The 144179-nt window shown below is 43.5% G+C and overlaps 2 long non-coding RNA genes and 1 pseudogene across 2 annotated transcripts; 1 reads left to right on the top strand and 2 right to left on the bottom strand.

Annotated features, from left to right (window-relative positions):
- Positions 1-43372: 43372 nt before the first annotated feature.
- LOC141938464 (kinesin-like protein KIF20B) lies at positions 43373-78969 on the bottom strand (annotated as a pseudogene).
- Positions 78970-82980: 4011 nt separating this feature from the next.
- On the top strand, positions 82981-96014 carry LOC141938465 (uncharacterized). Its single transcript, XR_012627301.1, has 5 exons — positions 82981-83096; positions 86793-86969; positions 90814-90908; positions 91163-91281; positions 95281-96014. It is a non-coding gene; the product is annotated as an uncharacterized LOC141938465 (long non-coding RNA).
- A 30204-nt stretch (positions 96015-126218) lies between these two features.
- On the bottom strand, positions 126219-135307 carry LOC141938463 (uncharacterized). Its single transcript, XR_012627300.1, has 2 exons — positions 134524-135307; positions 126219-129478 (listed from the first exon to the last, which is right to left on the bottom strand). It is a non-coding gene; the product is annotated as an uncharacterized LOC141938463 (long non-coding RNA).
- Positions 135308-144179: the final 8872 nt, after the last annotated feature.

Genomic DNA, 144179 nt, shown 5'->3' with positions numbered 1-144179 from the left:
GGGCCATGTCACAGTGTGCCGCAGGTCAGTGATGGCCATGTCACAGTGAGCAACAGGCCACTGGTTGCCATGTCACTGTGGGGGCTATGTCATAGTGGGCAGTAGGTCAGTGGTGGCCTTGTCACTATGGGGGCCATGTCACAGTGGGCAGCAGGTCAGTGGTGGCCATGTCACTATGGGGGCCATGTCACAGTGGGCAGCAGGTCAGTAGTGGCCACGTCACTGTGGGGCCATGTCACAGTGTGCAGCAGGTCAGTGATGGCCATGTCACAGTGAGCAACAGGCCACTGGTTGCCATGTCACTGTGGGGGCTATGTCACAGTGGGCAGCAGGTCAGTGCTGGCCATGTCACTATGGGGTCCATGTCACAGTGTGCAGCAGGTCAGTGGTGGCCATGTCACTATGGGTGCCATGTCACAGTGGGCAGCAGGTCAGTGGTGGCCATGTCACTATGGGGGCTATGTCACAGTGGGCAGCTGGTCAGTGGTGGCCATGTCACTGTCAGGTCATGTCACAGTGTGCAGCAGGTCAGTGGTGGCCATGTCACAGTGAGCAATAGGCCACTGGTTGCCATGTCACTGTGGGGGCTATGTCACAGTGGGCAGCAGGTCATTTGTGGCCAAGTCTGTATGGGGGCCATGTCACAGTGGGCAGCAAGTCAGTGGTGCCCATGTCACTATGGGGGACATGTCACAGTGGGTAGCAGGTCAGTGGTGGCCAGGTCACTGTGGGGCTATGTCACAGTGGTCAGCGGATCAGTGGTGGCCATGTCACTGTGGGGACCATGTCACAGTGGGCAGCAGGTCAGTGATGGCCATGTCACTATGAGTCCATGTCACGGTGGGCAGCAGGTCAGTGGTGGCCATGTCACTATGGGAGCTATGTCACATTCGGCAGCATGTCAGTGGTGGCCATGTCACTGCGAGGTCATGTCACAGTTTGCAGCAGGTCAGTGTTGGCCATGTCACAGTGAGCAACAGGCCACTGGTTGCTATATCTCTGTGGGGTCTATGTCACAGTGGGCAGCAGGTCAGTGGTGGCCATGTCACTATGGGGACCATGTCACAGTGGGCAGCAGGTCAGTGGTGGCCATGTCACTATGGGGGCTATGTCACATTGGGCAGCAGGTCAGTGGTGGTCATGTCACAGTGAGAAACAGGCCACTGGTTGCCATGTCACTGTGGGGGCTATGTCACAGTGGGAAGCAGGTCAGTGGTGGCCATGTCACAGTGAGAAACAGGCCACTGGTTGCCATGTCACTGTGGGGGCTATGTCACAGTGGGCAGCAGGTCATTTGTGGCCAAGTCTGTATGGGGGCCATGTCACAGTGGGTAGCAGGTCAGTGGTGGCCAGGTCACTGAGGGGCTATATCACAGTGGTCAGCGGATCAGTGGTGGCCATGTCACTATGGGGGCCATGTCACAGTGGGCAGCAGGTCAGTAGTTGCCACGTCACTGTGGGGCCATGTCACATTGTGCAGCATGTCAGTGATGGCCATATCACTATGAGGGCTATGTCACATTGGGCAGCAGGTCAGTTGTGGCCATGTCACTGTGGGGGCCATGTCACAGTGGTCAGTGGGTCAGTGGTGGCCATGTCACTGTGGGGGCCATGTCACAGTGGCCAGCAGGTCAGTGGTGATCATGTTACTGTTTGGGACATGTCACAGTGGGGAGCAGGTCAGTTGTGGCCATTTCACTGTGGTGGCCAGTCACAGTTGGCATCGGGTCAGTGGTGGCCACGTCACTGTGGGGCCATGACATAGTGGGCAGCGGGCAGTGGTGATCATGTTACTGTTTCGGATATGTCACAGTGGGCAACAGGTCAGTGGTGGCCATGTCACTGTGGGTGCTACATCACAGTGTGCAGCAGGTCATTGGTGGCCATGGCACAGTGAGCAACAGGCCACTGGTTGCCATGTCACTGTGGGGGCTATGTCACAGTGGGCAGCAGGTCAGTGCTGGCCATGTCACTATGGGGGCCATGTCACAGTGGGCAGCAGCTCAGTGGTGGCCATGTCACTATGGGGGCTATGTCACAGTGGGCAGCAGGTCAGTGCTGGCCATGTCTCTGTGGGGGCCATGTCACAGTGTTCAGCAGGTCAGTAGTGCCCATGTCACTGTGGGGACCATGTCACAGTGGGCAGCAGGTCAGTAGTGGCCATGTCACTGTGGGGGCCATGTCACAGTAGGCAGCAGGTCAGTGGTGGACATGTCACTGTGGGGGCCATGTCACAGTGGTCAGCGGGTCAGTGGTGGCCATGTCACTGTGAGGTCATGTCACAGTGTGCAGCAGGTCAGTGGTGGCTATGTCACAGTGAGCAACAGGCCACTGGTTGCCATGTCACTATGGGGGCCATGTCACAGTGGTCAGCGGGACAGTGGTGGCCATATCAGTGTGAGGCCATGCCACATTGGGCAGCAGATCAGTTGTGGCCATGTCACAATGAGCAACAGTCAACTGGTGGTCATGTCACTGTGGTTGCCAGTCACAGTGGACAGTAGGTCAGTGGTGGCCACGTCACTGTGGGGCCATTGGATAGTGGGCAGCATGTCAGTAGTGATCATGTTACTGTATGGGACATGTCACAGTGGGGAGCAGGTCAGTGGTGGCCATGTCACAGTGAGCAACAGGCCACTGGTTGCCATGTCACTGTGGGGGGTATGTCACAGTGGGCAGCAGGTCAGTTGTGGCCATGTCACTATGGGGGCCATGTCACAGTGGGCAGCAGGTCAGTGGTGGCCATGTCACTATGGGCACCATATCACAGTGGGCAGCATGTCAGTGGTGGCCATGTCACTACGGGGGCCATGTCACAGTGTGCAGCAGGTCAGTGGTGGCAACGTGACTATGGGGGCTATGTCAGAGTGGGCAGCAGGTCAGTGCTGGCCATGTCACTATGGGGGCCATTTCACAGTTGGCAGCATGTCAGTTGTGGCCATGTCACTATGGGGGCCATGTCACTATGGGGGCCATGTCACAGTGGTCAGCAGGTCAGTGGTGGCCATGTCACTGTGGGGGCCATGTCACAGTGGTCAGTGGGTCAGTGGTGGCCATGTCACTGTGGGGGCCATGTCACAGTGGGCAGCAGGTGAGTGGTGATCATGTTACTGTTTGGGACATGTCACAGTGGGGAGCAGGTCAGTTGTGGCCATGTCACTGTGGTGGCCAGTCACAGTTAGCATCGGGTCAGTGGTGGCCACGTCACTGTGGGGCCATGACATAGTGGGCAGCGGGCAGTGGTGATCATGTTACTGTTTCGGATATGTCACACTGGGCAACAGGTCAGTGGTGGTCATTTCACTGTGGGTGCTACATCAGAGTGTGCAGCAGGTCAGTGGTGGCCATGTCACAGTGAGCAACAGGCCACTGGTTGCCATGTCACTGTGGGGGCTATGTCACAGTGGGCAGCAGGTCAGTGCTGGCCATGTCACTGTGGGGGCCATGTCACAGTGGGCAGCGGGTCAGTGGTGGCCATGTCACTATGGGGGCCACGGTACAGTGGGCAGCAGTTAAGTGGTGGCCATGTCACTATGGGGGCCAAGTCACAGTGGGTAGCAGGTCAGTGGTGCCCATGTCACTGTGGGGGCCATGTCACAGTGGTCAGCGGGTCAGTGGTGGCCATGTCACAATGAGCAACAGTCCACTGGTGGCCATGTCACTGTGGTGGCCAGTCACAGTGGGCAGACGGTCAGTGGTGGCCACTTCAATATGGGGCCATGTGACAGTGGGCAGCATGTCAGTAGTGATGATGTTACTGTATGGGACATGTCTCAGTGTGGAGCAGGTCAGTGGTGGCCATGTCACAGTGAGCAACAGGCCACTGGTTGCCATGTCACTGTGGGGGGTATGTCACAGTGGGCAGCAGGTCAGTTATGGCCATGTCACTATGGGGGCCATGTCACAGTGGGCAGTAGGTCAGTGGTGGCCATATCACTATGGGGTCATGTCACAGTGGGCAGCAGGTCAGTGGTGGCCATGTCACTATGGGGTCTATGTCACAGTGGGCAGCAGGTCAGTGGTGGCCATGTCACTGTGGGGGGCATGTCACAATGAGCAACAGTCCACTGGTGTCCATGTCACTGTGGTGGCCAGTCACAGTGGGCAGCAGGTCAGTTGTGGCCACGTCACTATGGGGCCATGTGACAGTGGGCAGCATGTCAGTAGTGATCATGTTACTGTATGGGACATGTCACAGTGGGGAGCAGTTCAGTGGTGGCCATGTCACTGTGAGGTCATGTCACAGTGTGCAGCAGGTCAGTGGTGGCCATGTCACTATGGGGGCCATGTCACAGTGGGCAGCAGGTCAGTGGTGGCCATGTCACTGTGGGGGCCATGTCACAGTGGTCAGCGGGTCAGTGGTGGCCATGTCACTGTGGGGGCCATGTCACAGTGGTCAGCGGGTCAGTGGTGGCCACGTCACTGTGAGGTCATGTCACAGTGTGCAGCAGGTCAGTGGTGGCCATGTCACAGTGAGCAACAGGCCACTGGTTGCCATGTCACTGTGGGGGCCATGTCACAGTGGTCAGCGGGTCAGTGGTGGCCATATCAGTGTGAGGCCATGCCACATTGGGCAGCAGATCAGTTGTGGCCATGTCACAATTTGCAACAGTCCACTGGTGGCCATGTCACTGTGGTGGCCAGTCACAGTGGGCAGCAGGTCAGTGGTAGCCACGTCACTGTGGGGCCATGTGACAGTGGGCAGCATGTCAGTACTGATCATGTTACAGTATGGGACATGTCACAGTGGGGAGCAGGTCAGTGGTGGCCATGTCACAGTGAGAAACAGGCCAATGGTTGCCATGTCACTGTGGGGGCTATGTCACAGTGGGCAGCAGGTCAGTTCGGCCAAGTCTCTATGGGTGCATGTCACACTGGGCAGCAGGTCAGTGGTGCCCATGTCACTATGTGGGCTATGTCACACTGGGCAGCAGATTATTGTTGGCCATGTCACTGTGGGGGCCATGTCACAGTGGGCAGCAGGTCAGTGGTGACCATGTCACTATGGGGGCCATGTCACAGTGGGCAGCAAGTCAGTAGTGGCCATGTCACTATGGGGGCCATGTCACAATGGGCAGCAGGTCAGTGGTGGCCATGTCACTGTGGGAGCCATGTCACAGTGGTCAGCGGGTCAGTTGTAGCCATGTCACTGTGGAACCATGTCACAGTGGTCAGCGGGTAAGTGGTGGCCATGTCACTGTGAGGTCATGTCACAGTGTGCAGCAGGCCAGTGGTGGCCATGTCACAGTGAGCAACAGGACACTGGTTGCCATGTCACTGTGGGGGCCATGTCACAGTGGTCAGCGGGTCAGTGGTGGCCATATCAGTGTGAGGCAATGCCACATTGGGCAGCAGATCAGTTGTGGCCATGTCACAATGAGCAACAGTCCACTAATGGCCATGTCACTGTGGTGGCCAATCACAGTGGGCAGCAGGTCAATGCTGGCCATGTCACTATGGGGGCCATTTCACAGTGGGCAGCAGGTCAGTGGTAGCCATGTCAATGTGGGGGCCATGTCACAGTGGTCAGCGGGTCAGTGGTGGCCATGTCACAGTGAAAAACAGGCCACTGTTTGACATGTCACTTTGGGGGCTATGTCACAGTGGGCAGCAAGTCAGTGGTGGCCACGTCTCTATGGGGGCCATGTCACAGTGGTCAGCGGGTCAGTGGTGGCCATGTCACAGTGAAAAACAGGCCACTGTTTGACATGTCACTATGGGGGCTATGTCACACTGGGTAGCAGGTCAGGGGTGGCCATATCACTGTGGGGGCTATGTCACAGTGGTCAACGGATCAGTAGTGGCCACGTCACTGTGGGGCCATGTCACAGTGTGCAGCAGGTCAGTGATGGCCATGTCACAGTGAGCAACAGGCCACTGGTTGCCATGTCACTGTGGGGGCTATGTCACAGTGGGCAGCAGGTCAGTGCTGGCCATGTCACTATGGGGGCCATGTCACAGTGGGCAGCAGGTCAGTAGTGACCACGTCACTGTGGGGACATGTCACAGTGTGCAGCAGCTCAGTGATGGCCATGTCACAGTGAGTAACAGGCCACTGGTTGCCATGTCACTGTGGGGGCTATGTAACAGTGGGCAGCATGTCAGTTGTGGCCATGTCACTATGGGTCCATGTCACAGTGGGCAGCAGGTCAGTGGTGGCCATGTCACTATGGGGGCTATGTCACATTGGGCAGCAGGTCAGTGGTGGCCATGTCACTGTGAGGTCATGTCACATTGTGCAGCAGGTCAGTGGTAGCCATATAACAGTGAGCAACATGCCACTGGTTGCCCTGTCACTGTGAGGGCTATGTCACAGTGGGCTGCAGGTCAGTGGTGGCCATGTCACTATGGGGGCCATGTCACAGTTGGCAGCAGGTCAGTGGTGGCCATGTCACTATAGGGGCCATGTCACAGTGTGCAGCAGGTCAGTGATGACCATGTCACAGTGAGCAACAGGCCACTGGTTGCCATGTCACTGTGGGGGCTATGTCACAGTGGGCAACAGGCCACTGGTTGCCATGTCACCGTGGGGCTATGTCACAGTGGGCAGCAGGTCAGTGGTGGCCATGTCACTATGGGGGCCATGTCACAGTGGGCAGCAGGTCAGTGGTGGCCATGTCACTATGGGGGCCATGTCACAGTGGGCAGCAGGTCAGTAGTGGCCACGTCACTGTGGGGCCATGTCACAGTGTGCAGCAGCTCAGTGATGGCCATGTCACAGTGAGCAACAGGCCACTGGTTGCCATGTCACTGTGGCGGCTATGTCACAGTGGGCAGCAGGTCAGTGGCGGCCATGTCACTATGGGGGCTATGTCACATTTGGCAGCAGGTCAGTGGTGGCCATGTCACTGTGAGGTCATGTCACAGTGTGCAGCAGGTCAGTGGTGGCCATGTCACAGTGAGAAACAGGGCACTTGTTGCCATGTCACTGTGGGGGCTATGTCACAGAGGACAGCAGGTCAGTTCGGCCAAGTCTCTATGGGTGCATGTCACACTGGGCAGCAGGTCAGTGGTGCCCAAGTCACTATGTGGGCTATGTCACAGTGGGTAGCAGGTAAGTGGTGGCCATGTCACTGTGGGACTATGTCACAGTGGTCAGCGGATTAGTGTTGGCCATGTCACTGTGGGGGCCATGTCACAGTGGGCAGCAGGTCAGTAGTGACCATGTCACTATGGGAGCAATGTCACAGTGGGCATAAGGTCAGTGGTGCCCATGTCACTATGGGGGCCATGTCACAGTGGTCAGCGGGTCAGTGGTAGCCATGTCACTGTGGGGGCCATGTCACAGAGGGCAGCATGTCAGTGGTGATCAAGTTACTATTTGGGACATGTCACAGTGGGGAACAGGTCAGTGGTGGCCATGTCACTTTGGGTGCTACATCACAGTGGTCAGCGGGTCAGTGGTGGCCATGTCACTGTGATGTCATGACACAGTGGGCAGCAGATCAGTTGTGGCCATGTCACAATGAGCAACAGGCCACTGGTGGCCATGTCACTGTGTGGGCTATGTCACAGTGGATAGCAGGTCACTGGTGGCCATTTCACTGTGGGGGCCATGTCACCGTGGGCAGCAGGTCAGTGGTGGCCATGTCACTATGGGGCCATGTCACATTGGGCAGCATGTCAGTGGTGATCATGTTACTGTTTGGGACATGTCACAGTGGGCAGCAGGTCAGTGGTGGCCATGTCACTGTGGGGGCTATGTCACAGTTGATAGCAGGTCACCGGTGGCCATTTCACTGTGGGGGCCATGTCACATTGGGCAGCAGGTCAGTGGTGGCCATGTCACTATGGGGCCATGTCACATTGGGCAGCATGTCAGTGGTGATCATGTTACTGTTTGGGACATGTCACAGTGGGGAGCAGGTCAGTGGTGGCCATGTCACTGTGGGGGCCATGTCAAAGGTGTCATCGGGTCAGTGGTGGCCATGTCACTGTGAGGTCATTTAACAGTGGGCAGCAGATCAGTTGTGGCCATGTCACAATGAGCAACAGTCCACTGGTGGCCATGTCACTGTGGTGGCCAATCACAGTGGGCAGCAGGTCAGTGGTGGCCACGTCATTGTGGGGCCATGTGACAGTGGGCAGCATGTAAGTAGTGATGATGTTACTGTATGGGACATGTCACAGTGGGGAGCAGGTCAGAGGTGGCCATGTCACTGTGAGGTCATGTCCCAGTGGTCAGCAGGTCAGTGGTGGCCATGTCACTATGGGGGCCATGTCACAGTGGGCAGCAGTTCAGTGGTGGCCATGTCACTATTGGGGCTATGTCACAGTGGGCAGCAGGTCAGTGGTGGCCATGTCACTGTGGGGCCATGTCACAGTGGTCAGCGGATCAGTGGTCATCATGTCACTGAGGGGGCCATGTCACAGTGTGCAGCAGGTCAGTGGTGATAATGTTACTGTTTGGGACATGTCACAGTGGGGAGCAGGTCAGTGGTGGCCATGTCACTGTGGTGGCCAGTCACAGTGGGCAGCGGGTCAGTGGTGGCCACGTCACTGTGGGGCCATGTGACAGCTGGTAGCATGTCAGTAGTGATCATGTTACTGTATGGGACATGTCACAGTGGGGAGCAGGTCAGTGGTGGCCATGTCACTGTGATGTCATGTAACAGTGTGCAGCAGGTCAGTGCTTGCCATGTCACAGTGAGCAACAGGCCACTGGTTGCCATGTCACTGTGGGGGCTATGTCACAGTGGGCAGCAGGTCAGTTGTAGCCATGTCTCTATGGGGGCAATGTCACAGTGGGCAGCAGGTCAGTGGTGGCGATGTCACTATGGGGGCCATGTCCCAGTGGGCAGCAGGTCAGTGGTGGCCATGTCACTGTGGGGGCCATGTCACAGTGGTCAGCGGGTCAGTGGTGGCCATGTCACTGTGAGGTCATGTCACAGTGGGCAGCAGATCAGTTGTGGCCATGTCACAATGAGCAACAATCCACTGGTGGCCATGTCACTGTGGTGGCCAATCACAGTGGGCAGCAGGTCAGTGGTGGCCACATCACTGTGGGGCCATGTCACAGTGTGCAGCAGGTCAGTGATGGACATGTCACAGTGAGCAACAGGCCACCTGTTGCCATGTCACTGTGGGGGGTATGTCACAGTGGGCAGCAGGTGAGTGCTGGCCATGTCACTATGGGGGCAATGTCACAGTGTGCAGCAGGTCATTGGTGGCCATGTCACTATGGGGGCTATGTCACAGTGGGCAGCATGTCAGTGGTGGCCATGTCAATGTGGGGGCCATTTCACAGTGGTCAGCGGGTCAGTGGTAGCCATGTCACAGAGGGCAGCATGTCAGTGGTGATCATGTTACTATTTGGGACATGTCACAGTGGGGAGCAGGTCAGTGGTGGCCATGTCACTGTGGGGGCTATGTCACAGTTGATAGCAGGTCACTGGTGGCCATTTCACTGTGGGGGCCATGTCACATTAGGCAGCAGGTCAGTGGTGGCCATGTCTCTATGGGGTCCATGTCACAGTGGGAAGCATGTCAGTAGTGGCCACGTCACTGTGGGGCCATGTGACAGTGGGCAGCATGTCAGTAGTGATGATGTTACTGTATGGGACATGTCACAGTGAGCAACAGGCCACTGGTTGCCATGTCACTGTGGGGGCATGTCACAGTGGGCAGCAGGTCACTTGTGGCCATGTCACTATGGGGGCCATGTCACAGTGGTCAGCAGGTCAGTGGTGGCCATGTCACTATGGGGGCCATGTCAGAGTGGGCAGCAGGTCAGTGGTGGCCATGTCACTATTGGGGCTATGTCACAGTGGGTAGCAGGTCAGTGGTGGCCATGTCACTGTGGGGCCATGTCACAGTGGTCAGCGGATCGGTGTCGCCATGTCACTGAGGGGGCCATGTCACAGTGTGCAGCAGGTCAGTGGTGGCCATGTCACAGTGAGCTACAGGCCACTGGTTGCCATGTCACTGTGGGGAGTATGTCACAGTGGGCAGCAGGTCAGTGGTGGCCATGTCACTATGGGGGCCATGTCACAGTGGGCAGCAGGTCAGTGGTGGCCATGTCACTATGGGGGCTATGTCACATTGGGAAGCATGTCAGTGGTGGCCATGTCACTATGGGGGCCATGTCACAGTGGGCAGCAGGTCAGTCGTGGCCATGTCACTGTGGGGGCAATATCAGAGTGGTCAGCGGGTCAGTGGTGGCTATGTCACTGTGGGAGCCATGTCACAGGTGTCATCGTGTCAGTGGTGCTCATGTCACTGTGAGGTCATGTCACAGTGGGCAGCAGATCAGTTGTGGCCATGTCACAATGAGCAACAGTCCACTGGTGGCCATGTCACTGTGGTGGCCAATCACAGTGGGCAGACGGTCAGTGGTGGCCAGGTCACTGTGGGGCCATGTGACAGTGGGCAGCATGTCAGTAGTGATGATGTTACTGTATGGGACATGTCACAGTGGGGAGCAGGTCAGTGGTGGCCATGTCACTGTGAGGTCATGTCACATTGTGCAGCAGGTCAGTGGTGGTCATGTCACAGTGAGCAACAGGCCACTGGTTGCCATGTCACTCTGGGGGCTATGTCACAGTGGGCAGCAGGTCAGTTGTGGCCATGTCACTATGGGGGACATGTCACAGTGGGCAGCAGGTCAGTGGTGGCCATGTCACTATGGGTCCATGTCACAGTGGGCAGCAGGTCAGTGGTGGCCATGTCACTGTGGGGGCCATGTCACAGTGGCCAGCGGGTCAGTGGTGGCCATGTCACTGTGAGGTCATGTCACAGTGTGCAGAAGGTCAGTGGTGGCCATGTCACAGTGAGCAACAGGCCACTGGTTGCCATGTTACTGTGGGGGCTATGTCACAGTGGGCAGCAGGTCAGTGCTGGCCATGTCACTATGGGGGCCATGTCACAGTGGGCAGCAGGTCAGTGGTGGCCATGTCACTATGGGGGCTACGTCACAGTGGGCAGCAGGTCAGTGGTGGGCATGTCACTGTGGGGGCCAAGTTAGAGTAGTCAGCGCGTCAGTGGTGGCCATTTCACTGTGGGGGCCATGTCACAGGTGTCATCGGGTGTTTGGTGGCCATGTCACTGTGAGGTCATGTCACAGTGGGCAGCAGATCAGTTGTGGCCATGTCACAATGAGCAACAGTCCACTGGTGGCCATGTCACTGTGGTGGCCAATCACAGTGGGCAGCAGGTCAGTGGTGGCCACGTCTCTGTGGGGCCATGTGACAGTGGGCAGCATGTCAGTAGTGATCATGTTACTGTTTGGGACATGTCACAGTGGGGAGCAGGTCAATGGTGGCCATGTCACTGTGAGGTCATGTCACAGTGTGCAGAAGGTCAGTGGTGGCCATGTCACAGTGAGCAACAGGCCACTGGTTGCCATGTCACTGTGGGGGCTATGTCACAGAGGGCAGCAGGTCAGTTGTGGCCATGTCACTATGGGGGCCATGTCACAGTGGGCAGCATGTCAGTGGTGATCATGTTACTGTTTGGGACATGTCACAGTGCGGAGCAGGTCAGTGGTGGCCATGTCACTGTGGTGGCCAGTCACAGTGGGCAGCGAGTCAGTGGTGGCCACGTCACTGTGGGGCCATGTGACAGTGGACAACATGTCAGTAGTGATCATGTTACTGTATGGGACATGTCACAGTGGGGAGCAGGTCACTGGTGGCCATGTCACTGTGATGTCATGTAACAGTGTGCAGCAGGTCAGTGGTTGCCATGTCACAGTGAGCAACAGGCCACTGGTTGCCATGTCACTGTGGGGGCTATGTCACAGTGGGCAGCAGGTCAGTTGTGGCCATGTCACTATGGGGGCCATGTCACAGTGGGCAGCAGGTCAGTGGTGGCCACATCACTATGGGGGCCATGTCCCAGTGGGCAGCAGGTCAGTGGTGGCCAGGTCACTGTGGGGGCCATGTCACAGTGGTCAGCGGGTCAGTGGTGGCCATGTCACTGTGAGGTCATGTCACAGTGGGCAGCAGATCAGTTGTGTCCATGTCACAATGAGCAACAGTCCACTGGTGGCCATGTCACTGTGGTGGCCAATCACAGTGGGCAGCGGGTCAGTGGTAGCCATGTCACTGTGGGGACCATGTCACAGTGGGCAGCAGGTCAGTTGTGGCCATGTCACTATGGGGACCATGTCACAGTGGGCAGCGGGTCAGTGGTGGCCATGTCACTATGGGGGCTATGTCACATTGGGCAGCAGGTCAGTGGTGGCCATATCACTGTGAGGTCATGTCACAGTGTGCAGCAGGTCAGTGGTGGCCATGTCACAGTGAGCAACAGGCCACTGGTTTCCATGTCACTGTGGGGGCTATGTCACCGTGGGCAGCAGGTCAGTGCTGGCCATGTCACTATGGGGTCCATGTCACAGTGTGCAGCAGGTCAGTGGTGGCCATGTCAGTATGGGGGACATGTCACAGTGGGCAGCAGGTCAGTAGTGGCCACGTCATTGTGGGGCCATGTCACAGTGTGCAGCAGGTCAGTGATGGCCATGTCACAGTGAGCAACAGTCCACTGGTTGCCATGTCACTGTGGGGGCTATGTCACAGTGGGCAGCAGGTCAGTGGTGTCCATGTCACTGTGAGGTCATGTCACAGTGTGCAGCAGGTCAGTGGTGGCCATGTCACAGTGAGAAACAGGCCGGGATCCTGAGGTACCGGTGAGGATTAAGCAATATCCCATACCTCTGGAGGGAAGGCAAGGATTAAAACCAGAAATTCAGAGATTAATAAAGCAGGGATTATTGGAACCCTGCATGTCCCCTTTTAATACTCCCATTTTACCTGTCAAGAAGGCAGATGGGGGGTATAGATTAGTCCATGACCTAAGGGAAATTAACAAAAGGACTGTAACTAGATTCCCTGTAGTAGCTAACCCACACACTCTCTTAAGTCAATTAGGCCCGAATGACCGGTGGTACAGTGTAATAGACTTGAAGGACGCTTTCTGGGCCTGTCCCTTAAAAGAGGAGTGTAGAAACTATTTTGCTTTTGAGTGGGAGGACCAAGACACCCACAGGAAAACTCAACTCCGGTGGACAGTCCTACCCCAAGGTTTCACTGAATCCCCAAACCTGTTTGGGCAAGCCTTAGAACAAATTTTGCAGGATTACCAGATAGGAGATACCCTTACCCTAGTCCAGTATGTAGATGATCTTTTAATAGCAGGGGAGGATGAGGAAAGGGTTCGGGAAGAAAGTATCAAATTGTTAAACTTCCTGAGCTTAAAGGAATTGAAGGTGTCAAAATCCAAATTGCAATTTGTTGAAAAGGAAGTTAAATACTTAGGGCATCGATTAAGTCAAGGAACTAAGAAATTAGATCCAGAAAGAGTTAAAGGGATACTTTCCCTACCAAGTCCAAAAACTAAAAAACAAGTCCGACAACTATTAGGGCTATTTGGATATTGTAAGCAGTGGATCGAAGGGTATAGTGGAAAGGTGAAGTTTTTATACACCAAAATAACTAAAAATGGATTATTAAAATGGACTCAGGAAGATGATCAACGGTTAAAAGAATTAAAAACTGAATTGGTAAATGCTCCTGTTCTGAGCTTGCCCGACCTAAAAAGACCATTTTTCTTATTTGTCAACACAGAGGAAGGAACTGCATTTGGAGTATTAGCCCAAGAATGGGCAGGAAAAAAGAAACCAGTAGCATATATCTCAAAATTACTGGACCCCGTAAGTCGGGGATGGCCTACATGCCTACAAGTTGTGGTGGCAGCTGCTTTGTTAGTTGAGGAAGCGCATAAAATAACTTTTGGTAGTGAATTAAGGGTACTATCACCCCATAATATTAGAGGTGTGTTACAGCAAAAAGCAGAAAAATGGATAACCGATGCTAGACTGGTAAAATATAAGACAATCCTCATTACATCCCCCTACCTGACCCTTGAAACAACATCGTTACAAAATCCAGCCCAATTTTTGTATGGAGAACCTAGTCAAGATCTTTTTCATGATTGCCTCCGTAACATCGAGGAGCAGACTAAGATAAGACCAGATTTGGAAGAAGAGGAATTGGGGAAAGGAGAAAAATTATTTGTAGATGGATCCTCTCGAGTGGTAGAAGGAAAAAGAAAATCAGGGTATGCCATAATTGATGGAAAAACTTTTAAGGTGATAGAATCAGGACCCTTGAATCCCAGCTGGTCAGCACAGGCATGTGAATTATATGCAGTATTAAAGGCTTTACAATTACTAAATGGAAAAGTGGGAACTATATACACTGATTCTAGATATGCCTTCGGAGTAGTACATACCTTTGGGAAAATATGGGAAGAAAGAGGCTTAATCAATTCTCGGGGGAAAGGCCTAGTACATCAGGAATTAATATCACAAATTTTGCAAGCTATACGAGGGCCCAGTGAAATTGCGGTAGTACACTTAAAGGGACACCAGAGGGGGCTAAATCCTTTAGTACGGGGGAATAACCTTGCTGATCAAGAGGCAAAGAGAGCAGCGCTATTAGCACTGCACTTGGATGATCCGATAGAGGACAGAAAGCGGTGTGTTAATTGTGGAGATAATTACCTCCCCTGTTATGGTTGCTGGAAAGAATACGGAGTAGATGGCATAGAATGTGTATGTGAAAGACCAGGGTTTAAGTGGTGCTTTTTTCATGGAAAATCCTATGAACTTTTAAGTTTTACTGTTCAAGAACAAGCAAAATTAAATCAAATGGGGATTCAACAGAAAGCTAATGGAAAATGGGAACTCCCGGACGGCCGAGAAGTTCTCCCAAAACCCATAGCTACCAAAATAATGCAACAATTCCATAAAAACACTCATTGGGGAACTCAGGCATTAGTGGATCAATTTGCAACTAAATACATGTACATTGGAATATATGATATAACCAAACGAGTGATAGGAGAATGTCTCGTTTGTCAAAAAGTAAATAAACATCAAATAAGAAAACGAATATATGGGGGGCGAGAATTGGCTCATAGACCTTTTGCAAGAATACAAATAGACTTTACTGAATTACCAAAGGTGGGGAGGTATAAATACTTATTAGTAATTATAGATCATTTAACTCAATTCGTAGAACCCTTTCCCACAGCCCGAGCCACAGCTCACACAGTAACAAGGATACTACTTGAAGAAATTATACCTCGGTATGGAGCAATAGAAACAATAGATTCAGATAGGGGTCCACACTTTGTATCCAGAGTAGCCAAAGAGACTTTGGCTGCACTGGGTACACAGTGGCAGTACCACACTCCGTGGCACCCGCAGAGCTCAGGGAAAGTTGAACGTATGAACGGAGAAATAAAAAAACAACTTACCAAACTAATGTTAGAAACTAAAATGTCATGGGTAAAGTGTCTCCCTTTAGCATTGTTAAATATCAGAACTCAGCCCCGAACTGATGTAGGCATTTCTCCCTTTGAAATGCTATATGGGATGCCTTATGATTTAGAAATGCCACCGGATCACCCCCAACTTGAAGAATTAAAGATAAAATCCTACCTGATACAGCTAATGGCAAGGAGAAAACAACTGCAGGCTCGGGGGATGGTAGTACAAAGGCCTCCATTGGATGTGGCCATGCATCAAATCCAACCAGGAGATAAAGTACTAATCAAATCATGGAAAGAATCTTCTTTGAGCCCCCGTTGGGAAGGACCCTATGTTGCTCTTATCACTACAGAAACTGCTGTTCGGACTGCTGAGAAGGGGTGGACACACGCAAGCCGAGTAAAGGGACCTATACAGGATTCGGCCTGGAAAGTGACCAGCCCTCCTGGGGATCTACGAGTCACCCTTCGGAAAACCTGAAAGAGCTCTCTACACATTGTGAGAAAAGAACCTACGAAGGACTCGATGAGTGAGACCCTAATATTTTGTCCAATTGAAACTTGTATTTGTTTTTCTTTTATATGCATAAAGTGTAATGTATGTAAAGAAGGCTGGGGGATTCATAATGCACATGGAATAAATCTCCGGTCTAGTTGTAATTAGTGTTATTAACGAGAACGGAGATTAACTAATCAGGCCCTAAAAATTGGAGTAAAAACAGGAAAATAATTGAAGATTTTAAAATTTGACAGAAAATATTTACTAAAAGGATAAATCTTGAAAGAGAGTGCACTCACCCTAATTGGCCTACTGAATAACACCCTCAGAACCTAAGGGTGATCTGTAGAAAGCACATCTCCTGGGTCCCCTATCGTGAACCCGAGGTCAAAGATAAAAACTGGGAAACCTATGTGTCCCGGGAATAGAGGCAAACGTACCCCTGAAGAATACGGCTGCTGCCAAGAAGATGGAACACCCTGCTGCTCTAAGCAACAGAGTAGGCAGAGGAGGCAGAGACGTACCAAAGTGGGGAAAACTTTACTGCCCTACTCTGAAGAAAAAAAGGCCTCTGAGGGAAAAGGGTCAGACGAGAGTGCCAGACACCCTGATACAAAAGAGACTAAGAAAAAATATGCTAATCAATAGAATCCCGCCAGTCTTCTATTGGAGCTATTGGATAGTCTGGCTAGGTGTATTAGCCACAATGAATACACTACCAGGATGGGCTAGAACGACTAACCAATCCCACCAACCTTTTGAACATACCCTAACTAATCAAATTATATGGCCTTGGACAGATGCTTATTATGGACATACAGGAAGTATGGGTGCAGATTTGTATGGGACAGAGTTAGCAACTGCCATACTAAGCAATAACCTAACACTCCAAACATATAAATGGGAGAATTCATCCCATACCTGGACAGCTAAAAAAGGAGATGAGATACAGATAGGCTGCAGAGTATTCAATGTAAATGTGATAATAAGTCGGCACCCTTTAATTCAAACCGTCCGTCAGCCCCCTTTTACTCAAATCGTTATCAGAGACAAAACGGAATCTAAAATAGCTCAAACCCATTGTGAGTCAGAGGTCTGTTGGTATGCATTTACTGCAACCCAACCGGTGTCCATAGTTTGTTTGGGAGGAACCAGGTCAAGAGATCAAGATATATCTTTCCGATTTCCATTGAATATACAGGAGAAAATTACAACAACCACAACCCACGCTTCCAAAGAGACTACTCGGACTACTCATACTGTTCCAACACAACCAACAGTCGTGCTTAGCCCAAGAATTTTTAAAATTGGACCATATGCAATTAGGAATACAGGTCAACAACAAATGCTGTTTAACCCGGCATGGTCTCTCAAACAAGTTAAATTGCTGATGCAAAATAATGTTTCAAATATTCAGCCAGCCTGTTCACCTTTCCTAAAGACTTCTTACGAAGGATGGACAACCTGGCTGCAAAAACAAATTCCTCGCGCAAAAAGAACGCAGAGAGACTTAACCGGTGCTTTGGGAACAGGATTGGGAGTTTTAAATAGTATTGATTCGGAGGTGATAATGAACAAATTGGCTACCTCAATTAGTGATTTAACTAATATACAAAGGCCTTTGCAATCTTCCTTATTGGCTTTGGGGGCTAACCAGTGGTTGTTGTCAAATGTATTACCAAAAGGGGAAAAGGTAAATATAAAGGATCATGAATTGATTACAGATGCACTCAGTGTGCTCCAAAATAACATCTCTTTAGCTCTCAGCTGCATCCAGGCTCAAATATGGATGCAGTCGATAGCTGCCTCAATTATAAGAGAAGGTGAAGAAGGTATTCTTCCCACTGAAATTCGGAGAATAATTTGGAACAGTGCTACTAATTTTGAAAAGGAACTCCAATCCTGGTGGAACCTGGTAAACTTTACCTATGATCCCATCACAAACACAGCTACTACCTTTATACTCACTATTTACAATGCCACCATATACCAAATTTATCCTATCATTGCATTAGGGCTGAATCACAACGGAACCATACTCTATCCTTTTGAGCATAGAGTATGGACCCAAAAGGTAAACGAAAAATGGCAAACTGTCAATCTAGAGTCTTGCATTGTACGGGAACAACAAGGATTCATTTGTGAAGGCAATACAATTGAGGCACAAGATATTTGTCTAGATACTGAACAAAATATTTGTCACTTTGAGGTCCATCCCAATGAAAATCCTAAAACAGTACTTATATATATTGGCAAAGGTTGTGTATGTTTGAGGACGGTTTGTGAATTCTTAACCGTAGACAAGATCATAGTAGAAACAAAAAAATTATTCAAATCTCTGTGTTTGCAATTTCACAAAGATAATTGGATGTGACTTTTCCTATTTAGCCCCGGTCATGTCTTACGAATTCCTGCAATCCAATTATACATTAATACATAATTTACAACCTACACCCATTGGAATGAATCTCACTTTGGTTAGGCAGTTACTTCAACATAAAGACTTAATTAGAATTTTAGAGAAAATTAGAGAAAACGGACAGAAAACCTTAATAACTGTTCATCACAATGTGGAAGAAATACACCGAGTCTTGGAAAGAGCAAAAAAGAATGCAGAACATAACTGGTGGGACACCCTTTTTGGATGGTCACCTACTGCTACAGGCATCTTGAACAAGTTGTGTCACCCCATTGTGGTTCTCTTGATATTAATCTTAATCAGTTCGACTTTGTCAATAATATTATATGTCATAACTTGGAGAATGATGCAACGGGTAACATATCTGATATCTGTCACCCGTCCAATACTCATTAAAGCCAAAAACAACCAATTAGATGATGACTTTAGATTGAAAAAAACTCTCCTATTAAGTCAACAAGAATTGCAACGATTTGATGAACAAAATGATAAAAAGAAAAAGGGGGGATTGTGATAGACAGTAAACTGTTTGTTCATCAAATTCCATAGAAGATACTGGGAGCTCGTGACATGTTATTCCATAAACTATGTAGGCCTAAGCTTAATCTTAACTATTACACTGTGTAACGACTAACTGACTGTAAGTGCTTATCTAAGTTGAAATGCTGAAGCAAGGACTCCTACTAGGCAAAAGACTGAAAAGAGGGAGAAAGGGGAGAAGGACAAAGGGGAGAACAAGAAGAAAAAAAAAGAGGGGTAGTGCTTATATTCTGTAAGATATAAACAAAAGCTTTGTGAGCCACTCTCAGGAAAGCAGGAAATACGAGGAGCTGGTGACGTGAGGAAGACCCGGATGGAGCGACCCCCTAGCTGCAAAGTGCGCAGACGCAGGGTACACCTCTCAGAGAGACCCGATAACGGAAGGCGGAGGATATAAAAAAGACGGACCCTCGGGAAGTGAGTGCGCGCCGTTGGTGGAGCAGGGACTCCCCGGCCGCCCAGCGCTGTTTTGCTTATTGCCGCTTGCTAAATAAACAATTTAAATTTAATTAGTCCTAACTTGCATCATTTTGGCACGATAGTCTATAACAAATGTGACGTCATGTCACAGTGTGCAGCAGGTCAGTGGTGGCCATGTCACAGTGAGCAACAGGTCACTGGTAGCCATGTCACTGTGGGGCCAATGTCACAGTGGGCAGCAGGTCAGTGGTGGCCATGTCACTGTGGGGGCCATGTCACAGTGGGCAGCGGGTCAGTGGTGGCCATGTCACTTGGGGCCATGTCACAGTGAGCAGCAGGTCAGTTGTGGCCATGTCACTGTGGGGCCTATGTCACAGTGGATAGCAGGTCAGTGCTGGCCATGTCACTGTTGGGCCATGTCAAAGTGCGCAGCAGGTTAGTGGTGGCCATGTCACTGTGGGGGCCATGTCACAGTGGGCAGCGTGTCACTGGTGGCCATGTCACTTCTGGTCATGTCACAGTGTGCACCAGGTCAGTGGTGGCCACGTCACAGTGAGCAACAGGCCACTGGTTGCCATGTCACTGTGGGGGCTACGTCACAGTGGGCAGCAGGTCAGTGGTGGCCATGTCACTGTGGGGACATGACACAGTGGGCAGCGGGTCAGTGGTGATCATGTTACTGTTTGGGACATGTCACAGTGGTCAGCAGGTCAGTGGTGGCCATGTCACTGTGGGTGATATATCACTGTGGGCAGCAGGTCAGTGGTGGTCATGTCACTGTGGTGGCCAGTAACAGTGGGCAGCAGGTCAGTAGTGGCCACGTCACTGTGGGGGCTATGTCACAGTGGGCAGCATGTCAGTGGTGATCATGTTACTCTATGGGACATGTCACAGTGGGGAGCAGGTCAGTGGTGGCCATGTCACTGTGAGGTCATGTCACAGTGTGCAGCAGGTCAGTTGTGGCCATGTCACTGTGGGGGCTATGTCACAGTGGGCAGCAGGTCAGTGGTGGTATGTCACTGTGGGGCCCATGTCACAGTGGGCAGAAGGTCAGTGGTGGCCATGTCACTCTGGTGGCCATGTAACAGTGGGCAGCAGGTCAGTGGTGGCCATGTCATTATGGGGGCCAAGTCACAGTGGGCAGCAGGTCAGTTGTGGTCATGTCACTATGGGGGCCATGTCACAGTGGGCAGCAGGTCAGTGGTGGCCATGTCACTATGGGGGCCATGTCACAGTGGGCAGCAGGTCAGTGGTGGCCATGTCACTATGGGGGCCATGTCACAGTGGGCAGCAGGTCAGTGGTGGCCATGTCACTGTGGGGGACATGTCACAGTGGTCAGCGTGTCAGTGGTGGCCATGTCACTGTGAGGTCATGTCACAGTGAGCAGCAGGTCAGTGGTGGCCATGTCACTGTGGGGGCCATGTCACATTGGGCAGCAGGTCAGTGGTGGCCATGTCACTATGGGGGCCATGTCACAGTGGGCAGCAGGTCAGTTGTGGCCATGTCACTATGGGGGGCATGTCACAGTGGGCAGCAGGTCAGTTGTGGCCATGTCACTGTGAGGTCATGTCAAGGTGGGCAGCAGATCAGTTGTGGCCATGTCACATTGGGCAGCAGGCCACAGGTGGTCATGTCACTGTGGGGCTATGTCACATTGGGCAGTGGGTCAGTGGTGGCCATGTCACGGTGGGGCCATGTCACAGTGGGCAGCACGTCAGTGGTGGGCATGTCACTGTGGGGGCCATGTCACAGTGGGAAGCAGATCAGTGGTGGCCATGTCACTTTGCGGCCATGTCACAGTGAGCAGCAGGTCAGTTGTGGCCATGTCACTGTGGGGGCTATGTCACAGTGGGCAGCAGGTCAGTGGTGGTATGTCACTGTGGGGCCCATGTCACAGTGGGCAGAAGGTCAGTGGTGGCCATGTCACTCTGGTGGCCATGTAACAGTGGGCAGCAGGTCAGTGGTGATCATGTCACTATGGGGGCCAAGTCATAGTGGGCAGCAGGTCAGTGGTGGCCATTTCACTCTGGTGGCCATGTAACAGTGGGCAGCAGGTCAGTGGTGATCATGTCACTATGGGGGCCAAGTCACAGTGGGCAGCAGGTCAGTGGTGGCCATGTCACTATGGGGGCCAAGTCACAGTGGGCAGCAGGTCAGTGGTGGCCATGTCACTATGGGGGCCATGTCACAGTGGGCAGCAGGTCAGTGGTGGCCATGTCACTGTGGGGGACATGTCACAGTGGTCAGCGTGTCAGTGGTGGCCATGTCACTGTGAGGTCATGTCACAGTGTGCAGCAGGTCAGTGGTGGCCATGTCACAGTGAGCAACAGGCCACTGGTGGTCATGTCACTGTGGGGGCTATGTCACAGTGAGCAGCAGGTCAGTGGTGGCCTTGTCACTGTAGGGGCCATGTCACATTGGGCAGCAGGTCAGTGGTGGCCATGTCACTATGGGGGCCATGTCACAGTGGGCAGCAGGTCAGTTGTGGCCATGTCACTATGGGGGGCATGTCACAGTGGGCAGCAGGTCAGTTGTGGCCATGTCACTGTGAGGTCATGTCAAGGTGGGCAGCAGATCAGTTGTGGCCATGTCACATTGGGCAGCAGGCCACAGGTGGTCATGTCACTGTGGGGCTATGTCACATTGGGCAGTGGGTCAGTGGTGGCCATGTCACGGTGGGGCCATGTCACAGTGGGCAGCACGTCAGTGGTGGGCATGTCACTGTGGGGGCCATGTCACAGTGGGAAGCAGATCAGTGATGGCCATGTCACTTTGCGGCCATGTCACAGTGAGCAGCAGGTCAGTTGTGGCCATGTCACTGTGGGGGCTATGTCACAGTGGGCAGCAGGTCAGTGGTGGTATGTCACTGTGGGGCCCATGTCACAGTGGGCAGAAGGTCAGTGGTGGCCATGTCACTCTGGTGGCCATGTAACAGTGGGCAGCAGGTCAGTGGTGATCATGTCACTATGGGGGCCAAGTCATAGTGGGCAGCAGGTCAGTGGTGGCCATGTCACTCTGGTGGCCATGTAACAGTGGGCAGCAGGTCAGTGGTGATCATGTCACTATGGGGGCCAAGTCACAGTGGGCAGCAGGTCAGTGGTGGCCATGTCACTATGGGGGCCATGTCACAGTCAGCAGCGGTTCAGTGCTGGCCATATCACTGTGGGGGTCATGTCACAGCGGCCAGCGCGTCAATGGTGACCATGTCACTGTGGGGGCCATGTCACAGTGGGCAGCAGGTCAGTGGTGGCCATGTCACTGTGGAGGCCATGTCACAGAGGGCATCATATCAGTGGTGGCCATGTGTAAGAGTCGGTCAGAAGATCAGCATTGTCTCAACTTTGTCATCAGGGACATGGACATTGAGGGACCCGACAACGGCCTTTTTGGAACACAGTTGTCGATCCCTGGAGTGGAATGTGGTGCAAAGTCTCCTGAATGCAGAACTGTGTGGCACAGCCAGTGTTGTGCTGTTCTCCTGAGCACTGACCCGTGTGGTGCAGGCAGTGCCGTGCTGTTCTTTGGTGCCTGAGCCGTGTAATACAAAGAGTGTTGTGCTATTGTTCGGTACCTGGGCCTAGCCGGAGCTGTTAGAGATAATTGCACAGCCCTTGTCAAAAAAGATGGATCGCGACTGTTGCCATAACATCGATGAAGAAATCATGAACCTTAGACTAACTTTGTTTCATTATAATACCAAAACACAACGCCTGGTTGAAGGTTACCCACCTCCAAGACTGACCACGCCTCAGACACTCCTCCCCGTGCATGCGTGGTAGCCTCACTCGAGAAGGGCGGAGACCCCTGAGGCAGAGGTGGAGCAAGGTGTGTTACTGAGCATAAAAGATGACTTCTGGACAACGAAAATGAGAAGATTCCCCACCAAGGACCACGACGATCGACGACGCAGCCTCAGCTGGACCCGGGACCGTTAGGACGTCGTGAGATCAGCGGTGGTAGCTATAACCTCTCTCTCCCCTCTCTCTAACCTTAACTTTACTTTTCTCCTTTCTTTCACCCATCTCGAACTATCACGTGCCACTTCACAGGCAACACAATAAAGTTTCACTGTTTGATTACTGCTATCCCCTTTGGTGTTGGTCACCTTAATTTTGCACTTTCGAGATCGTAGCAAACGAACCATCACGAGTCCAACGAGTGGACCGTGACAGATGGTGGATGGTGGAGGGTGGATTGTGGAATGGTTGATGGTGAATGTTGGATTGTAGGACGGTGGATGGTGGATGGTTGGAGGGTGGATGGTGGATGGTGGGAAGGTGGATGGGGGATGTGGTGTCGTTGGAAGAAGGATGGTGATCTATTGTGAGATGGTGTATGTTCAATGGTGGATGTTGGGAAGTTGGATGGTGGATGCTGGATTTTGAGACGGTGGATGGTGGATGGTGTAAAGGTGGTTGGAGGATGGTGGATGGTTGATTGTGGGAAGGTGGATGGTGGATAGTCTGAAGGTTGTTGGTGGGTGGTGGATGGTGGATTGTGGTATGCTGGATGGTGGATGTTGGAAGCTGGATGTTCAATTGTGGATTGCGTGATGGCAGATGGTGGATTGTGGGAAGGTGGATGGTAGGAGGTTGGGTGGTGGATGGTGGATTGTGGGATGGTTGAGGTTGGGAAGGTGGATGGTGGATGTTGGACTGTGGTATGGTTGATTGTGGGAAGATGAATGGTGGATGTTGGATCGTAGGATGGTTGATGGTGGATTGTGGATGGTGAATGGTGGAAGGTGGGATGTTGCATGGTGGACTGTGGATTTTGGGATGGTGGATGGTGTGAAAGTTGTTGGTGGATGGTGGATTGTGAGAATGTGGATGGTGGATGGTGGATGTTCGATTCAGGGAAAAAGGATGGTGGATTGTGGATGGTGTATTTTGGGATGGGGAATGGTGGAAGGTGTGAAGGTGGTTGGATGATGGTGGATGGTGAATTGTGGGAAGGTGGATGATAAATTGTGGATTGTGGGATGGTGGATGGTTGGATGGTGGGTGGTGGATGGAAGAAAGTGGGATGGTGGATTGTGAATAATGAGCAGGTTGATGACTGACTGTGGATGGTGGGCAGTGGGATGGTGGATGGTGGATGGTGTGAAGGTGTTTGGAGGATGGGGGGTGGTGGAAGTTGGAAGGAGGATGGTTGATGGTGTATGGTGGGAACGTGGATGGTTGCCGATGCGGAAGTCTCGGACACAACTTAGATGACCAATTTGATCAAGTTGATGTCACTTTATTAAAGGCTACACAGCAATTTATACTCTATCACAAGCTTCACGCGCCGCTATCTTATTGCTAATAGGCTAAAGTTACTTGTTCACGTGCCCTTTTGCCCCCTATGATTGGTCCCGGTGTGGCGTCCACGCACTGCTCTCCCCCCAGGTAGACCCCCTGTTTTCGACATTCCAACATCTTTATCTCTTGGGCAGGAATGTAGTTTCTCAGGCCATCTCGGCCTTGTTTATGTCCTTGAACACAGCTGCAGCTTGCTGTTACAGTGAGGCCCCTTGGTCTGGATCGCTCACAACATGTCCGTTGTTCTCCAGCGATGCCACAAATCCCCCTTTTTGTTTTTGAGCGATCCAGACCCCTCTGTGGTCCTGTGCTAAAAACATTGCACCGACAGTCCTCTGCAAGCCCCTTTGCAGAAGGCCTATAAGGCAAGGCAGCATTAAGAGCACAGTCACTACAATCAAAAGGACTACTCCGACAGTTTTGACTCATGTTATCAATCAACCAGATAATCCCCAGCCTTTAAACATCCTTGTCAGCCAGTCCAAGCCATCATCTTCTGTTAAGCGTTTGAGTCCATCCTTCAATTGCTGAATGCTTTTAAAAATAGATTCTGAATGATCAGATAGATTCATACAGCACATTCCTTCAAATTCAGCACAACCATGTCCTTGCGCTAGAAGCAAAAGTCAATCGCAGCTCTATTTTATAACGTAGCATGTCTGACACTATCAGCATCAGTTAAAAGACCACTTAAAGCCAAAGAAGTAGCATTAGTTTGTTTGCTAAGCCAAAACTGCAGTGGATTCGTCCGTGTATCCACAGGTATTTCTACCAAGCACGTAGAGAACGGATTTTCAGGGCTTCCGGTGGCGTTTGGTTGTGAGACCACCCATCCTTCACCCTGAGACAGGTTCCAACACAGGCCAAACACCGAGCAGGAACCCAGCGAGAGCTGGCATCTGTGAAAACACAAACATAACCCTCGCTCCAAGTTAATATCTCATTCGGTTTCTGTTTCATCTTTCTTAACTTCCTTTTTCCAGGGTCGCACCCATCGACTCGGAACCCATCTAGTGCCAGTATCGGTAATAACGCAGGCATAGCCTTGACCCGTCATTTTTAGTTCCACAGGTCCTTTCCACTCTCCTATAGTAACATCTTTGTACTGAGCAAAAGCACCATCTCCACACCGGCTTATATCAGATTTCAGATCCATGCTATGTATTACTACTGGTGGTTCCTCCCTATCACCTGTGAGCCGTAAGTACTTTAACACATACACCGCTTTTGCAAATGGTTCTGCAGCAGCCAAGACCTCTCCCCCATTTTGTTTTTGCAAAAGCACTTTTAAAGTTTGATGCGCTCTCTCCACTATGGCTTGCCCCGTGGGGGAATGTGGTATACCTGTGATGTGACGTATACCCCAGAGTTGACAAAAAAGAGCAAATTTTTGAGAGGTATAGGCTGGTCCGTTATCAGTTTCACGGATCAATTGAACTAATTTCCCATATTCTCTGGCGCATTCTGCCCTACCACGATGGTAACTTCTCACAGCTTAGTACTTTTTCACAGTTCAGTGTTGCAGCTGTCCGCTGGTTTTGCCTGCTACCTTGACACATCTCAGCAGTTTCTTATCTATCTTCCAAGGCCTGTTCTTCATCAACCCTAGCTATTGCTTAGAGGCTGTGTAAGGCTGACAGGCCAATGCCTCCCACAACTCCCCTTTCTTTGTTTTGCAGCAGCACCTGCAAGACTTATTTCGAGACTTTATCAATTAAGGGTTAGGCAAACTTCAAAAAAACACAGCATACTTAAAACAGCTTCACAGAATGCTAGAGACAATACAGCAGTTACAGTTATTAGGTAAAAAAGAGTAGGCTAATTTCAGTACCCATAACTAAGGGATATGACTAAATACTACAAAAATAAACAGTAAGGAAAATACGAAATAACACGCTTGCTTAATGGGGTGCTAACATTCAGATCCGCAATTGCTGGGGAACCCTGGATGCATCGAGAATTTAGAGTGCCCTTCCTCACAAACCAGAAATCCTACGCGATGCGTCCATCTGTAGGTGAGGCATCCAAAGTCGCTGCAAGCAGGTCCAGCCTCATATATCCAAATCAACAGGCCAAAATAACTGGCAATTTTCTTTGAGCGGAAATATCTGATTTCATCCTCCTGTTGGGTTCCACCCAGAGCCTGGCCACCACTCAAGGGGGAAAACCAAGGGAGTTTCTAATAAGGTTAAACACTTAAGTTCCTAATTCTTAATATTGCTAAAGAAAGAAAGTCGAATACACACATTCTTACAGCATTTCATCCTTATTAATAGCTACATTCTGTCTAAGCTACATCTTTCACTAGAGACTAGTAAGCCTATAAATTTCATCAAGGAGTTGCAATTACTGTTAGCATTTTCTCTTAAAAGAGTTGGCAACTGCAGTGTGATTAAGGACAGAGATAGTGTATTTTGTCCTATTGCAGCAGCAAGCATTACCCATACATTCTGCTTAAATGATCAGTTGAAGAGACCACAAACTGTCGACACAGGGGCATCCACAGCACACACAGCTGGCTCCTGAGTGTCCACCAAAAGCTGCCTCTCACGCCTCAGGTGTAGTTGCACACAGCTTGCTGGTAACCACCGGGACTGTAACCTGTGAAAACACAAGCATAACCTCTTCCCCAGGTTATTAAAGGATATGGTCCTTCCCAGTTACACTTTCCAGGACTTGAGCCTTGCCCTGGATTTCTTGTTGATCTGATATCTGTGATGAGAAGTGCTGCAATATTGACGGCACCTATTTTAACGATCCAAATGCAGCAAAGGGAGTGATGTCAGATTGCCATAATTCTGAGGAGTGAGTCCCCGAGGGTTGACACCACTAGCTGTTGAAGAGAAGGAGTCCTTCTGGCATTCAGGGCAAGTCGCAATGATGTCTTCAGCCTGATGCCTTGATAAAGAAAACTGGTTTTGTATTGCCCTGGCATTTTGGTGGAAAAATTGCATGTGAAAGCCGTGCTTACCGTGTTTCTGAGATGGCATTAGCCGCACGGTGGAGATCTTGTTTTTGCTTTCTCTGTAAGTACTCTGGGTGATGTCAGTGAAGGATCTCTTCTCAAAATATAAAGCAAGCTATGCACATCATCATTAGTTAGGCCCAACAACAGCTGTATCCAATTTATGGCTCCCAACAGTTTTTGTAAATCATTTAAAGTCTTAACATCAGTTTTAAGTTTAACCTGTTGCGGGACAATGGTCTGTCCACAAATTCTCCACCCCAGGTACTGTCACGGTGATGATATCTGTACCTTTTCAGGCACTATTTGCAACCCCACTTGAGATACTGAGTCTTTGGTTAAAGCAAGAGCCTTTTCCATGATCTCCTGTGTTTCTGCTGCTATAAGGATGTCACCCATATAATGATATATAACAGCCTGGGAGACCTGCATTGTGGCAGTATTCTTTATGCCTTATGGTAAAACAACCCAGTGGTACCGTGTTGCAGGTTCACTAACATTAATACTGGGAACAAAAAAGGGAAATTTAGATGCATCATCCAGATGCAAGGGAATGGAGAAAAAATCAATCTTTCAGATCATTTATTACAAGATGCCAGTTTAGGGGAATCAATGTGTTGGAGATCATGTAAAAGTCACCATTTACCACTTTTCTTTAAAATAACAAACACCAGGGGGTTCCAAGGACTGGTGGTAGGTACGATATGTCCTGCACTTAACTGTTCATGAATTAAATCATTCAGGTGGAACAACTTTTCCATTGGCAAGGGCCACTGACTCACCCACACAGATGATTCTGTTTTCCAGGTTAGTTTCAGGGTGGGTTTAGGGGTGGGTTGTGCTGCAGTGGCCCTTAAGACAAATTTCATCCAATTTGAGTTCCCCATGGAGCCATACAGTCACGACCCCATGATGTAATAGGTGTTTCCAATATAAATGGATGAATATTTGCTACCCAGTTTTCTGGGCCCCTTACATGGATGAGATCTCTGCTTTGAAACGTTACAACATGACCACCAACCCCGAAAAGCACTCGAGTTACCCGAGCTAACGGCCAATCTGCTCGCAGATATTACAGTCACATCCGCACCAGAATATAAAATGCCTGTCAGTGCAACAGATTCTTCTGCTTTAGTGAGGTTACATTTTATCAGAGGTCGACTTTGTCTTCCTGTCTGAGCTGAAAATACTTCGGGAGTACTTGCTGATCCAAATCCTGAGTCACCCCAGCCTCTCGGCATACTATTAGGAGGAGCTGTAGTAAAATAACAAGCTGAGTAATTTTTGACCCTTTTGTTACTGAACATGCGTCTATGACCTCTGGTAAAACGAACAACCCCTGTAAGGTTGTTGATGATTTTTATGACAATACCCTTCTCAGATAGATGGTACAAAGGTGCACTCTCCCCACAGAGTATGCACCTGAATTCAAGACAACAATTAATACAGAATTACTGCCTCCTGCTAGAGGAGTTATTTCAGCTATGACACTTCAAACACTGAGCCCAAACAAACAGGCAGCACCGATGACCCAGCGGGTACTATGGCACTCTGTCAAAGAAGTCTGCAGTCCGCAGCTGCCGCTGGGCTGCATCTCGCACACGCAAAGCAATCACACAAAGAGGCCTCTTACACTTATTACTCACACAACATAAAATGATAAACGCTGCAAACATCAAAACACTGTTAAGAATATATAAAGCCATTGCTTATTGATTATGTGGGGTGCTGCATGCCAGTGTCAGCAGCTTCTGTAAAAACTGCTGCTTTTGGCGGGGGGGGGGGGGGGCGGGGGCGAGAGCGCAGTGCCGGTCTCAGCCACAGGCGGTTAAGACTGAAGACTCTTTCAGCCCTCCCATCAGCACCATCATAAGTAATGATAGTGATAAAACTAAGAAAGTCCCAAGCCCCCCAAGCATCATCATGTAACTCAGGATTAACATCAATAGCGGCATGTAGTCAGGCAATAAATTTTGGATAGGGCTCCGTGGGCCCCTGTCTTATTCCTGTAAATGCTGGCGCTGCTTTTTCATTGTTTTTAAGGCCAATTCTTCGGTTAACGGTAATGCTTCTGGTTGAAATCCGACTTCCCAGTTGGAGCTAGCAAAAGGGCCTGCACCTGTCAGCGTTTGAGCTTGCACCTCATATAGAGGATCTCCTTGCTGATGGGGTGTGGCTGCGGCAGCGTCACAGGCCACTTGCCAACGTTGGAAAAATTGCAATTGTTGGGAAGCTGTTAGTAAGATTTGTACAATCATGCGCACATCAAACGGAGTTAATAAATGTGCTGTAAAGATATGCGGAATTACTGAATTTGTATATGGTGATTTCAACCCATATTGTGTTACAGCTAATTTTGCCTCCTTAATCACTTTCCAATCTAAGGCTTCCCACTCCTTGCCTTGTGGGGTTACTGTTACCGGGAACGTCATTGGGCCAAGTTCGTTAAACTGCCCCTGTATTATAGAATCCCGAATAACTCCCAGCCATCGGCTTGCTGGATTATCATTACCACTCGCGCGTTCCAGTGCCCCCCCTCCCATTTGAGCCAGTGCCCCCCCTCCCATTTGAGCCAGTGCCCCCCCTCCCATTTGAGCCAGTGGCCCCCCTCCCATGTGGGCCGACGATGGCAGCGACCCGATAGCCACCATTTCCCTCTGACCATCCCCCCCCCCCACCCGTGTCACGGAGGAAGGGGTTAATAGGAAGAGGGGGAGGTGGCGGTGCTGTAGGGGTGGGCTGAGCCGCTTGCTGCATTCGGATTTCAAATTGCTCTAATTTTCTCGTGAGTTCTTGCAAGTGCTGATCTTGTAAATCATAACGAGATTGTTTCTGCACCGGGGTATCGGGGGCGAGGGCGGGGGCAGGGCTGGGTCAGCGCCGTCCTCTGGCGAGGTGGCGGCGGCGGCGGGGGGGTCGGGCGGGGGGCGGCGGGAGAGGGGCGGGGCCGTGCGCTCCGGTGATTGATCTTTTGGGCTTGAGGGGAGGGGGAGTCGATCTGGAGTAAATCTGTTGATTTTTGCTCTTGATTTTCCTGCCGCACTGGTGCTGCGCGTGAAGCATCCCCGTCCCTCCTTTTAGGAGCCGCCTTGGGGAACAGGGATCCCACAAACGTCCCAGCAGTGACGGAATCCTGAGAGCCAGCGCGTTCTGCCTCTGCTGACCGGGCAGTGAAAGCAGAGGCGGGGGTCTGCAGTTCCGCTTTCAGTTCTTTCAGAGTGTCTAAGACCAATCTCCACACAGTGGAGAGTTTCCTACTGTCTTTAGAGCCTGAGCTAATGTCATCCCACAGCGCCGCAATGATCTTTTTCCAAGTAGCAGGTTCAAAGGCTGCGGTCACTGAGGGGATTAGTCCGCCCTGCCGAGCCCACAACAGCACCCTCCTCAGGTTCCCCTGATAAGATAATCCTCTCTTAGAGAGTATATGTTGGAGGAGCTTAACCACTGCTGCTTCTTCTTTACCCAGCGTGGACCCCATCTCCTCCCCAGCCGCTCACCTGATCAGGGCGAGATTCCCGACGATTGCGCGCGCGTCTTCCCAGGTGCCGGGGCAGCACCTGCTACGGCTGCTTCCGCCCCCTCCGGACCGTCTTCTCTTGCTCGGGCGAGCACCAACGGGAGGATCCCGATTCCCCAGGGCTTGAGTCCCGCGTATCTTCAATGAGGCTCCCTCGGGTCCCTGTTCGGGCGCCAGCTGCTGACGCGGAAGTCTCGGACACAACTTAGATGACCAATTTGATCAAGTTGATGTCACTTTATTAAAGGCTACACAGCAATTTATACTCTATCACAAGCTTCACGCGCCGCTATCTTATTGCTAATAGGCTAAAGCTACTTGTTCACGTGCCTTTCTGCCCTCTATGATTGGTCCCAGTGTGGTGTCCACGCGCTGCTCTCCCCCCAGGTAGACCCTCTGTTTTCCACATTCCAACATCTTTATCTCTTGGGCAGGAATGTAGTTTCTCAGGACATCTCGGCCTTGTTTTTGTCCTTGAACACAGCTGCAGCTTGCTGTTACAGTGAGGCCCCTTGGTCTGGATCACTCACAACATGTCCGTTGTTCTCCAGCGATGCCACAGTCCCCCAGGCTGCTATATATCATTATATGGATGACATCCTTATAGCAGCAGAAACACAGGAGATCATGGAAAAGGCTCTTGCTTTAACCAAAGACTCAGTATCTCAAGTGGGGTTGCAAATAGCGCCTGAAAAGGTACAGATATCATCACTGTGGCTGTACCTGGGGTGGAGAATTTGTGAACAGACCATTGTCCTGCAACAGGTTAAACTTAAAACTGATGTTAAGACTTTAAATGATTTACAAAAACTGTTGGGAGCCATAAATTGGATACAGCTGTTGTTGGGCCTAACTAATGATGATGTGCATAGCTTGTTTTATATTTTGCGAGGAGATCCTTCACTGACATCACTCAGAGTACTTACAGAATCACAGATTCATCTAGGTTGGAAAGGACCTTGAAGATCATCTAGTCCAACCGTTAACCTAGCACTGACAGATCCCAACTACACCATATCCCTAAGTGCTATGTCGACCCGCCTCTTGAACACCTCCAGGGATGGGGACTCCACCACCTCCCTGGGCAGCCCATTCCAACGCCTAACTACCCGTTCTGTAAATACTTCCTAATATCTAGTCTAAACCTTCCCTGGTGCAACTTGAGGCCATTACCTCTTGTCCTATCACTTATTACTTGGTTAAAGAGGCTCATCCCCAGCTCTCTGCACCCTCCTTTCAGGTAGTTGTAGAGGGCGATGAGGTCTCCCCTCAGCCTCCTCTTCTCCAAACTAAACAACCCCAGTTCCCTCAGCCGCTTCTCGTACGACATGTGCTCCAGACCCTTCACCAGCTTCGTTGCCCTTCTCTGGACATACTCGAATAATTCAATGTCCTTTTTGTAGTGAGGGGCCCAAAACTGAACACAGTAATCGAGGTGCGGCCTTACCAGTGCCAAGTACAGGGGCAAGATCACTTCCCTGGCCCTGCTGGCCACGCTATTTCTGATACAAGCCAGGATACCATTGGCCTTCTTGGCCACCTGGGCACACTGCTGGCTCATGTTTATCCGGCTGTCAATCAACACCCCCAGGTCCCTCTCTGACTGGCAGCTCTCCAGCCACTCCTCCCCAAGCCTGTAGCGTTGCTGGGGGTTGTTGTGACCCAAGTGCAGCACCCGGCATTTGGCCTTATTGAAGCTCATACAGTTGGCCTTAGCCCATCGCTCCAGCCTGTCCAGATCTCTCTGCAGAGCCTCCCTACCCTCGAGCAGATCAACACTCCCACCCAACTTGGTGTCATCTGCAAACTTACTGAGGGTGCACTCGATCCCCTCATCTAGATCACCAATAAAGTTCTTAAACAGTAGTGGCCCCAAAACCGAGCCCTGCGGGACACCACTCGTGACCAGCCGCCAAGTGGATTTAACTCCATGCACCACAACTCTTTGGGCCCGGCCATCCAGCCAGTTTTTTACCCAGCAAAATGTGTGCCCATCCAAGCCGTGAGCATCCAGTTTTGCCAGGAGAATGCTGTGGGAAACGGTGTCAAAGGCCTTACTGAAGTCAGGTAAACTACATCCACAGCCTTTCCCTCATCCAATAAGCAGGTCTCCCTGTCGTAGAAGGAGATCAGGTTTGTCAAGCAGGACCTGCCTTTCATAAACCCATGCTGACTGGGCCTGATCATCTGGTTGTCCCGCACGTGTTGTGTGATGGTACTCTGGATGAGGTGCTCCATCAGCTTCCCGGGCACTGAAGTCAAGCTGACAGGCCTGTAATTTCCCGGATCATCCTTCTAACCCTTCTTATATATGGGTGTCACATGGGAATGGTGTATGGTGGGAAGTTGGATGGTGGATGGTGGGGAGATGGATGGTGGATTGTGTGATGGTGATTGTTGGATGGTGGATGTAAGAATGTGGGATGGTGTGTGGTGGAAGAGTGATGGTTGATGGTGGGATGGTGGATGTTGGGAAGGTGGATGGTGGAAAGTGGGATCGTGGACGGTGTATGGTGGATGTTGTATTGCGGGATGGTGCATGGTGGATGGTGGGTTGTGGGAAGTTCATTGTCGATGGTGGATGGTGTATTGTGGGATGGTGGATGGGGGATTCTGGATGGTGGATGGTGGGAAGGTGGTGGGAGGGTGGATGGTTGGAAAGAAGAATTTGAATGGTGGATGGTGTATTGTGGGATGGTTGACGGTGGGAAAATGGATGGTTGATGCTGGATTGCGGGATGGTTGATGGTGGATTGTGGATAGAGGATGGTTGATGGTGAGATGTTGGATGGTAGATTGTGGGATGGTGGATGATGTATGCTTGATGATTGATGGTAGATGGTGGATGGTGGATGTTGTATGGAGAATTGCGGGATGGTGGATTGTGGATGTTGGTAGGTTGATGATGGATGGTGGACTGGGCGATGGTGTATGGTGGAGGGTGGGAAAAAGATGGTGCATGGCCATGGTTGGATTGTGGTATTGTAGATGGTGGATTGTGGGATGGTGAAAGTTGGATGGTTGGAAGGTGGATGGTGCATTTTGGGATAGTGGATGGTGCACGGTGAACGGTGGGAAGGTGGATGATGGATGGTGGACTGTGGGATGGTGGACGATGTATGGTGCATGGTGTATGTTGTATTGTGTTTTGGGTAGAAGGAGGACGGTGTATGGTGAATTGTGGGATGGTGAATGGTGGAATGTGAATGTTAGACTGTGGAATGGTGGGTGGTGGGTGGGTGACAGTGGATGGTGGGAAGGTGGCTGGTGGATCTTGTATTGTGTGATGGTGGATGGTGTATTGTGGGATATTGGGTCGTGGATGGTCAGAAGGTAAATGGTGGATGGTGGGTTGGTGTAAGATGTATGGTGGAAGCTGTATTGCGTGATGGTGCATGGTGGATGGTGGGTGGTGGGAAGTTGCATTGTAGATGGTGGATGATGTAATGTGGGAAGGTGGATGGTGGGTGGTAGACAGTATTGTGGGATGGTTGATGGTGGGAAGTTGGATGGTGGATGTTGGATTCTAGTATGGTTGTTGGTGGGAAGATGGATGGTGGGTGTTGGATGGTGGGATGGAGGATCGTGCATGGTGTATAGTGGATGGTGTATGGTTTATGGTGCATGGTGGATATTGGATGGTGGGAAGGTGGATGGTGGGTTGTGGATGGTGGGTGGTGCATTGTGGATGGCTGATGGTGTGTCGCTGTTGAGACGGACACGACAAACACCAAATTGTGCAAAATGGCTACTTTATTGTTCTAACAAGCTTTTTTATAACTTTATTAAGAGTATGTATCCATATATGATTGGTTTAATTAGAGACTAACAGTTCATGATTGGATGACCTCTTCTCTGTTGCACCCTCAATAACCTTCCTTTCCTTGCGGTCAGGCAGTTCCGGTCTGGTAGTTCCTTACTCTTGTTTACTCAGCTCTTCTTGGGACTTTCAAGCCTCTTAAGGGTACACGTTTATCTGCTCAAGGTCAATATCAAACTTACATTCTGATCCCTCGGACCAGCCGAGGTCTCCCAAAGGTATTTTTTTTTTAAAAAGTGCTTCTGTGATGTAATAGCATATTATAAAATATTTGGTACAGGTGAAAGCTCTGTTAACGTCTCTTGTTCCAAGTTGTTCACTCTCACCCCTTCTGTGACTTTGCCTCTAATGTTACATGATCAATAACTTGAAGATTCCTTGAATGGAAATATTTGCTCAAGTAATTTGCAGATTGCAGTTAATCGGAGTCAGCTTCAATGGGCTCACCGACCATTTCAAGCTATAGTGTTTCATTTTTGCAATCTGACCCCGAGGCATTCTGCTGTCTACTGGAAGCATTTGCCCAGGTCTCATTAATACTGGAAGGAGATAACGGTTTTTATCTGATTGGATTCCTTTTTTCTAGGTACTTTTGCCTCCCGTGTTAATATTTTTTTGTCCTTTCCAATGCTATCCTAAAACCCAAACCAAAATAAGTAATACGGGATAGAAGTAATGTACACATTTCCCTGTGGAGTAAGACATTGCATGCATCTCCTTAGAGTAAGTCAAATAATACTTTTAAAACTAGTTTCTGCCAAACTTCAAACAATGTTATCTTGTAAATGTTATGTGTGGAACAGGTTAGCAAATTGTAAGAACAATCATTTCAAATGCATCTACTTCTATAACTTCCTTGTTTAGGTACTTGTGTAGTAGCTGTCTTGCCTGGGAGTCACGAATGCTGCGTTCCTCTTGAGATTGGCACTAACCTCCTCATCCAATAAGCAGGTCTCCCTGTCGTAGAAGGAGATCAGGTTTGTCAAGCAGGACCTGCCTTTCATAAACCCATGCTGACTGGGCCTGATCATCTGGTTGTCCCGCACGTGTTGTGTGATGGTACTCTGGATGAGGTGCTCCATCAGCTTCCCGGGCACTGAAGTCAAGCTGACAGGCCTGTAATTTCCCGGATCATCCTTCTAACCCTTCTTATATATGGGTGTCACATGGGAATGGTGTATGGTGGGAAGTTGGATGGTGGATGGTGGGGAGATGGATGGTGGATTGTGTGATGGTGATTGTTGGATGGTGGATGTAAGAATGTGGGATGGTGTGTGGTGGAAGAGTGATGGTTGATGGTGGGATGGTGGATGTTGGGAAGGTGGATGGTGGAAAGTGGGATCGTGGACGGTGTATGGTGGATGTTGTATTGCGGGATGGTGCATGGTGGATGGTGGGTTATGGGAAGTTCATTGTCGATGGTGGATGGTGTATTGTGGGATGGTGGATGGGGGATTCTGGATGGTGGATGGTGGGAAGGTGGGAAGGAAGCACAAGTTATTTGAAACTATGAAATATTGTATTTGATACGGGGAGCTATCAATCAGTAATTTCAGAGATGTCAAATGGCTGAAGATATTTCTATTACTTCCACACATTTGAATCAATAAAGAAATCCTACACGCAACAATCAAGTAATTCAGCATTCTTCCAATCCTGCGCTTATGTTGCAGATGTTTTTTGGTGAAATAAGAGCTATAAGGCCATTTGATGATTTAATAAGCAACCACGTGCAGATGCATCTGGCTAACACCAAGAAGTTAAACTTCCACAGCTGAAGTTTTTAATAAGGTAATTAAATATAAATACATATTTTATGTGGGTTTTTTCACCAATCATTTTCTCCAGAACACAAACCTGGATATCACAAGTCTACAAGCAAGGAAAAAGCTTATTTGTGCAGCAACAAATACTGTAATTCTGTCTTCTTCAGAAAATATAACCGTTCATTCTATTGCCAGCTGCTTTTAAGGCAATTCACTCCTGTCAAACACTCTCAAGTACTCACTCATGTCAGCTTCCTCCCATACTTCTATCCTTTGAGCAACTGAATCCATAGGAGATTGCATGGGGACATATTGCCAGCCAAGAACCTTTCAGCTGGGCTTGTCTGACTACACCCGAAGTTTGAAAGGTCACTCAGGGGAAGATTAGTCTTTGGGGTTTTGCACAGAGCCTGTGCAATCATTTTTGGTGCTGCTTTGAGGCAATAACACATGTCAGAGCAGAAGTACTATTTAAGGGTTATTGACCACAGATGACAAGAAAAGAACATCTAAATCTACCCTGGTCCGTCATGCACACAGGAGCATAGGTGGATAGCTTTCTCCATATGCAGTCAGAATTATCCACTTGACATGGGGTCTCCAAGACGAAGTATACCTGCTCGTAAGGTATGATACCTTCAGGAGATCTAAAATAGACATGCTGTTTAAGGTACTGAGTTATTTCATCTACACATGCTGCCTCTCCTTTATCCACTTCATTTATTTAGCCAGAACTTTCTATTCTTTCTAATCTGACATGAAACAGCACTGAAGCATCACATTAGCAATTCGTCTATGATTCAAAGGGACTCCTTGTTAAAAGCAAATCACACTTTAAACAGTTGAAAACGAAGTGAAAGAGGTGCAAGCTCATTTTACCCAAATCTAATTATTTAATGAATTGAAAAAGCTGATCTTTCAGTTAAACTCCCAAAAACTGTCTTTGTCCCCAGACAAGAGTTTCAGAACTCATTTTTCAGCAGCAATCTGTGAGCACATGGAGGCTTCAAGTGCCCAGCAGGGAAGGTACAATTTGGCATTATGTTCTGAAATAAGCCAAAGCTTGCTTCTCAGAATAATCCTTATTCTCATAGATAATTCAAAGATAAAACAATGTTATAGCACCTACATGAAATGCACCCCTATAGCAGAATACTGCTTTTGTTTAGTGTCAACATCTCTAGGCAGAAAAAAAAAAAAAGAGTCCAACTTTATCCATCAATACAAAGACCTATAAATATTGAATCCAGGAACTCTGGAAACAAACTCTCCCTTAATGAATCTGATCTCATCCTTTTTCTCAAGCCTAGGAGGACCTCTAGTTCTGCCCAATGAATTTTACAACGGAAGTACCTTTTGTCTTTGTTAAAAGAGAGTATATAAACTCCTGTGAAACGTTCATGTGCAGCAATGGATGAACAGGTTACAGTAGGCATCAGTGTATATAAACCAACACTTCGTCTCAGAATCCTGACCCAAGAAACAAAACCCTGTCCCAGGGCTATATATTCTAATCGCTTGTGTGCACGGGTAGTGTCAAGTGAATTTAGTCCAGCAGGGTCCCGTTCTGCACTTTTTATGCAGCTTGGCTAAACAGGCTGCAAAGTGCGTTAATTTAAAACAAAGCAAAACATTTCCACCCCCCTGCACCTCCCAGATAAAATTCCTGGTGTGGAGACCGGCTATCTCAAGCAGTGCCTCGGCGCCATGTCCTGGGGATTTTGCTGTCGTACGTGAGACATGGTAACCGACTGCAGAGACCCAAGTAAGCATGTTTTACTAAAAATATTTTCTTTTTCCTCTCTCACAGCCCTAATCAAGTTTCATTAACGTTCAAGTACTTACATTATCTATGGAAAGCTATTACTGAAAAATCACCCCAAAAATATTCCGCTCCCTTGTCTCACTCTCAACTCCAGAAACAGTTCCCCTCACTTTATGAGCTGTCTGATCAAATGGTGCCACTGTTCCTCCTTGTTTTCTCAAAGAGAAAAGTTTGACCTATATGAAGTAGTGTCCTCATATTTTCCTTCCAGAAAACTTCATTATGTCTGTAATTGGAGTGCCATGAGCATGGCAAAAGAGAAAGTGTTCACCCCAAACAAGCTGAAGTTGAGTAAGGAATAGTCTTTTCAAAATGAGGCTTAACCACTGGAAAAGTTGGAGCAGCTTGACACTAGTATAGGCTATTTTCTAAGAATTATCCCCAGCGTGACGTGCTCAAAAGGAACTCTTCAAAGACAGCGGTGTTGCTGTACGAGGCACTTTGCAGGATTCAGGTGTTACATACTACAGAAGACTTTCCTTCCTTGTGTGGGAAAACAAAACACCAAAGAAGTGAGGCCAAGTCTTAAGAGACTGTTATTAAAGTTATAAGGTTATAAGCTTATTCTGTTGGGAAACAGAAACTTTAAGTATCAAAAGTTTTCAGTGCATAGAAGAGATTGATACTGAACGAGGTTGTCCTATTGCAGATAGTTTCAGGAACTAGATTTACCCAAATGGGGGTGGGGGGCGGGGAGAGCAAACCAGTGGAAGTCACTGTTGGCACCCCAGGAGACTTTCCTTTGTGGGATTTGAGTTCTCTCAGCACACCAGCAGTGCATGACCAAAATCCATACACAGAAGCTTGTATTCCCCTCGTCAGCCAACGCTGCAGAGATACACGCATCACACAACACTGCTGGAGTACAACCTTCCTGCGGCCAAGGGAGTTCTGAAGAGAACAAGAAAAGTTTCAGTATTACCATGTGAAAACATAGACCAAATTTCCATGAAATGGTGCTTGCCTTTGGTCTTTGCTGTTATAGATTAAAAGTAATTTAGCGGGAAATAACCACTTCTCAATTTTTAATGATCAATAATAAATTTATTAGCAAGCGGCGAGTGAGCAAAACAGCGCTGGGTGTGCCGGGAGTCTCTGCTCTACCAGGACACACACCTGACCCGGCAGAACCGAGTCCCTTTATAGTGTAGGCTTCATCCATATTCATGATGGGCGTACCCTGAGGGGTCTGCAAAGGTGTAAACAAGTTTTCCCGGGCTTTTCTCAGGTTTTCGCGGGCTTTTCTCAGGTTTCGGCGGGCTTGTCTCAGGTTTCCACAGAAGGGGGGGATGACTCAGCACAAGTGTTTTTGTAGTGGCTTGGAGATGGGGGCCATTTTAGCTCCCTTCTAACAACTGATTTTAACAATAGAAACTATATACATATATCTTATTTACATAAGAGAATTACAAAACTGTTCGGCCACAACATCCTGACTACAACTTCTTTTTTCCCCTTGAGATTTGAATAACAAATACCATATATGTTTTATTACATTTGCTAGGTAAAGAATTGAGCTCTCCTCCATTAATAGACTAACACTAATTCTCTGTGCTCTGCAAGCTGATTGATGAATCTTACACTAAGGTAAGACTAAATTAAAGAGTAGGCCTATTCATGCTCAGCTTTTAATCAGTTACAGCACTTATGAGAAAAAGTCAGAAGGCAAAAGGCAAATGATGTCCTAAAACACCTTTTTGCTTCGCTGTCCAGAGGAGCTGAAAGAATGACAATACCCAGCCAGTCTCAGTATTGACCAGGAAAAAAATTATTTCCCATTACTGCCAAAGAACTGAAAGTGACACCTTTATATGTGACAGTACCAAAAAAACCTGCTTGCTTGAATTCTTTTTTTTCCTTCCTATCACACCTGTGCTCTTCCTGCTCAGGAAATAATTGATAATCCTGACATAGACAAAGGTGGTACACAAAGTCTGACCCATTTTCTAGGCTTCCAACACACAGGCTCAAACTCCAAGAGCTGTAGGAAGTACAGAAATCACCATCCCTTGACCAAAGCAAAGGGAGCATGCTTTATTTCTGTATATATTCAAAATCAGTAACCATGGAGTTTGATAACCAAGTCTCCACCTGTGAAGGAAGTTAATTCAGTGCAATTCTTGCAAAGGCTACCTTAGGGACAGAAAAACAGGGTAAGGGAAACAGACAACATTTTTGTACATGTGTATATAGCTACTCTAATGCCCAGATTATATTGAAAACACCCATTCAAATGACTTCCAGAAAAAACAGGTTGTCATACAGCCTCCAGATAGCTCAGCAACACTGATAGAATTTTAGTAAATACAAGAACTTAGAAAAACTGGCAACACAGGTGGAAATACAGGGGCATCCCCGAGTGTCACAGTGGCTTGACTAATTTGAGAGATTCTTCTTCCTAGTTAGTTGCAGATAACTAAACTAAAATTTACCAGAGTCATTGAAATAAACTGTTAAATGTTTTGACACTTGTTATTTACCAACAAAATCAGAAAGAAGCACAAGTTATTTGAAACTATGAAATACTGTATTTGATACGGGGAGCTATCAATCAGTAATTTCAGAGATGTCAAATGGCTGAAGATATTTCTATTACTTCCACACATTTGAATCAATAAAGAAATCCTACACGCAACAATCAAGTAATTCAGCATTCTTCCAATCCTGCGCTTATGTTGCAGATGTTTTTTGGTGAAATAAGAGCTATAAGGCCATTTGATGATTTAATAAGCAATCAAACTGCCATTCAAGACAACACGATGACATATGAATTTCACTGCAGGCAAGTGCCAGGTTATACACAATGGAAGGAACAATCCAGCTAAACAGGCACATGCTGATGGGTTCTAAAATTAACTGAAACTGTTCAGAGAAAGCAACAAGGGTCAAGATGAACAGCTGACTGAGAACATCTGCTAAAAATGGAGAAAACCAGACAAAATGTTAAGAGAAAGACAAAGAATAACTATTCCAAGTACTGTCCTATTGTTTAAGACTGTTATATGACTTCACCTTGTATATTTACTGTCTCCAGCTACGAGACTTCTGTAAAATGAGCAACTAGCACCTACATGAGGCAAGAATCTTCACTGCTGTGCTCTTCTATAGCCCTGAAAGATCAATCCAGGTATCTGGACACGGATAGCAGAAAATGGAAGATCTCAGGAAGGACAAAGGGGCTCAAAGTATAAAATCCTGCCTGTAAAGAGATACTGCATTTATTTTTATTTAGAATTATCTGATCATCACCTGAATTTTACATCTTTCTTTTACAGAACGAAAAGAGGGAAGAAAGAAGATGTCAAGAGCAAGCTTGACAAGGAAATCTAAGTTCTCATTCACACAGACAGATGAAGACAAAAAGTTGAAGCAATGGAAGAACTGAATGATTGGTGGATCAGGCTCACTTTGTCACTTTCAAGTTAGAAAGAATAAAATATCAATCTTTCTTTGTTGAAGAGTATAGGGGTACAACTCCATTTTACAGCCATGAAACTAGAGAAAAGACAGTATGAGAATCTGATCTTACAAGTCAGGATCTACAGAACTGAACTATGCATTATCCTTATGAAAAGACATTTCATGCTCAGACAATCTACTGGATAACAGCAGAGAAAACCATGTCAGAATTTGTTGCCACTGAACTGACTCACAGCACATTTAAGTTACAGTCACATAAAGAGGAAAGGAAAACTACTTCTACTAAAGAAATACTAATGACCATTTTTACGTTGATTTGCATTTTTAAAGGTATCACATTTGTTAAAACAAAACTGCAACAGGTATTCAAAGTCCCTTTTTTTCCTCTCAAGAAAAACAACTTTAATCTCATGTTCAAGTCAATCTGATTCTTTTTGTCTTCAATCAAACAAAAGACAACAGAGAGCAGCAGTCCAAGAAAACAAACAGAAAACCCCACTTATAACTTAAATCATGGAATCATTTCAAAAGGACAGTAAAGTTGCAGCTGTACTATCAAAAATAAGCAGCACTTATCTGGCTGTATGAGCAAACTATCACTGCCTCTACAGACCAACTGGTTGTTGCTGATGAACCAGTATGGCTTGGAAGGAGGGAACAAAAAAAAAAAATAAATCTCAGACTCAATGTTGACAGAGAATTTCTGAAAAATTTTTGTGGTCAAGACAATACCAAACCTCAAAATGCAATCCTGTAGACAAGATATTCTTCCTGTGGTGCTATACACGTGCAAAACAGACTGATAAGGAGTTCTTTAAACAAAGGCATCATAGAATCATATAGATGATGGGTGACAGACCAAAATGCAGTAATAATCAAAATAATCCAATAGTCCACGTAAAAACAGTGTTGTATGGTTGGCATTAATTCAAGAAAATAAAAATAAGAAAGCTGCATGAGCAACAAGTTAGAGTACCTGATCACTTACTGGGATTGTCTTGTTCCATCCATGCCAACAGCAGGTCCTTGTCAATGTAATTTCAGCTCTTTCTGAAAGGTGATCAGGACTGTTCCTCAAACAGTGCAAAATCCTACGAAATACAGTCACTGCCCGTGACTTAGGTAAATGCTACATTGGTGAAACCAAAAGGGTTTTAAATGTTTACTCAGTCACTGATTATAAGCTGAAACCTTACTACATATAGCTGTTCTAGTTGAGCAGAACTGGATGGTTGGAATAAAACGTCAAATGTCTGAGAGTGGGTCACTTTAATAGCAGATTATAATTATCTATGGATATTATAATCCCCAAAGAAATAATATTGTGCTTATAAATTCCTTTAGAAGAGTAAATAAAAGACAGTTAAACCACACCAGTGATAAAAAGCATATTTCTCCACATAGTGCCAATTCCTTTTTTTGTCACTTCACAGAATTTATTGCATACTCATATTTTTTTCATTAAAAGTTATGGTTGGTATATTGGCCAGCTGAAAAAAACAACTTAAACCATTCCACACAGGCATAGTTCTTACTGCACAATGGATAAATTATGAACACTTCCAGAGACACCATTCCTAAAAAAAAAATATTCAGACACAAACTTCTTGAACAGTATTTCAACTTTAATGGAATCAGAACAGTAACCCATCAGAACAATTCTATACATCTCTATAAACACTTTGGAGCATGACTAAGTACCTATTACTTCCTATATACAATCACCTGAAACAATACACTGTAAATATGCCTTAACTAAGAAAATACAAACATGCTTTTGCAAGATTATTTAGCTCTTTTTGAGCGTAGCTGTCGCTTGATGATTAGCTGATCGCTTTCCTTCTCTTTTTTTCTATAAAGACCTGAAAAAGATGATATTTCAAGAGTTACTCAGCATTTCTTCAGTGACAAATGACATGCACTTCTAGACCCATGTAACCAACAACATGTTTTTTCCCAGAAGCTGTTTTCAGAATTCATTTTGCCTATTATCTTCTAGTCAGAGGTCTCCAGAACAGAGACACCATTTTAGTGCATCATAATAAGCAAAAAATACTGGGAACATATGAAATCCCTTTTTTTGCTGAAACAAATATCAAAGTCCAAAGAAAACAGTGATCTGAAAGCAGCTCTCACTTCTTATCTCTAATACTCATTTTGTGAAACAAGAAGCGTTCAGAAAACATATTTTTAGCTTAAATTTCTTTAGCTTTCTGACTTTCCCAGGATTCAGTCTTTAACTTTTTCTTCCACTTCCAAGCTCCTTAGCTTCTTTTGCCCTGCCTTCCTGTCATTTTCTTCAGCCTCCTGTGGACAGCATTTTGGTTACTGCTGCATCTATTCATACAGTTTACAGAAAAGTCAACAGAATAACTCAGTATGGGCAAATGCTCACCAGAGCGAATGAAAAAGGACTGAACAGAATGAAGAGATGTACTTCTAACAGCCAGAGCACGCTCAGCACTTTAGTTACTGACAAAACCATAAAGCTGGATTTCAGAAACAGTCCATCAAGCCCTGGCCTATAAGACTCTCTATAGGCTGGTTTAGACAGGGCAACGCAATTTAAGCACACGCAGAAGACTACTGAAACTGTGCTTTGAAAAGCATGGCTGTATCCAAATCCTAAAGTAACCCTAATAGCAGCTGGGCAGAAAAGGAATCGGAAATTACCTCAGATGCTCACTTGCCCTGCAAAGTTAATCGTACATGCAGACCTTTCTCTTCAGTGTTTCAATCATGCTATTCCAAATCTATGGATTCCTTAATGGTCTCTATTTCTGTTATCCCTTCATGCTACTCTTAAATGAACACCAACTACTGGAAAAACAAATTAAGACTCAACTGCTGTACTAGAGGAAAAAGTAACACTCCACATACCACAGCTAAGGTATCTAAGACTCCAAATGTGAAGATATCGCCATGACTGCTATATAGGTGATACAACAAGTCAGCAGTCACACACAGAGAAGATAAGCGAGAAAACAGAGAAAATTAAAGTAACACATCAGGAAGAAAAGACCAAAAGAAATAAGTCAGTACTTTCAAACCTCTTCTGCAACTTGACTCAATCAGGTTTGTTCTGTCCCCCCAATAGCTTATTTTAAGCCCAGATTACAGAAATAGATTACAGCGGACAGAACACTAACCCGTAATCACTTACCGAAGAATCAGGGATATCTAGAGGGCAAGAACTGTCCGTTGAACACAGCTTTCTCTTAGATCGTTTTGGCTTGAGCTCCTTTCCTTTGACATTTTCTGGTTCTGCAGACTTGGGAGAGCTTATTGTTGCCATCAGCTTCTTTGCTACAAGAAAAAATTTATTGTAAATCAATGTCTTATTGGTTTTATGAGCCTCAAAATTAATGAATAAAGGTTTAATGAATAAAGGTTTATTAAAATCAGTTTAAAAATGAAACAGATGTAGTCTGAAATTTAAACATAAAAATTCAGAAGTGGTATGTATTTGACTACCACAGTCTTCTATATCCTGAAACAGTTTTCTATAGCTTCAAATGCAAAAGCTTAAAGGACACATTTAAATAGCACCAAAAAAATCAATTGGGATTCAGATTTCACTGGATGTTAAATACAACAGGAATTGAAAACCAGGCTTAACTTCTTTGTACTGACAGAAGCACAAGGTTGAGTCAATTTTCTCTATGTACTTGTATAGTTTTATCAAACTAGTACCAGCTCTATGAAGAGATGAGTGTGTGCATCTTATGAGCTAGAAGGAAAGAAGAGATCCCAATCAATACTAAGTTATGCAAAGGAGGGAAAAAATACAGGACATGGTAATAAAGGTTACAAATTAGACCTCATTTGCTCAAATAAAGTATTTCCAGGGTGAAATTTTGATTACTCTGAATTTGGCTTCCATTGATAATGACATGTTGTCCTCATGGAACCACTCTGACAAATGTGAAAAATGTTAGAAATCCCACTATCTTAACTGTGCATCGTGAATAATGACTAACCTTGTTTTAACCAGCCAAATAGTAGTGTCTTTTAGAATTTAACACTGGTGATTCTTTGTGCCCTCTGCTAATTTTAATCTTTTTTTTTAAAAAAAACCCAGTAACTCAGAAATCATGTCTTACTGTAGGAAAGAATAAAAATATATTCTTCAATGGAAGGTCCTAGCAGTTAATTTTCCCAAGGCTATACTTAAACTTGAAATCCATTAACTGCTTCAGAGCTAGTTTATTGAACTCTTCCACATATTTTCTGGAGATACTGGCTTTCTGATTCTGTAGAACTAATCTTCCTCTCCTACATACATACTTCAAAAAACATTAATACAATTTCCACAGAAACAAAACAGGAAGAGGGGGGGAGATTGCTTATAGAACAAGGTCAGATCTGGGTTTGAATTCAACTCTTGATTTTTTTAGATCAACAGGTCAAGTTTCTGAAATTGCCTTTAACTGTTTTACTGTAAGCAAGAACAAAGTAACTCAGACATTTTGAGCTTATCATTGCTTTTATGATAAATTTATATGCACATAGTCCACACTGCATCCTTTCGCTCTACCTGGCTTACCTTTCACACTTAACCTAAACTTTAGAACCATGTGGTCCTTGTAATCCAGTCGGCCTCTTCTACTCTGCAAGATTCAGCAGAGCAGGCCCCAGCTCAGACTCCATTGTTTCATAAATGAAAGAACAACTGGATGCAGCAGACGTGGCCTTTAACAGCACATACATTAACAGATTACAGTAGAAAAAAGCTATTCTACAATACCCAGATAACATGGAATAAGCCTTATTTATTCTGTACAAACCTTTAGAGTGAAAAATAACAGGAGAACTTTGGAAAAAATCTCCAATTTTTTGTAGTGTTCCATCTTTCTTTTTAGCTGACTTTTTACGTGAAGTAGATTCTTGCTTTCTTAAGGGGTATTCTTTTCTTTTCTTCTGTGTAGAAGACATCTGTACAGAAATACACAGTCATTGTTTAAGTCAAAAAGTTGACTTATCTTCAAGTTTAATTCCATTTTGTTTGGCTTCAATGTTATTTTCAAGCTGACATTTTGAGCTTTGCTACCGAAACCTCTGCTCATTAATGATACTGCCGCAGCAAGCAATGTAGACAACCTTATTTTATACCCAAAAGAAAAAAAATTGTCAGTTTCACAGAATACATCTAAGGGCATGAGTAATATAGGAAACAAATAGTTTCTTTTAAAAAAGTAGATTCAAAGTTTTAGAGTATTTCATTAGACTAGCTGTTCTAGTTATAAAACAGAAGAAAACTGATGGTGAAAATAAATCTACTGTCCACCCTTTGAGCCTGCCCAGGTTACTACTAAGGCCTAAAATCATATTTTTATAGTTGTCATGCATATAGATGACACAAACCTTAGTTTTACTTCAAAAGGAATTGCCTATAACATGACATATGCTAAGAGTATGCTCAAACTAGTCTTCATAACTACTCAGCATGCAACATCCTTCCCTGGGAATCCCTGTACGCTGCAGCCAGTACACGTTCTGGGCAAATACAGACTGACTCTCCTTGGTTAGCTTAGAAAGTTTAGTAGGAAGACAACGTACGTGTTTAAGAATCCTATTAAAATACATAGATAAGGATTAAGATACTGCTGCATAAGAATGTTTGCTCCTTTCACAAGTCCACCTTTACAGAAAAGGTGGACTTATGAAAGGAGAAACTAACTTCAAAATTGAACAAAACCAAACTATTTTCTTGTTGCTTGTAGAAGGTGAATTAGTCATAGCAGGTTTTGCATTTTCTTGTTCTCACTTTTCACAAAATCCTAAGAAAATAAACATGACAAATTTTAACTAGGATTCTTCCGGAAAGAATAATGATTACCTATATTACAGAAGCAGCCACTATTTAAATGCTATGACTAACAGTAGGGAGGCATTGACTACTGCTGGATAGAGGTAACTATTCAAACGTGAAATAAACACTAAACAAACTTGTGGAAGGGAACTAGAAATGCCTGTAGTCAAACCATTCTGACATTTACTATTTTCTTCTCTCTGTTATTTCCTATACTTTTGACTTTAAGAGATTTGACAAGCCAACACCCAAATTGAAATTAATAAATCTAAGTGTAAATTTGGATTTATGGTGACAAGTATATAAAAAACAGGTTGGTAGCACAGTGCCATTGTTAAGCTGTCTTTTAATGACATCTTCTATCTTGTGAAGTGGTGCTGAGAGATTTCAGATAACCGACAGCCATACCAACTGATAACAGCATCAGAAAATGGAAAGAGGATTTTGTTCTTTAATTAGAAGGGAGCCTCTGAAAAAGATTTGGTTTTGTTTGTTTCTAAAACACCAGGGAGTTTGTTTCATTTTTAAAAAAATTTGACATGAGCAGTATGTGGTTATTTTAGCACTACAGGTTTCCCCTCAGTTTTAGTTTTCACAGTGCTTTTCAGTTTTAGGAAATTTAAAAAAACAAACTGTGTCTTCAGTAGACTTGTAACAGTTAAAGTTACTGAATCATTTTATAATCTGTTTGGCATATGTAACATGAAGATAAATATTTAAATATTTAAATATGGGTACAGAAGGCCCCATATGCAGACCGGACCCGCTTCATAGGGAAGTCTGCTGCCTCCCTGGGGGCCGCGTCAATGACCTCAAGGCAAAACTCCCCACTCTAGTGAGACCCAAGGACTACTACCCTCTCCTGGTTTTTCAGGTAGGTAGTGACGACATTACTAGGAGAAGTCCTAAAGCAATGAAGAGAGATTTCAGGTCCTTGGGGAAAGTGATTAAGGGGTCGGGGGCACAAATTGTGTTCTCCTCCATCCCTTCAGTTGGAGGGATGGATGAAGAAGAACACAGGAGAACTCAACAGATGAGCTTGTGGCTCCAAGACTGGTGTTACAGTCAGGGCTTTGGATTTTTCAATCATGGGTTGGTATACAGGGCGCCAGACCTTTTGGCATTAGATGGAATGCACCTGTCCCAGAGGGGGAAGAGGATCATGGGACAGGAGTTAGCTGGGCTCATTGACAGAGCTTTAAACTAGATTTGAAGGGGGGAGGGGGAAAACATCAGCCCATCTGAAGTACATGTATACCAATGCACACAGTATGGGTAACAAACAGGAGGAGCTTGAAGCCATGATGAAACAGGAAAATTATGATGTTGTGGCTATTACAGAAACATGGTGGGATGTCTCCCATGACTGGAGTGCGCCTGTTGATGGCTACAAGCTCTTTAGAAGGGACAGACAAGGAAGGAGAGGTGGTGGGGTGGCGCTGTATGTTAGGGACTGTTATGATTGCCTTGAGCACAAGTGTAGCGAAGACAGGGTAGAGTGTCTTTGCGTTAGAATCAGGGGGAAGGCCAACAGGGCAGATGTTGTAGTAGGAGTCTACTAGAGGCCACCCACCCAGGACAGAGAGGTGGATGAAATATTCTATAAGTATTTAGAAGAAATCTCATGATCGCTTGCCCTTGTTCTTGTGGGAGACTTCAACTTCCCAGACATCTGCTGGAAGTACAGTACAGCAGAGCGAGACCAGTCCCGGAGATTCCTGGAATGTGTGGGAGACAACTTCCTGACGCAACTGGTGAGAGAACCAACCAGAGAAGGTGCCCTGCTGGATCTCCTCTTTGTGAACAGAGAAGGACTGGTGGACAATGTGGCAGCTGGAGGCCGACTAGGGCACAGTGATCATGAAATAATAGAGTTCTCTATTCTTAGAGAGGCCAGGAGAGGGCTAAGCAGAACTGACATCCTGGACTTCAAAAGGGCTGACTTTGTATTGATTAGGCACCTGCTTGAAAGGATCCCTTGGGAGACAATCCTGAACAGTATAGGGGTCCAGGAAGGCTGGGCACTCTTTAAGAAGGAAGTGTTAATGGCTCAGGAACAGGCAGTCCCCAGGTGCTGTAAGAGAAGCCAGCGACAGAGAAGACCAACCTGGCTGAACAGGGAGCTTTGGCTGCAACTCAGGGAGAAAAGGAAAGTTTACAGCCTTTGGATGAAGGGACTAGCCACTCACAGTGATTACAAAGACACAGTGAGGCTATGCAGGGCAGAAATCAGGAGGTCTAAAGCCCAGCTGGAAATTACCCTGGCTTCAGCAATCAAGGATAACAAGAAATGTTTCTATAAGTATGTCAACAGCAAAAGAAAGACCAGGGAGAGTCTCCATCCCCTGCTGGATGCGGGGGGAAACATGGTAACAAGTGATGAGGAGAAGGCTGAGGTCCTTAATGCCTTCTTTGCCTCAGTCTTTAATAACAAGACTAGTTGGACTGAGGGAATCCAGCCTCCTCAGCCAGAGGACAGAGACTGGGAGAACGACCCCCCTGCAATCCAGGAGACAGTCAGTGACCTACTGCATCACATAGACACACACAAGTCTATGGGACCTGATGGGATACACCCGAGGGTGCTGAAGGAGCTGGCTGGGGTGCTCGCCAAGCCACTTTCCATCATTATCAGCAGTCCTGGCTGACCGGGGAGGTCCCGACAGATTGGAAACTGGCCAATGTGACGCCCATCTATAAGAAGAGTCGGAAGGATGATCCAGGAAATTACAGGCCTGTCAGCTTGACTTCAGTGCCCGGGAAGCTGATGGAGCACCTCATCCAGAGTACCATCACACAACACATGCAGGACAACCAGATGATCAGGCCCAGTCAGCATGGGTTTATGAAAGGCAGGTCCTGCTTGACAAACCTGATCTCCTTCTATGACAGGGTTGACCTGCTTATTGGATGAGGGAAAGGCTGTGGATGTAGTTTACCTCGACTTGAGTAGGGTCTTTGACACCGTTTCCCACAGCATTCTCCTGGTGAAATTGGCTGCTCGAGGCTTGGATGGTCGCACACGCTTTGCTGGGTAAAAAACTGGCTGGATGGCCAGGCCCAAAGAGTTGTGGTGCATGGAGTTAAATCCACTTGGTGGCTGGTCACGAGTGGTGTCCCCCAGGGCTCGGTTTTGGGGCCACTACTGTTTAAGATCTTTATTGATGATCTAGACGAGGGGATCGAGTGCACCCTCAGTAAGTCTGCAGATGACACCAAGTTGGGTGGGAGTGTTGATCTGCTCGAGGGTAGGGAGGCTCTGCAGAGAGATCTGGACAGGCTGGAGCGATGGGCTAAGGCCAACTGTATGAGCTTCAATAAGGCCAAATGCCGGGTGCTGCACTTGGGTCACAACAACCCCCAGCAACGCTACAGGCTTGGGGAGGAGTGGCTGGAGAGCTGCCAGTCAGAGAGGGACCTGGGGGTGTTGATTGACAGCCGGATAAACATGAGCCAGCAGTGTGCCCAGGTGGCCAAGAAGGCCAATGGTATCCTGGCTTGTATCAGAAATAGCGTGGCCAGCAGGGCCAGGGAAGTGATCTTGCCCCTGTACTTGGCACTGGTAAGGCCGCACCTCGATTACTGTGTTCAGTTTTGGGCCCCTCACTACAAAAAGGACATTGAATTATTCGAGTATGTCCAGAGAAGGGCAACGAAGCTGGTGAAGGGTCTGGAGCACATGTCGTACAAGAAACGGCTGAGGGAACTGGGGTTGTTTAGTTTGGAGAAGAGGAGGCTGAGGGGAGACCTCATCGCCCTCTACAACTACCTGAAAGGAGGGTGCAGAGAGCTGGGGATGAGTCTCTTTAACCAAGTAATAAGTGATAGGACAAGAGGTAATGGCCTCAAGTTGCACCAGGGAAGGTTTAGACTGGATATTAGGAAGTATTTCTTTCCAGAACGGGTTGTTGGGCGTTGGAATGGGCTGCCCAGGGAAGTGGTGGAGTCCCCATCCCTGGAGGTGTTTAAGAGTAGGGTCGACATAGCGCTGGGGGATATGGTGTAGTTGGGATCTGCCAGTGCTAGGTTAACGGTTGGACTAGATGATCTTCAAGGTCCTTTCCAACCTAGATGATTCTGTGATTTAAGAGTAACATTCAGGTGAATAAAACAGCAATAAGATACTTCTAAAATTAGTTCCATGTTATTGAAAAATTACTTAGCTAAATGTTATCCCATCAGGATATGAACATCTACGCTATGAAAGGATTTATAAATGGATTGGTAAAACAGTCTTCTCAAAACATGGATAACTATGTTAGATGAAATATATTCATCTGTAGATAAGGTTCAGTACTTTTCCAGTGCCTTCAGAAGGATGGTTATTTTTACACTTACTTTTCCAGCAGCCTAAGAGAATACTCCTCTCAAAGAAAATTGGTTCAAGACATAGGAAGTTTAAATCAAATCTGGACATTATTCCAGAATGAAGCGTTCAATTCCAGATGAATTAACTTACACAACTTTTAACAGTTACTTTTGCAATCCAAGTTTAACAAAATGAGTTTATTGAAGTACTGTTGAACACTAATCACTGAAGTGACCGTTTCTCTTAACTATTTTACTAAGAGATTAAAAAAACATCACTTGAGAACACTTGAATGAGAATGCTAGAAAACCATCAGACACTTCACTCTCCAGCTGAGACAAACTCAGAGTGATCACTTGCCACTTATGCAAATGACCCACAGGTCATCTCCCTATACTCACCTGTCAGCTTCAGAAGTCCTTAGAAGTACAGAGATTCATAAGCCCCACAAGTAGGATTACAAGTAAGTACCACCACAATGAGGTATTAGGGTTTCATAGTCTTTGTGTCTTAGAAATAGCTCTGTTCATGCTAATGTTGATAAAAGTCAGAGGAAAGAAATGTGCGGTTCAAGTAGGAGCAGTGAAGATTTTTACCACCCTGAACTGCTGTGAAGCCTTAGTCTCGCACATAAACACCACAGCACACTAAGAATGCTGGCACATATAACCTAGCACAACTGAAGGAATTAAAGAGGAATTAAGTTCTACAGAAAACAGGGAGGTTCAGGTGCTCGTGCAATTAGTTCTGTATATTCCCTTTAAATACAAAAAGATCAAAGAAAACACAGACTGGACAAAAAGTCAAAGGAAGTGGTCTTGAAACTCTGAAATGCAATGATTAAGCCCAGAGGCTTAACTTTTAATTGCCTATTAGAAGAGGTTATAGTTGATACCAATGATTGCTTAAACCAAAAGAAGCAGTTCTATTGAACTGGTCTCTAATCCTGCAGATCACAGCTACAGACAGAAGCAAATAGTAAGAGCAAGGAGAGAGAAATGTAAAAGGTGAAGAGGAAGTACATATCAGGGACAAGCGTCCAGAGTCTGGATAAATTGAAATCTATGACTTTATTCAACATAGGCCAGAGATCCACACCTTGGCAGGGGGTGGGGGGTGGGGGGGAAAGAGGTTTAAATATTCTCTGTATATATCCTTAGGATCTCAGTGAGAATCAAAAGGATAGGATTTTAACAAATGATCAGAGTAATAAATTGAAAGACTAGACAACACATTTTGTCAGTTGGTCTAGGTCATACCTCATCCCTCTCTTCACTTGTCCTTTTCTTTCTTGGCTTGAGCACTTTAACTGTAGCTGGTAAGGTGCTGCCCTGGTGTTTCACCTCCATCTTATCGGGTTCCAGAGGTGTGAACTGAATTTCCATCTCTGGTTTTGGGAACCGACTAGTATTTCCACTTTCTGTGGACACTTCTGAAGAGTCAAGGACAATTTCTGAATGCTCCTGCAAATACATGGAAATTTTAAGAACACAAGTTTTAAAATAACTGAGTTAAAAAACCCATAATACACATCTTTCCCCAACGGATTGCAAAGTAAGCATTCCATTTCCCAGCTTTCACTTTCAGAACACTTCTAATTGAAGGAATCTACTTCAACCATAGCAGAGTTTAACCCTTACTTTCTAAAACTTTTTTGTTACATTTTAAAAAGTTAACGTTTCTATCTACAGTGACAGAACTTGAACTCAGCCTGATACTTTGTTTCCAAGTCATTTTGCTCAAGGGCAGAGACAGTCACAGTTTTCACAAGTAGCAGTAGTAGAATGGACATGACTTTCATCTTAACTCTGCTGCTCCTTAGGAGCTAGGCAGTGATAGCAGCTTTTGAGAGAAAAGTATAACCTTTCTCTAGCCTAGCTTTAAGGAATTTTCCCTTCCCCTTCTACACCAGAGAAGTTGTGTAAGTAACAAGGTCCAACTAGCAAGCTACAAGCCAAATTCAACCTGTGAGAGGCTTCTACATCACTACCTGTTCTCTGGAGGAAGAGCAGGCATTAAGGCAGCCTGCAGCCCACAAGCTGAAAACCTTGTCTTGTACCTGCTCACAGCCAAACTGCAAGAACTGCACAGTGAGGGTGGGATGGAAAAATCAGTTTGACAATTCTTCTTCCTCAGCAGCACTTACCTTCCACCATCCACCCAACCTGTTTTTCTTAGCAAAACCAGCAAGTGAGAGCTGTGGTCCTCCCAGCTCCTGCATCTCTGTGGCAGCAGTTCAGCTGTTGGCTAGCATACAGGAATGGATTCAGCAGCTGTTTGAATGAAACCTGAAAGACAGGCTGCTGGGGTGGTTGGTGCTTAGAAACTGCAGGTGGCTGCTACTACTGCTGCTGGTGGGGTCCCAAACAGAGCAGCTGCTGTGGCTTCTCGAAGGGCACTCTCCTCCTCTCAAAAAGGAAAGTGATCAAAGCTCATGGAAAGCCCAGAGATAGTCACATTCTGCAACAGGCTCTGCTGGGATTCTGAGTAAGAATACAAGCACCACTGCATTCCCAAGAATGGAGTTGGCTAATATAAACATTTTTCTTTATAACTGCTACTTCATGAGAGTTAGCCATCAAAAAGTTACACAGGAATGGCTAGTGTCATTAGCTAACACAGCTACACACAAGAATCCTGTAGTGGAAGAAAGCAAATCCAATTTGCCCTGCTACTGCTCATCCATTTAAAAGGGTTTATATATTTGTTTCAAGTGACTTATCTAATAATCAGCCACTTCATAAGCATTGGTGAGAGGTAGGATTTCAAGAGCATGCAGCTGAAGTCAGATATAGCTATTCACATGATTATGTTATACATCTTTTATTTCTACCAAAAGCCACTAAAATGAGGTGATCTGATCACCAAGAAAGGTATTTGCAGAATAAAACTTTAGAATTATTCAGACAACAGGATACATTTTCTTCCCTATTCTGCATTTAGCAAAACCCATACAACTGCATAAAATTTTTAAATTTCAGTTTTGTACCAACCTCACTTAATGAAGAGGCACTGCTAGGACATTGAGATAATGAATAATTCCCTTTAACTGCGTCATATCTAACTGAAATACTTGACAAAGTATAGGATTAGTCCTGCTTTGTTTTTCTATAAACTGTAAATATTTAGAACGAGAAGAGATTATGCTAAACTGTAAACCTCAAAATATTTTGATTTTTCTAAAGCTACAATATAAAAGCTCAAGTGCAGACAGCTAATGAACACCTGGGCTGAGAGACAACACAAGTTTAAGGCAGTAACCTCTACTCACGATGCCATCATGAGACGTGCCCTGCTGGGTCTCACCAACAGTCCGTCTAGTTCCATATTCTGCCCCAAGAGTGGCAAAGGGAGATGCTATTTAAGGATAACATGGTGATCCTGGTCACCTTGTCATCTGTCCTCTCCATACTCTCCCAGCATTCTTAGCTGTGCATTACAATTGTCAGAGTCTACACCACTGTCTAACCCTCAGAGTATCCATTTAAAAATATATTGATGGATTTCTACTACAAAATTTTTCTAATCCCTGCTGACAGTAACTGTTTCCACCACCTCCAGAAAATTACTAGCTGCTTCATATAGGAATATGTTATTTTAGCTGTCTTAAAATTATTTCCTATTAGTTTCACGAAGTGCTGCCCAGTTCTTGCAGGATTTTAACAAGGACAGTTCTGCCTTCTGTTTACCCACCGCAACCATGATTTTGTAAACCTCAGCCCCACAACCCTCTGGTGGCCTTAACCTCTCCTAATCACAGTGCCAGCTTCTTAGCCTCTCCTCACAAGGCAGGAGACACACATCGTCTTGATCACCTTAGATTTTCTTCTTTATCTCCACTATATCTTTCCTGAGAATTATTTGACTTCCCCCCAAAACTCTACCCCATTCACTTCACACCATAACAGTTTATCACATGATAATCCTGGTAGTAGCCTCTCCTTATTCATAACATCAAGTACTGTGGCTACTGGCTTGAGGTAAATACTTCAGCACCAACTGTTCACAACAATTCTTCTCTGTAACTAATTTTATAGCAAAAATAACTAACTTTATGGTGCTCTCTTAGCTGCCATTACAAAGCTGTATAAAGCAATAACCATTCTGAGAGCTCCTCTCTACTCCCTCATACATCACAAGCTTTATCTATACGGCACCAGCTGAATTGATGAAGTAGCAAGAAACTGGCCAGTCTTATTTGGCAGTAGACAGGAGAGAGATGAAGAGATGCATTTCATCATTCAGTCCAGTTCTGCCACAAGAGGAGAATCGCATCTTCTAGCAGCCAGGGGAGGGTCTGCTAGGAAATCCATGTTCAGCTCTCTTCATTACTAGTTAGCAATGGAGTCACGGAGCATTAATTCAGTTTGGGAGGAAAACTACCTCACTGAATACTGCTCACGTAGCACACAGGGATTTGGTCAGAATCAGAAGGCTCAGTACAGGTGCAAGCCTTTCAATTTTTGTTCAGGAAATATGCAAAGTCGATCTTTTCTTTGTGTAAACTTCAAATATTGTTTTGTTTTTAAGTAAGATGCAAGATACCGTTCTGTTCTTGTGAACCCCATACGGGCTGGCAGCTCTAATTACAGAACCATCTCTACTACCACACTATAGGTGGTATCAGGAAAGTTGTCTGAGCTGAAATCCCCTTAGCACTGACATAACCAAACAGAGGTGACATCACAAATATTATGTCTTCAAATCTCTAGAATCTGGATTAGTTAACTAGTTTTTCCCTCAGGTACAGAAGTTTTATAGTGTATAGAGAGGTGGTATTCTCTTAACTAGAGTACTTCTTTTTCTGAGAGGGAACTTGAAAGAGGGAGAGAGAAGAATAAACAAGAACTCAGAATTAATGATATAGTTAAAGTACGAAGAACTACAGAAAGTAACTTTTGGGAGATTCCCCACATTGCTGAAATATATACTGAGAAAACAACAAAACAAAGATGTTACTAACAACATATCATTAGTACATACTTTCTATAAATATAACAAACATACCTCTTTGTTTACAGACTGATCTATTTTATCTTGTCCTTCAGGTAAAGGTACTTCTGCCAAAGACTGAAGACTTTTATGGTTAACGCCTTGTTTCAATTCCTTTATAAAGTCATCTTTCTCAGCCAGCTGTTTTCTTAGTTCTTCTGTATCAGTTCCCTCATCCTAATAAACATAGCAAAAATTGCCACAAATTGCAGGATTGGCAAAAGAAATTAACATGTGCATGAGCATCATTACAATTACTCAGTAGCACCAGTTTTAGAATTGCAGGCTCAAACAGCCAGCTGTCCAACAAAAAGCCAACAACTTCATGTATGAGTGGCCTCTACTTAAAGCCAAGAAAGGTCATACAACAGCCTGGGAAGATGCAATGCAAAATTTTTATTTTAATCTACTTATGTAGGGTTATAAATTTCACCTCCCATTGTTTGTGAAGTTCTTGGTTCTGTGCAAAAGGCAGCTGATGTGATAGTTGTTTCAGATTTCCAGTCTAATCAAATTGCAATCAAATGATCAAATAGACTTGAGTGTTTATTTGAACTACTAAGTTTTTTGAAACTTCAGTTACTGTTACAAATTCAGTTTCAGAAAAGCATAAAGCTTTTTTTTTTTGTATTAGCTGCAAACAATTTCAATATATTTGGAATAGAGCCAAAACATAGTGTTTTGCAGAGTTAGTGAATAACAAAAGAAAAATCACAAAAACAACTAAAAAAAAAATCCCACAGAAACGACAGAAAGAATGAGAGAGGACCTTTCCTGAATCATTTACTGCAGCTTGTTTCAGTTCTGCTATTTCTTTATCTTTTTGTATGGTGATAGAAGCCAAAGTCTTGAGCTGTACTTCCAAAGCTTCTATTAATTTATTTCTTTCTTCACGCCACTTTTGAAGATTGTTGTCCTTTTCTACCAGCTGTGCAGCAAGTCTTTCCTGAATGGGGGAAAAAATAGGTTAGAATTGAACACCACTTCTACAAACCATCTGAACTGTTCTGACAGCTTAGTTTGGCATAGTCAGTACTATTTTATGGCCTCAGTAGACTTGAGAGCCTATGTAGATCTTAAAAAGCTCACACAGAACTAGTTTCACTACAAATATACAAAAGCAAACCATGCTTCAAATGAGAAAAAACTGTATCTATATTTATACTGTTTGTGAAGAGAATTTTTGTCAAGAACCACCACTCCTGCTTGCCCACTTACTGATTTTATTACTGGAAAGTCTCAGGCAAGCAAAGTCACAGACAAAGTGAAAGTAGTCCCAAGCTCCTAACATCCCCCTGTACTGATTGCAGGTCCAGAAGGTCATTGCTAACTACTTCTAGATGCAAGTACAGTTTTAGATTGCACAGATTCATACAATAATTTCATATGCTTAAGAAATTACAACCTTGATACAGCCCAGTGACCAGGCAGGGTATCCACCTTGTTATTAACTATCAGTCACTCTACTTTGAAAGTGGTATGGGAGCAAAACCACTAGCATTTTGACCAAGTATTTTTACTGGAAAGATCTGGAAAGAGGCTTTTTTTGTCAACTACTGCTTGCTTCTTCTCTTCCTTCTAAAGCCTCATAGGCTTCTCCCCCCCCCCCCCCTTTTTTTTTTTTCAGAAAAGCCAAGCAACAAATCTTGTTTTTCAAAGTATGTTTTCTTAGCTTCATTAAGTAGCAATTCATTTAAGCATAGGTTACTTATTGGTGTTTTACACACAAGATGAAGTTTGAAGAAGGTGGTGGTGGTGATAGGATAGAAAGGAACAGGCACACTAACTTCCATTACGTATCACGCTTTTTCATTTTGTGACACTCCTATTCTTCCCTTTCACATTGAGATGATCTCATGTAGGCTTTGTCATGTGATAAATGAGGGGACTTTGACAAAGGCCAGCTCCCCTCAAGCACCCACACTGTTAACACTTGACACGAGATCTGCTCTGTACTAACGACTTATGCTAGAGGACTCTGACGAGACCTCCAGTCACTTACAATTTCTGCTTGCTGCTCTACATAACGTTCTCTGTCATCCGCAAATTTTCTCATTTCTCTGTTGTGATGGCTCTCAGCTTCTTTCACTTCACTCATGAGTCTCATTTTTTCCTCCAGCCAATTCTTTTTATCAGTTTGATACTTTGTCTCACTTTCCTATTTTAGTGGAACCAGAAATAAAGCCATAGGCAGAGATTAAGCAACAAAAAAAAGAAGTCTTAAAATCCAGATTACCATTAAACTCATTAATTTCAAAAAGATAACAGAAATACTAGCACAGTTTTACTCCAGCATATTCCCAAGTGCAAGTATTATATTCTCATTTGTTCCTTTCCAGTTAAAAAAATTGTTCAGCAGTTCTCAGAACTTATTATTCGGACTGGCACATCTTCAGGGAACAGACTTTTTTCCCTCTAAAAAATGCTCTGGGTAGGTCACAAACACTATTAAAGTTACACCAAAGGTAATGGCAAAAAGACCCTTTTTACTTACAAATTCCCAATCTTTTATACTTGCAGAACATGTTAAAAAACCTACTTCAAGACTGAAAGGCAAAAAAATGCAGCAAAATTTGAATGGTAAACAGAGAGAGTGTGTAACTAAGAATGTCGCTTCAATCACAGCAACTTTGCCTCCTTCTCTGCCACAATCAAACCTCTTGTCAGACATTCTCCCACATAGGACCTGAAAAGCTGCTTGAGAAAAAAGTCTACTTTCTAATCCAAGGAGAATTAAGAGGTAAATCCTTAGTCTAACAGGAAGGACTTACAGGTCACACAGCAAGCACAAGATCTTTAAACAGTCTGATTTATTTGCCCAAGCAACTGACGGGAAAAAGGCTTGAAACAATCCAACTCTTGACATCTGTTCAAGACAATTTTAAGAGGAGCCCAGCTAGAGAAGCACCGTCCATGGTAGCATAACATAGTGAAGGGTGCACTCCATTATGGAGCATCAGTGATGCTGTATATTACAAAGACACCACATCCAGACTTTGCTGCACTGATGCACGGCAGTTTTTAGAGGAGGTTTCCTTTACCAGAACTTGCCACATTGTGCCCTAGTTCTTGAAGATAGCAACACAAAAAAAATGTAGACTCCTAAATGAAAGTTATGGCTTTAAACCTAAGTATGAATTACATCACCATGTTTTACCTTCAGTTCTTTTCGCAGCTTTATTAATTCCTCATTTTCATCTATGTTTTTTTCTGTGGTTTTGCTCATCTTTTGCTGCCAGTCACTATTGCTCTGGTTATCCAGCTCTCTATATCTCTGCTTCCATGCTTCCAGTTCTAGTCAGCACACAAAATGAGGTTATATAACATAGTCTTAAATGCATATTTGACCACATTCACATCCTGCTACTAAAGTTACTTGGATTTATCAGCCATGACCACAGAGGGACAACAGAAGCCTTTAACTGTTAGAAGTTTGTTATGTACTATATAAAATTAATGCCTAAATAACACTCAGCAAATCAAAACAGAGATTTAAAGCAGCTATCACAATACATCCAAAACAATTTTGTCTCCTTGCTCCCTTTCCATGGAGAGATTACCCCAAACTAATCTGTTGGTCTCTTCTAATTTGGTTTCAATCACTTGATCTTGTTTAATATGAGTCTGTTCTTGTTCTTCTAATGTCATCCGCATATCTTCAATTATTTTTTCCTTTGCACACAGATCTGAAAATATATTTACAGATGAGCCCCCATCCTAGTTCCCACCATTCTCTCCCAAAGTGCCTTCATCACAAGTAATTTCCCCCATTTCCTGAGATCTAAAGCTCTATTAGAAAGAAATAGAGTATCTCTACTAAACTTTCCAAATCCAAAATTCTGAAGTGATTCTCATCAACTTGATTTAGGTGAGCATTTCATTGTTAATGTCAGACTAAGGCTTGTATTATACGAAAACCTAACTATTGTTCCACTGCTAAATGTTTATCAAACCTGCAAAAACTGTTATTGTGCTAGTTCATGTTTCAGGGTTTGACTTTTTCCACAATAGGCTTACTTTCAGAGCAACGTTTTCTTCCCACTTTCAATAGAGTCTCCTCACAATCCCTGAATTGGCTGCTTTCAATCAGTTCATTAGAGTTCTTTTCTGCCAATTTTCTTTTAATGGTAGTTACAGTGTTGTCCTGTGTTAAAATAAGATAAATTACTTTGAAGTTTTACAAAGTGAGCACTTAATAGGCTTAGTAATCTTTTAGATGCAAATATTTTTACAAATCTATCTGGGTAACCTGTATATGGGTTGTCAGAAGAACAAGTCAGTTACAGATCAGTTGCTTAAACAAAAAGCAGGTACACCTTCAGACAGTAATAAGCACAATGCTTTGCACTGTACAGAAAGTAGAGCAAGAGACTAGGAAACTACGAAATGCAAAAGGAGTTTACCACCTGAAGTATCCAGTGTCAAAAGAGTTGAGGAAATCCATGATTTGCTCAAAGGGCCAATGGTCAGCTCTACAAGTTCATCACTTTCTTGTCATAGTTGGTAGAGCTGGGAGTCTTAACCACCTTCAGCAAAGCCACAGATCATTTTTATCATGAAAGATCTGATGCAATTTGAAAGCCTAGTCAGTTCTGTCATACATACTTTAGACTATGTATTTGACCAAGAATAAAGTTTCTTTACTCACAAGATGACACAAGTGGCAAGCCATGCTGGTTGCCAAGGACCAATCACTCATCTAAGTAATTCATTAAAAAAAATAATGATCTATAGAACAGACTTGAGGTTTGTTGTCACATTTTAAGTTTCATCCCACACAGTCTCATAGAAACACTGGACAGAGCTAGAGCCTGTCTCTTGGAAGGAGCAGTGATAGGAAGCAGTCATCACAACTGTTACCACTCTGAGCATTAATACTATTGAAAAGCTAAGTCGCTCAGAGGCAGAGAGGGAATAGAAGATTAAGTATGGTCAAAGCTTTAAGTTCACAGTGGAAGAGAAAAATGGATCAGAGCGCTGCCTAAGTTTAACTTAAAATGTTCTCAGAACTACATTTCAGGTTACAGGGCATCAGGCTCAAAAAAACACCTAACCGCATGTTTTGATTTTTTTTTTTTTAACCTGTGTACACGTAGCCAAGCCAGCCTTTTGGCATTCAGCAGCCAGCAGCAGACTAGCCAGCTGCAAATTTTATTGATCGCATCAAAAGCAGAGATACCCTGGCCATCCACTCTTAGATCAAACTCTGCTCAATACATTCATATCATTGCTCTGCCTTAGAAAGTTTGTGTGCATCATGGTAGTAGGTGGGACACACTGATTTTTGTTGCCAATTTACACAACCACTGTCCTTCTCACACTAACTTCTAACTTCAATTAAATTTGAGCTTTTGCTGCAGCAAAACCTCCTTTCCTTCCTCTTCCATTCAGGCAAAAATAAAAAAGACAGTGACATAATCCCTCTCTTCCCACAGCTGGAGTCCTCCCAGTTTGAGTGTTGTTTTTTTCTTTAGAGTGGCTCTTCATAGTCTCATCGACAGTCCTCCAATAGTAACTCCAGATCACTGCTTCCAGAAATCCTATTTTCCACACACACCTCTGCACACATTTTGCCGTAACTTCAGTTGTAATGCCAACTTCGCCTGCTACCATTTCAAGAAAGTAGCAATTACTTACAGAAAATTTCAATTTTCCAAAATAGTCAAGTCCGTTATAAGCACAGATTTAATTTTTTTGTAAACAGAAAATTGAGATGTCTAAGACTTACATAGTCTTTTATGGTTTCTTCTAAACAGGATATCAAATCTTGCAGTCTCGTGATAGCATCATCTTTTTGCTCTGCGATGTCCATTAGTTCTTGAATCCTTTTATTCTGCGTATTCATTTTCTTAGAAAAGAAAGTAGTTCAGTCAATGCTAAATTCTTGAACTATACAATGCATTTAGAAGCAAGATCAGTTAAGCTAAGCTTGATATAAAAAAAGCTAGAAACATACTACAATAGCATTTTAAGCTACTGAAATTTTGTACTAAAGCAAGTAATTTTGCACAAGTTTTTTTTGAGAAAGTTACCTCAGTTGCTTCTTTAAGCTGCTCAGCAGCCTCATCCGATTTAATCATCTGCATTTCAAAGTCTGTAACAGGAAGAGAAGCCTGCATCAAATAAGTGGCTATTACATAGTTTACTCAGTAATCCATTTTTCCAGATCTTCTGGTACTTTAGTAGCTTTTGAATAGACTCATTTATTTTTGTGTTGGCTTCTACTTACAGGACACATTTCAAAAGTTCAGGTTTTTTTGAACAGAATTGGGCCCTGTAACCCGTATAAAATATAGATCATGTCAAGAGACTTCTGCTGAAATCATATTATGAGGTATTGATACTTTTATCTATGAATGTTCCACAGAATACCTGAAAACACTGCATCAGCAAAATGTGAAGTGCTGGGATCACAATATAACCATGAAATCAAGAATAAATAATGTTGACATGTTACCCCCACAATTCAGAAGTCTTCAACTGACAGTTTTAAGTTTTGTCTTAAAAATGAAATAATCAAGGCCTGTGGAATTGTTCAACCCAAACATACACAAAACAATTGATTACCACCTATAGAGGTAACATACGATTTGGTTCCAAAATCCTGCTCAACTGGATTATTTCTATTTTACAGTGTCATTTCTTTTTTCTTTCACATCACACACACACCCAGCTCACCTTTGGTTTTCTGTGTCAGCTGTTCTTCAATTTTGATTAGTTCATTGGTTTTCTCTGTCAGCTTTTCTTTGGTCTGAGTTAGTTCAGTGCTAGTTTTTCCCAGTTGCTTTTCAAGCCAACCTATAGCTTCCTGTGGGTCCTCCAGAGACACAATGTATCTGTATGTTTCTTCCGCCTGCTTTTTGGTATCAACGACATCATTCTGCAGAGAATCAGTAACATCCTCAAGATCAATGTAGGTGCCTGGCCCTATGCCATGTTCTCCATCCTGAAAGATAATTTATATCCATTTAGAAGTAGCAAATAGTTACACAATATCCATTATTTCTACTGAAAATTTCAAAGAACGTTATGTACTCAAACATCTAAGTACAGTTAATTCTGACTTCAAAGCCATCTTGTAGGTTCACAGGCAATTTGATTGCCAGTTTCTCTCTACCTTCACACAGAATTCTCCAGCATCAAGTAACAGCTACCTTATTTTTAAAGCATTTAACGGCCCACCATCACATTCCCTTTTATACCACCACAAAAGCATCCCCTCCAAATTTAATATAAAAGCTAGCATTTTTACCCGATGAGAACACTGAATGAACACAGCAAGCAAACAGTTTTAGAAGGAATACATCTGAAATTTTCAAATATCAGTAAAAGTTTGTGAGGTCAAATAAGTTTGTGGTAACTTATCAAATTAATCTGTACTTAAAACACTGACTTTCTTTCCTCCTTGTTTTTTTAAAAACAAAGGGTTCGAAACTCACAAGAACCAGCCTCAACTTCAGAGTTTAGTTATGCTTAAGTGTATATACAATTATCATTGCTTCAGTTGTAGCCACAATAGCCTTAAGAGGAAAGAAGTCTCTGGGACCACTCCAGTACCATCCATATATGGGGTCTTAGAAGTCAGCTTCAAATACCTTAAACAGGCACTCAATGCAACAGTTTATAGCATAATTGCAGCTTTTCCCCCAGTTTCTTTGTACACAGTAATTCTCACTTTGTGTTGCAGAAATGCAGAAAACCCCAGATTCCTAAATGCATATCCGAGGCACAGCAACTACTCCTATTGAACATGATAAATATATCTTGCTGAGGATACAGTTAGGCAGCATGCAATTCCTTGAAACCATTCTTCTAATTCTTGAGACGTACCATCACCATAACAGGTAGTTAGTGAAAGGGATGTTATCAGGGGCATAATACCAGAGGTCCAGCTTGTTCACTGCGAGGCTTATCCTTTAGTTCATTTTCTTCATCCATGTCTTCAAGATCACCATTTACAAGTTCCTTGAAGATTTCCAGGCGTCTGTCAGAATCTTCTTGAAGCCGTTCTCGTTCATAAGAAAGGAACTCACTATAGTAGGAAAAATAAGTCAGATAAAAGCTAGCTAGTATGAGCTGCTACAAAGTTATTAGTACAGCTGCCTATAAACAAAGATGTTTTTTTCTTTATTTTGGCACAATAAAACAATACACAAAATGGTGTTGCTACACCAGAGTACGCACACTCCTGAAGAATGAGGGGGAGACATATATACACAGATATGGCTAACACTTGACTACAAGCATTTTTTCTAAGCTTCTTGAGCCAGAATACCCATCTGAAGTATCACTAAGACTGCAGTAACCAAAGAATTTGCAAGTGTCACTCTTTCTACAGACATCCTATCAAAGCTCTTCTGTTAGGGAGAGCTCTACAGGAACACTGCTGACAGATTACACACACACACACACACACCCTATGTGCCCCAAATCAAAGCCTTTCCTACACAGTATTTTTCCTGAACTCATAGTCCAAACAGAAACTGATCTATTAACAGAGGCAGTAAGTCTAGCAGAAGAGTGTGGTCTCTTATAGCCAAGAGACAGATTTAAGAAATAAATGAATGGAATTTAATTTTTTTTAATCATTAACTTTAAAAACCACTTAAAGCTAACTTACTTGAAATATATTTCCTGCTCAGCAAAATATTGGGCAAATTCCTGCATCACCTCTTCACGAATCTTTAGTTCCAGCAGTAACTTATTCTTCTTTTCAGCAATAAGTTTGTTCTTCAACTCTTCTATGAGATTCAGCAGCATCTAGAATTACCATTAGTATTAAGTTTTTCATAACGACATGGTTTCCCATAAGTGAGATTTTTCTCATTCCTCAAACACTACAACACCACTTTACCCTTCCACCTGACAAAATTTCTTCCAGTTCTTTTATTAGCTTATTCATAAACAGGAAGATTTATGAGTAGATCAGAAGATCTCTTTGGTACTAACACAGCAGTTTATAAGTTTGCACAGAGCAGGCATTTGTAAAGAACATTCATTTTATTACAAGAATTCTTGAAGTTGTCTTAAACAGGCTTAAGCTCCACAGGATTTGGCTCTTGTTTTCCAGGTGCTCATTTTTGGGACAATATTAATGAAACCTCCACAAAACAGTTTCTAGTCCTCAGTTCCCTCCTCATCTTCCCTAGAAGTGACTAAATTTGCTGTTCCTTAAGGAACAGTTTTCAGCATTTTCTTGTACACAGAATACAGAGAAACAGTCTTCTGTATTGCTAAAAGCAGGTAATACTTGCTGTGCATTGACCACAGGCTACCAAAAGGAGAGAAAGCCAAATCTGCAATTCTTACTGCTTGGTCTATATTCAGACACATTATAGAGTTTTCCCACAACAGGCATCATCACATCATGAGTAATCCCACTTTTAGTTCTTAATGCTGGATTTAGATAAAATAAGGGTGATCAGAAAAAAAGGTGAGAGGGGGGAAAACCAGAATAATACCTTGCTTCAAGACTCCATGCTACGCTAATTCTTAACATACCCCTGGCACATACCATGTACTCTTTTTTTCCCATAATAACTTTATTATCTTCATGTTTCTGCACTGCTTCTTCTCCTGACATATGCTGTTCCTCCATCTCATTATCATCTTCAATCACATCTTCTAAGCTCCTGTCCCATAGGACAGTAACTCTTTTCCTTGAAATTGGCATTTTAATGTGACTAAGTAGTGATGATGTTGTTGATTTCTGGTCAAATGACTGATCTTGGACAAAAACAGATGTGTCCATAGCTAAAACCTACCCAGAAAACAAAGAATAAAGTCTTCAGTATTTTTTAATCCTCTACTGGCACTTCCAAGATATACCCGCTGCACTTCCCTATAGGTCTCCTGAGCACAGTACTCCCCCAGTCTATCATCTGTTCAGAGTCACTACTTCAACTGGTTTCCAGCTAGAGTATAAAGGAGTCACTTTAGAGTCTAACCCTTCTTTTGATTGCAGGAACACCAAGTTTCACTAGCTTGACAACGTACAAGAGGGTTGCCACCTCATGCACCTTCAGATTTCTGTATTTCCTATACTTTGAGTTTCTAGTTGCATTACACAAATGCCATCCAACAAATTCTGTTTGTTTTAGTGTTGTACTTAACCCATTTAGATGAGCCCACATTCTAATGGCCTGGATCTCTTGTCCTTTGAACATATTTAACTGTCAACAGAAGTTTTCCATGGTTTCCATTAAGGCTGCAGCACTGATCCCCAATACTTTTGTCTTCCAACTCCACCAGGGTTCTATCCCTGCACTTACTCCTACTCATTCTGCTTAACCTCCACCTTCCCACTGAAGCTCCTGAGGACATAAAGACAACCTTTCAAATTCTCTTTGGTGCTCAACCTACATACCTCAGGTGAGCAATATTCCACATTAAGATAGCAGTAGTATATGGGGCAGCTAGACTTGCTACTAGGTGAGAGCATGCTATGACTACAGAAGAAAAATTCACCCAGATCTCATGGAATTTCTTCCAAATATAGCAAGTGTCTTGTCAGGCTGGATATTTTATGGGAATTACGGATTTTTAATAGGAAATATATGTCCCAACAAAGCCTTTTTAAAAGCTTTACAAGGAAATAAAGCCTGACTAGGAGCAATCAGAAAATACGATTGCAACATGAGACAGAAAAACCCAGTCACTAAATTCATATTCTTAGGAGTGAGGGAACCTGCTCTTTAAAGGCAAATCAGAAGTACTGATCAAGATAAACTGCAACACACTTACTTTTTGTGCAATGGCCGAGAACTTTAACACATGGAGTGTTTCATCATACGTTGAAGCACATTGGCTTATGTTTACTATCATGTATACACTCCCCTTTCCACTGAAGAATCCTTGAAGGAAATGAGTTAGTTTACTTTCCCGAAAGGGTATGTGCTGCTGCGACCTTTAAAGACAAAAGAACAGATGACCAGATGTTTAATAATTTCCAGTCAGTGTAAAAGCTACCCAGCATGAAGACTTAAAAATATTTATTAAAGTAGTAGTCATTAAATAAATTAAAATTGTTTTGGACTAGATGCAGCTGTTTGTAGAGAGACCATGTGGCTGTTGTGACTGTGGCTTTAGCCATTATCTTAGATAGGCTATAGCAATATAACCAATGGGAGCACTTAAATTGAAAGTGTTCAACGTTTAGCCTTGGGCAGGTCACACAGCCTCATGCTACACCAAACTATACCCCAACCTCTCTCTTCCCTTCCACATTAATGAAGAGAATATATCTAGTTCTAGGCATGCAGTATCCAACATCATCAGAGATCTCTCTCACTCAGTATCCGGCCTCTGAGAATGGACAAGAGCAAGTGCCTAGGCAAGAAAATGAGTATACACCAAACATATGGAGATACTTTTCAGAACTTTCTTCCTAATCTCCCAGCAGTTTGGCACTTCCTAAAAAAAAAAAAAAAAATAAATCACAATTTGTGCCCTTGAATTTAACAGCTGGGGATGTAGTTTTTGATGCTTATAGGAAATTTTATGAGAATTCCTAAAACATGACTGAACGCACACTTGCCACCAAATAGGTTGCCTGCATTTTGGACACATAACAGCTATTCAGTTACATGGACAGTGCTACAGAACTCAGGAAGGCAGCGACACTCCTACCAGAGTACATAGACAGCTCATAAATAGCTTTGCTGCAGGACTGGTAGTCCAAAATAATTTTAAGAAAGTTTCTATTTCCTATTCAACTTGCAAAGGGCATGTATTAACACTTTAACAATATAGAAGAAATGCTCTGAAGCATGATCTCTTAAAATTCCAAGTTATTGGGATCAGAAGAAGTCATTCTGAATACATTAACAGCCCTCTAAGCAGCCGCTAGTTTTAATGCATCCTTCCTATCTGGAAAGAACAGAAAAATAAGACAGACTGTAAATTCACAGAACATAATCAGGAACACACGCTAGCAAAGCTTCTTCATCTTAAGGTGTTACAGACTTTGAACAGGCTGTCAGGAAGAGTGCTACGGGGTAAGTGAATTTGGCAAAGCACATCCATCAGCAGACTGGGTTCATTTAACTTCTGGGACAGAAATAGAGCTGCAAATGAGAACATGTGGAGAAAGCAGTTCCTGGACAGTTATATCCAGCTGTGACCATATATTGTACTGTTTTTTAGACAACTAGCTTCTTGTATTATTTCACTCTTATTTAGATCCCCAAGGTAGGGCATAAATAGCAGGAAGGCTTTCTTTTGTCTGCATATGGTTAGCTGGATCAGGAGGAGAGTGTTAAAAGTTATGTCAGTATTTATTAAAAAACAGACAAATTTTGTCAAATGGTGCACAGTTATGATAGCACAGCAATGTTCTGCTGATGAAAAAATGTTACACTAGAAGTATTAGACAGTTGAGTTAGTTCGTAAGGAGTAATAAAAGGCTAAAAATTTGACACTTACTATGACACTGGTGAAAAGGGGGGTTTAAACTTATTCCAAAGTTTGATTTTTTGATAAACCAAGCTCAGAGGAGTAAAGTTAAATTGCTAAAATATACAATAGCATGCTTAAAGGAGATTAGAATTGATGATTTAAAGAGCAGAACAAGGCAAGTTTAAGATGACTTTGGTAGATCAACAAGTCTATACATCATTTCCACCAAAAACTTAGTATTAGCATTGCATATTTTAAACATTGTAGGTAATACCTAAAAGCCACAACCAGTTTGCAATTCGTACAAGGACTTACTTTGACTGTTGAGAATTCTTGAGTGCGTTAATACACTTGCCTAGAATCAGAAGAGAGGTGTTTATATTTCCACTCTCTTTCAATCTATGACCTTCACTGTGGGTCTTGGCATATCTTTCTGAACCAGCAAGATCACACAGTGACAATCTGAAAATAGATAAGGAAAACTCCCTTTATTTACCTTAGAACATGCACAAATTATTCACTTTTTAAAATGATCACTGTTTTTAGAGGAAGAATTTCTTGATCTTCATCTGCACAAACACTTCCATTCTTTTCAGTGTTGCTTTCCCAATCAAATTTTACATTACTTCCTGACAAATCTTTTCCCAACACACTTCTTATTTCCCCTCCCCCCCCCCGCCATCCTCTTCCTTTTGAGGACTTAGACGAGTTCAGGTATATAGCAGGCTAACAGAAACTTGTGCTGAACAGAGGGGACAAGATATAGAACAGCACTGCAACCTGATGGCTGGAGATAGAGGGCCAAGTACTGCATGATTGTAGAAAGTGGGGAAAAGGAGTGGGAAGTGGGTAGAAAGTGCATGAGCTTCTACCAGGAAGCACTGGGTATATAGTCAGTACCAGTACACCAACACAGAAGATAACTGACAACTTCATCACAAAAGAAGAGAGGGTCTCTGCTCTGAACTTACTCATTGACTCGGGTGACTTGTGGGGCTCCTGAATCTTCAATTTTTAGTATCTTAACTGTGAATATGCTGTGACTAAAAGGAAAAGTTTAAATCAGCAGAGAAGATAAAGTAGACTAATACCTTCAAAATATTTTTAGCCTCCACAACATCTGTTCAAAACACTGTTGAATCTGTCAACTTGTCTCAGCATATACTCTATCAGATACAAACTTTTAAAGAGATGCTGGTGTAGCCTTTATTTTGCTTTTTCCTCAGACATTTAGATGGAATAAAGCTAAGTGCTTTTGCTTGAAGGACAGTATTTGATAAATCTGTTAGCTTTTGTACAGGTTCATCTTACTGACGGATTGAATCCTTTTGACTAAAAACATTGGGTCACACAGTGCTAAAGGATGCCAAACCTAGATATCTAGACCCTGTTAAAGCCTCTTCCCCTCCTAAAAGTCACAATCCATATTTTAGTTCCCCCTTCCTCCCAGACACCATCCTATGCCCAGTGCTATTCAAAAAGTTTCTCACCTTCTGCTGGAGAAAGTATTTAGCTTCGTGCTTGCGATACTCTGGTGTTTCAACCCCAGTTTTAGAAGTCTAAAAGCTTCTTTAGAATCAGAAATCTGAACCCACTGCAGACCTTTAGGAAGAACAAACACAGTAATCTTGTAAATATCATTATCAAAAAGAAAGAAGGGATTAGGGGATAACGTATGCACACCAAGAATAATACGTTTATTTGAGACAAAACCATTTTACTAAGCATGCTTCAGACAGAAATTATGTGACAACAAAATCAAGATTCTTCCTTCCATGGGAAAGGAAGGGCACATATCTCTCATCATTTCATCCTATTAGCACACAGAAATATGCTCCATCCAAATTAAGTGAGCAACCTTAGCCTCCACTCTGAAAAGCCAAAGCACAGGGTCTAATATGAGCATGAACGCCCTATGTTCATACTCATCAAGGCAGAATTCTACCTGGACAGCTTCTCTGGTTTAGCCTACGATTTTGAGGGTGCGGGGGGAAAATCACCTAGACATCTTTCAGGGCCATCAAGTTAAAAAAAAAAAAAAAAAAAAGAAAATCAGTGAAGAATTTTGTCTGCAATATGATGACTGTATATCACCTTGGTATGGGCTAGAGTAAATACCTACAACCCTACTAATGGAACTTAGAATATGAACATTATGGCCTCTGTTAAACTAGAGGTCACCAAAATTGTACTAGCAAAAATACCAGCTGTGACGAAGAAAAATAAGAAAATCATCAGCTGGTTTTCCTCAAGAACATCAGGAACAGCCTTATACCTCCAAATGTTATAAAAAGAGATTATGCTGAAGCATAGCTCAAAGCAGACTATTTCCTACTTCACACCTCTTCTAGTCTTTGAAGAAATGAAGGAGTTGGGTTTATCATCTGATTCAGCTTTTTGAATTATAATTTGGCATATAAAAGATAAAAGGAGCAGGCCAAACACCTCCAAAAAAGCCTTTAATCTAGAATTGGTGTCTTGATTTTCCAAAGAACCTATAAATCAAATAGGATTTGAAACCTGTTATTTCCATGGCCAGAAACAAACACTGAACTGTTAGAGTTCTGCTAACCCCCCACCTCCCCCAACCCACAACAAATCACATCACAGGCTTCATTAGAGTACTGTAAAATGTAATTTGCAGTCAGACTGAACTTTCTCACATATTCTCTGAAAATACTAACAAAATAGAACTGTTGAGCCAATTATAACTATAGGTAAGAATTTGGAGTCTTTTTTAAGAAAATGGAAAAAATCAAAACACTAAAAAATTTGTCAATTGTTCTCAATATTTCTCCCATTTCAGAGAAATATCAAGTCAGTGGAGTGCACGCAGGCTTTTAAGAGTTACAGTTAACAACAGAGAGAAAACACTATTAAAGGTACAGATACTTCTGTGTATGTAGATTGTTGCCTTTCATACCCAAGGCAGACATTTCTAGTGCCACAGTGAATACAGTTAGGAGTTTTCTAATCTAGAAATAAATATTATTACAGGAAGACTGACTTCTCAAATTACACGTTTGGCAATTTGCAATGTATTCTAATCACCTTTTACATAAGAACATCCCTTGACGTCTTGAGCAAGGCGTAGTGTTTTTCTTTTCTTGTCATTTGACATAGGAATCAGTAGATCATAAAAACATTCATTGTAAATCTCACAAAATGAAACCCAAAGAGAAAATTTCACGTGATTTTTCGCAGTTGTGCTAGATTGTTCTGAGCCTTTTAAGAGTTCTTCCAAATCTGTCAAGTACAAAATATTACAAGTCAGTATAGACCTTGTAAAATAAACTTTATTCAAAAAATTAGTAAGTGAAGACTGATATTACAGCAGCCTTCTAAAAAGCACTTACCCCAGACAAAAATCCCTTGAAACTTTTCTCCCCTTTCTTAAATATCTGGAAGTCACATGCTTACCCTACATATCTGCCAGACACCTCATCTACCACTTCCTTTCCCACTTGCAAATTCTATCAAAAACATGCAGCTTTGTTAGAATTATTCAAGTCTCTTCAATGTCTTTAAAAGAATCAAACTGACAAGTACATATCATTCTAAGATTTTAAAGCAAACCTAGTATTTAGGTAGTTTTTAAATGCTAGAATTAGGTTTATCTAATTACATACAGGGTCAGGATACCACTAGAAACCATAGCATAAGTAGTACTATTTTTCCTTGCCATAGTTTCATCTCATTTAATGTCTGTTCAGGTAAACTTCTAACCATTTTATCCTTGTGTTTTCTGGCCAGATAAATTGATCACTATCCAATTCACAGGCATATAAAAATGCCAAGCAGTCATTTTATTATTAACATAGGCCAGAAGTCAGTTGTTGACTTTAAGAAAGCTTCTTTGCCTGCTTTAATTGCAATTCTTTAATATAAAACATACCCTTACAACCAACTGGTGCTTTGCTGTTAGTGCTATCTTGATGGTCTACCTACAAAAGAGAACAGAGGCTTTAAGATACATCGTTGACAGTAGATCACCAGTTCCTTTTGTAACAGCTCCTACTAGACAGTAATACAGTGTAGTTGCAATATGCCAATACAAAGATCCTGACTAGGCATCATGTCTAGTTCAATGCACCTGTTCACTCCTATTGAAAGGATTGTTCTTACCTTAATACTCATCCCTGACACTTCCCTTACATCAGGCCCTATCACAGTACAGAGCACTTCAGCTCCCTGAGCCAGAGGAAAACTAGCCACAGAAAAATAGAGGGGTGGGACCCCACAGAGAAACAGGGTGATTTAACAGGATGATTTGCGGAACTCCAGTTGTAGTTTACACGTTATTCTTAACCTGGTGAATCTAGAGAGTCTGGAAATTTTTTAGTATTGGTATTTTGCTAATTCAGGATTCCGTATCTTACAGCTTCCTAGGTCAACTCTCAGAAATAGAGGTAAATGTAGAACACTTGTTCACTTAAGAAATTAAGTGAACAACTTACTACTACATGATACAGGCTGTATCACAGTTGAAATAAAGCCCAGGTTTTAGAAAGAGAAGGAAAACTTCCTTCTGCTGAATTCTTAAAAAAAAAAACCAAAAAAAAACCAAAGTAAAACAAATCCCTACAGATAGAGGTTAATACACACACACTCCATTCCCACTCTTAGTTTTGGTTGTTTGGTTTTTTTAGGCACAGAACTGCAAAGAAGTGCAACTCGTCTACCAAAACCAGTATGCTTAAGAGAAGAAACATGGATTAAAACACAGGTGTGATTTGGGTTGGGTTTTTTTAATGTTTTGTCAAGAGCATATGTCATATGTCATATGTCAAGAGCATATGTCATATAAAGCTGGGATTCCATAAAGCAATTCCTGAAATAGTTAAATACGTGTGTAATCAAAACTTTCAGGTTTAAGCTTTACGCATATAAAACACCCACCCACCCTCTGTTGAAGTAGGTGCAAACTTTGAAAACTGTTGTTATAAGAACAATACTTCAGCTTAGAGATTTAGTGGCAAAACTACAGGGGACACATACATGATTGTTTTTTCTGAAGCCCTTAAAGACTGCTAGAGCTAGATAGAACATACGCCTGTGCTTTTGAAGTGAAGTCTTGAAGAATTCTGCTGCCACCTGCCTTCCACACTGGAGAATTCTAGTTAAGTAACTCGGATAAAAATCAAGGTAACAGATAGATTCCATCCCACAACAGCCACACCACTGTATTATAACCCAGCATACCACTAGGCAGATAATTCTTTTCACTAAAAATAAAAAATGCACTGCAATCCATTTCTAGTTCCAATTCCTAGCATATGCTCAGTTTTCTTACATTATTGCATTCATTTCAGAGTTAAAGACACCAGGAAAAAGGTATGCTTATACAAAATACAAATCCCCACAACTGTAATTGGACTAAACAGCTTTAGAGTTCCAAGCAATTCATGAAACTGAAGTGTATTTCTGGACTACTCAACAGTGAACTGTTTAAGAATAAAGTCCAGCAGAAACCTGTTTGAATTCAAATCTTTAGAAATCCAACAGCTTTATAGCTCTGCTGTTCCAAAAAACCCTTTGCTTCCTTTGAGGTTATTGGCATAGACTGGAAGAGGGGAACAACCTCAAAATCATTCATTTCTTTCAAGTATCCTGGAAGAGTGTAAATTGTTTAAAGGAGCAGACCTACTAGCATCCCCGCAGATGGCAAGACTATTTGCATTCCATCCTTATTAAGCACCAGTAACCCCAGAGGATAAATTATCAGATGCTCAAACTATAGAAAAAAACCTTAGTGTTTACATTCTGTAAAGTATTCAGCCACAAGGCAGAAATTCACAGAACAGGGTTCATCAGCAATATTGCTCACTTTGCTGCTCATCTGAAGAGCTACCTGACAGCAAAGACACGTCCGTACTTAAATACAGAGAGTTGCTTCCCATTGAAAAATGAACATGGTAACATTGAGCTATCTAAAGATGCATGTACTCGTCAGTACAGAAGGAAGTGCTCCTCTACCTCTTTTGTTAGGCGAAGTATTGAATTTTTAATAGCAGTTTCTTCTTTCACTTGGTCTCTAGTCAGCCTTATATAATCTCTGCACCGATGGGGTTTGAAATCCATTGCTGTGTATAGCCTCCCTTGAATACTTTTAAACAACATATCCATAGTCCTTGGCAGAATACCGATGTCATCTTCTGTCCCTGAAAGCAACATACCAAAGAAAGACCCTAATTATTACTGTGAACAAGATATACAAATAAACAAAGACAGAAAGATAAGCAACTCTAATCTCAAGGCATACATGATGGATTTGGAGGCCACTTACAGCACGAAGCAGTGGGTTTTTTATTCTCAAGGTAATAGCAATGTCATTAGTGTTCTGAAAGGTATTTGGCTTTCAGCAACAGCTCATGCTCTACCCCTTAGACAGTAAGGGGCAGAACATAAAAACTGATGGGGTGTTCTGCATAAACTTAGCCTTAAGGAAAAAAAACAAAAAACAGACCAACCACAACCAACACACATTCAATAGAGATTTGCAGTTTTTCAATTGCATTTCATAGGCTGCCTTCACTCTCTCTCTCAAGGAAGTAATCTGCAAATACAACTGATGACTCCTCTCTCAGCTGCAGTCCTGTACTAATTCCACAGACCCTACCAAAAAAGTTCTAGAAGCCTTGTGAAGACTCACTCCTTTCCCTGTCCCAGACCCTTTCCTACCAAAGCATCCTACTTTTGCACATGAAAGGCAAAAAGGAGTCAGATAAAAGCCTCAGTGAACACTTGATCTTTCTGAATCCAGATGCAAGTTTAAAAAGGGTTCACTTAACTTTGATTTCTAAACCAGAGAGGAGAGGAAAGAGGGGAGAATGGAAGAGAAACAACTATCCTGTCTCAGACTGACAGCATTATCTTCCAGCCTCTGATAACTCCTACCGCTCCTGAGACAGATGGGCTTTCACCAGTTACAGCACTAGCTGTGTTGCCCAAGTCAGAACCTATGTAAAATCTAGCTGGCACTCAAACACCAAGCTAGGAACCAAATAACATACTAAAGTACTGTTGGATTACATTTGTTTCTCCTCATCTACTCGTAATTTTTTGTTTCTCGTAATGCCACTTGTAATTCAACCTCACATGAACAAAGTAGCAGTCACTGGCAAACAACAAACAGTCCTAAAAAACTGTTGCATCTTTCACTTAAGTCCCTTGCCATTGACTGAATACAGACTGCCATGTACTGCCAGAAAGGAAAGGCTATATTGACAATACTGGGAATAACAGAAGAGGAAATCATGGCACCCCGTAGGCAACATTCTGCCCTGACAGTTCTTATCACAAGTTGATAGTTAAGTCCTAGAAAAATATAATAGCATGAAAAAGTCTGCAGAGTCTGAAAAGACATGAATCAAAAAGTCTTGAAAACCCACACAATATAGCCCAAACTAGCCAAGCATGCGGGACTGTACACTTTAGGAATTTTGGGGGGTTGTTATTTACCTATTATTTATTAGGACAGAGCATGCCATCATTGCCCCAGATTAATGATAACTGAAAATACTGGCAGTAGTCTTTAGTTATAATCTACCTAACAGAAGATCACTTAGAAGACAATGTCACTTCAATAAAGATCAATTTCATATGGCATAAGACATATTGTCCTTCTACTACTTCTGTGTATAAAATAAGCATTATAGAATCTAGAACTGCCATTTTATTATAGGAGAAATTGTTTCCATCTAAATCACGCCACCTTATTTGTTAAAATGTTTTGGAAAATAATTAAAGAATGACATCTTCCAACCAGAAAGGATATTGAGCTTTAACAGTACAGAAACAGTACATCAGGAGACAAGGTCTCCTAGGATATTATTGATAAACTCAGAAACTCGAGACAAGACAGAAATACTTGGAAGTACTCAAATATGTTTCAAAACATTTATGCTCTGCCTGTAATAATTGAAACGGACTCAAATACTATTCCTTATTTGGAGACAATGCATATAAGATGCATATGACCTTTATAATAATGATTAAGAAAATATGAGTCTGGACTTACACACTTTTCACATTCTGATATACAGAACACATATTTTCTTAACTCCCCCCTCCACCCTCTAGATACTTGGAGGAAAAAAGAAGTCACATACACCTGGTTGAAATTATTACAGCCTTACAAAGCAATACCACTGTATGTTTACGTAAACTCTGGCAGTGACTGTCAGTTGGCAGTTCAGTGATATTGGTTATGGAAGGAGACTTTCAAAGGCTATTTATTATTATTATTATTCAAGAGAAGCCAATGTACAGGGCCTACAGCTTAAATAAAGGAGAGAGTTATAATATTTCTGCTAGAAGTAATCCTCTCAAAAAAAAAAAAAAAAAAAAAAAGGAATTTCATTCAAGAACACATTTCTACTTATACCTTGGAATGTGTAGGTTTTCCCAGCATTTGTAACGCCATATGTAAAAATAAGACGATTATATCCATCTAAGAAGTCTTGCACTGGTTTCTTCATGGTGCCTTCAAAAAATTCTTCTTGAGTTGTTTCAGGGGCAAACACCTGAGCATTACCAAGAAACATCTTTATTTTGTTTCAGCAATCATTAGAGACTTTTAAAGAATCCTTTAAATTCTGTATGTTTATAATCTTAAAGACTATTGACAGTTTAAAAATCTAGTTGGATTGCTATTTAATAATATAAAGTTAAACAAATTTTTCCAGGAAAAGATTAAAAATTTTTAAAGACAATTCATTTACTTGTGAAAAAGTGAACTTCTGTCCAACAGTTTTTTCACTCAGTCGACTCAAAGAATATTGGGGTGGCTTCAGTATGACACTTGTTGAATCTTCAATCGAAACACAGCTCTATTAAAAGGAACCAGAAACAATGCAGGCATGAAAAGTGTATGAAAAGCTCAGCTTAGAGGAAAAAACAAACCAAAAACCCCAAGCATACATTTAAGGTATTTTCAAGCTATATAAATGTCACACCTGCAATTCATTTTCTCTCTCCAACGATGTAAATGGCCTAATACGCAGGCAAACTTGTATGTGTCCCTTAGGCTCCAAAACGTTCCTCTTAAATAAAAAAAAAATAAGGAAGTTAGAAATTTGACTAGCTTCTTTGTTGGATAGCTAGCATCTTAAGGCAGTTTTATTTTCACGAGGCTACTTTGAACAGACTTATTTGATGACAAGAGAAGCAAAAGTAATTCACTACATCAGTTTTCACAAGTGCTTAGGCCTCTGCAGAAGTTCGCTGTGATAACTTAAGAGTTCATAATCTTGCAGCATATATATATACACACACACACGACACTAAGGCAATGAGAAATCAAGAATGAAACCCACAAAAACATTCTATGATTAAGCTGCTCCAAGACTGATGCGCCCAATAAGGTATCAATGCAGTGCCACACAACTTAGTCTAATCCTATCTATCTCCTCCAAATTAAAAACATACTAAATATGCTTTTCATCTTCTCTGTAAAATTCTGATTATTCGTATTGATGAAAAGACTAAGCTTATTAAAAAATATCCAAACAATGCAAACGTTAAAGCTTTCTTACCTGGCTTGTGTCCGAGTCTGAAGAAACCAAAGAAAAATCACCAGAGAGATCTGTTTTAAGGTCTTCCACACTTACTGGCCCTGTTCTTTGAAGTGGCTCAGCACTAGCAATATAGGATGGTCTGAAAAATTCCTCTTTATCCAAATTTGGTTCCATCCTGCGAGATAAAATAAAATCCTTCTTTTGTTTTCTGATCACATAACATAGAGCTTCTGAAGTCTCTTATATAAGACAAGCCAATTTGAAACTGATAGCTGCAGTTTCTTTAAGGAGAAAGCTTTCTTTATCCTATTCAAAATTTACACAGCAAGTTTCTGATAGCTGGGGAGAGGGTCTGCAATGGAGTTCACATCACGATGAAACAAGACCAGCCATTCTTCTTTCAATGCAAAGCAACTGTTTACGAGGGAAAAAGCCTTACACATATACCACAACCTTGCTAAAACCCATGTTTGACAAGGAAGATAGAATTAAAAAATAAAAACACCAAACAATCATATTGTTCCACATCCGTTTCTCCATCATCCCATTATTGTGTCCATTTAGAATAAAAGTTCATTGCAAGAGTAACCCAGACTTCATGGTTATCTCTGCAGGACCTGATAAATAATTGGTATTATAAATATAACACAATGTAGCTTAATGCATGACAGAGTTCAGAAAAATTCTGAAGACTAGCATATAGTTTTAGCTATTAAGGGGACACTAGAAAATTAGACCTCATGCCAGAGGGCAAGTTACAGAATTGCTTTTTAGTAACTTTTTCAGTCATTTTATAGATCAGCAATTCATCTATTAATCCAAAATTTAATGATTTTTGTGCATCTCAGAATCTGGGCAGTGAAAATTTGCTATAGAAAATGAAAGTAAATTGATTCAGCGTTGATAGGTAGATTTCAAAATAATCTTTAAAAAGTGCATTTTATTTCAAAATATTAGCATATTTTGTCTGCCCTTCACTCTCCAGTTGCTTTTTCCTGTGATGTTACAGACGTGGCTTGGCAGCTTTTGTTATGAATTAAGTTTAACTCATTGGGCTCACAGACTATGACAGCAACTCACTGGGCTCATAGACTATGGCAGCAAGCATTCCAGCAATTAGACATCTACCACATGGTCTCCTACAGTTTTGAAGCTTTGGACATGATGAGTCAATGGTCTAATACTACATTCCCATGTCTATGCTACAGCCACGTATATATATTTTGTCTCTAAATACTAATGGAGAACACACAGCATTCATTAAAACAGTGGACAGACCAGGGCTGGTTCAGAAAAGGTGTTGCCTATTAAGCAGTCGTAATATTTTTGTTCCGCCCAGCAAAAAACCTGAAATATGCCAGCACTTTGGTGTCAAAACATTTAACAGTTCAGCCTGACTATCTAGCTTGTAAAAGGCAGATACAAGGCTTCATGAAGCCAGACAAACTTCACCAAGAGGCAAATGAGGTAAAGCTATACATAAACTAAGCAGCAATGTTTAGTTTAATCTACAGTTCTTATTTTTGTCAGACAACTATATGAAAACCAGGAAAAACTTGGCCTGAAATACTGACAAAGCTTGAACAAACACCAAGTTGGGAATAAGCTACTACTGGAAAGAAACATACCTGTGCTGTCACGATCTAGAAGTCTTCCTCATCAGCTACACAAAGTCACAGGGCAAAACTCTTACCAGACCTTGACAGGAAACATAGTTGTTAGGTAACTGACAGTTTAGTTGTTTTAAATATAAGCTTATTTTAAAGTGTGATTTGTCGAGATTATGCTCTCACTCTGTGCTTTTTTACCTAAGGGGCAAAATACAAACATTAAGCTATGTATGCAAAGCTGGAATTCAAAGCATTCATATGAGCCCAGCATTCAGATAAGTCAGGTTGAACCACTAATAGCATGTAAAACACAAGATGCAAACTGTCCATCTGTCTGCACATTGTGTCATACAGCACTGTAATTACCTTAGATGTTCTGGGGTAAACAGGTATACTGCCCGGCTGTAGCCTCTAAAATGTACTTGTATACTGGGATACGTTATTCTAATTCTGCTTATCGTGACAACAGAGTTTAGAGCTGCAGACACCTTAAGAGAAGGGTATCCAGAATGGCACACAAAGCAAAACCTGGTCACGGTACACACACAACCTGTAGCACTGTCAGACAGCACAAGGGTTGAAAAGGCTCCAAACCTCACAGCTGGCAGCTTATAAAGAAACATAACGCATCAGTACTTACACTTTAAAAAATTTAAAAGAAAAGTTTTCCTCCGCAATTACCAATCTCTCACTGCAAGGCTTCGCAGTGTTGTCCCGTTCTTACGGGACACTGCCGCATGGCCTGGTCATAGCCCTGGACGCTACCCGTGACTTGCATGCCCCTCAGCAGTACCTAAAAGTTTTCACACACACATCCCCCGCTCCACAAGTTTTCACCCACCGTAGTGCCAGGGGAGAAGCGAGGGGAAGAGGCCTCAGCACCGCCTGCCACGCAGACCCCTCAGCACCGCCCGCCACGCAGACCCCCCAGCACCGCTTCCCAGCTCCGCGACCCCGAGGTCGAAACCGCCGCCTCCTTCCCTCCTCTAGCGAGCGGCCGGCAGCCCGACAGCCCCACAACCCCTTACCGGAGAGCGCACGGCAGGCTGAGCGAGCCCAGACACCGACCTCCTCCAGGCGAGAGCCGCTCGGCTCTGCTGAGCGGCCCTAGCAACCGTTGCGACTCACCAACAAAACTAAGGCACGGCCGCGATTCTTTTCAAATCTGACCAATGGCAGAGCTCGGCGCCGTCACGCGACCGCCGGCAAGGGAGGGCGGACGTTGCCGCGGCGAAAGGCTCGGCGGGAAATGTAGTCTGGGGGGGGGGCACGCGGCGGGGCCGGGCCGGGCCGGGCAGCCCGGCTGGCGGTGCGGGGGGGAGGTTTCCTCTGAGGCGGCGGCTGGGCTTCGCAGTGGGGGCGCGCTGCGCTGCGAGGGGTGTTCTCTGAGGCTTCTGTGTTGCAGGCACCCAGAGCCGCCAGGGCCCGCCCTCTCAGCGGCAGCACGACCTCGACTGCCCCGGGAAGGCGCCCTGGCCTTGCCGGGCCTGCCCCGCAGCCTGCCCTCACCTGCCTGCCTCGCCGTCTGCAGTGCCCGGGCTTTGGTCCCTCAGGTCTGGCAGAAGGATGTATGTAAGTTCGAGCTTGTCGATACTCTGGGTGATGAAAGTGATGCTATTTCCACAGGCGTTCTGCAGGCTGAGAGGCAAGCTGAGGCTTTGCAGTCTGTATATAATCACTGTTTGCAGGCAGTGAAAGGGAAGAGGCCAGGTGACGTGCTCAAGCTGCAGATGCCCTATATCGGAGCAGGGATCAGCACAATTGGGAAACTCCAATTTTAAATTCAGGCTGTCTTGTTCCTCATCCTGGATTACAATACTGACAGAGTGACAGCTGTAGAAAACACTTTGTAAGGTATCTTTGTTTAAAACTTTCCCCAGGTGGAAATTACTGTTTGGTACCAGGTTTGCATGATAGGGATTTAATTTCTTAAACATCAGTAAGAGAAATCCTTTGGCTTCATTTTCAAAACAGTATCATAATGCCAAACAGATCATCCTTTTCTAGAATGTCAGGGTATGGAAATGTACGGATTTAGGTAACAAAAATCACCATAAGTTTCTCTTTAGACTCAGACAGGAATTCTTTGAACTTTAATAAAGAATGTCTGCCTGTTTTAAATTGAAATAAAAGGAAAAGTAACTTGAAAGTAGTCAATAACTACCAAAACCAAACGTTTGTCTTTCATTTGAAGAAAATGCCAGCTAGTGCAAGCAATTCTGTAAAAGAATAATTCTACACAGATCCTGTATCAGCTGCTTTGATGAGGTTGTCTTTAAGATTATATCCCATCTTTCGTTAAACAGAGGTTGTGTCGTATCAGTAAAAGATGTGTGCTTGATTTCAGTTCAGATGCAGGCCATGTTGCAAGAGTCGGTGTGTTTTAACAGCAGAAAGTGATGCGATTTTGGATTTGAAATTGCTTGCCAAACAAAACCGAAAAGCTCTTGTAGACATTCTTTAAGACTTAGGCTAACTTTTTAAAAAGTATTTTAGTTTCTATCCTGAACAGAACAGTGAATTCAAACTACTGAACTAACCTAATGCCAAACCACCTTTTTCATACCAGGAAGGGACTGAGAATGGTTCTCAAATAAAGGGGAAAATTAGCTCCTGCGAGCAAACCTGAAAGTTGTTCTCTTCTACTTGTTGAAAAGGAAAACTGAAGATCTTCTCGGAATATTTTTCAAGGTATATTCCTAAAAATGTTGGGTGCTGTTTTCTGCAGAACTTGGGGCATAACAAAGCTCATAGTACACGCAGTATTTTGGTTTTGTTTGAATATTAGATTTCTGAAACTGATTTTAAAATACTGCACATGCTGCGTAATTTAAACTAGTATCTCAAAGGACTACCATCAACATACTAAAAGAGCAAAACACAATCTAACATGTGCTCCTAGCCTCACACAAACCATGATAAAGAAAACATTACATCAGCATAACCAACCCAGCCTGTTTTGGAGTGGGAGATGATGAAACTCTATCTATGTAAATAACCTATATGGCTTTTCACCAATATATTCTCCTTAAAGTAGTTTGTGCAAGGACAGCCAGTTGCAACAAAAATATCTGCTGCCAAAAGTGTTAACTCATTAGCTCCTGAAATTTGATTATGTTTCTTTTTAAGTCCTCTATAACTTGTGGAGCAAGGGTGCCACTCTGCAAGGGGAAAAGATTTTTTTTATGAATTACTTGTTACAGCTCTCGTCATTACCCTTAGAAACTTATGCTCCTTATATTTGGGACAGGATTGAAAAGTTGTGGATAGTCTCCTCATCAGAGTGATGAGATGATGCCCTCTGAGACAGCGTATCTCGGGTAGCTTTTACACTGCTGTCAGAAGAAATTAGAGACACAGTCAACACTTCTGGGACTTGGCCCAGCATCCTTCAGCACATCTGAGCAGCAGCCAAACCAGAACTGGCTTCAGCGTCTTTGTACTCAACTCATCTTCCCCGGGGAACTGACAAAGCACTTCAGTTTCCCCTCAGCACTCCTGGTTCTGCTGCGCTTCCCTGTGCCCTGACAGCGCTGCCTTCCCATCCTGGTTGGAGGAGAGTCCTTCTTCTGCAGGGCTTGTTTGGAGCTGACTGGCAGGAAAGCTCCCGTTCCTTGTCACAGAGGTGCCTTGGAGGAAAATGGTGTGCTGCGTTACCTTCTTGGTAGTCTGCCATATCAGCCCCTTTTCACCTGTCTTTCAGGGCAGTGCGTGTCATTTGTCTTGTGATTTGCACAGTCCTGTGGGTGCATTTCACACTGCCTTTAATTTGAACCTATATAGTGGTACCCTCGTTGGCCCAGTGCCATCAATTGCCTTCAGGTGACATTATTTCTAAGTCATATACAGCTGATTTTGTGAACTCATGACTTTGCAGGCTGTTGATTTGTGCATTCTTCTTTACTGATATAGGTATATTTTCCTTTATGTCTTTTAAGCAATAAGCTGCTTCTTCAGTGTCACATTTCCCAGTTCATCCAATATATTTTTTCCACAGCTGACTTTCAATTCTTCAACTATTTGCTTGTTTCCTGCTCAAGATTAGCTTTAAAGGCACAAACTTAAGAGAAAAATGACTTGAGTTTGTCCGTGTAATTGTTGTGCATCAGCGTGCATACGTTCAAGCCTTCCCTTGAACCGAGGGGCGCAGAGGCAGTCACTGGCAAGCAGACGATATTCACGTTGCGGTCCGGTGTCAGTCGGCCAGCACAGCGTCTCTTCCTTCAAAGGGACCTGAACTTACGTCAAATTAACGACGGGAGACAAGGTGACGGGGCCCGGAGCGCGAGGCCCGCCGTAACGTCCAGCCGTAGCACCTCGGCCCCACCGTCAAGGCCCCACCGGCCCCGCTGGCCCGGCAGCGCTGGCGGAAGCCGCCTCGGCGCGAAGCGAGGCCACAGCCCACCCGCCGCCGCCCCGACCCCGCCGGGCCCTCGCGCCCAGCCCCGGCAGAAGGCGCCCAGCGTGGCAGCGCAGCTCGGCCCGGGGGCTGCCGCGGGCGCTCCCCAGCTCGGGAGGCGTCGCCCCGGGGGCAGGTGACAGCGTCGAGGCCCGGGAGATCCGAGCGGGGCTGGGCGTCCCCGGCCTGGAGCAGGCGGGGTCTGGCCCTGCAGGGTGGGGGGTGGCTGGCTGGAGCCCCGCGGCGGTGTGGGGCCGGAGCCGCAGCCGTCCCCGGCGGTATCTGTAGTCGGGGCCCTTTCCCCAGGGGCAGGGGCTTTCTGCCAGCCGCCAGCCTCCAAATGCTGCGGCTGTTTCGTGGGTAATTTGGTTAACTGAGTAATTGCGGGAGTTCGGGCAGGGTGGGAGGAAGGAGTTGGCGGATGGTCATGAGGCCGCTCCCTTGAGGTGCTCTGGAAGCATAAAATACAGTCTGGAAAATGAATCCCAGACCCACCGGCAAAGAGGGGGCTTGAGCAGCACATGGCAGTGTGAAATAGCCAGCCGGGGGCCTGGGGAGGAAGGAGGGGATCGCTGATGGGCTGCTGGAGGCAAGCCATAGCGCCTGGTGCTGGACGCGGGCCTTGACACTTGGCCTCTGGCGGCTTCCCAGCGCCAGGGCTGGCTGCTGTGGCAAGTAAGGTGTTGGGGTTGCCTGTTGCCCTGTGGTCGTTTAAAGTCATTCACTGAGAAGAGAAGAGACAGGGAGCTCACAGCTGGAGACATGGTTGTGTTAAGGCATGTTTAGGTACTGCTGCATGTGTGCTTTTCATAGATGCATTGAGGCCACCTGGTCCCATGACAGGGTTTTGTGTTATAAAAATGTGCTACATGTGCTCAGCATATAATTTTCAAATCTTCATAGCTTCATTTGAAAGCATGTACATGGCAAACATAGTATTACTCCTTGAGCAGGAGCTGTATTGTTTTACATAGGAGAAGATTTGAACTATATTTACTAAGATGTATGTTGTTCAATTTGAATAACTCAAGACTTAGTCCTTGGAAAGAGTGCAACTGAGACAAAAAAGCTATTGCTGTTTCTCCCTCCACCCTGGTTATTCATTCTACCCTTTGATTTATTGCATAATTCTCTGATGAGCTAAAGAGATCATTTCAGCTTTAACCAACCTTTTAATCTTGTAATTAAACCAAATAGTTTCAAAATCGATTATTCTCTGCAATACGGTAATATAAATGATTACTGTTTTGAAGGTCAGATCTAGCATTTTGAAATCAGAAACTTCTATCTCTCATCAACAGGCTTAAAAATGTACCTGAAAACATAATTGTGTGTCTTGGATCATTACGCTTACCAAGTGTATGAGTGTACTTAGGTTCTCAGGTTACTTTAATTCGAACAGCTCTTAAAGAAGCGTGTGTAACCAAGTGCCTCACAGTAATAGTGTTCTATACTGGCTCTAGCAACTAAAATAAGTGAATGGCTTGGATATTTTGAGGAATTAGTAATGCAGTTTTTTTCAGTATTAGTGTGCTGTATATTTTTTACATCCATCCATCCATCCATCCATCCATCCATCCATCCATCCATCCATCCATCCATCCATCCATCCATCCATTTAAATCTTTTGTTACTATGATTAGGAAGCTTTTCAAGGCAGGATCATTAGGGCCTTCCATTAGCGCAGTTGTACTCATGTTTGCCTAATACAGTGCATTCTTAACCTCACAGGAGCTTTTTAACATCATCACAGCATAAATGATGATAAAGTATGTTTCTTAAATGTTTCTGTGACATACCCTACTCATTTAAACTGCCAATCTGGAGTAAAATTTAATAGACTCTCAAGATGAATAATAATTGAGAAATATTTTGTGTGTGTATGTGCGTATATATATATTTATATGTTTTACTACCAAAGGAAACTGAAGCTTTACTAACTGGAGGGGAAAAAAACCCAACTTTTATTTTTCTTCTGCGTTTTCTAGGGTCTTTCTGTAACTCTGGCACAGATGCTGTAAGACCACCAGTGATGGCTAAGTATTTTACTTCTTTATTGCTGAAAGGGGCTGAAGCATTTAGACAGGAGTTGGCTGATCAGGCCAAACAACACAGTATCACAGTAGTCAATGTAACAGCAAAAGTGGCCTCCGTTGGAGAAAATGGTAAGAACTGTTTTCACATTGTGACACAAGTATTTGTCCTGTAAATGTTTTGTCTGTTTGATTCATTTTGTTTGTCAGTGTCAATGTCTGATGCAATTTGTTGTCAAATGTCAAAACATTCAGTCTGTTTTGTCTGACTGATTCATAGTCATGTAGCAAATAGCTTAGCTATCAGGTATTTAAGATACATGTTGTGAATAGTAAAACTATTGTTTAAAAAATATACGGTCAAAGGTTTTTTTGTGAAAGTGTATTTATACAAGAAAAGATGACTGCTCTTAAATTGCGTGCTGTCTTATTTTTAAGAAAAGTCTGCATAGATGGCTTTTCCGTAGAACTGGTTGCTAAATATAGTTTCTGGGGCATTTGTGATGTGCCCCAGAAAATTAACTCCATCCCAGCCAGAGCCGGTACACTGTCTCACTTTGGGTTGTGATCATGCTGAATCATGTAAACCAGGCATTTTTGAGTTACTGGTAATCACATAACTGAAAACCTTGCCATAGAAAGCACAAGCAGAAAGAGTGACGGTTGGTATCAACTAGGTGTGTAATATTCTTCTCTCCTAGCCGACATTCTACTGATGTCTCAGGACATACTGTTAGAAATGGCTATACAGCTGGAATAATAAATCGAATCCTGTACTTAGAGAAGTCAGTATGAGCTTTGCCGCTGTTTTCACACAGCCATCTTAGTTTTCCTATGGGTTTCAAGGTTACATCCTTTGGACATAAAAATAGAGTGGTATGGTTAATGCAGAAGGACAGATACAGTACAGGAACACTGGCTACTTCAGAAAATGTTTTTTATATGTGCTGCTTATATTTCATGAAGGGTGTTTGAACTGTGTATCCAAATATTGTTTGGTTCCCTAAAATGTCCCCTTTTTTCTTTTTCTTTTTTTTTTTTTTTAATTTCTAAACCTGTGCCTATGTTCTGCAAATATTTGCATAATGTCTTTTTATCTCTAAGTCTGGGACTAGGCCTGTTTTGCACTTTTTGCCATACATGATGTTAATTATTTTTTTTTGCAGACAGTATGTTAGCTTGTAACCTCCAGGTTAAGGGCTGGGCATGAATTCCAAATCTTACTAGTAAAACTATTTCTCTCCATGTGTTGTTGATTCTTTTTCAATCATCCACAGAGCTGTGTAAATACCAACATGGGTAACCATTATTTAAAGGTAAAAATCTCAGGATTGACTTTCCTGAAATGAAACATATGTTTGAATTTTATTTCAACTGAGGTTTCAGAAGTTTTATTTCAGTTCCAGGCTGCTTATGGAAATTCTTCATGGTGTAAGAAATTCAAGCTTTAATCCTTAGGATTACTTTTTTGAGAATACTGTTTCTTCTTTTGTAGTGTTATGTAAAACAGAGGCTGTAAATAGCTGTCTAATGGTCCCAGAGCCCTCAGAACAGCCCAGAAAACTTTACCAAAGGCATTCTGTTGCTCATTACATTCTCAACTGTTGCTGTCCTCTTACTAGAAGCTTAACAAGGTAAATAAATTGGAACATGAAGTCAATACATATCTAGAGTCATGCCATTCTGAAATGGGGAAACTGGCCAAGATACCAAGATATATCTAAATAAATATCAGATATTTATCTGATAGCTGAAGAAACTGAAAGATCTCCACTAAAGGGGGGGGTGTGTGTACATATATATATGTATATATAGTTCTGTGTAGAAGCCAGAAGACTGGACACTTCTGTGTCTCAAAAATATAAGGTGCCTCAAAAAGATGTGGTTCAAGAGTAAGAAGCTTACTGCTCATGTAACATGGGCTAAATCCAAGGAGCAGGATATGTTACAGTGCAGCCATTACAGTATTTCAGTGTAGTATTACTCATCTTTCTGGCTCTGACACCCAAGACAGAGCTTCTTTTATCCTTGGCAAGTGTCAACTGTCTGTCTTGACCTCAGAAACTAGTGCCATTCTCTGATGTTATGTACCATTCCTCGGAATGTCATCATGGTTTTGGGCACTCAGGGCTTCTCCTTGAACTTAAGTGAAGATGTGACTGGAGTGGGATAGTCATGCCACTGACCTTCAGATGTTTTAACTTGGGCTTCCTGTAGAGCCAGTGGTGAGAAATGCTCAGAATAGTTTCAGGCCTAAGTTAAACTCTTGTTCTTTCCAGTTATGCTACATGGTACAGCTAAGCAATATAACCATAACCTGAATTGCCCCCTGGAGGAACCTTGCTTTCTAGCCGCTTAGTTTAGATGTTAAATTTAATGTCTAATATTGGGTAACACAGTTATCCTAAAGCATGATAAAAGGGCAAGGAATTAACATTTAGAAAACAAATTTCTTAACCAGTCACATCTTTAAAGGACTTGAAAATAATGGCTCTTTGACAATAACAAATGGCCCAGGGCATTTCCTGTTTTGGTCTGAGCTCATCTTCCTTTTTTTTTCTTTTGTAAGCTTATATTTTAGTAGTATTTCAGGCTGGCCATTGCCCATCCTGTAGGAAAAACAGAAGGCAGGGAGCTTAATACACACTAGACATCTGCCCTGCATAGAATGAAGTCATACTCCTGAAAAGAAGAGCCTGTATTTGTGCCATGCGATGGGACTACAGTGTTCTTTGCAGTCCTTGAAGAGAAGCACAGTCTTCTTCCCTGAAAGTGCACCAGCAGATGAAAGATGATGAAAACTCATGAAGTCTCTGTTGCTTCTCAAAGGGTTGATTAATGAGCAGCTAGTTTTTTAAACATGTTTTTATACCATTATTTTCAGCCAAATCAGCAAGTAGATCCATGTGGCCAAACAGGTGCTGGGACAGCAGAAGAGCAGGCAGAAATGCTGGTGGGACAAAAGAGCAGGGCTGCTTCTCATCTATTAGGCAGTCTTAGATTGGCTAAATTGCTTCTGAAGTTGCATCTTTGGCAATTCTTCAGCAAGGAGTCAAATATGCAGGAGGCTGGCTGGATTGCAGCCTTTGGGCATATCCAGACTTGCAGAGTTAGAGAGAGTATTTCCAAATGTTGTTCAGCATAAAGTTCTCCATTTAATGCTGCCCTGATGTTGTCACAACATGCTGCAGCCAAGGATGAGAAGAGTTTTGAAGCAGGCCAGGCTTCCTTACTGAAAGTTTGCTCACAGCTGAAATCTGAAGAAATTGAAAGGTTTCCACTGAAATGATGAGTGTTACCAAGCACTGGCTGATCTGACCCTCTGTAGTCAGAATAAACCCCATTTTGCAAAAACTGAGCTGTAAACAGCAAAATTCTGTTGTTAGTAATTCAGTTTTGTGCATCTGAGTTTCCCTTTGCTGTTTCAACAGATTATAGGATCTGACTGCAGTTCCAGTCAGGTGCTTTTGTATAGTGTTGCCAAGTACTGTCATGTACTGCATCATGTATGGGGGTGCACTGAAGAATACACAGACATTTATAAAGCACCGTAAGATCTTTCTGGGTGAATGGTGTTATAAACCTAAGATAATTATTCCAACAATCCAAAAATTCTGTATAAAGCAGATTTTGGCATTGTGAAAAGAAACAAAACATGCAATAATTTAGGGGTAAGGGAGGAATCCTTTTATTTTAAGGATAATATTAGTATAAAGTTAGAAATGAGTAATTTTCTAACTCATTTCTAACTGGGTGACTCATGCTCTTGGCAAATTAATTATCCAAGACAAATGATTCAGAAATAGATGCTATAGTTTTATTATTTTTTTAATCAGATGGCTATTGCTGTTACAAATAAACATGAGGCTTGATTTCAGGTATAACAAATGTAGCTATACGCTGCAAATTATGCCACAGTGCTGCTTGAGTATGTGTTACACATGCCAATTTTTCTTATCTGATGTTTTGGTTTCAGTTTTAGGTGAATGCTGTAGTAGCTACTGGGTGTCTAAAGCAGCTGTGGCCACCAAGAATCTCAGCAGTGAACTTTGACAAGGGAAGTCTAATGTGGTATGTATTTCTTTCCATACAGGAACTGTGATTTATTAAAGCCTCATCACAGGAACATTCCTATGAACAAACTTTTCACCTCAGAATTCTTAATAAATTGTTTGATGAATATTATTGAGAACATTGACATGGGGATGATGGAAGATCCATGCCATCTTTGTTTGGGATGGATATATTGTATTGTTGGCTGTAACCCCCTGTCTCTGTTCTCTTTCTTTTTTTCTCCCTGCCCTGCCCCTCCTCCTTGGCTGCAGTTTGTAAGGGAATATCACAATGCAGGTCTGATCTGTTGAAACCACAGCTAATGCCCATGCCTGCCTCTGATGGGAAGAGAACACAGACCACAAGTTTGGGATTTCTGGCCTCTTTTTAGGCAAGTCTGTTGCTTATCTTCCCCTTTGCCCCCCAGTTCCCTTTGTTCCTGCCCTTCCTCTGTATCATTAATTCATATCAAAGTTCAGTGTTATTGGTTGCTGGGAACGCAGTTTCATTTGGCTATACGTACACTCTTCCCTAAAAAAAGTCAGATACTACCTCCACATTGCATGTTCATCGTGCAGTGAAAATATGGAGCATGATTTTATTGTAGTAGTTCTGAATGATTTTCAGCTGAAGTAATGAAGAGGAAAGTCAGGCACATTTTTGTGAGGGGTTCATGTTTCTCAACTATGATTCTTAAATTGGAAGTTTTGAGTTTTTAATAACATTAGAAATTATTCATGTTCATTGCAGATACCTATACATCCTTATTCTTAAAAGGTAGGATATTTGCTAGCATAGCTGAAATTATTCCTGTAGTGAGACAGGAGAATGTCTAAGGAAAACTGCATTGAGTAATAGTTTCTATTCTCTTTATTTTGTTCAGTTGTAAATATAGTAGACAACAGATGAAATAGCTATTGACGTAGAGAATAACACAAATTATGTCAAACAAGGACTTCAAACAGTGTGTTTTGAGGTCAGTAACCTGTGTGCCTAGAACTTTGGTCACACTGGTGACAGCCAGCTGACATAACTTATGTGGATGTACATGCAAAGATAAATAGGTAGCTTTTTGCTGAATTTTCCAAGCAGAACAGCAAGATGTCAGTGAAGGTGTATGTTTCAATAGGCTCAAGGTGCTTCAACAAAGGAAGCTGTTATAGGTAAATTCTCAAATTGATGTGAGACAGGGCCAATAAAAATTCCAATTGTTTATTTAGCAAGCGGCAACAAGCAAAACAGCGCTGGGCGGCCGGGGAGTTCAACTCCACCAATGGCGCGCACTTTCGAAGTTTTTTTGTCTTGCTTATGTGTTACAAAGTGATGTATATTAATGAAACTCTCATATATATTCATAATCTATCCCCGCCTACCCCCGCTTCATATTTTAATGAGGTTTCTCTGCGCAGTAAACTTCAACAGTTCTGGGCGGTGGTCGCAGAGTCCTGAATAGTGGTCGTAGAGATGAAGTATCTCCTCTTCCTCGCCGTTGAACTTTTCACCCCAAGGTTCTGCGCAGCCTCTGTAGTTCTCTGACATGTCTCTGCTTGCCTCTTGTCTCTACATGTCTCTGTTAAAGCTCTGATAAGGACGCACCACTATATCTTCTACCTACCCCCTACACAGCCTTGATTTATTATTTTAGTTAAGCTAAGCGCTTGCTGTTAGTCGGTTAGTTTTATACAATGTAGCAATATTAGCTTTACATAGCTCAGGTGGTGATTTACTTCTCCATTGTTTTAACTGAATTTGATGAATAAATAGTTTACTATCTATCACAGAAGCCAATACTGATGAGTTAACTTGCTGAAACTGCAAGAGGGTTTTTTTGCTTGTTTGTTTGGTTTTTATACCTAAATGGATCCTGTTTTCAATAAACAGCATGAAGGAGGAGTCTTTCCAGGGCTCTGCCATATCAAATAGAAGACAGCATGTTCTGTCTGATGAAATGTAGGTTTGACTGCTAATCGGCCAACGCAAAGCACTGCTAAATTAATAGCCAATTTTGCTGAGAATTCAACTTCTCAGGAACTGAAGGTGTTTCCTGAATCTGTGACTGGCTGAGAAAAATGGGAATTCCTTTTAAGAAAATCAGGATATTCTGATTTTTTTTCAAACAGAAGTCTTTCATATTTCCATGTCAGCACTGATCCTGCCTAGGCAAATGAGTTAAAAATCGGAGAATGACTCTGGAATACTGCAACTGAATTTTCCAGTTGGGGGCATGGATATTTTAATTTTCATTTTGGGTCAAACTGATCCAAATACATGTTTCGGTTTGGAGGTGAGACCTGTCTGCAAGTCCTTTCTCAGCTCTCTCACTACTTTTTGTTTTAGCATTGTTGCTTTTGTTTCTTTAAATGGGAGATGAGCAGTTATTCACACTTTATGAAGTGTCTGAAGACCTGTGGGTACAGAGCACTACATTAGTGCAAAGTATTTAAATGTAGAACTATGTCTTCTTCCTTTTTCCTTATGCCAGTCTGTGCTGTGACTGAAATCAGTCTGCTTACAATCAAATTTAATAGGAGCAGAGAATATTTTTTTTATGTTTTAACCACAGACTTTCTCATTCAGTGAAAGTAGGGTTCCAGCCTATTTCTCTCTGCAGGAAATTCATATATATATTTTTTTTTAATGTTTTAATTGATTAGGTAGTTTTTGCTACTCCTATGAAAACAGTCATGATGTGCCTATCCAGTGCTGTTTGCATTTGCTTCAAAATGTGGGAATTAATCCATGCTAAAAATTACTTGGTTTATGTGTGCGTTGTTTAGTTTATATGTTCTGGGAGGATCTAAGGACTGAAAACTGGCAATAATAAGGAGGTCATAAATCAGGCAGCTTTTCTTGGTTTAGGATTTTAGGTCAGGCGTATCAATTCCAGCTTATGCTAGATTGCAGCTGTGCTTGTGAATGGAGACTAGATCATGTCATGTAATTTGTGGGGATTTTCTCACTTGCAATCCATGACCACTGATGCCTCATAACCACTGCAGCAGGGGTAGCTGTACCTTCCTGTCTGGTTTGTGTGCTTGTTCTCTTTCTTTTTTTTCTTTCTTTCTTTTTTTTTTTTTTTTTTTCCTTCTAAGAGGAAATGAAATTAAGATAGATGTCTCCTTTGGTATTTTAAGTAAATTTTATAAAGGGAGGAAACGCAAATCAGTTGGTGCTTGCCACATATAGAGCAGTCAGACAAAAAGTATGAGGGGTTGATGTCTTAGCACTATCAGTTCTCTTTTCAGTGGATATACAGAGGTTTTGTAAACAAAAAAGGTATCTCTGTCTCCTGTTGTACAGGAGTTACACAATGCTTTTGTTTTCTTTTCCCGTGTGTGAAATGTCTGGCACCAAAGTAACTCCGAGGCTTCTTTATCTGACTTCTCTGTCAAAATTAAGGATAAATACAGCAAATTTGATTAGCAGTGTTCATGAGATCAAGGAGTCTGTTTTACCATTCTGGGTTAAAAAGAATGATAAATGTGTATAATTAGGACTTTATGTGTGTCAAAATAATGCTTTGGTCCCAAGGTGTTCAGTCATACGTTGTGAGATAATAGAACATCATCTATGCTCTGTGGTACTTGGCATATATGTTTCTTAGACCCTTTCAGGTTAATCATTGATTCAAAGAAATTGTTTCAATGACCCAGATGGTCTCTTTGAGTCTTAAATTCCCATTAGACCAAGTGTGTGTATTAGTTATGTTTTATTGCAAGAAAACAAAGATTTTGGTGACACTAAAGTTCCTGCAGTGAAATGCAAATTGCCTTCTGTGTGGGAGAGATCCTGGAAGTTCCTTTCTATTGTTTTGGGTTTTTTTCACAGTGTATCTAATGAAAAGACAGAAGTCTGTGTAGTTCTGTTTTTCTTTTTTTGTGTGTACATAGATTGTATTGACCTTGTGAAAACCTGAAAGCACTAAATTGGCCTCTTGAACAAAATGAAATGCATTTCACAGAACAGACTATTCCCTGTAGTATTTATTCTGAAAGGTCACCAGTCACAGAAACATCAGAGGATGTAACTATGGCAAACCAACCCAATGTTAGCATAATGTTTGGTTATTTCCCTTCTTTGTTACTAGGTAATTGGAGCCTTTAGGAACACATTTGTCATTTATAGCACAGCCCCTTCCTACACAAGACTCTGATTCTTTGCAAACATGGATAAAAAAGGTATTTTTAAAAAGATTAGCATTTGAGTTTTATTGTCTGTGGTTTCAGCTTAATTTCACAAGGACATATTAAATGTTGTTCAGCATCAAAAACCTAAGCAAATGTTTGTTTTATCTATCAGAAAGCAAAGTCATGTTGTTCAAGTACTAAAGTCTTAACTCTAGATTAGTTGTGGTGTTTGGACTTAACTCTGTGCTTAAATGCTCTTTCAGACATACACTTCCCTGCTACTGAAGGTGATTGAGGAGCAAAACCAAAGGTGTGGTGTGTTTCTGTTTTGCACCGATTCCCATCTGTGGACTAGTTTGGAAGAAGGAAAATAGAAGCTCTGTGACCTTTCTAGCCTCTGATGGACACTGTGTGTTCCCTCCTGGGTTAGAGGAGTAAGCCAGTTTTGTCTGGTTTGGAGGTATGTATGTCTAGCTAGAATAGTTGAGAGAGATGCTTTTTTTCCCTCTTCCACATACAGACATAGAAAGTCTGGTTCCCTGTTGTAATAAAACATATATGGTATTTGTTATTCAAATCTCAAGGGGAAAAAGAAGTTGTAGTCAGGATGTTGTGGCCGAACAGTTTTGTAATTCTCTTATGTAAATAAGAAATAAGATATATGTATATAGTTTCTATTGTTAAAATCAGTTGTTAGAAGGGACCTAAAATGGCCCCCATCTCCAAGCCACTACAAAAACACTTGTGCTGAGTCATCCCCCCTTCTGTGACGGAAACCTGAGAAAAGCCTGGGAAAACAGGAGAAAAGCCCGGGAAACTTGTTTACAACTTTGCAGACCCCTCAGGGTATGCCCATCATGAATATGGATGAAGCCTACACTATAAAGGGACTCAGTGCTGTCCTGTAAGGTGTGTGTCTTGGTAGAGCAGAGACTCCCGGCACACCCAGCGCTGTTTTGCTCACTCGCCGCTTGCTAATAAAATTTTATTCATCACTAAAAATTGAGAAGTGGTTATTTCCCACTAAATTACAATTAATCAATAACAAATTTAGTGCCGTGACTCGGATCCAGATCTTTTGGTGCGAAACCCCAGATAGGGGAGGCGCCCTATCTTCGGATACCCCCAGTCTGAGGATCTCGTGGCCAAAACGCTGGATATCTGAACCCCTTTTAATTCGGACTCGGGAGTGAGCAAAAGAATCTGCAGAACCCCTTAAATTTTGTGCACAAAGACCGATCGAAGACTCCGGGGAGGAGTAAGTATTTGCGTTTGTGCAGTTATCCGTTCGGTTGGGGTTGGTAATCCCAGAGTGCGAGTGAGTGAGAGGTCTCGAAGAGATCACCCGAGTGCGGACCCTTTAGTAGTGCAGTTCTCGTAGCCTGCGAAGGAGCGAGTCACGAATAAGGGGAGCGTGTGTGTGTGTGAAAGAAGGCACTCTGGAAGATGGGACAGAGGGAAAGCAAGCCCTCTGGATCCATGGGTGGGGGCAAGGAAGAATTGCCGGATATCCCACTAGGAGGTTGATAATCCCAGAGTGCGAGCGAGTGGCACTCTGGAAGATGGGACAGAGGGAAAGCAAGCCCTCTGGATCCATGGGAGGGGGCAGCTGAACTCCTCCCGCTGCTGGCTCCAGCTGGGACAGGGCTTGTTCCCGGGGCGCCACAGGCCCGACCCGAGCAGCTTGCCCAAGCCGAGCCCTGGAGCAGTGTCGCGGAGCCTGGCCCAGCGTGGGGGAGGGGGGAGGGGGCAGAGCTGCCCACTCCCCAGCCGGGAGGGCCTGTCCTGAGCACCCAGCTGCCCCGGGGGGGGGGGGGGTTGGGGCTGGGGCAGGGGGCACCGAGGGGCCCCAAATTAGCGTTTAGGCTTCTGCTCAGAGACAGGCTGCAGTAAACTGTCTCGAGGGGGCTCTGTGCTGAGCACCCCCCCCCCTTCTAACCCGCTCATACTTGTAACCAATGATTCTGACCCCGAATCTTCCGGACCCCCTCAGCGGGTTACCCGAAGCAAAGTTAAGGAAGGAAGATTATACCCCCTTAGAGAAATGCTTGTGCCAGGAGTGGGGGCACAAGGGGAACCGGGAGCAGGGTATGTCGCTGTTCCCCTCAACACTGGAGATGTGAGAGATTTTAAAAAAGAAATGGGGAACTTATTAGAGGACCCGCTTGGCGTAGCCAAACAGGTGGACCAGTTTCTTGGCCCAAATTTATATACCTGGGATAAATTACAATCTATCCTAGGAATTCTATTTACTATGGAGGAACGAGATATGATCAGGAGGGCAGGTACGAGACTTTGGGACCAGCAACATCAAGTGGGTCCCACAGCAGATCAGAAGTGGCTGTTGGTAAAACCCAACTGGAATAATCAAGACCCAGGCCACCAAACCCACATGGCAGATTTAAGAATGATCATAATTCAAGGAATTAGAGAGTCAGTTCCCCGAGGGCAGAATATTAATAACAGTTGTACTCGGGAATAGATCCTGCCATCCCTGTGGGGCAGGCATTGTTAAAGAGTCAGTTTGTGGCTAAGTCTTGGGCGAATATTAGGAAGAAGCTAGAAAAGATAGAAGATTGGCAAGGGAGAGGAATTGCTGAGAGAAGCTCAGAAAGTTTAGGTGGATTCCTACTTGAAGTGGTGGTACTGTTCTTGTTATCAATTTGGATACCCAGATAATGATCTATTTAAATGTCGTTTCACTTCTTCCTGACTCGTTTATTATTCAGTATACCTTTGCCTGCTTGACTTGGTGATCAGAAGGTGACAGCTTAGAACTTTCTATCCTCTTGGTATTTTAAGGACTGTAGACAAGGATCAAAAGATCACTGTGATAGATACAAGCCCTTGGCTAGCTTCAGCAGCTTTTTTTTTTTTTCTTAACAGTGATGAATCAATTTAAATAAGAAAATCGGAGTAAAACATTATCAGAGTGAAAGCAATAGTCCAAGAGGGAAAAAAGTGAGCAGATCTGCAGCTTAATCTGGCTGCCTGTTCTTCAAGCAGGCAGCTCTCTTACATCATTGGCAGGAGTTGAAAAAAAAAAAAAAAAAGAGAATCAGGGTTCTAGCATACAGGCAGGTATATGGGCTGGGGAGCCAAGTTCAAGCTAATTTGCTCCCAGACCACATTCTTTTGGAGCTGCTAATCTGGTTTGTACTTCTTAGCCAAAAGACAGGGAACTGACATAATTGTAGCGCACTGACTAGGCAGCTCATAAATGTTGTGTCTTTTCCAAAGAAGGAGGATGCTGCTGTGCCCTTTGCAGACTTTCTCCTCACAGGCCATGGCCTAGAGCTTACCAGTTTTGTAATTTGTGATGTGCTATGTAAACACCGTGCAGCGCGTGTGTGGTATAGCTGCCCAGATGCTTTATTTGATTGCATCTGGAAGTACATGGGCAACAGTCTCGGTAGATTTAAACTACCCTTGCTCTAAATGTCTAGACCCAGGAGTAGGAGTTTCAGGTTGAGAGGAGGCAATGCAGAGTGTGTAACAACTCAAACATGCAGCAAACTGCATTATTTTAGCCTGAAAACTGTTCTGTGCATTCCCCAGTACCTGCATGTAATAAAGCTGTGCAGAACATGGATGTTTTATGTGATGATTACCTGGAGACTATGGTTTCTTTGGGATCAGAGATTTTCATTCATTGAATGGTTCTGCCTGCTTTAATATGAAGGAAGTGGAATGTTTTTATTGCAAAAGGAAGGGGCATGTGAAGAAGGTTTGCTGGAGAAGAATCCAAGATGAGAAAATGTTTTCTGAAGATTAGTGGGGTCAGGGGCTCTATGTGCTGGGGACCCAAAGAACAAAGAGCCCTTGATAAAACTTAAAGTGGGTCCTCAGCGACAAGAGGTAGAGTTCCTTGTGGACTCAGGAGCGGAAATATCTACCATTCAGGCTCTGCCTCCAGGCTGTAAAGTATCATCAGAAAAAATCAGTGTAATAGGGGCTAAAGGTGAACCATTTGAGGCCCTGGTTCTTCATGATGTGATTGTTGAATCAAAATGCAAATATGTGATTAGAACATTTTTATTATTACCAGAAGCAGATTATAATTTACTTGGATCTGATTATAGAATTGAGAATTAATCTGAAAGTAGAAGAAAAAGAACTCAAAGTCAGATTATGCCCCCTCACAGTGCCGGATGAAGAAAAGATTAACCCAGAAGTATGGTATACCCCAGAGACAGTGGGTAGATTGGATATCACCCCCTTTGAAGTCACCATTAGAAACCCAGAGATCCCGACTAGAATCAAACAGTATCACTTGCCACAAGAAGGCAGGAGAGGCTTAAAGCCTGAAATAGAGAGACTCCTTAATCAGGGGCTATTAGAACCTTGTATGTCACCTTTTAATACTCCAATATTGCCCGTTAAGAAGGCAGATGGGAGTTATAGATTAGTGCATGACTTAAGAGAAATCAACAAAAGAACTGTAACCAGATTTCCTGTAGTAGCAAACCCCCATAACTTTACTTAAATCAATTGAATCCTGAAAATCAGTGGTATAGCGTAATAGACTTGAAAGATACTTTTTGGACATGTCCTCTAAAAGAGGAGTGTAGAAATTATTTTGCTTTTGAATGGGAAGACCCAGATACCTTTAGGAAACAATAGCTGAGGTGGACAGTTTTGCCTCAGGGTTTTACTGAGTCCCTTAACCTCTTTGGACAAGCCCTCGAACACATCTTAAAAGATTATAACTTGGGGGAAGGTGTTACTTTAGTATGGTACGAAAGGAAAACATTAAGTTGTTAAATTTCTTAAGCCTCCAAGGATTAAAAGTATCCAAATCTAAATTGCAATTTGTAGAAGAAGAGGTGAAGTATTTAGGTCACTGGATCAGTAAAGAAAGCAAGAAATTAGACCCAGGGAGGGTAAATGGAATTCTTTCTCTCCAGGCTCCCAAAAACAAACAACAGGTTAGGCAGCTCCTTGAACTACCTGATGGGAGGAAGGTTCTCCTGAAGACAGTGGCTTGGACACTTATGAAAGATTTCCATACTAAAACTCACTGGGGAGTACAAACGTTAGTAGATCAGTTTGCTATTAAATACATGTGCATAGAGATTTATAATGTTGCTAAGGAAATAATAAAAAGCTGTTTAACGTGCCAGAAAATTAATAAGCACCAACTAAGAGAAAAGATTCAAGGGGGACGGGATATGGCATACAGACCATTTGGAAGAATTCAAATCGATTTTACAGAACTACCAAAAGTAGGACGGTACAAATACCTCACTCATTATGTGGAGGCCTTTCCCACCGCTCGAGCTACAGCAAATACTGTGGTAAAAAAATACTCTTAGAAAACATCATCCCTAGGTATGGAAATATAGAAGTAATCGATTCGGACAGGGGTCCCCACTTTGTGTCTAAAATAATCAGAGAGACATTGACTTCCTTGGGGACCAAGTGGGAATTCCACACTCCCTGGCATCCAAAAAACCTCAGAAAAAGTAGAAAGAATGAATGGGGAAATCAAGAAACAACTTACCAAATTCATGTTAGAAACAAAGATGTCTTGGGTTAAGTGCTTACCCCTAGCACTTCTGAATATCCGGACCCAACCCCGAACTGATACTGGAATATCCCCATTCCAAATGCTATATGGTATGCCCTATGATATGGAATTTCCCACTGATCACCCAGTATTGGAAAAAGACAATTTGCAACCATACTTAATAAACCTCATGAATAGGAGGAAAGAACTACACAAAAAAGGGATGGTAATACAGAGACCTCCATTAGAAATTTGTATGTCGTCGTCTGTCTTGGGGGGGGGGGGGGGCGAGGTCATCATCTGTCTTGGGGGGGGTCGAGGTCTTGGGGGGGGGGGCGATGTCGCCTGTCTTGGTGGGGGGGGGCGTGGGGGGCAAGCTCGACGCCTGTCTTGGGGGGGGGTGGGGGTGAGGTCGTCGTCTGTCTTGGGGGGGGGGCGCCGATGTCGTTTGTCTTTTGGGGGGGCGGGGGCGATGTCGTCACCTGTCTTGGGGGGGGGGGAAGGCGATGTCGTCGCTTGTCTTTGGGGGGGGGGGCAAAGTTGCCTCTCTTCCGGGGGGGTCAAGGTCACGTGTCTTCGGGGGGGGGTGGGCGAGGTCGTCGCATTTCTTGGGGGGGAGGGGGCGCTGTCCTCTGTCTTGGGGGGGGGGTCGATGTCGCCTCTCTTGGGGGGGGGGGGGGTCCGAGGTCGTCGCCTGTCTTGGGGCGGGGGCGAGGTCGTCGCCTGTCTTGGGGGGTGAAGGTGATGTCGTCGTCTGTCTTGGGTGGGGGGTTCGAGGTCGTCGTCTGTCGTGGGGGGGGTGGGGGGGCGAGGTCGTCGCCTGTCTTGGGCGGGGGGCGAGGTCGTCATCTGTCTTGGGGGGGGGCGAGGTCATCGTCTGTCTTGGGGGCGGGGACGAGGTCGTCGTCTGTGTTGGGGAGGGGGCGCCGATGTCGTCGTCTGTCTGGGGTGGGGGGGGGGGCGATGTCGTTGCCTGTCTTGGGGGGGGGGAGGGCGATGTCGCCTGTCTTGGGGGGCGGGCGATGTCGTAGTCTGTCTTTGGGGAGGGGCAAGGTCGTCGCCCGTCTTGGGGGGGGGGCGAGGTCATCGCCTTTCGGGGGTGGGCGGGGGGAGCGCGACGTCGTCGCCTCTCTTGGGGCGGGGGGGGCGATGTCGTCGCCTGTCGGGGGGGGGGGGGGGGCGTGGGCCCATGTCATCGTCTATGTTGTGGCGGTGCTGTCGTTGTCATCTCTCTTAGGGGGGTGATGTCGGGAAGTAGTTGGCTACATGCAATAGCAATATCATTATCCTAAACGATGTGCTTTAGTTTCCTGTGAAAAACAAAAATGCTACTGGGTTCGCTTCTTTTCTAGCAAGACCACGCACGCGACCTAACTTCTAACAAAACCATGTTCTAGATAGGAGTAAAGAACAAAGCAGAATTAGATCCTATAAGATTTCCTTCTCAGAAATACCACAGGCTGCAATATAAATTATTTACTGTACATTACCAACAATTCAGAGTGACCTTGACATTCTGACTAACTCCCGTAAGAGTCCCAAAGGACAGAATAGACAAAAAACCACGGAATTGCATGACATGTATCAGAAACTGTATGAACCAGCCTAACTAACACCTAAGTTGATAGAACAAAAATAAATTGCAAAACATGACAAACACCCCCACAGGAGATTTATTGATAACATATGAAGGTGATCCTCTTCTCTGAAAAACTCCGGAAGAGATCTAAGCTGATGACACACGTCTTTGGGATACCAGATACCAAATAAGACATGTGATAAGATGGAAAACAAATAGATGGCTCTGGAGCACAAAGATGGTTTCAGAAAAGGTTCTGGCAAAACGAGAGGCATTGTCACGGGGATTAGAGAGACCAAAGAAGTCTCGGGGATGCAACGAGTTCAAAAGGGAATCAAACAAAGTAGAGATGTCCTCAGGGGGCCGGGGAACTGAATGGAGGTGCACCGAATGGATGGGAGGACAGAAAGACCGACTGGGGTAACAGATGCGGATGCAGGAAGGGTTCCAAATGGAAAAAAGGAGCTCAAAGAGCCCTCACGAGAGCTCGGCAATGGGAGCGGAGGAGTCCTGAGCGGGCCTTGGAGACCAAAGAAACCTTGGAGATAACAAGGGGAACTGCAAAGGGGATTTCAACAAAGTACAGATGTCATCAGGGGACGAATGAAGGCATGCTCAACGGTTAAAAGTGTGACTCAAATTCTTCCTTGTATTCATGATACAAGTCTGGGACTTCACAATGAAAACACCAAAGTCAAACAAACAAACAAAAAAAAATCATACCTTCAGCATGAAAGAGATTGCTATTACCATCTAAAGCTAGGATTTAGCCAGTGTAAGCACAACACCCAGTGTTTCCAGTGCCAAGCTCTACACTGCGTGTCAGCTGTCAGAGAGGCAAGGGGGGCTGGAGCTCGATGCGCCAACTGTCAAATCAAATAGACGAAAACACCAACTTTTCAGTTTATTTTTTAAATAAATTTCACTCATGGATGACTAGCAAGAAATGCATGTTCATACATTAACTATAAGCTATTGAACAATCCTCTCTGTTTTCTAAGTAATTTGAGGCAAACTAATGCCTTATTATGAAAGACAAGACCTACTAGATCTTTCCTCGAGATAATTTTTTGGTTGTAAGTTAGGGCATCAGTTCTGAAACACTCCTTCCTATTATGGGAGGATTTTATAGTTACCACTGCAATTAAAAAAAAAAAAAACAACAAAACCCTTTTCCCCCATAAAGTTTGTGGCTATATGGCATTCTCCTAGGAGACTTTCATAGGTCTTCGTGTTCCACAAAAGTTCTTGTCAAAGCTAAAAATTTTGATGGTGGTAGGTCAAGGCAAGGTTTCCACGATGAAATTTTCAGTGAACTTTGCCTAATGATCACTGATTTATTCCATCTTAAGAAAGAATAACTGGGGTTTTTTCCCCTTAAACATAAATGGATCCAAGTACATGTTACATCAATTTCCTTCCTTTTACAGCCATGCAATCTCAATAAAGCTGAACTGTGAATCGTACAGTATCTGTGGTCTAAATTCAACTTAGAAATGGTTTCACCACTTCTTTTTGAAACATAGTACACATTTATCTTGGACCAGTTTGTTAATGTGTAGAAATTAATATTTTGGTTTTAACAACCAAGTCAAATATGACACTAAATCAAAATTTTTGAAAAGTACAAAGGAGGAGTTACCTGTTCACCAATTCTAACTTTACAATGAACACTGAAAATGCAGTCAGTGTGGCTGTTGCTTAACAATCACAAATTTTACCGGTGAGTCTGAAAACTAGCAGGCTCTGCTGCAAATGTTTGGTTCTCTGAGATGCTGATCTATGAAAGACCTCTAACAAACTACCGCAGCTTAACAGACACTTAGTTTACAGTTTAACACCTGTAACAATAAAATAATTAAAACAGGACTTTCAACAACATAGGTAATGGCACATAACTTGGAATTATAAAGTGACTTTAACCCCTTACAATGACATCTTAAAAAGTATTTGGATACAGAACTTCCAAGCTCACCTTAAGAGGTCAACACATTAACTCTTAGAGAAGTCATTCGCCGTTGACAAACCTTGTACTACTCACCCTTAAGACTCACTGCAGTATCAGTTACATTAACTATGAAAAACACATCTCCTTGTCTTTCCAATAAACTGTTCCATTTGAAGTTTTTGACAGCCAAGATACACGGGAAGTGAAAAGAAAGTGAAAGTCAGTCAGCATTGTTCAACATCATTTTAATCTCCACCAAGGGAAAATAATATAAACATGTTAACACAAACAGAAAATGTTTTGGAAAAGACCATATGGTACTATGACAGGGTTTTAGTTTATAGAAATGTAATTTATAATTTTATAAAAAATATATGAAAGAATAACATCTTTCAGTAACATCAGACAGTATAGAAAAAATAAATCTCAACATTAGTTGTACTCTGATGGTCCTTCTAGTAAGAAATTTAAAAGTGCTTTTCAATAACAGTGTTACAACTCAAGATTAGTGCAATATGTCAAATCTGTTTTAAAGCAGATATTTATAGCAATTATGCAAGTTCTTACAATCAACAAAGCCCAATCTAAAAATTAACACTAAGTGAGGTAAGTATTCTAATTAGAATTAAACATTCCTTAAACAGCTTACACACCAATTCTACTGCAAGGAAAATACTGGTGCTCCTTCATAGAAAGGCTCAAACCTAAATATGACGTGAAACTTACACTACAAACCAGTGAATACTTGGAATTTAAAAAAGCTCTTGAAAAATATACAGTTTAGTATGTTTACAACCCAATGCTACAAACAGTACCTAATGCAAAATATACCAGCTTAAATAAACCCAAACTTTACAGTTAGTGTACTGAATTTGCTTTTGAATACACTATTTTGTTCCGAAGTCCTCCTAGAAGCTCCCATATAAAGTTAGCACATTAACTTAATGTAGAAATTTCACTGTATTTTTATCTGTAAATATGAACAATTTGGTTACAAACTATGACTGCAACTATGAGTACCGTTACTCTTCAGGCAAGTGAAAAACACAGCACTAGTTGGGGGAAAAAAAAAAAAAAATCAAGATTTACTCTTCCCTGTTTTATACATGACAAGCTGGCAATAATAAAAGATACCCTATAGTTCTACAGGTTTTCTGCAGGAATTTGCAGAACTCTAAAACCAGTTTTCATTTTATTGTAGTTTCTTTACTCTGTGATTTACAAGTAACTATTGCCTTTTATATGCAGGAGGCAAAAACTAGACTGCTAATGCTGAGCCCTTATGGCTCATTTGCATATGGAGCCAAAGGCAGTTCATATTTTATTTCTCAAGGTGTTTATAAGCAGGATTTAAGTCACTATCAACAACAGGAATAAAGTATAAATTAATGAACTTTCATTCTAATAGGCTATGGCTTAAAAAGCCTACCAACTGAACTGTTTTTTATAGTATTGCACTGAACTTTAGTATTGAACTGACAGTTGAAGCCCGCACAGAACCCATTTTATAACAATATTGCAATAAAAAAAGCAATAAATAAAATGCAGTATCTAAAAAAAATGCCAGTAGTTTAGTCCTTTCTCCCACCACAGTCTGAACTGCATCATCTGAAATAGGTCTGGGACAGTCTTTGGATACCAGCTACAAGTTCTTTCAACATAACAGACAACCCATAACAATAAGAGAAGCAATCAGAGTTTTCTACAGTAGTATTATAAACTGAAAGACAGTACCCCTGAGTGTATGTCTCAAATACCTTAGAAGGACTTGTTGCCTTTGCTCAAGATAGCTTCAGAAATTAGACACAATTATTCTGTGACTGCATATTATCTCTACTCTGTTATTTTACTGGCACGTTGAGTCCTTTTTAAATATGTTATATTAACCCTGATAATGATATGGAGACTTCCTGCTCCTAAACCAGGAAGCTGCTTCCTAAAATGCAGTAAGTTGTCATTGCAGTGACAAGTTGCTTAAGGCTTTAGTAGAGTCTCTAATCATCTGTTCTACCTTGGGATTTCCAGCTCCACTGGTTGCCAGCTCCTTGTCAATAAGCCCCAGGTCAGGCAAGTCGGGGATGGAATCGGCAACAATCCGCACTGTCCTCTTCTGGTCACCTCCAGGTGTTCCCATCAGGATTGGGATTCTGCGGCTTCTGGCAGCCTCGAACACAACTTCACCTCTCTTCACAATTCCCTGTGAATTTACAACAGTTAAAAAAAAAGTAGTGATACAAATACAGTATTTTAGTTCTAGCCTGTAGTTTACAAATATGTACTGAACGCTTGATAACGGATTAAGCCCTACATTTTACAAGGCAAATAAAAAAATCATTTAGAAGTCCTGTTAGCAGATTTACATGCATAATCATTAAAAAAAAAAGGGAAAAATCAGCAAATCAAAAATCCTTGAATTGGTTTTAGAGGACACAACAGATGTATAAATTTAGTATAAATTCCTAGAAGAATTCTTGCTTAAAAGCCATAAAGTCTAAACTGACTACAAAGTTTAGAAATACTCACCCTATTTTACAGGTGAGGAATTAAGACTAAGAAAGATCGTCTGAATTCAAAGTGCTTTAGTTTGTGCTCAACTTGCATAGCACCCTCTGACAAGTTTAGCAATTTGATCCAAGATTTCACAAACCTACAGAAGAACCAAAAATTCAAATCAGAGTTTACATGTTCACAATTGCTAGCTGAATTCTAAGCTTTCAGTTTCTTTAATAAAAAGGCTAATACTGAAAGAATCTAATATAAGTATGGTAAATCCATAAAAAGGAAAATAAATTCTAAATAACCTCTTACTAATAGAGAAAGGTATGGAATTGAAAAGTAACAAAGGTTGCTGACCAAGAGATACTGTACTGTCATTGAACCCATACAACAGAAGACTTTGAGCCTCTTGGATTTCAAGTACATGTGGGGAAAATAATTCAGAAATAAGTGAAAACAGAATTCAAATCTACTTCTGTGAAAAAAGTAGAAGCAGAGAGTCCCAGAGATACATAGGAGGCTTAAATAATCCATTACAACTCCTCAAAAACAAAAGACTAACAACATAATAGACAACTGTTTACAACGGACAGCTCAAAATTTAAATAACATCAAAAGCTGGACAAAGGGAAAGGGATTAAAATGCAATCAAAAACAAAAAAATTAAGGAAGCAGAGCAAAAGCGTTACAACAAAATGAATATGCGCTACTCTGACTGGTTAGAGGAGGACTGTTAATACATCAAGAAATATTACCCTGCCATTAAAAAAAATTAGACCACAAACAAATGGTAGAAGGAAAGAATAAAATTCAAATGTAGCTGAAAAAATATTTTGTAAAACCATACAACAGTAATGGGTTTTGTATAGTTTGACACAGCCCTGTAAAAGAACAATGAGAATAAGGAATAATAACTGAAAAATAAGAGAAAGGGAACTGAAGAATTGTCTTAGGAACAGATCCTTAAAGGAAGTAACAGCACTACAGAATGAGCCGTGTGTCCCTTGGGAACCATGGCGGGAGGCAGCAGACATGGTACCACACAAGGACTGGAAGCAGTCACCGTTCACAGGAGCCTGACCGCCTCATCCCTGCTCCAGCATCTTTAGTGGCTGAGCCTGGACGAGCTGAGGGGAAAACATGCGGGCTTATTCCAGCATCTGCCTGTTACCAAGAAAGAAAATACATCAAGTGACAATGACAGCCTGACACCATTCCCACTTACAAACAAAGGGAGACTTACCTGCTACACCTCAAGTTTTCTGGCTATAGCCTCAAGCACCAAGAAACTATCACTCATAGCACTCTGAGGAGGCATAATTTTGAGTAGAATTAACCCTGTGGCGTCCATCTTGACATTTTATTCCCAAGAACTGAATCTCCTGTGCTGGTCCCTTGATCTTGCTTTTCTTTATGGCAAACCCAGCTCTCAGAAGAATCTCAATTACTTTTCGTCCTTTCTCGAACACTTCTTCTGCCTTGTTGCCCCACACAATGATGTCATCGATGTACTGTAGATGTTCAGGGGCATCACCCTTTTCCAGTGCAGTTTGAATTAGTCCATGACAAATAGTGGGGCTGTGCTTCCACCCCTGGGGCAGTCGATTCCAGGTATATTGGACACCCCTCCACGTGAAAGCAAACTGTGGCCTGCACTCTTCTGCCAAAGGAATTGAAAAGAATGCATTGGCAATGTCGATTGTGGCGTACCACTTGGCTGCCTTTGACTCCAGTTCATATTGGAGCTCTAACATATCTGGTACAGCAGCACTCAGTGGTGGCGTCACTTCGTTCAGGCCACGATAGTCTACTGTCAACCTCCACCCTCCGTCAGACTTTCGCACTGGCCATATTGGGCTATTAAAAGGTGAATGTGTCTTACTGATGACACCTTGGTCTCCAGTTGATGGATCAGTTCTTGGATGGGAGCCAGAGAGTCTCAGTTCGTGCGATACTGCCGTCGGTGCATGGTCCTCGTAGCAATTGGCACCTGTTGTTCTTCAACTCGCAACAGTCCTACAACAAAAGGATCTTCCGAGAGGCCAGGCAGATTAGACAACTGTTTGACTTTCTCTGTGTTCACACTGGCCACACCAAAAGCCCATCGGTATCCTTTTGGGTCTTTGAAATACCCCCTCTTGAGGTAGTCAATGCCCAAGATACAAGGGGCTTCTGGGCCAGTTACAATGGGACGTTTTTCCCACTCGTCCCCGGTCAAGCTAACCTCGGCCTCCAGTACTGACAGTTCTTGACATCCGCCTGTCACTCCTGAGATCCAGATAGGTTCTGCCCCTCTATAGCCTGATGGCATTAATGTACACTGTGCCCCGGTGTCGATTAAAGCCTGGTACTTCTGTGGATTTGATATGCCAGGCCATCGAATCCACACTGTCCAATACACCCGATCATCCCTTTCCTCCTCCTGGCTGGAGGCAGGGGCCCTCTATTCCTGTTCTTGGTCAGAGTATTCACTGTCTGACCCTTGCCGTGCCAGGCCGGAGAGTCCTTCATCAGGGCCAAGGGAGGTGATCTCAGTCTTCCTGTATCTGGGAGATCGCTGATTACTTTCTTGCGGTTTCACACCAGCTACTTTAACAACCTTCTTGGATGTCTTCTTGGCAGGGGTCTTTCCTCGCAATTCATGTACACGAGCTTCCAACTTGAAGGTGGGTTGACCATCCCACTTCCTCATGTTCTCCCCCTGGTCACGCAGGAAGAACCAAAGTTCGCCACGTGTCATGCGCCTAGGTTTCCCTTTCCCTCTGACTGGGGTGGAAGAGAACTGATTTCTTGGGGTGCTCCTGACATTTAAGGCATTCGCCCGTAGAGATGAGGAGGTACCAAGACTCTCTTCAAAGTTCTGAAGCCAGGAAGAGACTGCCTCCACAGTTGGCGTACATCTTAGTCCTTCTCCCATATCCATTTCTGGATAGTACATCGCAGCCAAGCCAGCAGAATACAAGGATGGTGCACCTTTAATCACCTTCCTCCACATGGCCCGTGTGCACAGGACATCCTCTGGATTTTTAGGGGCTTCATCATTATCTGGATCACCATAGATGACTTCCAGCACTGCTAATTCTCTCAGGTACTGCACACCTTCATCTGCAGTAGTCCACTTCCCTGGGGAGTTGTCCGTAAGATCTTCCTTGAAGGGATATCTTACTTTAACACTTGAAAGGAACCGTCTCAACAGACTGCAAATTCCTGTTTCTTTTCCAATTCCCCTTTCAATTCCTCGATCTCTAGCAAGGGAACCCAGCTGTTGGGCTTCCTTACCTTCCAGCTGCTGAGCATCAGGCCCATTATCCCAGCATTGAAGCAGCCAGGCAGCAATCCGCTCACCCGGCTGGCGGCTATAGTCTTTCTGCAGATCTCGCAGTTCTGATGATGTCAGGGACCGGGTAGTTTCTGCCTCCTGTTTGAGCTCTGTTATTCCCTCTTCTGACCCCTTTGCTGAAGGACCCGCTTCTTCCTCTTCTTTTTCGTCCCTTATTAATCGAGGGTATGGACCTGTTGTTCTCCTTGTCCACTGTTTCTTTTTTACTACTGGGGCAATCTCTGCTGTTATTGTTTTTGTTTGAGTTCCCGTTTCCACCACAGTCCTTTGAGAGCACTGAACTGCAGCTCGATAAGCATAAGCCAGGCCCCAGTACAGCGCTAGGAGTTGCTGATTTTCATCGGGATAGACAAGGCACCCTTCTATCAGGTGTTGTGTCAATTTTGCGGGGTTGCTTGCCTGTTCAGGGGTAAGATCCCAGGCTACAGGAGGTGATAACCGTCCTAGGAATCTGCCCAAATCCTTCCACTCCCCCTGCCACCCAGGGACAGGCCACCTCAGGGCACATTTTGGTATTCTCTCACCCAAAATTTGCCTTCTCTTACACCAAAAACCTAACGAGCTCCACACAGCCCACAATAGGCAAATAGCATCAATGAACAGTATCAAAGAGCTAACATAAGAATTAATAAGTACTTCGGGAGCTTGCAGAATAAAACCACTCATGATGTTCCCAATTTCTTCCAGCATGTTCCCGAGCTTAGCAAAATAAAGAAAAGCAGAGCAATAAACAAACCCGTGACCAGCACAAGAGCTTGTCGCTTACTAACTGCTATAGCTATAGCACAATTAATATAAACTGCTGTTGTCCCGCCCCACGTTGGGCGCCAAAAAAGACTCTGGTGGTTTGACCTTGGCTAAATGCCAGGTACCCACCAAGTCGCTCTATCACTTCCCCCCCCCTTCCCCTTTTTTTCTCAACAGGGCAAAGACGGGAAAGAAAATAAGAAAGGAAAAAAAAAATCCAACCCTTGTGGGTAAAACAACAGCAGTTTTAATATAAGCAAAGCAAAGCAAAGGTCCGCGCGCGGAAGCAAAAAAAGGAAAACAGATTTATTCTCTACTTCCCATTAACAGGCGATGTCGGGCCTTCTCAGGAAGCAGGGCTCCGATACGCGTAGTGGTTGCCTTGGAGGACGAAGGGTGACCCCACCCCCTTCCTCCTTTCTCCCAGCTTTATACTGAGCAGACGTCATATGGTCTGGAATATCCCTTTGGTCAGTTCGGGTCAGCTGTCCTGGTTGTGTCCCCTCCCAAGATCTTGCCCACCCCGTCCCACTGTGGGGGGGGGAAATGTCAGAAAGAGCCTTGGTGCTGTGTAAGCACCACTCAGCAGTAGCCACAACACCAGTGTGCTATCAACACCCTGCCAGCTCCCAACATAAAACACAGCACCATGAGGGCTGTTACAGGGGAAAACCAATTCTGGCTCAGCCAGACCTGGTACACTCACAAAGCAGGACAGAAAAGCAGCACTTGGCACTCTACTTAACCCTTGCCATCTAAAAATGCAGAATTGCTTTAAATAGGATGGTATGCTTTGATTTGTCACAATGATTATGATTACATTTATTTTCTGCTTGCAGATATTATTATTAAAAAAGACATTTCATTTCAATGTACATATAAAATCAAAGGAGAAAAGAAAGGCAGTGTGCCTGATTTAATTACTGTCCTGGTTCTTTCAGTAAACGATGGCTGAGCATACCAATATGAATAAGGATTTGTAACTAAACGTCACACTGTAATTATGAAAGAGCAGGAAACTGAGATACAGACTGTGATCCTAACTGCTCCATGATAACCATATGAACGCATCTCACTCCAAGTATTCTTTCATGACCCCGGACTGCTCTTTTGCCCTTCTTGTCTATTTATGAAGGAAAAACCTCTTGGCATCTAAATGATGGCTGTGATGTTCTGTGATGCTGATCTTCTAACTGCTCCATTTACCCGAACAGGATTTACAAGTACGTGTCATTAATAAAATCTGTGTCAGCCAGAAAGGAATCTAACTTATACCCAGCATTGGAACATAGCAGTCCTTCACCTCTCTTCACACCAAAAAAAGAGCCAAAAATACTAATTTGCTCAGGAAACAGTATTTTCCTTGACCCACTGAGAATACACAGCACGGGCCAATCATCTGTATCTCAGACACGTTTTAAACACGTTCTGAAGGACGCACAGCCAGAAGCTAGTGTTACACGCCTCCTGCAGCTCACCAGCCAGGCTCCTTCGCAACTCAAATTTTCAGGTAAAACACACTAAGACTTTCAAGATAAAGTTAAATTGGTAGCAGTTCTGGAGGTTTCTTCCCTCATTTAAAATTGGATTAAGATACACCATTCACTTACATAAATAACAGAACAGAAACAGGACTCGGACTCTCAGTTTAGTAGGACTTTTCCAGAATGCTGGAGGACTAACTTTATAGTAGCCTATGATTTCTGTTTAGTTTCATTCCAATTTAATACTAACTTCTTCTCTAGTCATTACTTCTTCTTCTCCTTCCTTTCAGTGACTTAAGCATCAATCCTCCTAAGAACACGCCTAGCCACAAGCATGCAATGGTTATTTTTGACCAACACAAACACGCTCTTTTCATTTGATAATGCTACCTATTCTTTCACTGCAAAGCCCACAAAAATCCGTTTCCCCCGTCCCCAGTGCTCTTTCAGAAGCTGTAGATCAGGGTTAAAAGAGTTTAAAAGATGACAAGTTTTATTTCATTTCCCTGCAGACCTTAAGTTACTCCATTAGTGTGTCAGATTTATTAAACAATGCTTTGGGGAAAATGTGTAGCTTAGTACAAGAGGTCATTCTGAAAATACAGAAATCCCTCTAACTTTTCTAGCTATGGAGAAACCAGCTGCATGTGACTCTCCGTTCTACACTTCGAAGCCACGATGGAAGTTGGATGTACATGTGAAATCAGGCCACAGTTCTGGCTCGTGCTGCTCTCCCTTCACAAGAAGTTTCACAGAGGAATAGCGAGCATTTACTCAGTGAGTCTTTTTCCCTTGCAAAATTAAAAACTACCATGAACTTCCCACTTTAATTGCTATTAGGATATCTATAGAGTGGTGTTATTGATCAGTTTTTGCTATGGTCATTATTAGTACTGCTTACTTTTTTATTATGTCCAAAATCTGTAGTGACAATGCAAGATGCTACTGAGTGCCTTTTTGGCAGAGAGACAAAGCTCTGTTACTTACCATCACAACCTTTATATTTACAGGTTTTGAACAAAATAAACTGAACTGTTATGACACATTTCAAGCAGAAAACTGAAGGGGCAGTTTAACCTGTTCTGTAATGTGTACATCTCTGAAGGTGGCACTTGGGAATGGTGAAGCTTTCAAAAAACCTCAAGGAGTTGCGTGCCCAGTTCCAATTAAAAATCAAAATATGTCATTGTTTTTAAACACAGAAACATAATTTGCTGCCAATGATCCACTAAGGTAATTTGAATGTTTTATTTTACTCATAAGTATCTCTTCTCTGGTTCTAAGCTGTTGTCTGACAAAAAAATACAGAGTTAGGATCTTTTTTTCCTGTTCTCTATTTAAAGGCAAATTAAAAACACTGAAAAATCTGTTTTCCTTGCACTGACAAACACAAACGGATTACACGGGCAACTTTGTCAGACTCTTGGAGACAACTTCTGCTGTGCCAGAAATCTCAGGAAAACATCCAGCAAGTGCCATCTGCCCCGTCTGAGTCTCTGTGCCAGTGACACTGTCCTACAAAAGCAGCTGCCCCTGCCCAGAGCAGAGCAGTGCTGGGCCAGAGCTCGCTGCCCAGGCACGCTGCCCTCCGCAGAACCTGCTGGCTCTGGCAAGAGCCCCCCTGGGCTGGAGGATTGGCCCCGGCACCACCGGCTCCTGCAGCCCCCGCGGCGGGCACCCAACAGCCTGCTCCTGGCTTCAGTGGGTCCCAGCTGACCCCCAGCTGCAGGGCTGCCTTTCCGTGCTTTGCTCTCCAAACAAGTAGGGTCACTTCTCAACACAGCGTACTTCTCTGTGCCCTTATTACATTTAGAAGATGGTTCACATTTCAAAAGCAAGCAAATTTCTTTCTGTTGTACAGTTTGTAACTACCTGTGGTAATGACCCACTACCAGCACTGAAGTTTTTTGTACTTTTTCTTTAATAGCATTTTTATTTGTCCCACTCCTGGTGCGGAAAAAAAAAAAGGCAAAACAAACCAAAAAGACCCACCACAAAACACTGAAGTGTTCTGTCTATGACTGCCAGAATACTCAGGACTGAGTCAAAGACCTCAGGAACCAAAAGCATGGATTTCTTCAGAGCCAGTCCTCTGGCTGCAGGTTGGTCTGGTGAGCCATGCAGAAATTCAGTTCTGCCACAGATGGAATCTAAAACACATGCTGACGGCTGCACTCCCCAGAGGTAACTCCCTCACTCTGCCTCACAGAGATTCTAAAAATAAAAAGACAGTAGCCAAAAAGCTCTCTAATTGCTTGTACTAAATATTCTAAACATGACTCCAAGCAATATCAGTGTTTGGATATACAGGGAAGGAAATGTAAAAGAGACAGTAAATGAATCAAAGGTGCCAAGGTTTTGTCTAGACTAGAGATGAGCATCACATTCAGCAGCGAGCCCTCTGGAAAGCTTGTACTGGTGCCAGAGCCAAAGAACAGACTCTACAGGCACAGTCTGCCTCATCAAAGAAATTCCACTGTCAGTCATCGAGTGCTGAAAATAAGACTCACCATCTCTTTAGAACCAGGATCTGAGCACAGCAAAGAGCAACAGGAAGAAAATGCAGACCAAAAAGATAAAAAACCCAGTTTCAAACTGGAAGCATGGAAAGCAGAAAAAAGTGAGGCTAAAGGTGGTGAGGGGTGTCGAGAAGAAGAGATAAGGGCAAGAACATATCCTTATCACCTGGACATTAATAATTTTTGCTTTTTTTCTTCTAGTTTTATTTCAGCCACCTTCTCTATCACAGATCAACAAAATAAAATGAGCGACTCAGAATGCAAGGGAAAAATAACTTGGAATTTGAATCCATTAAGTTTGAAAAGTGAGATGTGACAGCCAAACTGGTTTCATAAATTAAGAATCTTCCCAGCCTCATGGATCATCACTGACATCTCAAAATGAACATTTTAAAATAACTGAGATATTTTAGCTTGAAGTACTGAAAAAATTGACAGAGATCTATTCTTGCATTGTTCTCGCTGTGATGCAACATGAAAGGACAAGAAATTTTGTCCCACCACATTACGGCAATGGCTTGTCTGCTGATTAAGGGACAAGAGAAGTGGGATCCTGCAACACCTTGGGTTGGCTCTGGTTTATCAGTCAGCTTTAAATAGCACACACCATACTACCACAGCCATCAGGACATGGCAAACAGAAACAGTAAGAAAACTGTACAGCAGCTGTAAGTGGCTGCAGGGCACAGCAGAGCTTTTCCCTTCGTGTCTCCCCCTGACCTGCAGTTTTGGTGGTCCCAGTCCCAAAGCACTAGCAGTGACTGCCTGCTGCCCCCTGAGCTGTGCAGCACACACACTGCACAGCACTGAACCCCAGGGCTGGGATTTAGGTCAGCAGCAATGACCTGCACACAGCGCTCCCAGCCTGGACTCCAGGGGTAAGCACTGCTCTCCCACCGGCTTTTAGAACAGCCTAAAAACGGCTGCCAGCCCAAGGCAGCGCCTGGCCCTTCCGAGGCGGCTCTGCGGAGGGTTCTCAATGGCTGCAGCTGAAGCAGAAGCTGTCTGGGAGAGCCCCAGCCTATGGCTTCAGGCCTTCAAGCTTTATTCAGCATTTTCCAGTCGTTTTTCCCCCAAATGAATGTTAGCAGGAGAGGACATCCAGTAGCACCAAAACCAGATCCTGGCATTTGTCTTAATTTATAACATAAAAGAAAAGAGACTTTGCATTATTAGATATTACAGCCATGTTTATGAATCCACCTGCAAAAACAACTTGTTCCTTCCAGCTCTAAGAGCCAAAGAAATTTAACTATGTTTCAGTTAGTACTTAACTGCTTACTTTCAGGAAAACAATACAATTTTGCTAATTTTTTAGAAATGAAGTCATGCTGATTAAAACACTATAATCAATAAATATGAAATAAAACTGATTTTTTTGATATGGGTGAAGACTTCTTTAATTTTCCTGACATTACATCACTTGAAAAATAAAACTGCAGTTAATTTTATACATGACTACTTACCCAAAGTATTCTCATGCTGTCATGGATCAATGCTGGAAGCACAGTCTGTGTCTCAGCAGCACTCAGTGATCAATGTGATTGTCTGAGCAGCCATCAGAGAAGCCGTTATGTTAAAGATTAGCTCCTGAAGACACATCAACACTATCATCACCGTTATCTCAAATGCCCTGTTTACTACACAAAATGACTCTAAAAATGTACTTTTTCATCCCATATTGAAAGTATGTTTTAAAAATCAAGCACAGAAGATGTTTGTTTTTAGCAGCAACCCTTTCTATCTTTCTCCTACTCCAGAAGTCTCGCAGCACACCAGACTACCAGTTACAGCTCAATCAGGTCAATTCTTAGAAGGACCCAGGCTCAGATGTTTGGTTTGACACTACCAGGTGTTGTGTTGGCAGTGTGTTCACAGCCCAGAAAAAAAGTCCAAGTATCAGCTGCTCCTAGAGACTGTGGTCTGCCTACAGCACCCAGCGTGACCCAGTGCTCACTTCTGGACGGCAGCTCACCTGGGACAGGATTTGTTCCGCAGGGGAACTTCCAGCACTGCACATGCAATGCCCCTTCAAGGCCCTTGCTCTCACCAAGTCCAACTCCATTAACTAGTTTCTATAGTCTAAAGTAAGTTGGAAAAATCTTTAGCTTATGACACAGCAGAATGGAAAGTGGACAGACCTTGAAAAATTGGGTCACTGGTGTATCAGTTTCCCACCCCGTGTGGGCAAGTGTTGCTGTGGAGACTATTGCACTGTAACTGAAATACCGCTGCTTCAAAGTGAAGTCTGCCTTAAGGATCTTTTTAACGAAAAAGAAAAATTAACATTTTTAACACTGCTAATCCTTCCACAATTGCCCAGAATAACACTGGTGTTTATCTAGTCTAAGAATGCACTGGGTTTCGTTTCAAAGGCGCAGAGATAACCTCAGCTGTGTTCAGACACACCTCCAGCAGCAGGCCAGGCAGCCCTAACGGCAGGAAAACACCATTTCATACATCAGCCAGCATGCTCACCGAGAACAGCAGATGCAAACCAGCCCTGAATGGGACCACCCCACATTTCCACTCAGAAAGAGATTTCTGTGAGCTTGGGTTCGACAGCTGACACAGCAGCTCAGCGAACTTGGGTGCTACCTTATTATTACGGGTTCTATTAGAATCTCTGTAATTAGGGAACTGTCAGCACTCCCAGTGTGAATTCTTTTCCAGGGGTTAATAACTGAGCTGTAAAATCTGCTTTGGGAGGGGATTTTGCATCTGGGTGTGAAACCCTTTTTCGGTGCAAGAAAAAAAAAGGGGTCTGCATTTTTCCTCTTTTCTCTGAATATGGAGAATTATAACGCTTGAAAACACCTGAAAGCATTCTGAAATACAATGCCTGTAACAATAGAGCAGCACTTCCAGAGTTTTTAAGAAAATAATTCAATACGAATGTCTTCTTGTGGTTGTGTGGACATAAAATGGACAAGAGATTTATGAGATGCAGAGGCAGCTCCTGCCAGCGGACTCTCTGGTGACTTTAGGCAGGTACCAGTGTCCCGGTGATTCGCCTTCCCTGCCTCTGGGAGAAGGATCATTGGTGTAATGCTCTACCCATGAAATGCTCTCACCGAAACCCAGGGAACACACTGTGTGACTGACAGGTCCTTTTTCATACAATACACACCTGCTGACCCTTGCACACCTGCAGACTCCACCTGCTTCACATGCCCAGAGGTGCCGTGTGTGTGACAAGTCAGGCACCTGCAGACATTCAGTGTCACTCCATCAATATACCCGGCCCATATGATCAGTGAGAGGGCTAATACCAGGTTCAGGATCCTGATTACACCTGAACGTTGGAGAGAGCTTAACATACATATTACAATAGCCTGACCATTTGTTAGTGCCCAAATAACTGTACCAGGAAATCCTTCTAAGCTGTTTAATCAAATATTAAAAAATGTGAACAAGGCTTTTTACTCCAAGATTTTCAGAGTCACCACTGCTGGTATTACCTTTGGCCACCTCCCTATGTACACCTGATCAGAAATCGGTGTTATAAAAACTGATCTTTTTAAATCCTACAGAACTTTTTTGCCTCTCAAAAGCAGAACCTCCCATATATGAAAGGTAAACCAACAACAGAACAGCTCTTGGAAGTAGCACAATTAGAAAAATTGCCCTAATTTCAAAACTGAACAAGTTAACTCTTCCAGGCACTATCACAGGTACACTTCTTCCCTGAGGGTTTCAAACAGAAGGACTCACATCAAGAGACTTGAAGCCTGATGCTGCAGCCTGGCCATCAGCAGGATCTCAGGGCAGTTTGTGCAGGGAGATACTGCAGTGATCAGTCTCTTCCACGGCATCACACTGACCAGAACAAGGAACCACTGTATCTGCACAGGGAAAGTGAGCTCCGGGCTTTAATCCTCTGACACTACATTCACAATCACTTAATACTTGCAATGCTTCGTCTTTAAGAGTATAACAGTACCTTTTTTAGAAAATAAATAAATAAAAGGCTGCTCACTAAGTACTTAAGGCACAAGCTAAATGACAGCAGAAATCAGAACAAGTGAAATAGTTGAAATCAACACTTCATTGTACCAGGACCACTCACAATGTACACATGTTCTCACTGCAGATAAAAACACTATTATTTGCCTATAACTATGGCTTCAGGAAATGGGTAAAAAAATTGCCTTTGATTCACTACTAGAATTACATTATTCCTTCAAATAAATCTGAACAAGCAAAAAAAAAAAATTTCTTGTTTCACTCCAGGTAAGTGGTAAAGATAAAACACACACTCAAGTACTCCTTCCTACCACGTCAGACGATCTGAACATCCAAATTCCTGGTACTGCTCAGAACCTGGAACTGCAGGAGGCAGACAAGGGAACCACCGGGTGGTGTGACAGTTAGGGATGCTTTAATACATAGAACACCCCTGGTTTTCTTTACATCTCTACTTTCTCATAACAGAAAACAACTATGAAAAAGAAAAGTCTCACCTAAGCCATTGTTTGCAGCAAAAATCTACCATAGGTTTAAGTATTTTACTGAGCAGAGATCAACTTAAAATTAAATCCACAACAGAGTCTGGGTTTAGAAGACAATGTTAAATTGATAATAAAACGACCACACATATTTTTCCTGAAAAAACTGAAGGTTGTCTGTCTGTTACCTTTGGATTCAAATGACAAGTATTTTAATAAAGCCTTGTTGATGTGAATATCCCACTGCATCACTGCATGATGGAGAACCCCGCATGTAGCAGATCGTGTGAACTGTGTGGCAGAACCTGGGAGGCCTTTGCCTTGTCTGAGCCTCTGCAGCACTTTAACCATCCCCTGAACTAAAGCAGAAGTGCAGCTTCCAAAGGGCTTGTCCACAAGGAGCCAGTGGCACCACACTGTCTCTAATTGTTCTAACGCAGAGTTATCTTACAGAGTTCACCAAATACTAGATTTCATAGTATAGTCAACCAAGATGACCCAGCAATTTACAGGAACAAACCAAGGCCTCGTGTTTTACAAGTAAATTCAGATTCAACTGACATACAGAATGAACTTTGCAAGCAACAAAGAACCTCCAGTAAAGACCATTACCAAAAAAACCCCCCAAACCCCATACACTTAGAAAAACTGCACAAGGCCAGAGGCACACATTTTATCACCATTTTAAACAATGTTTCAAGAGGAGACAAAGAAAAAGCAAACAAACAAAAACACCCACACCACTCAAACCTCAAAGTGCTATTTTAAAAACTACCTTGTAAAATCATCATCATCCAAAGACTTCTCAGAATTTTTTCATCCAAATGCCCTGGGTGGTTTGTAGGTGTTACCGGAGCCACACACCCACCCTACAGACAATGACATTACAGAAGGGTAACTTCAGACAAAGTTATACAAGGTTCTCGCTGATGGTCAAACACCAGAACAGCGTCAGAGTTTAAAGCCATTTCCAACTTCAGAATTTGGGATTTCCCACAAACTTGGGAATTTTCAGAATCAGACTCATTCATTGTTAAAGAATAAAACTTCAGCAACTGCGTGTACGTCTCTATGTGTGGATCTCCTAAGTTAAATTTACTTCTTGTACAAAGTACATGAAGATCTCAATTTTCAGTATCTTCTTTCTTCTAAAAACTAGGAAAAAGCTTGCTGAATCTTATTCAGGGAGTGCAAAGTTCCGACAGCTCATTTAGTCCATTACAAGCCTCACTACCCAATTCCAGCTGCAGTCTGAATGAGGGAATGGGTCAGTGTGTGCTGCTTGGCCTCTTCCACGAGCAAATAAAAGGTCTCTCTTCTCAAAATCGCTATTGATACAGAAAATCCATACTGGCAAAGAAAGTTAATACACTGTGGATTTAACTGGGTGAAAAATTACTGTATCCTCATTTTTTACCTGAAAGAAAATAAACAAATTATTTGCAGAACGAGATGTCTGTAATCAGCATCAGTCAGCTGATAAATCTCCTATTGCTGCTTCACTCTCAGTAATATATAGATGTGCACACTGAATACTTCTGAAAGTACTCAACTGCTCTAAAGAAGCCAATTTCCTAAAGCAAAATCTTATTCTACTTCAAACAAGAGAAAGAGCAAACCACCTTAAAGTTTTACTGTACATACTGTCAGATGATACTCATTCAAGTTACAAATTCTTTTCAAACAAGTAACTACTTTTGAACTACACGGCCTTACCTGTACTGCTCTTAAGCAAGTTGTCTGTCATAGGTTTTACTACAGAATTAAGCAGAACGGGACAGCGTATGAAGAAATAAATTAGTGTAGTTGGAATATAAAAAAAAAGTCATGGAAAAAGTATTCCTAGAAAGCAGAGCTTTAAATTTAAATATAATTAAAAATGTATAAATAAATGAAGCAACAGGGTATGGAAAATTATGGTGCTGCGTTTCTAGTCCACACAGATTGGTGTGCACACTTAATTATTTAGGGATATTACAATGAAAACCAGAGTTTCTTGACCAAGTTCCACCAACTACGGTCTCATGATGGCCACCCGAAGGCAAACAGGTTCAGTAAGAACTGTTCATCCAGGTTTCAGCTCCAGCCACTCAAAGGCACTTCTGAGGGGTGCCACACAGGTTTGTAGAAATTAAAGAGTAAGGTCAGAAGCACAGTCATCAATCACGAGACTGCAAGCCAAACCAGCAGAGGCAGCAGGAAAGGTTACAGCTAAGAATCCTACAAGAATCCTGAGGAAAAGAAGAGGATTGAGGGAAAAAAAAGAGGAAAAAAGATGATGATAAGGCAAAGTAAGTTTTATAGACAAAAGTGATCTTACAGAGAGGAGAGTGAGGAATATTAGAAGAAACCATTTGAGAGAGAGAAAAAGCAAAAGCCTTACTGCTAGCAGAGCAGTGCAGAGGCAGAATTCTGTTTTCCTCACTCTATGTTTGAAGCTCAGGTATCTCCAATCCACCTCCTGTCAGCTGCCCATGGACAGATCCCAGCACCTACATGGAGCTGGCACAAATTTAACCAAGCACTGCACTTGTACATCTGTACAGACTAGACCACAGAAACAAAGCCTGAGTCACCTTCTAAAATCCACAGCAGTTTGATCAATGGTAAGGACACAGAAGGCATTATCAGAACAGCACAACCTCATCCACAGCTCCGTATCACCCACCGCCTCCTTGTTCACCTGCCACGTACGCCCATTCCTTCTCCTCCAGCCCAAGCCCACATCCTCACAATCCATTCATTTTAATTAGTCTTTCATTCCTATGCCATTAAATTCCATATTCTAAGCGGTCTTCTGAACACAATTTTTGGAAGAAGCACATTCTACAATAAATGAAGAGAGTAAAAACAGAGAAACATAGACAATGCAGAGGCATAAGGAAGGGACGTTGATGCACCAAATAGTAACAGAAACAATTCCCCCTCATTCTTAAAACCTAGCAATCCTCTATCCAATCTTTAAAACAGACAACGCTCATTATACAATACGTAAGCACTGTCAACATCCACAAAAACACACATATTACATTCTGAACACATACACTAAACACACTCCTATTAAACTCAAACCAACATCGCTATCTCACAGGCTGGGATAAAGCACCCTGCTTACTGCAAAATTCTTAAACAGAACTAAGTGGAAAGGGTTGTGTGACATTTCACATGCAATTATACTTTCTGAAGTCAACAGGCTCCACTATGCAGAACTACAGGTGTTCATCTAAAAAAAAAATTAACCTTAAGATAGATCCATACGTACGTAGAATTAGACTAGCAAACCTGTGTGTGCTGTACACGTGTTAAACAGAAAACAACCCTTGCTCTTTGCCACTGCTCAGTACAAAGCATCACTTACTGTACACGTATCCATGGAGTTGGTTCTAATGAATTATGGCATTAAGGTGAGTTAAATCAACAGAAGAGTCTGGTGCCAGGACAGTTTGAATATACATCAGTACAAATTCACTCTCCTACCCTTTCTAAACAAACCTGGTGTTGAAATACACCTTTGTATGAATCCAGCAGATCTTGCACTGACAATGACTGAAATCATGAACTGGACTGACAGATCAGAGCTGCTGTGTCATTTTGTAAGTCTTCCAAGTGATCATGGTGCATTTGTACTCCCACCACAAGGTTCCTAATGCGGATAAACATGTGAAGACCTGACTGTGAGGCACTGTGGACCTCACATGCATCAGCTACATCATCCATGCAAAATGAAGCTGCACACATTAGCTAATAAATGAACACAAATAGAAATCTGCTCCAGAGAGCTCCCACTGCTGGCTGAAGTGCAATGATTTTGAGATCTGGTCACCAGCACTGGGCCCCAGACCTCTCCCAGTTCAGGAATTACTGTATTCCCACAGACGGAAACTGCTTTTAATCTTTACTTGGAGATTCTGTTTGCTGAACTTGAGGCAGCTGCAGCTCTGAGTTGCAATAAAACTGCATGTAGCAGGAGCATCAATCACCTCCTTCCTAAATATATTCACAAAAGCTGGAAACAAAGATTTTTCACACATCAATGAGCAGGGAATACATATTGTTAAGTGCATTGCTTTAATCCATTAGCACGGGAGTCACTTTAGTGTTCGCTTTAATGATTAATGCAAGAATCAGTCCGTGCTAAAAACATGATGCCTGTCCAGTTGTGGGATCTTCTACATATTTTCCAAAACCTATTCTTCCCCATACCTTTTACCATTCATGCATCCAGAAAAATGCTTTCTGAGTTTTAATTTGGAATCTGTAATAAGGTTCAAACAAGAGACGATGACTCTCATTTATCAATTAACATTTATCACAGCAAATCATAATGCAGCTGTGTTTCAGACAGAAAGCATTTCTATGGATGAGATGGGAGTAGCAATTTCAACGAAATAAAGTCATAAGCGTCACCATCAAGCTCTATGCATACTCTGAGAATGCAATTAGAGTGATCTCAACATACAACAGGTCTGAACTACTGAACTGCAATTAGTAAAACCCTTCTCAAATGTGCTGTATGGACAAAAAAAGACACCGAATGCACCAGATTTAGAAACCAACAGTGTAGCTGCGCTTAGTAAAGTACTAAATTAACTGCAAAAACACATGAGCCAGCTCAAGGGCTTGTTTACTAAGTGTTAAATACATCTTACACAACTTCACTGGGTTGTTGAAACAGAGTCCTTCAGACTAAGAAATGGGAATGCTACGTGGCAGGAATGCCCCAGCCAGGCAGAAGAACACTCCTGTGCTTGGCAGTGCCCTAAAACACAACAGCACAGGTCAGACCAGCCCTGATGGCTCAGCAAAGGAAATTCCCATGGAGCCTCCCACTCCTCTGCTGCAATCCTTCACATGAGGCCAGCTGAGGGAAGGGCTCTAAGACCAGCACGAAGAGTGCAGTGCAGTCTGGAACTGCAGAGGGCTCAGAACAACATCTGCAGGGGGGTGCAACCTGCATCCTAAGCCATTTACCTACTCAGCCGGGGCACCAGCTGGAAATCCCTGCGGCTGTCACACTGCTGCCAGACATGGTGCTTTCCATTAAGAAAGCTCATCAGTCATAAACGTGTGTACCTCAATAATATTCAAAAAGTAAAGGAAGGGTGATTGCAGACCGAATCTGGCAGTATGAATCTGGTTCTTGTTTTCAGTACTGAAAGAAATACATTCATCGTTTTTCTTGATTTTTTTTTTCCTTTTAAAATATTTCCTTTCTTAAGGGTAGAAACAAAACACAATATTGATTTTCCTTTTTGTTTGCTGTCAGGCCTGCCAAATCCCCCAGCCAACAGTTGTGAGACACTTCAACCCCTCCTGCCTCCCCAGGTGGGCTCTGGCCTCCTCTCCCACCCAGGGGCCTCATCGCCCCCTCACCCTTTCCTGCTGGCATGGGTGCTACCTGGGCATAGAAGAAATCAAATCAGAGAACTTAATTAGTTATTAAAAAAAACCCAAACACACCCACATCACCACAAACAAACAAACAAAAAACCCACAAAAAACAAACTCTGTTTTTTTTCACCTGTTTTCTTCCCTCCTTCCCCACCTTTCACTGCACTTAGATAACAGATGCATTTGATGAACCATGTGCTGGCTCTGGGTCTAAGGCACAAGCGAAGGCTATTTTTCTTGAGGGCCATTTGACAGAGAAAGTTGCAGGGGGAAAAAAAAAAACCCATGCTCTTGCCAAAGCTTCAGCCCCCCCCAGCTCCCCTTGGCCCATGCTGAGGATGGCAGGAAAATTACCCAAGGCAGAGCTCTTCCAAACAGAGAGGTCTGGAAGCTTTTATCACATCACTGTTGGAATTCTGGCAAAAACGCTCCAAAATTGCAGGAAAATATCCTGAGGATACATCTTCCTCTTCCTGTTCTATGAGCACAGCTGTAATAAAATTTCCCTACATTTTACAGAATCTTTAAGGATAATCAGTATATGCATGTTTCCACTTACTGTTTTGAATTCTTATTTTCAGAATATTTTTGGTAAGTCAGAACAACAGAACCAAAACAAGGTCAGTTCCGAGTCCTATGACCACTTCTTCAATGCTTCGCCTTTCATTTTTTGCCATGTTTTTCAAAATTTTTTTTTTTTTTTGTTCTAGATCTATGCTTTTAGGGCTTCTACTGCAATTGCTTGAAGAAAATTCTACCACATTCTTTTCTTTCTTAAAAATGCTCCAATATTCAAAGGGATTTTGTTGACAACTAGTTTGATATGAAGTAACAACACAGAACTCCCAGCAATCATCACCTAATATGCATTAGAAAAGAAGTCCCTGAGACAAGATGCTCTGTTAAACAGGTATTAAGAGCAGATTCCAGCAGAGATGACAAACACCCCAGGCTTACCTCCACCCAAAGAAACAAACCATCAGCTCCTTTTATACTGGTCACTGAAAAGCTGACAGGTGGTGCCAACTACAAGCTGCTGTTCATGAGACTTTAAATAAATAAATACACCCCAATCCAACAGCAGTATACCAATGTTACTGATTTGATATGTTATTGATTTAATATAGATTAGTATTAATTTGTTTAATTTTAATAGGTCTATAGAATTATAAGAGATATTTAGTAAAAATCCTATGCTGCATTTGCACTCTATACAGGAACCGAGGCTACTACGAACTCCCCTGTACAGCCCTGTACCAAGGCTGAAAGAATTGGTCAGAATCACCTAGTAGGAACATTTAGAACTATAGCTAACAGGCTTAAGATTCAAGATAATTTTACTTATAAGGTATTTAATAACCTGAAAGAATGCAGAGAGATGTCAGAATCCAAATTAATGGGAAAATAGGGAAATCGGCTGAAGCAACATGTAAGTTTAAGCCAAGAAAGTGTCCTCAGGCAATAGGTAACTCCGACAGGGGGAGATCGCGACCACCGACTCATTACCCACCAACTCACATTACACCCCAGACCCATCCAGGTGCTTCTGGACTCTACTGTGCAGAATCGGAAATAGGAGGAGAGTATGATAATGATTTCCAGGAATTGTTATGTTTATGCATGAATACTTAATGAATATGTATGAGTACGTTCCACATAAGATGTATGATTTTGGTGCATGGTGTGCGTCGTTGGTGAAAGGATTCACCCTGTTATATGTTGAGAAACCGAGACCAAAAGTTTCCAACCCAATCAGAATTTATTATAATTTCAGCAAGCAAAGTTAGTGAGCAAAAATCAGCGCTGGGCAGCCGGGGAGTCTCCGCTCCATCAACGGCGGCCCTCTTCCCTTTTTACAGTCCCTTTTTATATACAGTCTTCTTCCCGGTTGACGTAGTTTCTTTCGATATGCTCTGCGCATGTTCGTTTTGCTACTAGGGGGTCGCAGGGATGGAGGTTCTCAATCTTCCTTATTCGATCCTCTCAATATCTGGGTGGAGACTTGACCTGTGGGGGCTGATTAAGCAAGCCTAACGGCGTCTGGGTGGAGACCAGACCTGTGGGGGCTGATTAAGCAGGCCTAACGGCATCTGGGTGGAGACCAGACCTGTGGGGGCTGATTAAGCAGGCCTAACGGCATCTGGGTGGAGACCAGACCTGCGGGGGCTGATTAAGCAGGCCTAACGGCATCTGGGTCTCACCCACCAAGAGGCCCCCAGCATATCCTGCCAAGCAAACAAGCACTTTATCCTGCTGACATTTTAGTGAACAAACCCACCCAATCTATCACAATCCCCCCTTTTCTATTTCTTAATTTTGTTCACTAAACCTTTTTAATTCTTGTTGACTCAAATTCAAGCTTTCTTCCATTTCCATATCTCCTCGGAGTGGTTCGTATTTAGCTCTAACAAGCATTAAGTGTGCAGCTTCCAAGCGACTTTTTACAATTGTAATTAGTTTGTTAAAAATGCATGGTCCAAAAGTTAATCCCAAAATAAGCAACAGCAGAGGGCCAGCTATAGTCGAAAGCAAAGTTGTTAGCCGAGGGGAATAATTGAACCAGGATTCATACCAGCTCTGTTGAGCCTCTCTTTCCTGTTTTCGTTGTTCTAACCTCTTTCGTAACTCAGTCATTGTATCAATTGTTACCCCTGTATGGTCTGCATAAGTACAACATTCTTCCTTGAGTGCTACACATAATCCTCCTTGTTGTAGTAATAAGAGATCTAATCCCCTTCTATTTTGCATTACTACCTCAGATAAGGATCTTAATGACTTTACCAATCCATCAATCGCTAGCTCGATTTTACCGAGATCTTCGTCTACTGTTACTCGGAGTGCCTTCATTTCTTTTTGATTGTTTACTAAGGAGGCGATTCCTGTTCCTGCGCCTATACCACTGATGGTGAGAAGAGTAGCGATGGTAAGGACAGTGATTGGTTCTCGTTTTACTAAATGATGTTCAGGGGTTATATGCTGATCATAAATATATTCGCTAGGATGGTAAGTAATACGTGGTATTATTGATACCTGAATGCAGTATTCACTGCTTTCGTTAAATGCAACAAGAGATATACACGGGGTGATCCCAATGTTTGAACATATCCATTTCGTATTAGCGGCGGGAATCAGCCACTGTGCAGGTCTCTCGTTTTTTGATATCTTTGCTCCACAGAGATGCATTTTATGGGTGGGGACCTTTCCAATGCATCTCCCTTTACCTGTTACTTGGGACAAAGTGAGTCCCTGTGTCTGGTCCTTTCCTTTTTTCCATATGCACCGTGCAGGGTTAGTTCCATTTACTCTTTTAGCTTTAGCAGTCATTCCTACAGCCTCATAAAAAGGTGGTCTAATATTATAACATAACCAACAGTCTTTCGTTAACTCAGGTTTGGTTTTGTTTAGTATCCCATAACTAGCTTGCATAATTTTCCATAGAGTACTATATCCATATATATTGATTTCAGAGGTCAAATTAGTGGGTTGGGTATACTTTCTCTGGTAATTAGTGGTATTGTTTTTAACATTAATAGTAGAAATTGCCAGATTTGGTCCAATGGGTTCTGGGGTTTCATTAGGTGCAATTTCTTTCTTAATTGTTATAAGATTTCCCCGATCTGCTCCAGGTTCCCAATGTCTAATTCCCCAGGTTCTTCCCAGGATCCACCCTGGGTCTTCTGGTTTTTTTATATTAATATATATATATGAACATGTTCCTTTAGAGAGCATCTCTCCTGAGGGACCTTTCCAAGGTGGTGTACACCCAGCTGGACCAAATCCTACTTTAAGATACTGATCTGGTCCTCCTCCTGGAGCCCAATCAGAAGCGATAGTTTCACAGCCCCAATAGGCACAAAAATAATGGCCAGGGTAATTACAATATGGTTTCCCTCGGTTGGAACTAGGACACGTGTAAAATCCTGTTAAATTCAAAATTTTACCACAGTGGTCTATTCCCGTTAGATCACACAATCCCACAATGAAGCTTGGAGCCCCTGGTACAGTTGATGTACGTAAGATTTTACCATCTAATCTGGTTAGGGACCATTTAAAAGGTTGATGTGTTTCCAGTTCTGCAGTACAATAACTTAATTTTAACCATAACAATATTACAATTATGATATGCAAGGTTTGAGATGATGTTCCCCTGTATACCAGATTCCCTCTGTGTTGATTCCTGTGAAATGCAGACAGGGTTAAAAGTATGTTATTCACCCATTTTTCTTTACCAATCCCGTGGTAATTCTGCCAGCATCTCAGCAACGCTCCAGTTGGACGGCTCCTTCCTCCACAGTCGTCTTTCCCTCTGCCTCGCTCGTCGACTCGGGTGCTTCGAGCCACGAGGTGTACCATCTTCTCGGCAGCAAGGATGCTCTTCAGGAGGAAACACTCGCTGTCTAAGATCCTGTCTCGTAAAATAGGATCTCCAATTTGTATGTTTAATTTCAGGAACGTCACAACGGACTTTACTGATGAGCTTACGACAGAGGCTCTCAGTGATTTCCGCTACAAAAGGCTTTGGTTCATTCGGGTGATAACAATAAAAATTTGGTTCAATTCCTTTTGTAAATATATCCCACCATTCTTTTGAGCCTGAGGTTAATTCTCCTTTAGATATTTTGCAGGTTAATGTCCAATTAGTGATTTCCCTTTGCGATTTATAACAGGAAATGCAAACCCCTCGGGGAGGGTATCCTTTAACACAATGAGTCCACCACCTTTCCTTGCATACCTTACAGGTATAACATACAAAGGGATGACAATTACAGTACTTATTTCCACACCTTATTCTAACATCATCATTACTTATAAGTCCATCATCTAAGTAATAAGGGTTAGGTAAATACTCAATCCTGTAAGGGTCCAAGTCCATTAAGTCCTCTGGAATTTTAATTTCAAGTCTCCAACCGGGCTGGTGATTTTCCACGAAGAGTTAGTGATAGGTCCTTTTATTAAGCGGGCATGGGTCCAACCTCGTTCAGCAGTTCGGACAGCAGTCTCTGTGGTAAGCAATACAAGGTAAGGTCCGTCCCATTGAGGGGTTAATGATGATTCCTTCCATGATTTAATTAATACCCAGTCTCCTGGCTGGATTTTATGAATAGCCAAGTCCAGAGGAGGTCTTTGCACCACCATTCCCTTTTTCCATAATTCATTTCGATATTTCATTAAGTTTATAATATAGGAGTTTAATTTCTGGTCTCTTACTCTAGGATGGTCTTGGGGTTCCTCTAAATCATAAGGCATTCCGTATAGCATCTCAAAAGGTGAAATCCCAAGATCAGCCCTTGGTCTAGTTCTCAAATTAAGTAGTGCGAGTGGTAAACACTTCACCCAGGATAACCGGGTTTCCATCATTAGTTTGGTGAGCTGTTTCTTAATTTCTGCATTCATCCTCTCTACTTTCCCCGAACTTTGGGGATGCCATGGTGTATGATGTTCCCATTTTGTTCCCATTGCTACCAAAACCTCCTGTATTATTTTAGACACAAAGTGGGGACCTCGATCTGAGTCAATAACTTCACTCATTCCATATCTTGGTATTATGTTTTCCAACAGTATTTTTACTACTGTGTGAGCAGTTGCTCTAACAGTGGGGAAAGCCTCTACAAAATGAGTTAGATGGTCTACTATCACTAGCAAATATTTATATCTTCCCACTTTTGGTAGCTCAGTAAAATCTATCTGAATGTTAGCAAATGGTCTGTGGGCAAGCTGTCTGCCACCCAGTGGTCTTTCTCTAACTTGGGTTTTATTGACCCTTTTGCAAATTAGGCAGTCTTCTACTACTCGTTTTGCCAAATTATATATTCCAATGCTCATATATTTAGTAGCAAATTGGTCTACTAATGCTTGTACTCCCCAATGAGTCTGATCGTGAAACCTTTGCAAAGTTTCTAATGCAAGTGTTTTTGGTAGAATAGTTCTCCCATCGGGGAGATTCCAATGTCCCCCCTGGTTTTCTTTTACGCTCATCTCCTTTAATTTAGCTTTCTCCTGCAGGGTGAAGCTATACAATCTGTATTTCTTTACCTCTGAGGTATCGTGGCTAAGAGTATCAACTGGGGTCCAGTCTTTTAGGGCTGCTCTTTTTGCTTCTCGGTCAGCTACATTGTTTCCCCTATTTCGGATATCCATTCCTTTTTGATGTCCCTTTAGATGTACCACTGCAATTCCTTTTGGACCCCGTAGAGCTTTTAATATCTGCACTATTAATTCCTGATAGATTATGTCCTTTCCCTGTGAATTTATTAATCCTCTTTCTTCCCATATTTTCCCAAAGGTATGCACTACTCCATATGCATACTTAGAGTCGGTAAATATAGTTCCTACTTTATTTCTTAGATATTCCAAAGCTCTTCGCACTGCATATAATTCACACGCCTGGGCTGACCAGGAATGATTTAATGGTCCCGATTCCAATACTTTGAGATTTGGTCCTTTAATAATTGCATATCCTGATTTTCTTTTCCCATTCACTACTCGTGACGAGCCATCCACAAATAATTTTTCTCCTTCTCCTAGTTCTTCCTCTTCCAAATCTGGTCTAATTTTAGTTTGACTTTCTATGGTTATGAAACAATCATGTATCAACTGTGAGTCCCAGGGTTCTCCGTACAGGAACTGGGCTGGATTCTGGAGGGTTGTGACTTCCAGGGATAGTTTTGGGGAATCAATCAATATTCCTTCATATTTTAAAAGCCTGGAATCTGTGACCCATTTTTCTGCCTTTTGTTGCAAGATGCCCCGAATGTTATGAGGCGATAAAACCCTTAATTCTCCATTAAAAGTTATTTTATTTGCTTCTTCTACCAGGAGTGCAGCTGCTACTACTGCTTGTAGGCAGGTGGGCCAACCCTTGCTAACCGGGTCTAGTAACTTAGACAGATATCCTACTGGTTTCTTTTTCCCTGCCCAGTCCTGGGTAAGGACTCCATAGGCAGTTCCCTCATCAGTATTAACAAAGAGGGAAAAGGGTCTTTTTAGGTCAGGTAAGCTTAGTACTGGGGCAGTTATAAGATCTTTTCGCAGTTGTTCCAAATGTTGTTCATCTTCCATAGTCCATTTTAGCAGGTTATCCTGGCTCAATTTATTATACAAAAATTTTACTTTGCTGCTATAATTTTCAATCCATTGTCTGCAATACCCGACCAGACCCAATAATTGTCTTATCTGCTTTTTATTTGTAGGAGGGGGTATTGACAATATCCCTTTTATTCGTTCGGGATCTATTCTCTTTTCTCCTTTTGATAAATAATGCCCCAGATATTTAACTTCTTCTTCCACAAATTGTAGCTTGGATCGTGATACCTTCAGTCCCTTTAGAGCCAGGAAGTTTAATAATTTAATGCTTTCTTGCCTTACTATTGCTTCCTCCTTTCCTGCAATTAAAAGATCATCCACATACTGGATCAAGATGGTATTTTCATTTACCACATATTCTTGGAGAATTTTCTCCAATGCTTGCCCGAATAAATTCGGTGACTCGGTAAATCCTTGAGGTAAGACCGTCCACCTTAATTGCTGTCGACGGTGGGTTTCAGGATCTTCCCATTCAAAGGCAAAATAATTTCGGCTTTCCTCACTCAGGGGGCAAGCCCAGAAGGCATCTTTTAAATCAATTACACTATACCAGTGATTTTCTGGCCCTATCCTACTAAGCAAGGTATAAGGATTAGCCACTATGGGGAATCGAGTCACGGTTCTTTTGTTAATTTCCCTTAAATCATGCACTAATCTATAAGACCCATCTGATTTCTTTACGGGTAGGATGGGAGTGTTAAAGGGGGACATACATGGTTCTAAAAGGCCTTTTTCAAGTAACCTTTCAATCTCAGGCTTTAACCCCCACTTTCCTTCTGGTGGAATTGGATATTGTTTGATTCGTATAGGTACCTCCGGATTAATAATGGTTACTGAAAATGGAGGTATCTGTAGCTTACCAATCGTTTCTGGGGTATACCATACCTCTGGGTTAACTTCCTTTTCATCTTCCACTCGAAGGGGGCATAACCTAATCTTTAGTTCTTTATTTTTTACTTCCAAATTAATTCCTAATTCTATTATTAGATCTCTACCCAATAAATTGTAATCAGCCTCAGGGACTAATAATAATGATCCCATCCCAAATTTGGAATGTGTTTCAAATACTATATTTTTGATAATGGGTACTTCAAAGGGTTCTCCCTTGGCTCCTATAACTTGGGCCGTTTCTGACGATACTTTACAGCCCTGGGGCATTATCTGGATAGTGGATCTTTCAGCCCCTGAATCTACCAGGAACTCGAATTCCTGTTGCTGGGGACCTACCTTAACTTTTATCAAGGGCTCCTTATGTTTTTGGGTCCCCAGCAAATAGAGCCCCTGACACCCCTAATCTTCCTTGAACATTCTTTCGTCCCGCAGCCGCTTCCTGCATTCCCTTTTTATGTGTCCTCGGGCACCACAATAGAAACAGGTGCCCTGTTCTCTTCGTCTTATCATTCCTTCAGTTTTTTCTGTCCTGAATCTGGGGTTTTCTTTTAGGAAATCCCCATATTTTCCTAGTGTACGAGGAGGTGTCTGATTCCTTGGGCCTTTTTGTCCCTCCCGGACAGCTGCCACCATCATCCTGACTTGCTTCTTATGATTTTCGTCATCCCTCCGGACGTACACTTTCTGAGCCTCTCGCAATAACTCATCTAACCCCCGGTCCTGCCAGTTGTCCATCTTTTCTAATTTTTTTCTTATGTCATCCCAAGATTTGGCTACAAATTGAGTTTTCAGCAATGCCTGTCCCACTTGGGTGTCCGGATCCAATCCTGAATACATCTGGAGGCTTTTTCTCAGCCTCTCTAACCAATCGGTGGGGCTTTCCTCTTTTTTCTGCCTCTCATTAAAGGCTTTGTTTATATTTTGCCCCCTGGGCACAGATTCTCGGATGCCTTGAATAATAATAGTCCTTAGGTCCTGCATATGAGTTCTGTGGTTTGGGTTTTGGTGGTCCCAATTTGGTTGCTGTATGGGCCATTTTTCATCTGCAAAAGGACCTTGTACATGCTGGGCATCCCATATTCTCATTCCGGCCCTTCTGATCATATTTCTTTCTTCTGCAGTAAATAGTATACTCAAAATAGACTGCATTTCATCCCAGGTATAGGTGTTAGGACCTAGGAATTGATCAATCCTTTCAGCAACCCCCAAAGGATCTTCTATCAAGTTTCCCATTTCTTTTTTGAATTCCCTAACATCCCCTGAGTTAAGGGGTATAGATACAAATCCTATCCCTGGTTGTGGTCCCCCCATTGGTGTCTCCCGGAGTGGATATAATTTTTGTTGTTTTGCCTGACTTCTAGTTGCCCTTCTGGAACTTCTGGGGGTGTCTGAGGAAGTTTCAGAGTCGCTCTCAGTTTCCTCAGGGGCTGAGGGTGGTGGATTGGCAATAGGTGGTGGGGGTGGTATATAAGGTGGGGGTAATAAGGGAACCTCTTCTTTGTCTCGTTTTTTCTTACCGTTTTTCCCACCCCCCTTTTCTTTTAGGGCAAACAGATAGCTTTTGGCTCCTGATCCCATCCACATGTTAGCATAATCACTCTCCTCCGGATTAACCGGTTCCTTAGAATTGACATATGTGTTTAGGGCCTCACATACCCAATTTTCAAAAGACCCAAAGATTGGCCAGCAGACATGTTCTTCCTTAATATTCTGACCTCCCCAAATTTCCATACAGAAATGGATCATTTTTGCTTTATTCTTTCCTTTGCTTTTTGAAAAATCCCTCCAATTTTTCAACATTAATCCTAAGGGACTATCAGGCGGGATAGGGGGCAACCGCACAGGGGGCCCTCCACCCATGGGACCAGGGGGCTTGCTTTTCCCCTGTCCCATCTTCCGAAGCGCACTCTTTCTCACTCACACACGTTCCCCTGGTTCGTGGCCCACGCCCTCGCGGGCTATGGGAACCGCACTACTGAGGGTCCGCACTCGCTTGGTTCCACTGGAACCACTCACATGCAACGCTTCAGGATCACCAACCCCAACCGAACGGATTTCCAAATATACTTACACGTCCTGTGTCTTCGTCCGGACTTTTTGTGCACAAAGATTACAGGGTCGACCGGTTCCTTTTGCTCACTACTTTAGATTTTGGGTTCGTCAGTGGAAAGTGTGGAGACTTTGGGAACAGCTAGGACCACCAAAGGATGGTGGGGCGCCTTCCCTGCTGCCCAAGTCCAGCCACTATATTTCCATCCGAGTCACGGCACCAAATTGTTATATGTTGAGAAACCGAGACCAAAAGTTTCCAACCCAATCAGAATTTATTATAATTTCAGCAAGCAAAGTTAGTGAGCAAAAATCAGCGCTGGGCAGCCGGGGAGTCTCCGCTCCATCAACGGCGGCCCTCTTCCCTTTTTACAGTCCCTTTTTATATACAGTCTTCTTCCCGGTTGACGTAGTTTCTTTCGATATGCTCTGCGCATGTTCGTTTTGCTACTAGGGGGTCGCAGGGATGGAGGTTCTCAATCTTCCTTATTCGATCCTCTCAATATCTGGGTGGAGACTTGACCTGTGGGGGCTGATTAAGCAAGCCTAACGGCGTCTGGGTGGAGACCAGACCTGTGGGGGCTGATTAAGCAGGCCTAACGGCATCTGGGTGGAGACCAGACCTGTGGGGGCTGATTAAGCAGGCCTAACGGCATCTGGGTGGAGACCAGACCTGCGGGGGCTGATTAAGCAGGCCTAACGGCATCTGGGTCTCACCCACCAAGAGGCCCCCAGCATATCCTGCCAAGCAAACAAGCACTTTATCCTGCTGACATTTTAGTGAACAAACCCACCCAATCTATCACAACCCGTGCACCCGGCCGTTAATAAAGAAGTGTCTGCTTATCTGCATCAAATTGGTGTTGATAAGTTTTATTCCGAGTTTTTCGGTAACATGAGGGAAATACCAAATTCCCCATTCTTTCTTATTCAAGTGATTACATGAATACATAAAAGCCTCGTTCTTTGTTTCAAAATAGTTTTTAACATTATGAAGAGTTTGATATGCAAGTGCTGACCCTTCTTAGTTACACCAAATCAAAACATAAGTTAGTCCAAGTTCTGCAGTTTTTGTTCCTGAATGAAAGTGTGAAGCTAGACAAAGACTACAAAACCAGTTTGTGTCAGAGAATGATTTTGTCACCAATACGCTAAATTTGGTAGAAGACTAAATTAAATATCTACAAATACTATGTATGATTAATCAATACTGAGAACATTCTAAGGTAAAATAGCATGTGTAGCTCAGCAAAAACATTTAAAAACGCCAGAGAAGGCACTGGCTAATAAGTAGCCTTGTGAAAGCTGCAGCTCTTCAAGGCTCCTTCTGACTATTCTTCTGACTTATACAGAAAAGTTTTTTAAGTATTCATTTCAAAAGAAAGAAAAAAGTAGTAATCCAGACTAGCTGAATGCACACTACTTCCTACTGAGTAAGAAACATCTTTAAGTTTTGGCAGCAGGTAGCTGCGATCCTGACTATCCTTGATTACCCTTTTGGAACATGCTGAACTTTTAACAAAGAAGAAAACATTCGTTTGCTTTATTTGAAGGGCTAGCAAAGTGAGACTGTAAAGAAACAGAGTACTCCAATTCCATGGGATTGCTTTACTTGTAGAGTTTCACCATGAAATTATTGAATAGCTCCATACCTAAATGTAAGAAGTCAGCTGTAATCAAGTAAGTAAAACATACCATTAATCAACAAACTTTATACAATTAAGTACATTACAAATATGGATGTCTGAGACTCACAGCCTTGCAACAAAACATGAGCAGCCAGTTCATGAACATCTCCCAAACCAACCAAAGCCACAAGCAATGACCGTAAGGAGTGTATTACAAATTTATCGTGTTTGCAATATACTCCCCCCCCCCCCCCCCCGCCTCAGTCCGAATGATTTGCACTCAGCTCCCAGGTCTACTTTTTTCTTAATTCTGCCAGCCTCTGGGGAAGGAGAAGGCGCATGTACCAAGACCGCTGCGCCCTCCCGCCGCACAGCGGCACCCAGGCCGACCCCCGCCCGCCCAGGCGCTACTCACAGCGCTGCTTGGGCTCTATGAGCTTCATGGGCGCGTCCAGGAGGCGGCGGAGGCCGGCAGGACCCTGGGCGCCGCCCGACGCGGGACACGGCACAGCACGGCACGAAGATGCCGCCCGCCGCCCGCCCGCGTTTGTGCCGGGCCGCCGCTCCCCGCCCGCCGCCGCCCCATTGGCGCAGGGCGGGCCCGGCCCACGCGGCAGCGGGGCTGTGCCCGGGCGCCGCCGCCGCATTGGCCGGCACCGGGGGCCCTCGCTCCGCCCGCCCGGGCCGCCACCGGCGGGGGGGAACGCCCGCGGCGCGGGAGCCGGGTGGCCGCCAGCCCCGGCCGGGCGGCGATCTGCAGGGCAGGAGTCCACCCTCCGGCGCAGCCGGCATTTCTTGGCCGCGGAGCCGTGGCTGAGCGGCGGCAGCTCCGGGCGGAGCAGCAGCGGGTGCGGCGCCTCCCCGCAGCCGCCGTGGCTCAGCGGCTGGCTCGGGGGGTGGAAGCCGTTCTGCAGCAGCCCGCCGAGCAGCGAGCAGGAGGCGGCGGGCGATGGCGGCCCCGCCGGGGCGGCGGGCTGGGCACGGAACGGCTCCCCCATGGCGGCAGACCTCTCCCCTTTGTCTCCCGGCTCAGCTCCGGCTGGGCGCGGTGGAGCCTCCGCTCATGCCGGCGCCCGTGCCCGCAGCTCCGAGCGCTGGGGATGCGGCGCCCGCCCTCCGCCGCCGGCAGCGCACGGCGCAGGCGTCCTGCCCGCAGCGCGCTGCAGAGGGGCGGTCGCCGTCCTCCGCCGGGGACACGGCGGCGACCCCCCCCCTCCCCAACGCCTGGCTAACATGCGCGTTCCCGGCCGCCGCCGGCACCTGCGGGGCTCCGGGAGCGCGCCGGGGCGGGGGGCGCTGGGGCGGCCCCCACTCGCACGGTCCCCCCGGCAGCCGGCACCCCTGGCCCCAGTAACCGGCTGCGGGGTCATTTTCGCTTCAGGGCACCCACCCGCACGCTCCTGTGACTCGAGGTGTGCCTTGTACCCCGCACAAAAAGTTACTTGGGCATCAGCATCAACGTTCAAGTTTTTGTCTGCGTAGTCACGTTGTTTCCTCAACAGCTTAGTGGGGCTAGTGTGACCTTGAATGCGTCTGACCTCGTGCTTTTTTAGTATCTTGGCTTTCCCTGTGCAGCACTGGTAATCCTGTGACACTGATTTACTCTCTGACCCTTGAGACAGCCAAGTGTAAAAACACCATTTTCTGAATGAAATATATTAAATATCAAGTGGACATAAAACCGGGTGAGCTGTGCTGTGGTGCCATGCGTGTACTTGAAAAGAAGCGGTAATTGAATTCTGGCCCTGCACATGAAGGTCATTTCTTCACACAAACTGCCAGTCCCTACATGGATGATTGTTCTTAAACTAAAACCAGGTCACATCGTCTCTCCTCCTTACACCTAAAATTAGTACAGGACACAGGCCCTCCCCTGAAAAACACCTACAAAGAATGAAGAGCTATTCTAATTGCCTCCAGAAAGGGACATTGTATTAAGCAACTGCTTCCTAAGAGGTAATGTGACATTCTCTCCCCTTCTGGGCTAGGGACACAACATTATATTTAGGTAACTGGGAGCAAGCCACAGAAAAACAGGCGCATGAAGCTGGGGAAACGAAGAAAGCACGTTTGAGAACAAAGAACAAGTAGAATTTTCTCCCTAAAAACCAGTAACTAGTGTTCTGATGATTAAAACACTCCAAATTTTCCTTTTCCTCATATCCTAATGCATAAGCAACTGTTGTAATTGCTAGCCCAAACGCGATTGCCCTGAAGAGGGCAGGAAGGCAAGCATGCTATGTATGTTTACTGCTAGAAGGAGCTGTAGTGCTTCCAAACCTGTGAAATTCTTTGAGAACTCCCTAACTTACTGAATTATGTTTAAACCAAAAACAAGGCGGCCGCTGCCTTGACTGGCAGGGACCTTCATACCACTTGTTAGCAGTTCTAGGCAGCTGGCTGGTTATGCTTTGCGAACTTTCCTTGTTAATTCAGACCTCTCAGGGCATGAGGAATCCTTGCTGCTCTGTCCCCAGCTGGTAACGGTTGCCCCTTTCTCTATGTCTGACACAGAAACTGACTCCACAACCAACCCACCCGATGCAGAACAGGGGATCATTCCTGCAAATCTGTTTTTCTCTGCAACTGCAGAGCAGACAGATAGGCAGTTACTGTATCTCAGCTGAAGGGTGGCAACTTTTTACCTTAGTGCAACAAAAGGAAGTCACCTTTAACTGCACGCTTACATTCCCTCGTGGTAGGATAGCAGCCCGCTGGCTCTGCAATGGAATACAGTACCTGTTTCAAGTGCTGTGCTCAATTTCAGGCAGTAAACTTCTGGAATAACTAACAAAGGATTAAATGAAAACATCAAGTTTTAGTCTAGGAAATGAAAGATTTGAAGAGATATTCAAATCTGGAACAGCTAACAGCAAAGGAGATATATCACAGTTGCTGAGAAACTAGAAGGAATTCCTAAGCAGTAACTGCAGTAAGGGAAATTCACTTTAGACTTCAGGCATTTCCTAGAATGAAGTTAGACAAGCATTAGACTGCACCGGAAGACTCAACTGTCCATTGCCGCAAATTTTTAGGAAAAATTAAATATCTGTGAGGAACAGTCTAGGTCGAGCTGATCCTGACTTAAAGCAAGGAAAAGGCATGGCCTAGACACCTTACTGAGGTTCTTTCCAATCTTTTATTTCTAATTAAATATTTCCCTAATATTTTGCTGTAAATATTGCACAATTATGCTCAGGTCACTGAAAAGTTCAGGGGCAGTGTAGACCAATGGCACATAACAACAACAAATGTCACATCAAATAATGCTGGAGAAAATAAGAAACAGAGCAACATTAAAGACGGTCCAAATCAGTTGACAGGTTTTATGTACAAGGACAGATGAGTCCTTGTGAGTGAGTCCTCTAAGTGAGCAAGTTTCCCTGATCTTGTAAGCTCTCCAGCACGAATGGAAGAAAACACTTTCCTAACATTTTGTATTGTTGTGGAAATATCAAGTTTCAGACCAAGGTGCTGCTTTATCAAAACAGTTTCAGACTCTTGTACTGGTGAATATCACATGAACTGATTTCTGCACTGCAAAGTATCACCTTTTACATATAATTTTTGTTTACACTTGTTGAATTTTGGAATGAAAGGTTTTACATACCCTCTTCAGTTCTGATTTCAGAATTCTTCAGCTCTTCTGCAATGTAAACTAAGACAACGGGAATAAAACTAGAGTGTTTGATGTATTACGGGATCATCTGTAAGGGTTTAAAATGAAGTAATCTCATGTTCTCAGGTGTATATAGCATTGCTTGTTCTGGGCACAAGCAAACTACAGTGCAATCCATTTGGCATTCAGGGCAAAAAGACCTGAGCCTTTTGCATTAATAAAGTTGAAACTGGGAGCAGATGAATTGTTCACCCTATTCTGCATCAGCTGTGAGCCACAGGTAGAACCACAGTACATCATGAACTCACTCCTGATGCAGGCAGCCTGTGCTCTTCTCATATTCTGCACTGGAGCTAAATTGGTGATGTGAAGGTCTCACATTATACTTAGTGTTTGAAAATCTGGAATGTCTTAGAAAACACAATCCAGAAGAAATATGATGGAAGTGATAATGTCACCTCTTCAAAACAGGACAAAAAGCAGAAATAAACTATCCTGCTACTCTCACAGTTGAGCCATTGGCTCCAGACCTGCTGTCTGCTGGTTTTTTATCCATACTATTTATGAGGTGATGCATCACAGCACAACTGGCTGAAAGCAGGTATTGTTTTTAAGAGGTACTGCACTCTCTTGCCTTTATACCACAGATACACATTCAGTATATTAATGTCTACTCTACATCCCTTTATATTAATTTCTGTATATTTTATATATATATAAGTTGTTGCAAATCAAGAACTAGGTAGAACTACAACACCCGTCAATGAAGTCATGGCATGTATTACAGGTTGAATTTCTAACCCTTTGGTGCAACCAAAGTGAAGTTTTCCTCTTCCTTTTATCCTAACTTTATAAATAAACCCTGTGAGCCACTTCAGTTTTCAGTCTAACCTGCAAGACAACAATCCAGGTAGAGATGCAATATTGGCAAACAAAATTGAGGATGCTTACAGTTCTTTCAATATTAACGTTTACTCAGGATTTCTGTTTTCTTTTCTGAACAGGAGTAGGTGGAAACTACTTGCTTATTTTAAAATATTTTCCTATATATTTCACTAGCAATCTGGTGGGAAGAGGACTACAAACACGTAGTACGCTGAAGAAATCCAGGACACAAATGGACTCAGAACAGTGAACAAGTCTGCTACACTGACTCACTGCATATTACACATTTGCACAGCAAACACTTCCTGGATTATTCCATCCCTGCCTGCACTTCAGACTCCCAGCTTTTTGTCACCTCTATTTATTTGTTTATAAACACAGAGAGCCAGGCTGCAATTCTCTAACTCTACAAGTCAGCTTCAGCAAACTAATGACTACCCTGGGGTTAAGATACTCTGCCACAGGATCAAATATGCTGTGCTCCAGCCCTTACAGTTTCAAAACCAATGGAACTGAAAAAAAAAACCCAAAACCCAAACCAAACCAAAACACCCTTTCAGGCATGTTATCACAGGCAACCTGGCCTGAAATTTTTAGGCTCGTCCTCCCTCATTCTGTGGACCTCCTATGTCCCTGGTCTGAGACTAAGCTAAAATAAGCACCAAACAGGTGCAGTCCACAGGTAAATCCATTACCCAAGAACCAAAAAAAAAATCTTACAGAGCACCAGTGGTGTTATTCTAATTCAAAGCCATGCAGATACAAAGCTTTGGTCGTATTTTGGAGAGAAGTAGCATGTACACATCTTCTCAATTTACACAAACTCTATTAACCAATGCCAAGAGTGTAATGAAACAGACTTCTGGCACAGCTGCTGGCAGATTTATGTTCAAGGGGTTGCTGGCACTCTGCCATTTCTGTTTACATTTCTATTCTATGTTTACCCTGTTTCTATATTACAGGAAAGTCATACTAGTTCTTATTCATTTTTTCCCCTTTGAAAATAAAGCAAATACAGTACAGCTTAATAAAGTAACATGAAAATATTAATAGCATTTCTTGCAAAAAATCAGATACTGTTGGCTTAGGTATATTCACATATCACATGTATCAAAAGGAAAGAACCACATCTAGGAGTTCAGTATTTCTTCCTAATTTCTTTTCAGAACTGGGAAAAAAACGTACTAAAAACAACTAGCCTTAGGTAGACACCTGTTTGAAATATGTTTTAATGCTCTTTCTCCCTTTAAATTGCAGGACTAGAAGACTAACAGTCAAACATAACTATATAATGACATATGATAAATGTGTAAATCAAATGGGACAAAACCAGCTCTAAAACTGTGTAGAATTCTTATCTGGAAAATGCAATGACAAAGTACTTAGAAAGGGACCCAAAGTGCTCTAGTATTATCAGTGCCATCACAGGAAAGCTAAGCCTTACTATGACAACAGCTAGCTAGCACGAGAATTCTGCTTTCCCCCAACACTAACGCATCTGAGAGGGGAAACTGATTGCAGATGATAGAGGAAGTGAAGGGCATAAATTTAGTCATATGCCTAAATCTTTGCCAGATTGAGGCCAAGAAAGATTATATTGAGACCATCAGTTCCTTTCCTTTTCTCCCCACCCACCTCCCAGTGCAGGCTCCTTTCAATTATGCCTTCTGTGACACTTAAACAAAACCTGTTGATTTAATAAAAAGCCCGGTTCCCCTGCACAGAGTTGAAGCTCATCTCCCCTTCACTTTCATCAAGGATGAGAAAGATGGAGAAAGGCACTCCTGTCTAAGCGGGAGTTTAGCTTTGGCAGTCTGAACAGCCCTCAGGAGGCATGTTCTTTCACTTCACTGATGACAAATAGGGCATAGATAGATCTCCTGGCCCAAGTGCCAAGCTGAATGTCCAGGAAAGGCGGTATGAACGCTACCTGGAAAAAGCTGTCTGGACTAGAACATAACAACAATAGCCAAGACTAGGGAATAACAGTCAGAAGAGTACACAGGTGTATCCTGGTCTTACCAGCCTGCCCATCCCTGCGGCCAGACTTTGTCGTGGCCCAAGTGGTTTCTACAGTTATTCTCTGGCAGTGCTGAGATGTGGTTAGAGATTGTGGTTGCCGTCTTTCATCCCAACTGAAAAAAAGCATGCAGCAGTCACAAAACAGCAAGAACCTTTTCCTTCTAAAGCTTTTCCTGCCGATACCTCTGTTTCTCTGTGTCCAACTAGACAATCACAACTTAATTTGCAGGTGCATTTACTCTCCACAACTTTAACTGATCCCTGGCAGAGCTGTTGGTTGCCCATCTTTGGTAGGAAACAAAAACCTTCAGTGCCTTAGTTCAGACATTTCAAATAAACTCCACAAATTAGTAAACATTTAGAATCTAGTCCTTGATTATTGCTTAGGATTACAAGCCAGTGAAGATAAAGTAGGTGTTAAGAGGTGAATCATCTTTTTTCCATGCCATAAGTTCTATTCTGCAGAGAGTTTGTAAAAAAGGAAAAGCCAGGTAATTGATTCAAACTATTAGGTATGTAAAAAAGCTAAAAATCTCATTTCAAATACACTGTCCTTTGCTCCCATCCAGTCTACCTTGTACCTAAGTATTTGGCTCAGTGTACTGCTGCTTATCTTTAACTATCAAACTTAAATATACAAAATGTAATTGAAAAACAGGCAAGTTAACAACCCAGAGATTGAGAATTACTGTTCATCGTCATAAAAATGATTGTAACAAGTGACAGAGCATTTGGTAGAGAGAACTTGGTAGAGGAAAGCCTTTGTTCCTGACTGCTCCCCCACAGACAATTACCCTCATGTATGTAAACTACTGGTTTTGCTCGGCTGAATGTCTTCACTTTTTTTCCAACTCAGCATTTTTATATGGACCTTCATAATGCCATCAGGAGGGAAGTAACAGCTTCAAAACAAGCACTTTGAAAGACAGTAACAGAATGGCTGACAATTACAAAAGACTCTCTCTTCCTTATTCAGCACTACCACATCTGAAGAGGAGGAGAAACTGGTTCTCCTATCAGTACTCAGCTGCATGGAGGTTTTTCACTTGCGTTGGTCTGTATTCCCAGAGTTTAAATGCTGACACGAAATTCCCATGGATATTAATGATTATGAATCAGATAAGAACAGGTGTTATTGATTAATTGTAATTTAGTGGGAAATAACCACTTCTCAATTTTTAGTGATGAATAAAATTTTATTAGCAAGCGGCGAGTGAGCAAAACAGCGCTGGGTGTGCCGGGAGTCTCTGCTCTACCAAGACACACACCTTACAGGACAGCACTGAGTCCCTTCATAGTGTAGGCTTCATCCATATTCATGATGGGCGTACCCTGAGGGGTCTGCAAAGTTGTAAACAAGTTTCCCGGGCTTTTCTCCTGTTTTCCCGGGCTTTTCTCAGGTTTCCGTCACAGAAGGGGGGATGACTCAGCACAAGTGTTTTTGTAGTGGCTTGGAGATGGGGGCCATTTTAGCTCCCTTCTAACAACTGATTTTAACAATAGAAACTATATACATATATCTTA

Source organism: Strix uralensis, unplaced genomic scaffold, assembly GCF_047716275.1.
Source record: "Strix uralensis isolate ZFMK-TIS-50842 unplaced genomic scaffold, bStrUra1 scaffold_45, whole genome shotgun sequence".
In the NCBI taxonomy this organism is placed as follows: domain Eukaryota; kingdom Metazoa; phylum Chordata; class Aves; order Strigiformes; family Strigidae; genus Strix; species Strix uralensis.
Note: the sequence above shows the minus strand (reverse complement) of the source record. Positions and strands in the feature narration are given on the sequence as shown.